The sequence below is a fragment of the Ambystoma mexicanum genome, chromosome 6p, assembly GCF_040938575.1.
Source record: "Ambystoma mexicanum isolate Mex_15411 chromosome 6p, UKY_AmexF1_1, whole genome shotgun sequence".
In the NCBI taxonomy this organism is placed as follows: Eukaryota; Metazoa; Chordata; class Amphibia; order Caudata; family Ambystomatidae; genus Ambystoma; species Ambystoma mexicanum.
Window position 1 is genome coordinate 47401276 of NC_090935.1, and position 144179 is coordinate 47545454.

A 144179-nucleotide genomic window follows, 5' to 3' on the forward strand; every position below is an offset into this window, starting at 1 on the left:
TGTCTGCAGGGCCACTCTCAATTAAGTGTCTGCCCAGGAGTCTTGTCTTACTATACTGCCTGCACAGTCTCTCTCCATGGAGTGTCTGCCCAGGAGTCCTGTTTTACTATACTACCTGCATGGTCACTCTCCATGAAGAGTCTGCCCAGGAGTCCTGTCTTACTATACTGCCTGCACGGTCACTCTCCATGGAGCGTCTGCCCAGGAGTCCTGTCTTACTATACTGCCTGCACGGTCACTCTCCATGGAGCGTCTGCCCAGGAGTCATGTCTTACTATACTGCAAGCACGGTCTCTCTTCATGAAGAGTCTGCCCAGGAGTCCTTTCTTACTCTACTGCCTGCACGGTCACTCTCTATGGAGCGTCTGCCCAGGAGTCCTGTCTTACTATACTACCTGCACGGTCTCTCTTCATGAAGAGTCTGTCCAGGAGTCCTGTTTTACTATACTGCCTGCACGGTCACTTTCCATGGAGCGTCTGCCCAGGAGTCCTGTCTTACTATACTGCCTGCACGGTCACTCTCCATGAAGCGTCTGCCCAGGAATCCTGTCTGATACTGCTTGCACTATCACTCTCCATGGAGCGTCTGTCCAGGAGTCCTGTCTTACTATACTGCCTGCACGGTCACTCTCCATGGAGCGTCTGCCCAGGAGTCCTGTCTTACTATACTGCCTGCACGATCACTCTCCATGGAACATCTGCCCTCCATGGAGTGTCTGCCCAGGAGTCCTGTCTTACTATACTGCCTGCACTGTCACTCTCCATGAAGCATCTGCCCAAGAGTCCTGTCCTACTATACAGAATGTGTGGTCACTGTTCATAAAGTGTCTGCCCAGGAGTGCTGTCTTACAATACTGCCTGCACAGTCACTCTTCATGAAGTGTCTGCCCAGGGGTCCTGCCTTATTATATTACCTGCACGGTCACTCTTTATGAAGCCTCTGCCCAGGAGTCCTATTTGATTATGCCCTCTGCACGGCTACTCTCCATGAAGTATTTGCCCAGGAGTCCTGTCTTGCTATACTGCCTGCATGGTCATTCTTTATGAAGCGTGTGCACAGGAGTTCTATCTTACTAAGCCGCCTGCGTGGTCACTATCCATGGAGCATCTGCCCAGGAGTCCTGTCTTACTAAGCTGGCTGCACGGTCACCCTCCATGAAGCATCTGCCCAGGAGTCCTGTCTTACTATACTGTCTGCAGGGTCACTCTCAATTAAGTGTCTGCCCAAGAGTCTTGTCTTACTATACTGCCTGCACGGTCACTCTCCATGGAGCGTCTGCCCAGAAGTCCTGTCTTACTATACTGCCTGCATGGTCACTCTCCATGGAGCATCTGCCCAGGATTTCTGTCCTACTATACTGCCTGCACGGTCTCTCTCCATGGAGCGTCTGCCCAGGAGTCCTGTCTTACTATACTACCTGCACGGGCACTCTTCATGAAGCGTCTGCCCAGGAGTCCTGTCTTACTATACTGCCTGCACGGTCACTCTCCCTAGAGCGTCTGCCCAGGAGTCCTGTCTTACTATACTGCCTGTGCGGTCACTCTCCATGGAGTGTCTGCCCAGGAGTCTTGTCTTACTATACTGCCTGCACGGTCACTCTCCATGAAGTGTCTACCCAGGAGTACTGTCTTACTATGCTGCCTGCACTGTCACTCTTCATGAAGTGTCTGCCCAGAAATCCTGTTTTACTATACTGCCTGCACGGTAACTCTTTATGAAGCATCTGCCCAGGAGTCCTATTTGATTATGCCGTCTGCACGGTTACTCTCCATGAAGTGTTTGCCCAGGAGTCCTGTCTTGCTATACTGCCTGCATGGTCACTCTTTATGAAGTGTGTGCCCAGGAGTCCTGTCTTACTAAGCTACCTGCATAGTCACTATCCATGGAGGGTCTGCCCAGGAGTCCTGTCTTACTAAGCTGCCTGCACGGTCACCATCCATGAAGCGTCTGCCCAGGAGTCCTGCCTTACTATACTGTCTGCAGGGTCACTCTCAATTAAGTGTCTGCCCAGGAGTCTTGTCTTACTATACTGCCTGCACGGTCTCTCTCCATGGAGTGTCTGCCCAGGAGTCCTGTCTTACTATACTACCTGCATGGTCACTCTCCATGAAGAGTCTGCCCAGGAGTCCTGTCTTACTATACTGCCTGCATGGTCTCTCTTCATGAAGAGTCTGCCCAGGAGGCCTTTTTTACTCTACTGCCTGCACGGTCACTCTCTATGGAGCGTCTGCCCAGGAGTCCTGTCTTACTATACTACCTGCACAGTCACTCTTCATGAAGAGTCTGTCCAGGAGTCCTGTCTTACTATACTGGCTGCACGGTCACTCTCCATGGAGTGTCTGCCCAGGAGTCCTGTCTTACTATACTGCATATACTGCCTGCACGGTCACTCTCCATGAAGCGTCTGCCAAGGAATCCTGTCTTACTATACTGCCTGAACGATCACTCTCCATGGAGCGTCTGCCCAGGAGTCCTGTCTTACTATACTGGCTGCACGGTCACTCTCCATGGAACGTCTGCCCTCCATGGAGTGTCTGCCCAGGAGTCCTGTCTTACTATACTGCCTGCACGGTCACTCTCCATGAAGCATCTGCAAAAGAGTCCTGTCTTACTATACAGAATGTGTGGTCACTGTTCATAAAGTGTCTGCCCAGGAGCGCTGTCTTACAATACTGCCTGCACAGTCACTCTTCATGAAGTGTCTGCCAAGGAGTCCTGCCTTACTATACTACCTGCATGGTCACTCTTCATGAAGTGTCTGCCTAGGAGTCCTGCCTTACTATATTACCTGCACGGTCACTCTTTATGAAGCGTCTGCCCAGAAGTCCTATTTGATTATGCCGTCTGCACGGTTACTCTCCATGAAGTATTTGCCCAGGAGTCCTGTCTTGCTATACTGCCTGCATGGTCACTCTTTATGAAGCGTGTGCCCAGGAGTCCTGTCTTACTAAGCCCCCTGCATGGTCACTATCCATGGAGCGTCTGCCCAGGAATCCTGTCTTAATAAGCGGCCTGCACGGTCACCCTCCATGAAGCGTCTGCCCAGGAGTGCTGTCTTACTATACTGTCTGCAGGGTCACTCTCAATTAAGTGTCTGCCCAAGAGTCTTGTCTTACTATACTGCCTGCACGGTCTTCCTCCATGGCGTGCATGCCTAGGAGTCCTGTCTTACTATACTGCCTGCACGGTCACTCTCCATGGAGCGTCTGCCGAGGAGTCCTGTCTTACTATACTGCCTGCACAGTCACTCTCCATGGAGCGTCTGCCCAGGAGTCCTCTCTTACTATACTGCCTGCACGGTCACTCTCCATGGAACGTCTGCCCTCCATGGAGTGTCTGCCCAGGAGTCCTGTCTTACTATACTGCCTGCACGGTCACTCTCCATGAAGCATCTGCCCAAGAGTCCTGTTTTACTATACAGAATGTGTGGTCACTGTTCATAAAGTGTCAGCCCAGGAGTCATGTCTTACTATACTGTCAGCACGGTCACTCTTTATGAAGAGTCTGCCCAGGAATCCTTTTTGATTATGCTGCTTGCACGGTTACTCTCCATGAAGTGTTTGCCCAGGAGTCCTGTCTTGCTATTCTGCCTGCATGGTCACTCCTTATGAAGCGTGTGCCCTGGAGTCCTGTCTTACTAAGCAGCCTGCATGGTCACTATCCATGGAGCGTCTGCCCAGGAGTCCTGTCTTACTATACTGCCTGCACAGTCACTCTTCATGAAGTGTCTGCCCAGGAGTCCTATTTGATTATGCTGCCTGCACGGTTACTCTCAATGAAGTGTTTGCCCAGGAGTCCTGTCTTGCTATACCTCCTGCATGGTCACTCTTTATGAAGCGTGTGCCCTGGAGTCCTGTCTTACTAAACTGCCTGCACAGTAACTCTTCATGAAGTTTCTGCCCAGGAGTCCTCTCTTACTAAGCTGCCTGCACGGTCACTCTCCATGAAGCGTCTGCCCAGGATTCCCGTTTTACTAAGCTGCATGCACTGTCACCCTCCATGAAGCATCTGCCCAGGAGTCTTGTCTTACTATACTGCCTGCACGGTCACTCTCCATGGAGTGTCTGCCCAGGAGTCCTGTCTTACTATACTGCCTGCACAGTCACTCTTCATGAAGTGTCTGCCCAGGAGTCCTCTCTAACTAAGCTGCCTGCACTGTCACTCTTCATGAAGCGTCAGCCCAGGAGTCGTGTCTTACTATACTACCTGCACGGTCACTCTTTATGAATCATCTGCCCAGGAGTTATTTTTGATTATGCTGCCTGCACGGTTACTCTCCATGGAGGGTTTGCCCAGGAGTCCTGTCTTGCTATACCGCCTGCATGGTCACTCCTTATGAAGCGTGTGCCCTGGAGTCCTGTCTTACTAAGCAGGCTGCATGGTCACTATCCATGGAGCGTCTGCCCAGGAGTCCTGTCTTACTATACTGCCTGCACAGTCACTCTTCATGAAGTGTCTGCCCAGGAGTCCTATTTGATTATGCTGCCTGCACGGTTACTGTCCATGAAGTGTTTGCCCAGGAGTCCTGTCTTGCTATACCTCCTGCATGGTCACTCTTTATGAAGCATGTGCCCTGGAATCCTGTCTTACTAAGCTGCCTGCACAGTAACTCTCCATGAAGCATCTGCCCAAGAGTCCTCTCCTACTATACAGAATGTGTGGTCACTGTTCATAAAGTGTCTGCCCAGGAGTGCTGTCTTACAATACTGCCTGCACAGTCACTCTTCATGAACTGTCTGCCAAGGAGTCCTGCCTTAATATACTACCTGTACGGTCACTCTTCATGAAGTGTCTGCCCAGGAGTCCTGCCTTACTATATTACCTGCACGGTCACTCTTTATGAAGCGTCTGCCCAGGAGTCCTATTTGATTATGCCGTCTGCACGGTTACTCTCCATGAAGTATTTGCCCAGGAGTCCTGTCTTGCTATACTGCCTGCATGGTCACTCTTTATGAAGCGTGTGCCCAGGAGTTCTGTCTTACTAAGCCGCCTGCATGGTCACTATCCATGGAGCGTCTGCCCAGGAGTCCTGTCTTACTAAGCTGCCTGCACGGTCACCCTCCATGAAGCGTCTGCCCAGGAGTCCTGTCTTACTATACTGTCTGCAGGGTCACTCTCAATTAAGTGTCTGCCCAAGAGTCTTGTTTTACTATACTGCCTGCATGCTCTCCCTCCATGGAGTGCATGCCCAGGAGTCCTGTATTACTATACTACCTGCACGGTCACTCTTTATGAAGCGTCTGCCCAGGAGTCCTATTTGATTATGCCGTCTGCTCGGTTACTCTCCATGAAGTATTTGCCCAGGAGTCCTGTCTTGCTATACTGCCTGCATGGTCACTCTTTATGAAGCGTGTGCCCAGGAGTCCTGTCTTACTAAGCTGGCTGCAAGGTCACCCTCCATGAACATCTGCCCAGGAGTCCAGTCTTACTATACTGTCTGCAGGGTCACTCTCAATTAAGTGTCTGCCCAAGAGTCTTGTCTTACTATACTGCCTGCACGGTCTCTCTCCATGGAGTGCATGCCCAGGAGACCTGTCTTACTATACTACCTGCATGGTCACTCTTCATGAAGAGTCTGCCCAGGTGTCCTGTCTTACTATACTACCTGCATGGTCACTCTTCATGAAGAGTCTGCCCAGGAGTCCTGTCTTACTATACTGCCTGCAAGGTCACTCTCCATGGAGCGTCTGCCCAGAAGTCCTGTCTTACTATACTGCCTGCATGGTCACTCTCCATGGAGCATCTGCCCAGGATTTCTGTCCTACTATACTGCCTGCACGGTCTCTCCATGGAGCGTCTGCCCAGGAGTCCTGTCTTACTATACTACCTGCACGGGCACTCTTCATGAAGCGTCTGCCCAGGAGTCCTGTCTTACTATACTGCCTGCACGGTCACTCTCCCTAGAGCGTCTGCCCAGGAGTCCTGTTTTACTATACTGCCTGCACGGTCACTCTCCATGGAGCGTCTGCCCAGGAGTCCTGTCTTACTATACTGCCTGCACAGTCACTCTTCATGAAGTGTCTGCCCAGGAGTCCTCTCTAACTAAACTACCTGCACGGTCACTCTTTATGAAGCATCTGCCCAGGAGTCCTTTTTGATTATGCCGTCTGCACGGTTACTCTCCATGAAGTGTTTGCCCAGGAGTCCTGTCTTGCTATACTGCCTGCATGGTCACTCTTTATAAAGCGTGTCCCAGGAGTCCTGTCTTACTAAGCTGCCTGCATAGTCACTATCCAAGGAGGGTCTGCCCAGGAGTCCTGTCTTACTAAGCTGCCTGCATAGTCACTATCCATGGAGTGTCTGCCCAGGAGTCCTGTCTTACTATACTACCTGCATGGTCACCTTTTATGAAGTGTGTGCCCAGGAGTCCTGTCTTGCTAAGCTACCTGCACGGTCACCATCCATGAAGCGTCTGCCCAGGAGTCCTGCCTTACTATACTGTCTGCAGGGTCACTCTCAATTAAGTGTCTGCCCAGGAGTCTTGTCTTACTATACTGCCTGCACGGTCTCTCTCCATGGAGTGTCTGCCCAGGAGTCCTGTCTTACTATACTACCTGCATGGTCACTCTCCATGAAGAGTCTGCCCAGGAGTCCTGTCTTACTATATTGCCTGCACGGTCACTCTCCATGGAGCGTCTGCCCAGGAGTCATGTCTTACTATACCGCCTGCATGGTCTCTCTTCATGAAGAGTCTGCCCAGGAGTCCTGTCTTACTCTACTACCTGCACGGTCACTCTTCATGAAGAGCCTGTCCAGGAGTCCTGTTTTACTATACTGCCTGCACAGTCACTCTCCGTGGAGCGTCTGCCCAGGAGTCCTTTCTTACTATACTGCCTGCACGGTCACTCTCCATGAAGCGTCTGCCCAGGAATCCTGTCTTACTATACTGCTTGCACGATCACTCTCCATGGAGCGTCTGTCCAGGAGTCCTGTCTTACTATACTGCCTGCACGGTCACTCTCCATGGAGCGTCTGCCCAGGAGTCCTGTCTTACCATACTACCTGCACAGTCACTCTCCATAGAGCATCTGCCCAGGAGTCCTGTCTTACTATACTGCCTGCACGGTCACTCTCCATGGAACGTCTGCCCTCCATGGAGTGTCTGCCCAGGAGTCCAGTCTTACTATACTGCCTGCACGGTCACTCTCCATGAAGCATCTGCCCAAGAGTCCTGTCCTACTATACAGAACGTGTGGTCACTGTTCATAAAGTGTCTGCCCAGGAGTGCTGTCTTACAATACTGCCTGCACAGTCACTCTTCATGAACTGTCTGCCAAGGAGTCCTGCCTTAATATACTACCTGTACGGTCACTCTTCATGAAGTGTCTGCCCAGGAGTCCTGCCTTACTATATTACCTGCACGGTCACTCTTTATGAAGCGTCTGCCCAGGAGTCCTATTTGATTATGCCGTCTGCACGGTTACTCTCCATGAAGTATTTGCCCAAGAGTCCTGTCTTGCTATACTGCCTGCATGGTCACTCTTTATGAAGCGTGTGCCCAGGAGTTCTGTCTTACTAAGCCGCCTGCATAGTCACTATCCATGGAGCGTCTGCCCAGGAGTCCTGTCTTACTAAGCTGCCTGCACGGTCACCCTCCATGAAGCGTCTGCCCAGGAGTCCTGTCTTACTATACTGTCTGCAGGGTCACTCTCAATTAAATGTCTGCCCAAGAGTCTTGTTTTACTATACTGCCTGCATGCTCTCCCTCCATGGAGTGCATACCCAGGAGTCCTGTCTTACTATACTACCTGCACGGTCACTCTTCATGAAGAGTCTGCTCAGGAGTCCTGTGTTACTATACTGCCTGCACGGTCTCTCTCCATGGAGCGTCTGCCCAGGATTCCTGTCTTACTATACTACCTGCATGGTCACTCTTCATGAAGAGTCTGCCCAGGTGTCCTGTCTTACTATACTGCCTGCACGGTCACTCTCCATGGAGCGTCTGCCCAGAAGTCCTGTCTTACTATACTGCCTGCACGGTCACTCTCCATGGAGCATCTGCCCAGGATTCCTGTACTACTATACTGCCTGCACGCTCTCTCTCCATGGAGCGTCTGCCCAGGTGTCCTGTCTTACTATACTATCTGCACGGTCATTCTTCATGAAGAGTCTGCCCAGGAGTCTTGTCTTAGTATACTGCCTGCACAGTCACTCTCCATGAAGTGTCTACCCAGGAGTCCTGTCTTACTATGCTGCCTGCACTGTCACTCTTCATGAAGTGTCTGCCCAGGAATCCTGTCTTACTATACTGCCTGCACGGTCACTCGCCATGGAGTGTCTGCCCAGGAGTCTTGTCTTACTATACTACACGCCCTCAGTCTGATTGACAGGATGTTTCATTGGTGTACCTTTTTCTGATGTCTGCAGCAAGTATTTGTTTAGTCTTTAATACCTCTGTTGTCATCCCTCTGGCAGAGTACATGCTTTTCTGGGGTGGTTTGCCAGCTCTAAGGCTGTCAGTGTGTGCCTGGTGTCTTGATTACATTGTGAAAACAAAGAGAAAATGTCGAGGCTGAGTACCCCAAAAGGAAATACACCAACACAGGCTACAAAGGAACATACAGATATCTTTAATTTATACTGAACAGTTTCAAAGGACAAAATAATCAGATAGCTATCAGCCCTCAGTACAACACAGCGAACTCCAGCATGGTTCAGTGTGCTCAGCGAGTGGGGCTGTACATTAGAATTATTCGCACTTTTATACTTTTTCCGAACATGATGTCCAACCCTACTGCGGGTTAATATTCCTCTAATACATTACTGATCTAGGGTTTATGCCGAGTTCACACATCTATATACTTTAGGGTTTGCCTATAATACATTTGCCAACAAGTCTACACGGTAACAGTGTATTTTAGATTTCCTCATAGAGTCTTCTCAAACATTAATACAATGTAGTTAAACAAGTGTTCTCAGTTCAGTATTTGGATACATTGTTCTTAACATATGCTCGCGGTTTAGTTTCATTGGCACGAGTAATCCTTTACACACAGGTCAACGAAGGACAAAGTCTCAGTTCACGACCCCAACAAGTGGCCTGCAGACAAGTTACATATTAGTTGTACGCAGAGGTCATGACGGCCATGTTGTATTTCAGAATGAAATTGTCCACCATTTTAACTCACAAGGTGACTTTGCAGAGAGAACCTAAAATGGGGGACTGACCTAAAATGGCGGTTTACATTGATTCTAAGGTCAGGACCTTGCAACACGGATTTCTTCGCAAGTGGCTTACAAGCAGCTTGGCGTAGGCCAATATACATATATTCATCGCCATAGAAGGCACAATATATTTTCCCGTTTGACAAACCCTCCTTTTGGCCTATGTCAAGTGCTAAACTACTTCTGATCTCCTTGCAAACAACTCCATGCATCATCGTCCATGCACCCTGAATCGCTGTCAGAAATATCTATTGCCATCAGATCATTCGCAAAAATTTCTTTTAACACATATTCCTTGGAGGTTTTATCTGGGGCATACACTTTATGTCCTATTGTACCTATCGCCTGTGCGCAACATCCCCCTAGCATCAAACATATACTAGGTAACCACTGGATACAACACCAAAGGAACAACAGAATTCCCAAAATGATCAGCAAGACCGAAAGTACCTTCCAACCCCAAGATCGCAAGAAGTCCCAGAGCCAAGCGCTAAGATCCCAGGTTCCCTCGGGAACATGCATTTCTGAACTAAGGAGGTGCAGATTCTGTATTGCTTTGAAGATTGTTGGGGAGGAATCTGGCACGAAAACACAAGAAGCGGACCCCACTAATGTACACACTCCACCACGTTCAGCCAGAATGACATCTAATGCCATCCGGTTCTGGAGCACTACTAGTCTTATCACTTTCTGTTCTAATGTCATATTATAGAGTATGTCCGTGGTCCGGTTGATGGTTCTCTCCAGTACTCTTGCTAGTTTTCTGATATCTTCGGAATTCGCTATCTGTCCCCAAAATGGCACGAATGATTTTGCCACATCTCCCAAAACCTGTGCTGGAGTGTCACCACACTCGTCCCGTTGTGGACGAGCCTTTGAAACTTCTACTGTACTAGCTATGAACACCCCGGGCAACAGGATCCCTAAATAACAGGTTCCCTGCCAATCCCCAGGTAACCATGGAAATGCTACATTACCGCAAACAAAGTAGACAGGTTCGCCTATATACAAACGTCTGTCTTCCCCAGTCAAATTTGCAACGTTGGCACAACCTTTAAAATCTCCCATTGACTAAGTACCATTCCTCTGTATGCAGAAAGAAACTGAATCGAGCCTATGGTTAACAGTGTAAGAAGGCGGCATGGCATCCTTGTTGCCTATCGGAGCCATCTTGAAGGAAATCAAAGATTGAAAGGGACGAGACAGTCTATCAGAAGGCCTAATAGAAACAACTTTGAGCTTACTCCTATTTGCGAAAAGCAAGCATCCCAGGGGAGTCAGAACACATTTCTCAAAACTATTCAAATTAGTGCAATCAAAGTTCCCCGAGATGGTATCATTCCAACGGCCAAAAAACAGTGCTCTAAGAGAAGCATAACAAGCAGTTGTCAAAGGTAAAGGATGGATATACCAACCTAGCCCCTTATCCCCGTCTTGCGGTAAATGCGAACATACCCAACAGTTGGACCTATTAAAAATGGCATGCGTAGCATTCATGGTAAGTAACAGAGTATTGTTATGATACCTTTGTCTATGCTGGGAGTCCCTAGGGGACAGAGTATGCAAATGTACGAAGGGAGTAGAAACAGTGGGTACATTTTCAGTCGGTAACAAGGACTCTAAAGGATGAGTTTCCTCAAGGTACCATAGGCCTAAGACAGTGGGCCTCATTACAACTCAGGCGTTAAGGGTTAACGCCGTCGTTAACCCTTAATGCCTGATTCCGATTTTAACGGCTGCTTTTAGCAGATGTTAAAATCCATGGCTCTAAACCGCCTTGGTGCTAATTACGCCACGTAATTTACGGTGGTGTAATTAGCGCCTTCCCCACTCCCATTATGCCCTATGGGGCAAAAATGGGAATGGGGAAGGGTAAAATGGGAAATGGGGATTTACCGCCCCACTCACCTTGGAATGGGGCGGTAAATCCGCCATCCACCATGGTGTAAACATAGTTTACACCATGGTGGTAAAGTTGGCGTACTTACCGCCTGGGTCGTAATGACCCCCAGTAGTGACTATTATAAAACCAAATATTATTATAAAAACACAGCAATACGTTTTCGGGGCCCAAGTGCTTTGTCCATTATCCTGGCTGGTCACACGATCATTTACAAGTCCCATACGAGCGGTAGCGGTGGCAGGCATTGTAGTCTTCAAATGGAAACCCCCAATGTTTGTTGCTGGCGACCTCCCGGCTGCGCGACTTCTTAGTCGTTCCACAACCCTAGCCAACAGAATCCCCTTTTCTCAAACAATTATTTGGGCAAAAAGCAAGCCCTCGATGATTCTTTTCCTTCTCCGAATGCACAGCCGAACCGTGCCGTAATCCATTTCCTTGGATGCAGATTGTACCTTGATTTTCCAGGTACTGATTGATCCGGAAACAATGTGTCATCACTTCCCGTTGGAAGCAATGTATCAAGAGCAAGTGAAGATCCAGAATTCGAAAGGACAGTTTCTGGAAGCAAAACTTTTGGAGAGCGTGGAGACAAGATGACGGGTTTCCCAAGCCTCACAGGCTCAGAGAGATTCTCTGATGCACTCCCAGCGCTATTTACTGCATTGGGATCATTGGTTGCAGCGTTAGCAAGGGGTTCTGTTTCTTCTGTATCGTGTGGCACTGGGTGAGGAAGTTTCTTGAGGTGCGACGCTTGGATCCAATGTCTTCTGCCTGAGACGCGCACCGCCATTTGTGTGACCAACAGGACCTGGAATGGGCCCCGCCAACGAGGTGCAAGGCAGGAAGAACGCTCAAATGCCTTGGTAAGCACCTAGTCCCCATGCCGAATGCTGTGGCCCAGGCCCTCGTATCGCACAGGTAAAGCCTCTCACACCTGGTGATAAATCAAATACAGGTTTTTAGTCAACTGGCTGCAATAATCTGAAAGAAGTACATTTTCAACATTTTTCAAGGATCTAAATTTAGGAAGATTCCAGATATTGGCAGGTCTCCCCATTACCACCTCAAATGGAGAGAGCCCAGTCTTAGTTTGAGGGGTTGTATGCATGGCTAGTAACACGATCAGTAAGGCTTCTGGCCATTTTAGTTTGGTGCCGGCACATGTCTTAGCGAGCTTGTTCTTGATGATACCATTATGTGTTTCTACTAGTCCGGCACTCTGAGCGTGTCTGGCCGAATGGAACCATTTGTCGATCTGCAATGCTGCACATATCTGCAGAATTACAGCAGTGACAAAATGTGGCCCATTGTCCGACCAGATGACTCTTGGTAGCCTGAACCGAGGAAAATATTCCTTTAACATGGTTTTCGCAGTAGTCATGGCTGTAGCATCTTTGACAGGGAAAGCCTCAACCCTTTTACTAAAAGCACAGATGACAACTAACACATACTTCATATTGTTACAATGTTCCATCTCAATAAAATCGAAGTGAATGACTTTGAAGGGGACAGAAGGTGGCCCAAAACTTCCCCATGGAGTTGGTGTCCCCTTTCCCACATTGTGTTGTAGGCAAATCATGCAGTCCTGAACATAGCGCTCGGCAATTTTCGAAAATTCTGTCATTTGCCCAAACTTTCTCTAACATTTTCGTAACTTTCTGGGCACATATATGCATAGGGCCATGGGCCATAATGACCATCATAATCACATAAGCGTCAGGCAGTAGCCATTTCCCTTCAACTATGTCCACCAAACACCCATCATCATCGAGTTTCCACAAGCCTTCAGCCCACCTCTTGGATTGTTCTAACATGGCATCGGCTTGGATATCCCGTACAGACCCAACACCTTCGTCCATAGCATAGGCATTTACAGTCTCCCTTGAAACATACATCTCCGTAAAGAGATCGTTGGCAGTTTGTCTAGCTATCTGATCAGCGAAAGCATTCCCTTTTCCTACATTATCTATAATCATTCGATTTGCTGCACATTTCACGACAGCTGAGTAGGGAGCGCAAGCGCTGAGAGCAGTTGTACTATTAGGGAGCCATGTTGAATCTTTGTGCCATGCGAAGTTAAGAACCCTCTCTCTGCCCAAAGTCTCCCAAAGTTGTGAACCACCCCAAAGGCATACTGATTATCAGTATATATGTTTACTGTAAGCCCTTCGGAAAGTTCACAAGCTCGGGTCAATGCTATAATCTCTGCGGCCTGCGTGGAGTTATGCGTGATCCTCTTGGTTTCCATGACCATGCTGCTCAATGTGGTAATTGCATAAGCAGCTGTGGATGTACCATCCGGAGGTTTGAAGCAGGTGCCATCACAAAACAGCTCTCTTTGTGAATTGTTCAAAGGAGTGTCTTTTAGATCAATTCTACCCTTTGTCTCTTGTTCGGTAGTTATCAGACAGTCATGTGACTCTTTGTTGCTGTCAGCAGTACCTTGCAGGAAAGGTAAGAGTTCAGCCAGTTTAAGAACACAACACCTCTTAATTTGGATGTGAGGAGCAAACAAGATCAATTCATATCTCGTCAACCGTGCGGAAGTGAGGTGTTGCGTTTGGGTTCTGTTCAGTAGAACATCTACAGAGTGAGGCACCATCAGGGTTAGATCATGGCCTAGGACCATTCCCTCACTCTGCTTTACAGACGCAGCAGCAGCAGCGACAGCTCGCAAACATCTTGGCAAAGCGCATGCTACAGGATCAAGGGTGGAAGAAAAGTAGCTGCATGGCCTATTCTTCCCTACATGTTCCTGCGTTAATACAGCCAAAGCACATCCATCACATTCATGCACAAACAACACAAAGGCCTTTTCATAGTTTGGTGTGCCCAAAACTGGTGCCGAGCACAATGCAGTCTTGAGCAGATCAAATGATTGCTGGTGTTCTGCGTTCCATGCCAATGGCGAAGAAATGCCCTTCTTTGTCAAAGCCAACATTGGTTTAATCACTAGTGAGAAGTTTGGGATCCACAACCTACAGTAAGAAGCCATACCTATCAAGGCTCTAACTTCCTTCTGTGTATTTGGGACAGACATGCCAGAAATTAATTTTATGAGTTCAGGTGTCAATCTTCTTCCCTCCTTTGATAGGGGATAGCCTAAATAGGCGACCTCCTGACAACAGTATTGAAACTTTTTAAGTGAAGCTTTGTGACCATGCTTAGCTAAATGAATAAGCAACAACACAGTGCCCTCCTTACAAGCACTCTCGGATTCTGCAGCTAAAAGCAAGTCATCAGCATACTGAAGCAATGTACAAGTAGAGGACAATTCAAGAGTATCAAGCTGTTCTTTCAAAGCCCTACTGTAGATGCTAGGGCTCTCTGTGTAACCTTGAGGTGCACGAGTAAATGTAAACGAGCGTCCCCCTAAGGTGAACGCGAACAAATATCTACTATCCTTGTGTATAGGAATACTAAAGAAAGCATTCTTCAGATCCACAACACTAAAGTAAGTAGGTAGCTGTAGCTGGAATCATGGTTTATATTGTCATCACATCAGGTACAATTGGAAATCGCAGAGTGACGACTTTATTAATGGCACGCAAATCGATTATGAAACAAAACGGAACTGCATTATCGCCTTTTTTGTACACGGGCAAAATCGGACTATTGCACAAACTACCTGCAATTTCTTCAATCACCCCACGATGCACAAAATCAGAAACAATGCATTTCAAAGCTTGCTCGCCCTCAACTGAAATCTTATACTGTGGAATGTGTGGCAGCTTAATTCCATGTTTCAAGACTATTTAAACAGGCTCGATTTGTAAAACACCGACATCATTGTCGTCAATGGCCCATAAGCACTCTGGTACATCAATGAATTCTGGCGGCAAAGGTCTGGTTAGAAATTGAGAGACAGAAAGTTGCTGTGGTGAAATCGTCAAACGCACTCCGTCAGAAGAACAATGAATTACTGCATTTAATAATTTCAACAGATTCAATCCCAGCAAATTCTCTCCACAATTCGAAGTCAACAGAAAAGGACAGTGGTCCGTAAAGGGACCCAAAGAAATAGGTACCGGCGAAGAAACTGGACAAACAACTGGTGTGCCTGAAAATCCTACAGAAACATTTGTTTGCCCTGACAGTGGAATGTTTGGAACCAGAGAATGATCAATGGAACACTTCTGTGCTCCTGTATCTATCAAAAACAGATGTTTCCTATTTCCCACTACCATTTCAACGTAAGGACCTTTCTGATTAACGGGAGTAGGTGTAGGTTCCAAACCCTGCTTCGGGCAATCCTAATGAAACAGAATGTCATCAAAAGGAAACTCTTCAGATAGATATGCAACAGAAGAATGATGAAATATGTTTCTAGTATCCACACTCGGAGTCTGATTATCCTGCGAAAAAGGTTGCTGAGGATCCTGTGCAAACTGACCTCTACCAGGGCCCCCTAAACCCGGACGACCTCTGGATCGTCTACCCATATTTCCGAATGTGTTATTCGACCTCTGTCGAAGGACGGGGCATTGTGCACGCCAATGACCCTCTTGTCGACAATAGGCACACTGGTTAATGTTCACAGGACCCAAGGGCACATTCCCTTGTGGAGCATACTGGCCTCTAATCTGTGAACTACCCCCTCTGGGGCCTCTAACAATTTGCTGTAATAATACTTTAGTTTTTAAATCACCTTTTCGCTTCTCAACTCTATATTTTTCATTATTGACACGATTCTCGTAGTACTGAGCCATGTGCAGTACTTCTGATTGGGACTTTGCCTGCCAAGCGCCCTCAGAAGACATAATTTGTGACTGGATGTCAGGCAGCAATCCACGCACAAATTTGTCCACAAATACTCTTTTCCCGGACTCTGTGCCTATGTCTTGTCCGCTGAAATCCGAGAATACCTGTTCGAACTGATTAAAGAACTCGGTAGCACCCTCAGACTTCCCTTGGACACAGGCCGTAAGCTTGTCCCAAATAATTCACTTTTCTTGAATTATGATTTTCAATTTTGCAACAATTCTATCAGGCAAAATTAGTATCACCTGGGGCGGTCTCTCACCAGCTGGCCTTTCTCCATCGAGTCTAGTTATGTTAGCCCATGTATCTCCCAACCCTGGTACGTCATCTATAGTCCTAACTTGTTTCCACAAATCTACGGGCAGGAGTACAGGAAATAACAAATCAATGTCACTCAGGTTGAATACTGAGGACTGCAAGACAGACTCTATTTCTTTATAGAATCTTGTCGCATTTTTCCTAATGTCAGGAATAGATTGTCTAATAGTGTTCACTTCCTGTCTTGAGAACGGGACGTGAACAAACTGTGATGCATAATGTGCAGGAATGTTCACAGCAACTATACCCGCCGCTGCATCAGCCGCAATCTCAACCTTCGGGACAAATGTCGGAGGAACCTCTCTCATAGGCAACGGAGAAGTAGGCAACTCTGAACGCTTACTAAGCAACAGAGCTAAATCGAGCTCTAAAGCAGTTGATGAAGTGTCAAGTGAAAAAGCTCTCTTATAAATACTCAATAACTCAGTGGGACAACTAATCTTTCTCTTTACACATTCATCCTGTAGGTACTCTATCATTACCTGTATCACTTTCCTCACCATTTCCGGCGTATACTGACTGTATTGTCATATATCTCAACTGGAGTTATTGACGTATCTGAGATCCATCTAAGCACGTCTTTCGTACAAATTCGTACTTCCTCAGATATCGATTTTCAACAAGGAAGGAACCGTTTCTGTACATACATACTTTCCCCCTTGTCATCCTCATTCTGTAACCTTTCCAACTCCTTTCTATACTCAAATATCCTCTCAACATGCTCATTTACTTTCCCCACAGTGTCTCTTGAAAACGCTAAAGTGTTTAGATCTCGCAATCCTTGTGGGAGATCTGTATTATTTAATCTGCCCCACATTACACATAAATGAACCCCTAATCCTTCAATGAAAACATTTTTCTCAGGAAAATTATCCATATTAGAAAGTGTGGCAAAAACATTAGCTTGATCATCTCTCTCCATACAATGCTTAGCCCATGCAATCAATTCATGTTTCTTCTCTAGAGTTACAGTATTACGAGTGACAACCCTTGGCCCCACACCCTGATCGACTACAAGTGGTACGAGACCACTTGGAAGAGGGAGAGCAGGTAAATTCAATGGAGGTACTGTTACTGGTGCAATAGGAAGAGGTGGAGGAATAGGTGGAAGAACAACAACTGGAGGAAGAGGAACATTAGGAGGAGCAGGAACAACAGGCAGAGCAGGAATAGCAGGAATAACAGCAGGAAGAGGCACAACAGCAGGAAGAGGAACATATGGAGGTGGCGCAGTGGCACCAGGCCTTCGCTCATTTAACAATTTGTCAATGAATTCATCAAAAACATGGAAATCTTTAGAAGGATACATTTTCTGAATGCCAAGTGAGAAAGCCCTATCCATATTCCTAGCTGACTCAGACTGTTTATCTTGGTCATACAACAATGCTTTTTCGGCGTTTGTTTTATGACGGCGCGCATGTTTTTCCCTACTCTTAAGTTGCTGTAACGCTTCTTTTTTCCAATTCTGCAAAACATCAAATGCTGCAGGTCTAGCCTTTTTCTTTAATAGAATTGACTCTAAATACTCAATATGAGGGATTTCAAAACTACCATTGATTGACCACTGAAGTTCGGAGGCATGTCTTGTTTGTCTGTGCCAAATATCATTAAACACTATACTTCCAACGCCATGATTACAGTACATAGTAAAAGCCGGCGACCCCTCCTGTGGTGCCGGACGGCTAAATTCCAAAGTTTGTCTATCGCTGCGGAATAACGCCCTGAAGCAGGTAGACAATTTCCCAGGCATATCAAATGTTTGGTGTTACCTGGTCAATAATTGTGTCTGCAGATACAATACGCCAAAATCAAATTATCAGGATATTTAAGAATCGGGTCACGACTCACCTGATCAATCCTAAGGAGGTCCGATCGGATTTCAAATTCTTTTTCTAACAAATACTACCTTGTGTTTGGTGATTTCGGCAAATCTGCCCACCTCGCTAAGTGGACCCTCGTCAAGATGCCGTCTCGGACCACAAACTAATCGTCCAGGGATCGGGTCGTGCAGCGCTGCTGAGGTGTCGCGTCTTGTTCAGAAGGGGCCCCCTTCACCGTCCGATCCCAGTCCGATAGCCTGTGTCAACCTTCAACAATCCGGCATCAATCTTGAGGGTCCCTATTCGGGCGCCAACTGTGAAAAAAAAGAGAAAATATTGAGGCTGAGTACCCCAAAAGGAAATACACCGAACACAGCCTACAAAGGAACATACAAAGATCTTTAATTTATACTGAACAGTTTCAAAGGACAAAACAATCAGATAGCTATCGGCCCTCAGTACAACACAGTGAACTCCAGCATGTTTCGGTGTGCTCAGCGAGTGGGGCTGTACATTAGAATTAGTCGCACTTTTATACTTTTTCCGAACATGATGTCCAACCCTACTGCGGGTTAATATTCCTCTAATACATTACTGATCTAGGGTTCATGCCGAGTTCACACATCTATATGCTTTAGAGTTTGCCTTTAATACATTCGCCAACAAGTCTACACGGTAATAGTGTATTTTAGGATTCCTCATAGAGTCTTCTCAAACATTAATACAATGTAGTTAAACAAGTGTTCTCAGTTCAGTATTTTGATACATTGTTCTTAACATATGCTTGCGGATTAGTTTCATTGGCACGAGTAATCCTTTACACACAGGTCAACGAAGGACAAAGTCTCAGTTCAAGACCCCAACAAGTGGCCTGGAGGCAAGTTACATATTAGTTGTACGCAGAGGTCATGACGGCCATGTTGTATTTCAGAATGACATTGTCCATCATTTTAACTCACAGGGTGACTTTGCAGAGAGAACCTAAAATGGCGGATTGACCTAAAATGGCGGTTTACATTGATTCTAAGGTCAGGACCTTGCAACACGGATTTCTTCGCAAGTGGCTTACAAGCAGCTTGGCGTAGGCCAATATACATATATTCATTGCAATAGGAGGCACAATATAATTTCCCGTTTGACAACATGGAGCCCCAAAGCTGATGCTGCGAGGCCTTGGCCCACCTTGCACTCTGTTGATTGGCACACACTCCTTGTTGTGGTTGGTAAGCGTACCCTATTCCTGTTCTGTTTTTTTTTATGTATCCACTTCCAGGGGTGTTTTGCAGTGTGTCGAAGAAGGGGGTTCATCAATTTATTTGAATGCAACAGGTGGGTTGGGATGAACTCCTATGAGGACAAGAGTTCTTTTCACAACTCATCAGGGTCTTTTCTTGGAGAGGGAGATAAGCTAAAGAGTGCTGGGATTCTGGCTTGACAAGGCTCCTTGTCACCCTTGGTTTCAAGCCAACAGGTCACACTGTGGAGTGCAGCCTCTTGCACAGCCCGTGGTTGTGATCCACATGTAGAAAGGCATTGGGATGAACCTCTAAGGTACTTGGATCAACATGTAGAAAGGCATTGGGATGAACCTCTGAGGGATTTCGGACAAACCTCTAAGGGACTTGAAGCCACATGTAGAAAGGCATTGGGATGATCTAAGGGACTTCCATTCACGTGTAAAAAGGCATTGGAAAGAACCTCTAAGGGACTTAGATCCATGTGTAGAATGGCATTGGGATGACCATCTAAGGGACTTAGATCCACACGTAGAAAGGCATTTGGATGATCTAAGGGACTTAGATTCACGTGTAGAAAGACATTGGGATGAACCTCTAAGGGACTTATATCCAGGGGTAGAAAGGCATTGGAATGAACCTCTAAGGGACTTAGATCCACGTGTAGAAAGGCATTGGAATGAACCTCTAAGGAACTTAGATCCATGTATAGAAAGGCATTTGAATGGCACTCTAACGGTCTTAGATCTATAAACCTAGAAAAGCACTGAGATGAACCTCTAAGGGACTTAGATCCACACATAGAAAGGCAATGGGATGACTTCTTAGGGACTTAGATGCACACGTAGAAGGGCATTGGGATGAACCTCTAAGGGACTTAGATCCACAGTAGAAGGGTACTGGGCTGAACCTCTAAGGGACTTAGATCCATGCGTAGAAAGGAATTGGGATGAACCTCTAAGGGACATAGATGCACTTGTAGAAAGGCATTAGGATGAACGTCTAAGGGACTTACATCCACACATAGAAAGGCAATGGGATGAACTTCTAAGGGACTTAGATACACACTTAGAAGGGCATTGGGATGAACCTCTAAGGGACTTAGATCCACACGTAGAAGTGTATTGGGCTGAACCTTTAAGGGACTTAGATCTGCATGTAGAAGGGCATTGAGATGTACCTCTAAGGGACTTAGATCCACACGTAGAAAGGCATTGGAATGAACTTCTAAGGGACTTAGATCCACCTATAGAAAGGCATTTGGATGACCTTCTAAGGGACTTAGATCCACACGTAGAAAGGCATTGATATGAACCTCTAAGGGACTGAGATCCACACATAGAAAGACAATAGGGTGAACCTCTAAGGGACTTAGATCGACACGTAGAAGGGCATTGGGATGAACATCTAAGGGACTTAGATCCAAACATAGAAGGGTATTGGGCTGAACCTCTAAGGGTCTTAGATCCTTGCGTAGAAGGGAATTGGGATGAAGTTCTAAGGAACTTAGATCCACATGTAGAAAGTCATTGGGGTGAACTTCTAAGGGACTTACATCCACACATAGAAAGGCAATGGGATGAACCTCTAAGGGACTTAGATACACACGTAGAAGGGCATTGGGATGAACCTCTAAGGGACTTAGATCTGCACATAGAAAATCAATGGGATGAACCTCTAAGGGACTTAGATACACACGGTGAAGGGCATTGGGATGAACCTCTAAGGGACTTAGATCCACACGTAGAAGTGTATTGGGCTGAACATTTAAGGGACTTAGATCCGCATGTAGAAGGGCATTGGGATGAACCTCTAAGGGACTTAGATCCACATGTAGAAAGGCATTGGAATGAACTTCTAAGGGACTTCGATCCACACATAGAAAGACAATGGGGTGAACCTCTAAGGGACTTAGATCGACACGTAGAAGGGCATTGGGATGAACCTCTAAGGGACTTAGATCCACACATAGAAGGGCATTGGGATGAACCTCTAAGGGACTTAGATCCAAACATAAAAGGGTATTGGGCTGAACCTCTAAGGGACTTAGATCCATGCGTAGAAGGGCATTGGGACGAAGCTCTAAGGAACTTAGATCCATATGTAGAAAGTCATTGGGATGAACCTCTAAGGGACTTAGATCCACGTGTAGAAAGGCATTGGGATGAACCTCTAAGGGACTTAAATGCACACATAGAAAGGTATTGGGATGAACCTCCAAGGAACTTAGATCCACATGTAGAAAGGCATAGCGATGAACCTCTAAGGGACTTGGATCCACATGTAGAAAGGCCCCTCGGTGTAACACTAAACAGCATAGTGGAATCTTCAATGAAAACTGTACTGTTCAAAAAAGGTAAATAAACTGGCGACACAAACGAGAGCAGTTGATAAAAGATGTGGCTGCTTTTCAATCATACCAGTTGTGAACTTCTATAAAGCTAAAATAATTCCTTCCATAACATACGGAGTGGAAGCAATGCCATCTATGCCAGATTGGCCAAGATTGGAAGATTACTTTCCGTGGCGAGTCTTGGGGCTCCCGACATCGATACTATTAACCCTGATTTGTCGAGATCTGAGCTTGTGTTCACTACACGCAGTGACAGAACGGAACACTCTGATGTTATGTAGAAAGGCGTGGAAAAAACAGCCTACTGGCGTGTTGCTAAAAAAGAAAAACAAGGCGATACTTGAACAGATTGGCTGTTCCGAGGAGGACCTTGTAGTGAACCCAACTAAAGTCAGAAAATGTTGGAAGAGCGCGACTGGATCAACACTAACGATAGGTCGCGTGCACATAAATGAAGAACTGATTTGCCAGCGAATTCTAAGAGGTTAAATCATCGGCCGGAGTACATGAAAAAACTTCCAAGCGGATCTCACAGAATTCACTTTTTAAGAGCCCGTCTTAACCTAATTCCAACCAATAAAATAATGGCAATTAGAGGAAAATCAGCCTCAAATGAACGTCGACATTGTGATAAACCAGACCAGGTGAAAACGCGAAGACACATTGGGGGTCATTACGACCCTGGTGCTAAGGGATTACCGGTAAGGGTACCGGTACTGGTAATCCCTTAGCGCCCAATTCCCATAACGGCGGCTGGAACCAGCCGTTATTGGAGGGACCCGCAAAGGGACCCTGGCGATAATTACGGTACCGCAATTTGCGGTACCGTAATTACCGCCTTTCCCCATTCCCATTATGCCCTATGGGGCAAAAATGGGAATGGGGAAGGGCCATGGTGAAATGGGGAAGTACCGCCCCGCCAATCTCGGAATGGGGCTCTATTTCCCCATTCCACCATGGCGGACTCGTTACAATACCGGCAGCAACCATGGTGCTAATAGCGCCATGGTTTAGCGCCGGGGTTGTAATGAGGGCCATTCTATTATCATGCCCAGGCTTAAATGAGCACTATCTACTTGGGCCGTCTTTTCTCTGATCCGCAAGTCTACGACGAAGAGTGTTGAGAAGAAGCCTTATTTGTGATAGCGGTGGTACCTTTCCTTCAAAACATCTCCTTAGGTCAAGAGTGAAGAACATAAGGCCTAGGACTGAAGACGAACACTGAGACGCTTAACAAAGGACCTAGCAAAGAATACACACAATGAAAAGGAAAGAAAGAAAAGTGACATAAATAATGGTAGAAAAGACCCGGGATGTTAATTAACTTTTCTTTTTACTGGAGGGCGATAATGCAGAATGTTTCTGTTTCGTTTGTTTTATCTTGTAAAAAGTGCAAATCAGTTACATTTAAAAAAAATGTTTTTAAAAGAAAGGTATTGGGCTGAACCTCTAAGGGACTTAGATCCACACGTATAAGGGTATTGGGCTGAACCTCTAAGGGACTTAGATCCATACGTATAAGGGTATTGGGCTGAACCTCTAAGGGACTTAGATCCACACGTATAAGGGTATTGGGCTGAACCTCTAAGGGACTTAGATCCACACGTATAAGGGTATTGGGCTGAACCTCTAAGGGACTTAGATCCACACGTATAAGGGTATTGGGCTGAACCTCTAAGGGACTTGAGCTTTTTGAAAATAAATCTAAGAGGGTTCGCTGCATTTAAAGTGTCAGGGTGGGAGTTACTCAAATGGTGTGGGGCACACCTGTCCTTGCCTGGATTCAGTAATCTGATAAACAGTCTTTTTAAGTGTGAGGTCATGGTACTGGGGATATAATTGCGTGCATCCTCATTGACTTCTCATTTACAGGTGTGTATATATATATATATATATATATATATATATATATATATATATATATATATATATAGTGCTAAGCATTCTCCCTTACGTCTCAGTCCCAGGGATAAAGTTCTAAGCATCCTCCTTGATCTCTCAGTCCCAGAGATAAAGTGCTAAGCATCCTCCTTGATCTCTCAGTCCCATGGATAAAGTGCTAAGCATCCTCCTTGATCTCTCAGTCCCAGGGATAAAGTGCTAAACATCCTCCATGATCTCTCAGTCCCAGAGATAAAGTGCTAAGCATCCTCGTTGATCGCTCAGTCCCAGGATAACGTGCTAAGCACCCTCCTTGATCTCTCAGTCCCAGAGATAAAGTGCTAAGCATCCTCCTTGATCTCACAGTCCCAGGGATAAAGTTCTAAGCATCCTCCTTGATCTCACAGTCCCAGGGATAAAGTGCTAAGCATCCTCCTTGATCTCTTAGTCCAGGGATAACGTGCTAAGCATCCTCCTTGACTTCTCAGTCAAGGGATATAGAACCAATCATCCTCCTTGACTTCTTAGTGCAAGGGATATAGCGCCAAGCATCCTCCTTGACTTCTTAGTGCAAGGGATATAGCGCCAAGCATTCTCCTTGACTTCTTAGTGCAAGGGTATAGCGCCAAGCATTCTCCTTGACTTCTTAGTGCAAGGGGTATAGCGCCAAGCTTCTTCCTTGACTTCTCAGTGGTGGGGATATAGTGCTAAGAAACATCCTTGAAGTTTCTGTACATTTTATTTCACACATTGAAATCCGCTCTGGTCTCCCGCGGCGCTTAGGAAACTCATGTTTTGCTTGTAATGTGTCCTAACACTTAAGCACAGCGGTCTAATAAGTTGGACCCAGTAAGCACGAATACACATCCATGGTACCGTGGAGAAATCCTGAAAAGGCAAGTTTCAAAAACAAGTAATTTGTAAAAAAGGGCGTGTTTTTTGCACACATTCCTCACGCGGTCTAAATGTGCTCACATGTACAGGAGACTTAGAACGCCATTGCTTCAACCACAATTGGAGACAGTGCTCAAGTGTTTGGACACATTCCAAGAGAAACACTGGGCGAATAACGCGGTCTTGCTGGACATGTAGCCTGCCAGCACCGCTGCCACTCACAACTGTTTTCCAATGGGTGGAAGTACGTGTTTATTCTTATCTCAAATGTGTTGCTGAGAAGATACGGGGTCCATCCAGGGACTGCATGCGGTGCACACTTCTTCCGTCAGCCAGTGGAGAAGCGAACTTCCTTTTATTCAATGGAGAATTCTCAGAAATTGATTAATTGCTCTCTAAATAGAGATCCCCGCTCTTTTGCTGGATTCATTTTCATCCTGGAGAGAGTGAGACCTTTTTCCCACTTTCTCATGTATTTTTCTGTGATTTGAACTCTGTGGGCCTCATTACACGGAATGCGGTAAGGCTTTACCGGTACCGGTAAGGGCACCGGTACCGGTAAACCCTTACCGCCTTACTACGAGGTCCCTTTGCCGGACCCGACTCCAACGGCTGGTTTTAGCAGCCGTTAAGGAACGGGCCCGCAAAGGGACCTTGATGCTAATTACGGTACCGCAATTTGCGGTACCATAATTAGCTCCTTCCCCATTCCCATTGAGCCCTATGGGGGCAAAAATGGGAATGGGGAAGTTCCTTGGTGAATGGGGAATTACTGCCCCCGCTCACCTTGGAGTAGGGCGGTAATTCCGCCCTCCACAAAGGCAGACACGGTAAAATAGCGGCGGCAACCGTGACGCTAATAGCGCCATGGTTACCGCATACCGTGTAATGAGGCCCTGTGTTTCTTTTGGTTTTTGGAGTCTGACAAACTCCATAGGCATCATCTTTTACATTGGGCCTCATTCCGAGTAGGGCGGTAAGGGTTAACGGTCACCGGTAACGAGACGGGTGCTGGTAAAACCATTACCGCCCTACTACGAGTTCCCTTTGCGGGTCCCGTCCTTAACGCCTGCATTTAGCAGGCGTTAAGGACGGGACCTGCAAAGGGACTCTGGGGTCAATAACAGTACCGTAATTTACAGTACCATTATTTCCGCCTTCCCATTGAGCCCTATGGGGGCTCAAATGGGAATGGGGAATGGCCCTGGTGAATGGGGAATTACCAGTCCCTCTGACCTCGCAATGGACCGGTAATTACTCCATTCACCAGGCCAGAGTTTGGATGAGTTCGGAGGCAGCCATGCCGCAAATAGCGGCGTGGTTACCTCCGAACTCGGGATGAGGCCCATTGTCTCACACAGCACCTACAGTGTAGTGCTGCAGGGAAGTCTTTCAGATTTCCCCAAGGTTTAAATACCTTCTCTTGGATAAACGACTGTTTCCAAGAGCAGTTTGTGTGTTGGTTTATTTATTTATTTATAGAGCGCTCCAAACGCAGGGGTACCTGGGCGCATTACAAGAATGTTCAGTTTCTTAGTTACAATACATACATTTCAAGGTTACATTAAACACAAAGGTTGCCTAATGGGACTGCGACACATAATACTTCACTACACAATAAGACATAGAATATATACAGAAAGTTATATACAGGGATACAGCTACAGCACATGTGCTGTTTACGGGGTCCTAGTTTCAGACAGCTAAGGCTGTGGTAAGTCTTTGGAGGTGAGCCAAAGTTTGGTATTTTCCCTAAAGTTGTAAAAGGATTGATCCAGTCTTAAGGCAGTAGGTAGGGAGTTCCAGAGTTGGGCAGCCAGGACGGGGAAGCTACTGCCGCCTGCTTTTTTCCAATTTGAATCTGGGGACTCTTAGGCAGAAGGAATTAGAAGTCCTCGTAGGCCGAGTGGAGTTATTTTTGGTGAATTATTACGTTAAGGATTGAGGGTCTGAGTTGTTGAGACATTTGTAAGTCAGGGAGACTGTTTTGAGTTGTACTCTGTCCTCGAAGGAGAGCCAGTTATTTTTCCGTCTGACTCCTGAGATATTTTGTCTTCTGGAGATGCTTAAGGCTGTTCTTAGTACGTTGTTCTGAAGTATTTGAAGTTTGTTGACAATGTATTTGCTGCCACCTAGGTACAGTGCATTGCAATAATCAAGTTGTGAAAGTATTAGAGCTCTTGCCAGCGTAAAGCAGCTTTCTGTGGAAAGAAAGGGTTTACAGGCGCTGATCAGCTCACAAGGTACCGTAGCACTGACTTGCTGACGCAAGCTCAAAGCTGGGTCAAAGTAGAAACTCAAGATGTTTACCTCCTTGGCCACCTTGATGTCATTGCCATCGATGTTGCAAGAGAGGTAGTGATTGCTAAGTTTCCTCAGTTTGGCCGGTGTACCTAGAAGCAGTAACTCGGTCTTCTCATCATTCAGACACAGACCATGTGAGGCCACCCAGGAATGGATGATGAGATAGATTTTGTTAAACAGTGCCCCATCTTTGTCATATTCGCCTGTCAAAGGTATGAGGATCTGGGTTTCATCTGCGTAATTAGTGTAGGTGACACCCAGAAGGTCTAAGTCATCAAACAATGGTTTGGTAAACAGATTATACATCGTAGGCGATACACATGATCCTTGCGGAACTCCACATCTTATGGGGATAGGATCAGCTGCTGCCGACATAAAGAAAACTCTCATGGATCTGTTATTCAGGAAATAATGGATGCAAGCCATTGCTTCTGTGGAGAAATGGGCCGCTATTGACAAATGTTTACAAAGCACCTTATGATCAACCAGGTCAAAAGCGGCTGACAGATCTAATCGGAGTAAGAGGGCAGGTTTCCCTTTGTCTTTCAGGTCGTCAATCTGGATCTTCAGGTCAATCAAGGCTGTTTCGGTGCCATGTTGGGGTCTGAAGCCAGATTGTCGAAGTCCTAGTAGATTGTTGGTCTCTAAATACGATTGTATCTGGATGTAGGCTGCTTTATCAATGACCTTCAATAGAAAGGGGACTGTTGTGATAGGTCTATAGTTCGGGAATGCCAGGGTCCAGGAAGGTTTCTCTGAAATTGGGAGTACCCCCGAGTTCTTCAGGTTAGTGGGGACAGTGCAGGTGCGGAACAACACATTGAATAGAGTGGTGATGAAGGGGGCAAGGTCACTAGCCGCCTCTTTGATCGTAGATGCCGGGCAGGTATCTCCCTGGCATTTGCAAGGTTTGAGAGAGGCTACAATATTTTCCACGTACAGGGTGGACACTTGGGTAAATTTAAATCGATGTAGAGGTTTAGGAGGGTCAGAACAGGATTTCAAGGTGTTTACTTGAGTAGGGAGGTTACGTTTTTTTGGAGCTATTTTATTTTGGAGAAGAGAGATCTTGTTAACTAGTGCATCTTGGATCTTAGTGCACCAAGTTTTGTCCTTATTGCAATTATCTGGTCGAGGGGTGGGAGATTCCAATTCTCTTAAGATAACAAAGAGTTCTCTAGTGCTAGAGCTGCCTTTAGTAATCCTAGCGTTATAGGTGTCGCGTTTAGCTAGAAGACTTTCTGATTTTGTGAACGTTATCTTTGTTGGCTGACGTAGGATTATTTTTCCAAGTGGTTTTCCATTTCCTTTTTTTCATTCCGCAAGGCTTTAAGTTTGGGTGCAAACCGGTGTTTAGATGAGCTTTTGGTTTCCCTTTGCACAATTTTAGAGGTGCAATTTTGTCTAAGGCTAGAGTGATGGTATTGTTGTTAAGTTCCACTAACATTGCCGGGTCGGAGGAGGCAGGCAGGGGATTTAGTATGGGTCGGAGAAGGGGCTTAAGTTTGTCCACTGTGATGTTCCGTTTGTTTCTAGTAGGAATAGGCGGAGCGATAGGTTATTTTTATTAGGAAGTGTACAATCTTGGGTAGTAATGTGAGTAGATGATAGTCAGTCCAAGGGTACGGTTCAATAGAGGTTATAGTTTTCTGACAGTTGAGGTCGGCTGCCCAGCCTAGGGGTCTTCCTTTTTCATGCGTAGGGTGAATAACGCTTAGCGTAAGGCCTCGTTCAGCCAGGGAGTTTGTCATAGCCAAAGCAGGTTGATCATTAGGGTCTTTGAATCCGAGATTAAAGTCTCCTAATATTAGGATTGGCGAAGTTGGATAAGTATTAGTCGATAGTAGGGTGATGATATATTCCTCAAAGGAACCGATAGGTCCTGGAAGTCCTTTAATCAAGTGCGCCGTTATAGTGCGTGAGTTGGTGAGAGGAAGTTTAACTGTCAGCAATTCGCATGAGGTGACAGGGGAGTGTGTGGAAATTGTAAGTCCAATGGTGGATTTGGCGATAAAGGCAATTCCAACGCCTCTAGAGGATTCTCTGTCGAATCTCAGGATCCTATAGTTATCCGGGGTAGCAATTAAGAGGGATGGGCCTGCAGATGCATGTAGCCAGGTCTCTGCTATTGCTAGGAAATCCAGTTTTCTATCAATAATCAAATCAGCAACATCTGTTGCATGAGCAACCAGAGATCTGGCATTGATCAATGCCCCTTTGATTAATATAGGAGTGTTATTTCGGGGGTTGGTGTCAGGTGTAATGTCATACTAGCTCTGTTGAGAACTGTGTGGATTTTAGGTGTGGCCTTCTTCAGACCCTGTGGTTGGCTATTAGTGGGAGGTTGGCAGGAAGGTATTTTGTATCTTTTACCTAATCTCGAGACGAGTCTGGCATAGGTGACTGATGTAAGACATAGGAGGTTAGGCACCAGTGTAGGGGAGGCACTCTGAGTCACTGGGTTGGTGGCTAGTCTATTGAATGTTTCTCCTTGTGGGTTGACATCATGGTTATAGTGGTTTTTAAAGATGTTTGATTCTTTCAGAGGTTTAGTGGCTCTGATAGGTGTGGTTATGGTCATAGGCTTCAAGGGGGGGCAGGAGAGAGGTGGGCTTAATCCTATCCAGAATGTTCAAGGGTGGCATGAATTTGGTAGGCTTAATCGAGCTTGTGCTGTTAGCCTGAGTTGTCATGGTGGAAAGTCCTCAGTTTGTTTGGGTCAGACTCTTGGTAAGTGCGTGCTGGGTTTTTAATTGACATGTGACATCAACTGGTAAGGCGATAATAACATTTAGACTGATGGTCAGAAATCTAACACTGATGTCAATCATAGTGGTGTACATAGTTGTTAACCGAGAGGTGAACTAAGGCAGTCCACAGGCATTCAATGCAAGGGGTCACACTAGGCTTCCCCGACAATAATAAAATACTAAGGTGCGTATGTGGCAATTAGTATAAAATTCATCTTTTAGGCATTGGTAACTGTAACAAACATCCCCAAAGCGGCTAATATAGTAGTAAGCTTTGGTGATTGGCAATGTAATTCTTGCTAGCATGCATACACAGGCGTCTAATATGGGTAAGCCTGTTATAAACCTAGCAGCTGATTGGTTTCATCACAAAATGGGTGCCCTACTCCAGCGGTATTACTGCCAGGGCTATTAACCCCACTGCCATACCCCCCTGTGCTATTAGCACCGGAACACAGATTTGGCGGAACGGTTAGTCCCCATTCCCCATTGGACCCAATAGGGAATGGTCGGCGCTATAACCGCCGGTAAAAATGCCAAAAATCAGCAAAATCACAGCGGATTTGCTCCCAGCTCAGAGCTGGGGGTAATTCTGCCACGCCCGTGATTTGGCAGACCTTTAAAACCGGCAGTAATAGCATTACCGCCGCATTTAAGGGTTACCGCCAAACTCGTGATGAGGCAGAATCTCTAAAATGCCCAAAAGAATTGTAAAATAGCAGACATTAATGATGGCAACTGAAAACGAGTTGAGAAGCACTGTGATCAGAGATCATTAGTTCAGGCTACAAAGGTAAAATGGCTGGCAAGCCCAAGGCAGAGCTGCTTTGCTTGTCAGACAATAGAGTCTTGTGGTGGACGGCGGCATCAGTGACTAGAATATTGCAAAGGCTAGGGACAAATGTTCATTAGGTGGGTCAGGAATATGTGCAGCTTGCCCTTAGCTGTGAAGTGGCACGCTCGGAAAAGACTGAGCTCGATCCATAGTAGGCAGATCTGCTGCACTCAAGGGGCCCAGTCGGCATTGACTGGTACGGTAGGCTGAGCCAGCCTGGTCTGCTGACTAATCACTAGTTGGTGTCACAGTATGACGAAAACGTACGAGGTGAGCTACGATAAGAAATTGTGAATAGCTAATTTACGAGGCAGGCAGTCCGGCACGGTGCGGCATGGAAGAAAACGATAAAGTGAAGTGAAGTGAAATTGACTTTACTTACATTTGTAACTGCTTAGACCCAGCACTCACTATCTCACAATAGGGTGCTGGAGCGGTTACTTAGTATCCCCTTTGTCTATCTTCTCATGTAACATTTTTATGTTACCCTTTCCACAATTACTGGCTGGTGCCAGTGGTTTAATTTTAACTACTATTGTGTGTTTTGACTGCGGGCTGCATTCACAGCTGCAGTACAGCACCCATGGGTGTCATCTTTGTCGAAATGTCCCCAGTCTTCTTTTGTCACCATTTCTTGTGGAACAGTCTTTCTTGAGATTTACTCTGAGCGCCAAACCAGGTTCGGTCCCATTATTCATTTTGTCTTTGGAGGGATTCAGCAGTGAAGCCCCCCTCTGGCGCCAGTATGTCTGGCAGGGGCAGGAAGTGAGGGACGTCTTTGAAACTCCCTGTGCCTAATCCTCTTGGTTACAGGAATGCACCCAAAGGTGATTGGCAGGCTGGCTGCCCTGGGAGGACAGCCACCCTGCTGGTTGACTGACAGCTAGGCTGGAATGAATCGGAGAAACCTGCATGAAAGGCAAGGGTTTTTGTCTTGGAAGTTAGAGTTGACCACTGGACGAAGGAATCTGAAGAAGAACTTGGAATAGATGCCTGCTGCAACTCCTGGACCATTGGTTTGCCCGGTGAAGCCCTGCTGCTGTGCTGAAGCTCCGAATTCGCATCGACTAGAGAAGCCCTGCAAGGACGACTTCTCCCCTTGGGTTGGTGGGACCAATCAACTCCAAAGTAAGCCACCTGGACATCCTCTCAAAGCTGGCTGTACGTCCACTGCTGCTGCTGTTGGAACCGAAGTGCCAGGCAGAGGAACACCAGATCGAATGCGTTGCTTTTAAGTCAGACCCGAGCTCCAGGAAGATCCCCCGGACTCCCAGGAAGCAGGACTGAGCAAGCCCGAGCCACCTCAACAGAGTGCTGGAGCCCAGATGCGTGGAAAGTCCGAAGTGGTATCCGAGAACCACAGTGCTGCTATTTGCTGGAGATGCAAGGAGCTGAAACTGCAAAGTGCCACTGAATTGAAGTTTGTTGTTTTCTGCAGCTGACAATCCCATTGCAGAGCTGGAGTCGCCAGGAGTCCTCCCTCTTGTCCCCATGACTGAGGCGCAGGAACAACAGGATCTGCAGAGCTGCACATGAACAGAAGGCCGCTGGAACCATTTCTTCTAACCAAAGGTACTGTACAGTCTAAGAGAACTTACCTCTTGTTGTGTAGCCTTACTTGCTCTCAGTTGAGACTTGTCTTGGTTGCTTCTGTGGAGTAGCTTGCATCTTCTACCCCCCCCCACAAGCCTAACAGCTTGTGGCCCTACATTGATTCTTGATGTTCTACAAAGACTTCTAAAACATTGTACAAGACTTAACTTGACTCAAGAAGTGCTTCAGCTCACCAAGACTTTTGCTAACTTAACTTTGGCTGGCCTGGCTCCCTTAAGGACTCTTCTCTCCTCTGACATTGGGCCTCATTACGACCCAGGCGGTAAATTACCGCCTGGGTCGTACCTTTACCACCATGGCGTAAACTATGTTTACGCCATGGTGGTTGGCGGACTTACCGCCCCATTCCGAGGTTGGCGGGGCGGTAAGTCCCCAATCCCCATTTACCCTTCCCCATTCCCATTTTTGCCCCATAGGGCATAATGGGAGTGGGGAAGGCGTTAATTACGCCACCGTAAATTACGGTGGCGTAATTAACAACAAAGTCCCTTAGCGCCATGGATTTTAACACCTGCTAAAAGCAGGTGTTAAATCCTCCATGGCGCTAAGGGAACTTGGAATCAGGCAGTAAGGGTCGGCGCTGTTTACGCTGCCGTAAACCCCTTACCGCCTGAGTCGTAATGAGGCCCATTGTGCTTTACCTGTCCTTCCAGGAAGGGGATAACTTACTTTGGGGGGGTTTAAAAGTACCTACCTGCTTCAGAATATTTGTGTGATCTCTTGTTTTATTCTAATAACCCTTTTCTTTGACACTCACCCTAGCATTGCTCTAAATGCACCAGTGATGTATTAATGTCTACAGTGCCCTCAGGGTGTAGGAAGTGTCTGTGTGCCATCCCTAATGGGTGTTTACTGATTTAGAGAAACTGTGCATTTTGGAGCATGTTTGCGTGTTGCTATATATTGCCCCCTTCTGAAGAAGGCTTATTCAAACTGACTGTTAAATAAATGAATAATTGTTTAATCAAGAAACCTTGAGTGCAAGTGTTTATTTGAATACGTGTCCCTGTGAATCTCTGTGTAACTCCCCAACAGCTCACATTGACCACTCTTGAGATAAGCCTGTTATCTCCTCGTTCGGCATTTCCCACCATTCCTATGCCGATACTCAGCTCTTCCTTTCCTTCTCTTCTTTCTCTCCCGACCTCCACCTGAAACTCTCTGCCTGTCTCAGTGCCATAAAGCACTGAATGTCTTCCCGCTTTCTCTCCCTCAACACTGACAAGACTGAAGTCGTCTTCTTCCCCTCCAACTCTCTTCCCCCTCCCCCTCCTCCTCCTATCATTCACTTTCCTCCTTCTAATCTCCCAATCTCTGCCCACACTCGCAACCTAGGCATTCACTTTGACTCCTCTCTCTCTTTCTCCCACCATATCTCTCTCACTTCTCGTGCCTCAATATTCGCAAAGTCCGCCCTCTCTCACTTTCCATGCTACTAAACTCTTAATCTCCTCCCTTATCTCCCCTCTCCTCTTCTACTGCTCCTCCTTACTCTTTGGACTATCTACTTCTCATATCACCCCCCCCCTCAAATCTATCTACCACTCTGCCTTCCGCACCCTCTGTCTCCTTACCTCCCGTCACTCCATCTCTGCTTCCCTTTCCTCCCGTGGCTGACTCCCCTTTCACTCCCAACTTAAATTTCATTTCCTCTGCTTAGTCTTTAAATCTCTCCATGGTCTTGCTCCCCCTTATCTCTCCTCCCTCCTCTCTTTCTACACTCCCTCCTGCCCCCTTCGTTCTGCTGACCACTTCCTTCTCACTGCACCTCCGTCTCCTTGTGCCCCCTCCCGTTTCCGCTCCCTCCAGCTCCTAGCCCCCTGCACTGAAACTCCTTACCTCTCTCAATCCGCTCTATTCCTGCCTTCTCCTCATTCCGTACTTCCCTTAAATCTCTCCTTCTCCACTCCCCACCTTGAAACTCCTTCCCCCTTCTTGCTTCCCCTCCTTCCTTAATCTTTTTCCCCTTGATCATCTCCCTCCCCTCCCCCACTCTCACCCTTTCCCCTTCTGTTTTCCCTCCTCCTTCTTCTCCTCACTCCTCCATCTCCCTCACAGTCCTACTGCACTGCTCTCCCTCTTCCCTCCAGTTTATTTGCTCTTTTTACTGTTTTGTTGGACTGGTTCATAATTGTAATTTGCTATATTGTTATATGTACCAAGTTGTTAAAATGTTCCACGTTTTGTAGTAAAGTGCTACATAAACAAAACAAATGCACATACACTACCAACCTGTGTAGTACAGACTTATAGCAAGGGTTGGGTTCCTATTGCCAGGAGGCCAGGGTTGTTGTGGTGCACCCAAAGGGTACTACCCCAAATCTTGCCTAACAAAAAAGAAATGTCCAAAACTGTTTATTTTGTCCAAAGCGTATGCGTAATGCCATTTCCGCATCTTGGATTTTGTGTGATAACTGACCCGTCAAGTCCCCAAACATGAATGAGTCCTCTGAGAGCCTGCCTGTATGGACTCTGCCCCGCTCGCCGCTTCCCGAGGTGGCTGAACTCCCATCTTGCTTTTGAGAACCCATCGACGGCTGTGGAGGGGACCTGGGGAATGAATAGCTGTGAGTGTGGGGTGAGTCCAGGGCGGGCGCGGTCAGGTGGGATGCATGCTTAGCCTGAGACCCTTCCGGGCCCCGTGCAGACTGCACCAGGCTTTGCCAGAAGGCGCACATAGGAGGCACACACGGGGTACGAGCCAGCGCCCCTGGCCCTCCTGTTCCACCCAGGCTGCATGCCAGCGATGATTGGCAGCTTTCATGAGAGAGGCACTCGGTGTTCAGGACCCGCTGCAGACCACCAGCGGCTGTTGTGTAGACCCCCCTGCTGCAAAGTAGCTGGGCCCAGCATTTTACCATGGACCATGTGTCTTGCCCTCCCCTTTGTGGCAAACCTTGAGTTCTCCCTATTTGTATGTGTGCATATGGTATGCATACAGCGCTGCTAAGGACCGAAGGCATCAAGGCGCTAGGAAAACAGCAGAAACAGGAACGCAGAAAAAAAGGCAACGAAAACGCAGGAGAGAAATACCATCACAGCAATTAAAACAGAAATGTTTTTAGCCCCTTCCGGTAGCGAGCACAATCGGATGCCCCCCTAAAGGTATCGGGCAGAGCTTTCCATAAGGTATGTGCGAAGTCGCAAAAGGAGCGAGCGCCATGGGGGTCTTCAGCAGGTTCTGAGAGGCAGGCGGTGGGGGCCTGCCTGCTTGCTAGCGCGATACAGTCGCCAGCCCCGTGTATAGCGAGGTGTGTCGTGCACAGCGCCTTAACCTGTATACAGCGCTGTGCGTAAATCAATATTGCCTTGCGATAAGGTTAGAAGCCTACTCTCGGCCCTTGAGGGGTGCTTCCCCAAATGGCAGACTTCCGGATGGAAAAGTGCAGGGTGCCCCTGGAGGAGGCGCTGCCTTGAAGGCAGGGTGGCCAGAAGACCTTCACTGTAGGTAAATGTATGGGCTGCCCACCCCATTGCCCCTCCCCGGCATTCACATCGATATATTTACACTGCCCCCATGTGACCACCAGCTGATGAAGTCTATGATAACATGTCATGTATATAGCACTTTCGCCAAAGCACTTTACGTAGAACATATTGGCCCTCATTAGGACCCTGGCGGTAAGGGGTTTACGCCAGCGTTAGCTGCGCCGACCCCTTACCGCCAACTACGAGTTCCCAAAGCGCCATGGTCACTTCTACGCCCGCTTTTTGCGGGCGTAAAAATCCATGGCGCTATGGGACGTTGGTGTTAATTACGCCACCGTAATGTACGGTGGCGTAATTAACGCCTTCCCCACTCCCATTGAGCCCTATGGGGCCGAAATGGGAATGGGGAAGGGTAAATGGGTCAATGGGGACTTACCGCCCCGCCAACCTCGGAATGGGGCGGTAAGTCCGCCATCCGCCATGGCGTAAACGGACTTTACGCCATGGCGGAAAAGTCCGTCGATGGCGGAAAAAATCCGCCAGGGTCGTAATGAGGGCCCTTGACATACAATATCACCCAACTGAATTTGGTACTCATTTAAACCTCCGAAGTAAGAAAGGCTGAGTTGGCCTTGCCAGGAGTAGAACCTGAGTCCTGTAGAGCACGCTGCGTGCTGCTGGAAGACGCTGCGTGCTGCTGGAACCTGAGTCCTGTAGAGCGCGCTGCGTGCTGCTGGAACCAGAGTCCTGTAGAGCATGCAGCGTGCTGCTGGAACCTGGGTCCTGTAGAGCACGCTGCGTGCTGCGTGAACCTGAGTCCTGTAGAGCGCGCTGCGTGCTGCTGGAACACGCTGCGTACTGCTGGAACCTGAGTCCTGTAGAGCACGCTGCGTGCTGCTGGAACCTGAGTCCTGTAGAGCAAGCAGCGTGCTGCTGGAACCTGGGTCCTGTAGAGCACGCTGCGTGCTTCTGGAACCTGAGTCCTGTAGAGCACGCTGCGTGCTGCTGGAACCTGAGTCCTGTAGAGCACGGTGCGTGCTGCTGGAACCTGAGTCCTGTAGAGCACGCTGCGTGCTGCTGGAACCTGAATCCTGTAGAGCGCGCTGCGTGCTGCTGGAACCTGAGTCCTGTAGAGCACGCTGCGTGCTGCTGGAACCTGAGTCCTGTAGAGCACGCTGCGTGCTGCTGGAACCTGAGTCCTGTAGAGCACGCTGCGTGCTGCTGGAACCTGAGTCCTGTAGAGCAAGCAGCGTGCTGCTGGAACCTGGGTCCTGTAGAGCACGCTGCGTGCTGCTGGAACACGCTGCATTCTGCTGGAACCTGAGTCCTGTAGAGCATGCTGCGTGCTGCTGGAACCTGAGTCCTGTAGAGCACGCTGCGTGCTTCTGGAACCTGAGTCCTGTAGAGCACGCTGCGTGCTGCTGGAACCTGAGTCCTGTAGAGCACGCTGCGTGCTGCTGGAACCTGAGTCCTGTAGAGCACGCTGCGTGCTGCTGGAACCTGAATCCTGTAGAGCGCGCTGCGTGCTGCTGGAACCTGAGTCCTGTAGAGCACGCTGCGTGCTGCTGGAACCTGAGTCCTGTAGAGCACGCTGCGTGCTGCTGGAACACGCTGCGTGCTGCTGGAACCTGAGTCCTCTAGAGTATGCTGCGTGCTGCTGGAACCTGAGTCCTGTAGAGCACACAGCGTGCTGCTGGAACCTGAGTCCTGTAGAGCACGCTGCGTGCTGCTGGAACCTGAGTACTGTAGAGCATGCTGCGTGCTGCTCCGATCAGTGTGTGATCTACAGGCCTCAGGTTGTACTCGGAACCAGGGACTTCATTTAGGGGCCGCCAGAAGTCGCAACTGCAACCTCTGAGGTCTCCCTTGCTACCCCTAGAAAAAAAGTGTTTTTTTTATTTGTAATGCAAGCTCCTGGGCTGTGGCCAGCACCACGTGGCTCTTCACTTCTGGAGTGGCTGGCTTCCTTGTTGAGGCCCCTAAGAACAGGAGTGCCACAAGTCTAACACTTTCAGCACTGACCCTAAATAAGAAAGAATAGGAGTACCAAATAATGGGCTTCATCACGAGTTTGGCGGTAACCCTTAAATCCGGCGGTCGCGCTATTACCGCCGGATTTAAGGGTCCGCCAAATCAGGGCTTCGGCGGATTTCTCCCCAGCTCAGAGCTGGGGGGGAAATCTGCCGAAAATGTGCGCTATTACCGCCGAATGGGCTCAGTGGGGAATGGGGAATTCCATTAACGCCAAACCCGTGACCCGGCGCTAATAGTGCCGGGGGTTTGGCGGTAAGGCTAATACCGCCCAACTCGTGATGAGGCCCAATGTATCTTTCCGGAAGTCTATACAATAATTGCTAGACTCACTAAAGGTTTATTTCAGGCACACTCCAGGTGGCGAGTCACTGATTTAGTTTGTTCTTAAACACCTCAACTCAGCCTTTCATCCTTCTGAGGTCGATAAATGAGTACCAACACAGGTTGGGTGATATTGGGTGTATATTTTTTCTATATAAAGCGCTTAAGCGTGAGTGCTATATAATAACACATCATTATCATTTGGCCTTGGACGTCTGCCTGCATTCACGGTAATTTGGTAATATGGGCCCATACACACTGATCCTAAAGATACATATGGCGATCCATTCCTGTATGAAATGTACATCACCTTATAGTGATATCTTAACCGTATTGTTCGTAGTGTACGTCCCTCGATATCCCTTCGGGGTGGGGTCAAATGATGCCATCATAGGTCAAGTGTCGTGTGATGTCACTTCCACTACCCCTGGCATTTTGGTGAAATGACGTCCCCGAGCACGCACTCCAACCTCTGAGCTATCTCACCTGCATAGAACGTCCCTGACAAGAGAAAGACTGTCCTGGTTGTGCAGGAAGGCTGCTGTGCTCCTGCAGTGCCCCTCTCCCCCTCCCCGACCCACCCCACTCATGCAAGTTATTCTGTAACACTCAGCCATTGTGATGGGCTTCAGGGCCCCTTTGTGTCCTAGGAGCACACAGCCAGGAGTGCACCCCTGAACCTCATGAACCTCACGTAGTCATTTGGAAGTTAAAACCCGGTGCGGCTGATGAAAAGTGTCGATTCTACTTTCACTGCCTCCTTAATTCTTCTGAGCCACTAGAGGAAGGAGACGCTTTGGGGTTCTCTCCCTCCAGCTCCCCAAAGGAGGCTCCGCGGGCCCACATTCTGGAGTTACCCCTCAGTGCTTCTCCTGCCCGGGGAGCGGTCCGCTTTGGTTTTGCAGGACACCTTAGACGCAAAAGCAACCTGGTGGCCGCCTGCCTCAGTATAGCATAAACATGTGCATACAGCATTCGAAAAAACACACAGAACACAACAAAAGCGCTGCAGGAATTGTGTGCATAGACTTGCAGACCACCTCATTTGTATAGATAGTGATACACCGTCGAATGTAAGTCAGGAGCCCAGTACGCGCGGTGTGCAATATATGCGCGGTCACTATAATTATTTATTTTTTATTTTATTTTATTAAGCATTTGTTAGGCGTCTATGCAACAGAATTGTGCTTCAAAGCCATTGTGCAAGACGCAACTCTAAAGTCTAGAAGAGCACGAGGGAGGGTTTGTTTCTTTCAATAGCACAAGCTTTCCAGGGACTCACAATATTGGCAGGCAAGACACAGTGAGATTAAATGATTTGCCCAGGATCACACACTGTAGTTAAGTGGGGAAACCAGGATTTTGGCCCGGTCTGAGATTTAAGCACTGACCACATATCTTCACAACTTTAGTTCATATAAATATTTGTTAACGGGAGGGTTTAGTTACAGATATACGTTAAGCAAATAATCGTTATAGCTCCCCTCCCCCAAATTGAATGGAACTGTATAGTAGCATTATGTAAAGTATTCTAGACCTAAGTGAAAGAAAATGAAATGCATTATAGTGACAACCGCTTGTAGTCATGTATTCATACAGCGTTATGGACAGCGCCCTTTTTATCAAGGCACAACATTCCCTCCCAAGGGACGGCTCCCTGCTGTGTCTGTGTCACAAATCTCTCTTCGCCCGCAGATGTAAATCTCTGCTTACACAAAGCGAGACTTCAAGGGGGGGTGGGCAGGAGGGGTGTAGGGATGTGGTGCTCTCTTGTGCTTGAAACATGACACAAAAGTAAGTGGGACCTTCAGGTGCTGGCAAGGCTCTGAATAGCCGATCCTGCACGAGAGCAGCACAACCACAACAGCCCCCACTGGCCCCTCCCGGCAACCATCATGAATATCACTATGTTAACTTTCCCTTGTCTATGTTCTGCCCTGTTTCATTATGGCCATCCCTGCAACCTTATGCATTAATACAATAAAAGTCAGACCCGTCTTTCAGTGGGGTAAACGCATTCCATGGCATGCTTCATTTGCCAGGAGTTAACTTACATGTAAACGCATTCCACAGCATACTTCATTTGGCAGGATTTAACTTACAGGTAAATGCATTCCATGGCATGTTTCATGTGGCAGGAGTTAACGCACAGGCAAACGCATTCCACAGCATGCTTCATTTCGCAGGAGTTAACTTACAGGCAAACGCATTCCACGGCATGCATCATTTGGCAGGAGTTAACTTACAGGTGAACGCATTCCACGGCATGCTTCATTTGGCAGGAGTTAACTTACTGGAAAAATGCATTCCACAGCATGCTTCATGTGGCAGGAGTTAACTTACAGATAAACGCATTCCATGGCACGTTTCATGTGGCAGGAGTTAACTTACAGGTAAATGCATTCCACGGCATTCTTCATGTGTCAGGAGTTAACTTAAAGGGAAACGCATTCCACAGCATGCTTCGTGTGGCAGGAGTCAACTTTCAGCTAAACGCATTCCATGGCATGTTTCGTGTGGCAGGAGTTAACTTACAGGTAAGCGCATTCCATGACATGTTTCATGTGGCAGGAGTTAACTTACAGGTAAACATATTCCATGACATGCTTCATTTGTCAGGAGTTAACTTGCAGGTAAACACATTCCATGGCATGCTTTGTGTGGCAGGAGTTAAAATACAGATAAACACATTCTATGGCATGTTTCGGGTGGAAGGAGTTAACTTACAAGTACACGCATCCCATGGCATGTTTCGTGTGGCAGGAGTTAACTTACAGGTAAACGCATTCCATGGCATGCTTTGTGTGGCAGGCGTTAATTTATAGATAAACGCATTCCATGTCATGTTTCATGTGACAGGAGTTAACTTACAGGTAAACACATTCCACAGCATTTTATGTGTGGCAGGAGTTAACTTACAGGTAAATGCCTTCCATGGCATGGTACATGTGACAGGAGTTAACTTACAGGTAAATGCATGCAATGGCATGCTTCGTGTGGCAGGAGTGAACTTACAGGTAAACATATTCCATGCCAAGTTTTGTGTGGCAGGAGTTAACATACAGGTAAACACATTTCATGGTATGCTTCATGTGGCAGGAGTCAATTTACAGGTAAACGCATTCCATGGCATGTTTCATGTGGCAGGAGTTAACTCACAGGTAAACGCATTCCATGGCATGCTTCATGTGGTAGGAGCTAACTTACAGGGAAATGCAGTCCACAGCATGCTTTGTGTGGCAGGAGTCAACTTAAAGGTAAATGCATTCAATGGCATGTTTCGTGTGGCAGGAGTTAACTCACAGGTAAACGCATTCCATGGCATGTTTCATGTGGTAGGAGCTAACTTACAGGGAAATGCAGTCCACAGCATGCTTCATGTGGCAGGAGTTAACTTACAGGTAAACATATTCCATGGCATGTTTCATGTGGCAGGAGTTAACTTACAGATAAACGCATTCCATGGCATGCTTCATGTGGCAGAAGTTAACTTTCAGGTAAACGCATTCCATGGAATGTTGCGTGTGGCAGGAGTTAACTTACTGGGAAACGCATACCATGGCATGCTTCATGGGGCAGGAGTTAACTTACAGGTAAACGCATACCAAGGCATGCTTCATGTAACAGGAGTTAACTTACAGGTAAACGCGTTCCATGGCATGCTTCATTTGGCAGGAGTTAACTTACAGGTTAATGCATTCCACAGCAAGATTCATGTGGCAGGAGTTATTTTACAGGTAAACGTATTCCATGGCATGTTTCAAGTGGCAGGACTTAATTTACAGGGAAACACATTCCACAGCAAGCTTCATGTGGCAGGAGTTAACTTACAGGTAAACGCATTCCATGGCATGTTTTGTGTGGCAGGAGTTAACTTACAGGGAAACGCATTCCAAGGCACGTTTAATGTGCAGGAGTTAACTGACAGGTAAACGCATTCCATGGCATGCTTCATGCGAGAGGAGTTAACTTACAGGGAAATGCATTCCACAGCAAGCTTCATGTGGCAGGAGTTAATTTACAGGTAAACGTATTCCATGGCATGTTTCAAGTGGCAGGAGTTAACTTACAGGTAAACACATTCCATGGCATACTTCATGTGGCAGGAGATAACTGACAGGTAAATGCATTCCATGGCATGCTTCATGTGGAAGGAGTTAACTTACAGGGAAACACATTCCATGGCATGCTTCATGGGGCAGGAGTTAACTTACAGATAAACACATTTCATGGCATGCTTCATGTGGCAGTAGTTAACTTACAGGTAAACACAGCCCATGGCATGTTTCATGTGGCAGGAGTTAACTCACAGGTAAATGCATTCCATGGCATGCTTCATGTGGCAGGAGTTAACTTACAGGGAAACGCATTCCACAGCAAGATTCATGTGGCAGGAGTTATTTTACAGGTAAACGTATTCCATGGCATGTTTCAAGTGGCAGGACTTAATTTACAGGTAAACACATTCCATGGCATACTTCATGTGGCAGGAGATAACTTACAGGGAAACACATTCTATGGCATGCTTCATGGGGCAGGAGTTAACTTACAGGTAAACACATTCCATCGCATGCTTCATGTAGCAGGAGTTAACTTACAGGTAAACACATTCCACAGCATGCTTCATTTGGCAGGAGTTACCTTACAGGTAAATGCATTCCACTGCAAGCTTCATGTGGCAGGAGTTAACTTACAGGTAAATGCATTCCATGGCATGCTTCAAGTGGCAAGAGTTTACTTATGGGTAAACGCATTCCATTGCATGTTTTGTGTCACAGGAATTAACTTGCAGGTAAACACATTCCATGGCAAGCTTCGTGTGGCTGGAGTTAACTTACAGATAAACGCATTCCATGGCATGTTTCGTGTGGCAGGAGTTAACTTACAGGTAAACGCATTCCATGGCTTACTTCATGTGGCAGGAGTTAACTCCCAGGTAAATGCATTCCATGGCATGCTTCATGTGGCAGGAGTTAACTTACAGGTAAACGCATTCCATGGCATGTTTTGTGTGGCAGGAGTTAATTGACAGGTGAACACATTCCATGGCATGCTTCATGTGGCAGGAGTTAACTTACAGGGAAACACATTCCACAGCAAGCTTCATGTGGCAGGAGTTAACTTACAGATAAACGCATTCCATGGCATGTTTCGTGTGGCAGGAGTTAACGTACAGGTAAACGCATTCCATGGCTTACTTCATGTGGCAGGAGTTAACTCCCAGGTAAATGCATTCCATGGCATGCTTCATGTGGCAGGAGTTAACTTACAGGTAAACGCATTCCATGGCATGTTTTGTGTGGCAGGAGTTAATTGACAGGTGAACACATTCCATGGCATGCTTCATGTGGCAGGAGTTAACTTACAGGGAAACGCATTCCAAGGCACGTTTAATGTGCAGGAGTTAACTGACAGGTAAACGCATTCCATGGCATGCTTCATGTGAGAGGAGTTAATTTACAGGTAAACGTATTCCATGGCATGTTTCAAGTGGCAGGAGTTAACTTACAGGTAAACACATTCCATGGCATAATTCATGTGGCAGGAGATAACTGACAGGTAAATGCATTCCATGGCATTCTTCATGTGGAAGGAGTTAACTTACAGGGAAACACATTCCATGGCATGCTTCATGGGGCAGGAGTTAACTTACAGGTAAATGCATTCCACGCGTGCTTCAAGTGGCAAGAGTTTACTTATGGGTAAACGCATTCCATGGCATGTTTTGTGTCGCAGCAATTAACTTGTAGGTAAACACATTCCATGGCAAGCTTCGTGTGGCAGGAGTTAACTTACAGATAAATGCATTCCATGGCATGTTTTGTGTGGCAGGAGTTAACATACAGGTAAACACATTTCATGGCATGCTTCATGTGGCAGTAGTTAACTTACAGGTAAACACAGTCCATGGCATGTTTCATGTGGCAGGAGTTAACTTACAGGGAAACGCATTCCAAGGCACGTTTAATGTGCAGGAGTTAACTGACAGGTAAACGCATTCCATGGCATGCTTCATGTGAGAGGAGTTAACTTACAGGAAAACGCATTCCACAGCAAGCTTCATGTGGCAGGAGTTAATTTACAGGTAAACATATTCCATGGCATGTTTCAAGTGGCAGGAGTTAATTTACAGGTAAACACATTCCATGGCATACTTCATGTGGCAGGAGATAACTGACAGGTAAATGCATTCCATGGCATGCTTCATGTGGAAGGAGTTAACTTACAGGGAAACACATTCCATGGCATGCTTCATGAGGCAGGAGTTAACTTACAGGTAAACGCATTCCACGCATGCTTCAAGTGGCAAGAGTTTACTTATGGGTAAACGCATTCCATGGCATGTTTTGTGTCGCAGCAATTAACTTGTAGGTAAACGCATTCCATGGCAAGCTTCGTGTGGCAGGAGTTAACTTACAGATAAATGCATTCCATGGCATCTTTTGTGTGGCAGGAGGTAACTCACAGGTAAATGCATTCCATGGCATGCTTCATGTGGCAGGAGTTAACTTACAGGGAAACGCATTCCACAGCAAGCTTCATGTGGCAGGAGGTATGTTACAGGTAAACATATTCCATGGCATGTTTCAAGTGGCAGGACTTAACTTACAGGTAAACACATTCCATGGCATACTTCATGTGGCAGGAGATAACTTACAGGGAAACACATTCTATGGCATGCTTCATGGGGCAGGAGTTAACTTATAGGTAAACACATTCCATCGCATGCTTCATGTAGCAGGAGTTAACTTACAGGTAAACACATTCCACAGCATTCTTCATTTGGCAGGAGTTACCTTACAGGTAAATGCATTTCACTGCAAGCTTCATGTGGAAGGAGTTAACTTACAGGGAAAAACATTCCATGGCATGCTTCATGGGGCAGGAGTTAACTTACAGGTAAATGCATTCCACGCGTGCTTCAAGTGGCAAGAGTTTACTTATGGGTAAACGCATTCCATGGCATGTTTTGTGTCGCAGCAATTAACTTGTAGGTAAACGCATTCCATGGCAAGCTTCGTGTGGCAGGAGTTAACTTACAGATTAATGCATTCCATGGCATAATTCATGTGGCAGGAGATAACTGACAGGTAAATGCATTCCTCGGCATTCTTCATGTGGAAGGAGTTAACTTACAGGGAAACACATTCTATGGCATGCTTCATGGGGCAGGAGTTAACTTATAGGTAAACACATTCCATCGCATGCTTCATGTAGCAGGAGTGAACTTACAGGTAAACACATTCCACAGCATTCTTCATTTGGCAGGAGTTACCTTACAGGTAAATGCATTTCACTGCAAGCTTCATGTGGAAGGAGTTAACTTACAGGGAAAAACATTCCATGGCATGCTTCATGGGGCAGGAGTTAACTTACAGGTAAATGCATTCCACGCGTGCTTCAAGTGGCAAGAGTTTACTTATGGGTAAACGCATTCCATGGCATGTTTTGTGTCGCAGCAATTAACTTGTAGGTAAACGCATTCCATGGCAAGCTTCGTGTGGCAGGAGTTAACTTACAGATAAATGCATTCCATGGCATGTTTTGTGTGGCAGGAGTTAACATACAGGTAAACACATTTCATAGCATGCTTCATGTGGCAGTAGTTAACTTACAGGTAAACGCATTCCATGGCACATTTCATGTGGCAGGAGTTAACTTACAGGTAAACGCATTACATGGCAAGCTTTGTGTGGCAGGAGTCAATTTACAGGTAAACACAGTCCATGGCATGTTTCATGTGGCAGGAGTTAACTCACAGGTAAATGCATTTCATGGCATGCTTCATGTGGCAGGAGTTAACATACAGAGAAAGGCATTCCACAGCAAGCTTCATGTGGCAGGAGTTATTTTACAGGTAAACGTATTCTATGGCATGTTTCAAGTGGCAGGACTTAACTTACAGGTAATCACATTCCATGGCATACTTCATGTGGCAGGAGATAACTTACAGGGAAACACATTCTATAGCATGCTTCATGGGGCAGGAGTTAACTTACAGGTAAACACATCCCATCGCATGCTTCATGTAGCAGGAGTTAATTTACAGGTAAACACATTCCACAGCATGCTTCATTTGGCAGGAGTTACCTTACAGGTAAATGCATTCCACTGCAAGCTTCATGTGGCAGGAGTTAACTTACTGGGAAACGCATACCATGGCATGCTTCATGGGGCAGGAGTTAACTTACAGGTAAACGCGTTCCATGGCAGGCTTCATTTGGCAGGAGTTAACTTACAGGTTAATGCTTTCCACAGCAAGCTTTATGTGGCAGGAGTTAACTTACAGGTAAAAGCATTCCATGGCATGCTTCGTGTGGCAGGCGTTAACTTATAGATAAACGCATTCCATGGCATGTTTCATGGGGCAGGAGTTAACCTACAGGTAAAGGCATTCCATGGCACGTTTTATGTGGCAGGAGTTAACTTACAGGTAAGCGCATTCTACGGCAAGCTTCATGTGGCAGGAGTTAACTTGCAGGTAAACGCATTCCATGGCAAGCTTTGTGTGGCAGGAGTCAACTTACAGGTAAACACAGTCCATGGCATGTTTCATGTGGCAGGAGTTAACTCACAGGTAAATGCATTCCATGGTATGCTTCATGTGGCAGGAGTTAACTTACAGGGAAACGCATTCCACAGCAAGCTTCATGTGGCAGGAGTTATTTTACAGGTAAACGTGTTCCATGGCATGTTTCAAGTGGCAGGACTTAACTTACAGGTAAACACATTCCATGGCATACTTCATGTGGCAGGAGATAACTTACAGGGAAACACATTCTATGGCATGCTTCATGGGGCAGGAGTTAACTTACAGGTAAACACATTCCATTGCATGCTTCATGTAGCAGGAGTTAACTTACAGGTAAATGCATTCCACTGCAAGCTTCATGTGGCAGGAGTTAACTTACAGGTAAATGCATTCCATGGCATGCTTCAAGTGGCAAGAGTTTACTTATGGGTAAACGCATTCCATTGCATGTTTTGTGTCACAGGAATTAACTTGCAGGTAAACGCATTCCATGGCAAGCTTCGTGTGGCAGGAGTTAATTGACAGGTGAACACAATCCATGGCATGCTTCATGTGGCAGGAGTTAACTTATAGGGAAACACATTCCACAGCAAGCTTCATGTGGCAGGAGTTAACTTACAGGTAAACGCATTCCAAAGCATGTTTTGTGTGGCAGGAGTTAACTTACAGGGAAACGCATTCCAAGGCACGTTTAAAGTGCAGGAGTTAACTGACAGGTAAACACATTCCATGGCATGCTTCATGTGAGAGGAGTTAACTTACAGGGAAACGCATTCCACAGCAAGCTTCATGTGGCAGGAGTTAATTTACAGGTAAACTTATTCCATGGCATGTTTCAAGTGGCAGGAGTTAACTTACAGGTAAACACATTCCATGGCATAATTCATGTGGCAGGAGATAACTGACAGGTAAATGCATTCCAGGGCATTCTTCATGTGGAAGGAGTTAACTTACAGGGAAACACATTCCATGGCATGCTTCATGGGGCAGCAGTTAACTTACAGGTAAATGCATTCCACGCGTGCTTCAAGTGGCAAGAGTTTACTTATGGGTAAACGCATTCCATGGCATGTTTTGTGTCGCAGCAATTAACTTGTAGGTAAACGCATTCCAATGCAAGCTTTGTGTGGCAGGAGTTAACTTACAGATAAATGCATTCCATGGCATGCTTCATGTGGCAGGAGTTAACTTACAGGGAAACACATTCCACAGCAAGCTTCATGTGGCAGGAGTTATTTTACAGGTAAACGTATTCCATGGCATGTTTCAAGTGGCAGGACTTAATTTACAGGTAAACACATTCCATGGCATACTTCATGTGGCAGGAGATAACTAACAGGGAAACACATTCCATGGCATAATTCATGTTGTAGGAGATAACTGATGGTAAATGCATTCCATGGCATTCTTCATATGGAAGGAGTTAACATACAGGTAAACACATTTCATGGCATGCTTCATGTGGCAGTAGTTAACTTACAGGTAAACACAGCCCATGGCATGTTTCATGTGGCAGGAGTTAACTCACAGGTAAATGCATTCCATGGCATGCTTCATGTGGCAGGAGTTAACTTACAGGGAAACGCCTTCCACAGCAAGCTTCATGTGGCAGGAGTTATTTTACAGGTAAACGTATTCCATGGCATGTTTCAAGTGGCAGGACTTAATTTACAGGTAAACACATTCCATGGCATACTTCATGTGGCAGGAGATAACTTACAGGGAAACACATTCTATGGCATGCTTCATGGGGCAGGAGTTAACTTACAGGTAAACACATTCCATCGCATGCTTCATGTAGCAGGAGTTAACTTACAGGTAAACACCTTCCACAGCATGCTTCATTTGGCAGGAGTTACCTTACAGGTAAATGCATTCCACTGCAAGCTTCATGTGGCAGGAGTTAACTTACAGGTAAATGCATTCCATGGCATGCTTCAAGTGGCAAGAGTTTACTTATGGGTAAACGCATTCCATTGCATGTTTTGTGTCACAGGAATTAACTTGCAGGTAAACACATTCCATGGCAAGCTTCGTGTAGCTGGAGTTAACTTACAGATAAACGCATTCCATGGCATGTTTCGTGTGGCAGGAGTTAACTTACAGGTAAACGCATTACATGGCTTACTTCATGTGGCAGGAGTTAACTCCCAGGTAAATGCATTCCATGGCATGTTTTGTGTGGCAGGAGTTAACATACAGGTAAACACATTTCATAGCATGCTTCATGTGGCAGTAGTTAACTTACAGGTAAACGCATTCCATGGCACATTTCATGTGGCAGGAGTTAACTTACAGGTAAACGCATTACATGGCAAGCTTTGTGTGGCAGGAGTCAATTTACAGGTAAACACAGTCCATGGCATGTTTCATGTGGCAGGAGTTAACTCACAGGTAAATGCATTTCATGGCATGCTTCATGTGGCAGGAGTTAACATACAGAGAAAGGCATTCCACAGCAAGCTTCATGTGGCAGGAGTTATTTTACAGGTAAACGTATTCTATGGCATGTTTCAAGTGGCAGGACTTAACTTACAGGTAATCACATTCCATGGCATACTTCATGTGGCAGGAGATAACTTACAGGGAAACACATTCTATAGCATGCTTCATGGGGCAGGAGTTAACTTACAGGTAAACACATTCCATCGCATGCTTCATGTAGCAGGAGTTAATTTACAGGTAAACACATTCCACAGCATGCTTCATTTGGCAGGAGTTACCTTACAGGTAAATGCATTCCACTGCAAGCTTCATGTGGCAGGAGTTAACTTACTGGGAAACGCATACCATGGCATGCTTCATGGGGCAGGAGTTAACTTACAGGTAAACGCGTTCCATGGCAGGCTTCATTTGGCAGGAGTTAACTTACAGGTTAATGCTTTCCACAGCAAGCTTTATGTGGCAGGAGTTAACTTACAGGTAAAAGCATTCCATGGCATGCTTCGTGTGGCAGGCGTTAACTTATAGATAAACGCATTCCATGGCATGTTTCATTGGGCAGGAGTTAACCTACAGGTAAAGGCATTCCATGGCACGTTTTATGTGGCAGGAGTTAACTTACAGGTAAGCGCATTCTACGGCAAGCTTCATGTGGCAGGAGTTAACTTGCAGGTAAACGCATTCCATGGCAAGCTTTGTGTGGCAGGAGTCAACTTACAGGTAAACACAGTCCATGGCATGTTTCATGTGGCAGGAGTTAACTCACAGGTAAATGCATTCCATGGTATGCTTCATGTGGCAGGAGTTAACTTACAGGGAAACGCATTCCACAGCAAGCTTCATGTGGCAGGAGTTATTTTACAGGTAAACGTGTTCCATGGCATGTTTCAAGTGGCAGGACTTAACTTACAGGTAAACACATTCCATGGCATACTTCATGTGGCAGGAGATAACTTACAGGGAAACACATTCTATGGCATGCTTCATGGGGCAGGAGTTAACTTACAGGTAAACACATTCCATTGCATGCTTCATGTAGCAGGAGTTAACTTACAGGTAAATGCATTCCACTGCAAGCTTCATGTGGCAGGAGTTAACTTACAGGTAAATGCATTCCATGGCATGCTTCAAGTGGCAAGAGTTTACTTATGGGTAAACGCATTCCATTGCATGTTTTGTGTCACAGGAATTAACTTGCAGGTAAACGCATTCCATGGCAAGCTTCGTGTGGCAGGAGTTAATTGACAGGTGAACACAATCCATGGCATGCTTCATGTGGCAGGAGTTAACTTATAGGGAAACACATTCCACAGCAAGCTTCATGTGGCAGGAGTTAACTTACAGGTAAACGCATTCCAAAGCATGTTTTGTGTGGCAGGAGTTAACTTACAGGGAAACGCATTCCAAGGCACGTTTAAAGTGCAGGAGTCAACTGACAGGTAAACACATTCCATGGCATGCTTCATGTGAGAGGAGTTAACTTACAGGGAAACGCATTCCACAGCAAGCTTCATGTGGCAGGAGTTAATTTACAGGTAAACTTATTCCATGGCATGTTTCAAGTGGCAGGAGTTAACTTACAGGTAAACACATTCCATGGCATAATTCATGTGGCAGGAGATAACTGACAGGTAAATGCATTCCAGGGCATTCTTCATGTGGAAGGAGTTAACTTACAGGGAAACACATTCCATGGCATGCTTCATGGGGCAGGAGTTAACTTACAGGTAAATGCATTCCACGCGTGCTTCAAGTGGCAAGAGTTTACTTATGGGTAAACGCATTCCATGGCATGTTTTGTGTCGCAGCAATTAACTTGTAGGTAAACGCATTCCAATGCAAGCTTTGTGTGGCAGGAGTTAACTTACAGATAAATGCATTCCATGGCATGCTTCATGTGGCAGGAGTTAACTTACAGGGAAACACATTCCACAGCAAGCTTCATGTGGCAGGAGTTATTTTACAGGTAAACGTATTCCATGGCATGTTTCAAGTGGCAGGACTTAATTTACAGGTAAACACATTCCATGGCATACTTCATGTGGCAGGAGATAACTAACAGGGAAACACATTCCATGGCATAATTCATGTTGTAGGAGATAACTGATGGTAAATGCATTCCATGGCATTCTTCATATGGAAGGAGTTAACATACAGGTAAACACATTTCATGGCATGCTTCATGTGGCAGTAGTTAACTTACAGGTAAACACAGCCCATGGCATGTTTCATGTGGCAGGAGTTAACTCACAGGTAAATGCATTCCATGGCATGCTTCATGTGGCAGGAGTTAACTTACAGGGAAACGCCTTCCACAGCAAGCTTCATGTGGCAGGAGTTATTTTACAGGTAAACGTATTCCATGGCATGTTTCAAGTGGCAGGACTTAATTTACAGGTAAACACATTCCATGGCATACTTCATGTGGCAGGAGATAACTTACAGGGAAACACATTCTATGGCATGCTTCATGGGGCAGGAGTTAACTTACAGGTAAACACATTCCATCGCATGCTTCATGTAGCAGGAGTTAACTTACAGGTAAACACCTTCCACAGCATGCTTCATTTGGCAGGAGTTACCTTACAGGTAAATGCATTCCACTGCAAGCTTCATGTGGCAGGAGTTAACTTACAGGTAAATGCATTCCATGGCATGCTTCAAGTGGCAAGAGTTTACTTATGGGTAAACGCATTCCATTGCATGTTTTGTGTCACAGGAATTAACTTGCAGGTAAACACATTCCATGGCAAGCTTCGTGTAGCTGGAGTTAACTTACAGATAAACGCATTCCATGGCATGTTTCGTGTGGCAGGAGTTAACTTACAGGTAAACGCATTACATGGCTTACTTCATGTGGCAGGAGTTAACTCCCAGGTAAATGCATTCCATGGCATGTTTTGTGTGGCAGGAGTTAACATACAGGTAAACACATTTCATAGCATGCTTCATGTGGCAGTAGTTAACTTACAGGTAAACGCATTCCATGGCACATTTCATGTGGCAGGAGTTAACTTACAGGTAAACGCATTACATGGCAAGCTTTGTGTGGCAGGAGTCAATTTACAGGTAAACACAGTCCATGGCATGTTTCATGTGGCAGGAGTTAACTCACAGGTAAATGCATTTCATGGCATGCTTCATGTGGCAGGAGTTAACATACAGAGAAAGGCATTCCACAGCAAGCTTCATGTGGCAGGAGTTATTTTACAGGTAAACGTATTCTATGGCATGTTTCAAGTGGCAGGACTTAACTTACAGGTAATCACATTCCATGGCATACTTCATGTGGCAGGAGATAACTTACAGGGAAACACATTCTATAGCATGCTTCATGGGGCAGGAGTTAACTTACAGGTAAACACATTCCATCGCATGCTTCATGTAGCAGGAGTTAATTTACAGGTAAACACATTCCACAGCATGCTTCATTTGGCAGGAGTTACCTTACAGGTAAATGCATTCCACTGCAAGCTTCATGTGGCAGGAGTTAACTTACTGGGAAACGCATACCATGGCATGCTTCATGGGGCAGGAGTTAACTTACAGGTAAACGCGTTCCATGGCAGGCTTCATTTGGCAGGAGTTAACTTACAGGTTAATGCTTTCCACAGCAAGCTTTATGTGGCAGGAGTTAACTTACAGGTAAAAGCATTCCATGGCATGCTTCGTGTGGCAGGCGTTAACTTATAGATAAACGCATTCCATGGCATGTTTCATGGGGCAGGAGTTAACCTACAGGTAAAGGCATTCCATGGCACGTTTTATGTGGCAGGAGTTAACTTACAGGTAAGCGCATTCTACGGCAAGCTTCATGTGGCAGGAGTTAACTTGCAGGTAAACGCATTCCATGGCAAGCTTTGTGTGGCAGGAGTCAACTTACAGGTAAACACAGTCCATGGCATGTTTCATGTGGCAGGAGTTAACTCACAGGTAAATGCATTCCATGGTATGCTTCATGTGGCAGGAGTTAACTTACAGGGAAACGCATTCCACAGCAAGCTTCATGTGGCAGGAGTTATTTTACAGGTAAACGTGTTCCATGGCATGTTTCAAGTGGCAGGACTTAACTTACAGGTAAACACATTCCATGGCATACTTCATGTGGCAGGAGATAACTTACAGGGAAACACATTCTATGGCATGCTTCATGGGGCAGGAGTTAACTTACAGGTAAACACATTCCATTGCATGCTTCATGTAGCAGGAGTTAACTTACAGGTAAATGCATTCCACTGCAAGCTTCATGTGGCAGGAGTTAACTTACAGGTAAATGCATTCCATGGCATGCTTCAAGTGGCAAGAGTTTACTTATGGGTAAACGCATTCCATTGCATGTTTTGTGTCACAGGAATTAACTTGCAGGTAAACGCATTCCATGGCAAGCTTCGTGTGGCAGGAGTTAATTGACAGGTGAACACAATCCATGGCATGCTTCATGTGGCAGGAGTTAACTTATAGGGAAACACATTCCACAGCAAGCTTCATGTGGCAGGAGTTAACTTACAGGTAAACGCATTCCAAAGCATGTTTTGTGTGGCAGGAGTTAACTTACAGGGAAACGCATTCCAAGGCACGTTTAAAGTGCAGGAGTTAACTGACAGGTAAACACATTCCATGGCATGCTTCATGTGAGAGGAGTTAACTTACAGGGAAACGCATTCCACAGCAAGCTTCATGTGGCAGGAGTTAATTTACAGGTAAACTTATTCCATGGCATGTTTCAAGTGGCAGGAGTTAACTTACAGGTAAACACATTCCATGGCATAATTCATGTGGCAGGAGATAACTGACAGGTAAATGCATTCCAGGGCATTCTTCATGTGGAAGGAGTTAACTTACAGGGAAACACATTCCATGGCATGCTTCATGGGGCAGGAGTTAACTTACAGGTAAATGCATTCCACGCGTGCTTCAAGTGGCAAGAGTTTACTTATGGGTAAACGCATTCCATGGCATGTTTTGTGTCGCAGCAATTAACTTGTAGGTAAACGCATTCCAATGCAAGCTTTGTGTGGCAGGAGTTAACTTACAGATAAATGCATTCCATGGCATGCTTCATGTGGCAGGAGTTAACTTACAGGGAAACACATTCCACAGCAAGCTTCATGTGGCAGGAGTTATTTTACAGGTAAACGTATTCCATGGCATGTTTCAAGTGGCAGGACTTAATTTACAGGTAAACACATTCCATGGCATACTTCATGTGGCAGGAGATAACTAACAGGGAAACACATTCCATGGCATAATTCATGTTGTAGGAGATAACTGATGGTAAATGCATTCCATGGCATTCTTCATATGGAAGGAGTTAACATACAGGTAAACACATTTCATGGCATGCTTCATGTGGCAGTAGTTAACTTACAGGTAAACACAGCCCATGGCATGTTTCATGTGGCAGGAGTTAACTCACAGGTAAATGCATTCCATGGCATGCTTCATGTGGCAGGAGTTAACTTACAGGGAAACGCCTTCCACAGCAAGCTTCATGTGGCAGGAGTTATTTTACAGGTAAACGTATTCCATGGCATGTTTCAAGTGGCAGGACTTAATTTACAGGTAAACACATTCCATGGCATACTTCATGTGGCAGGAGATAACTTACAGGGAAACACATTCTATGGCATGCTTCATGGGGCAGGAGTTAACTTACAGGTAAACACATTCCATCGCATGCTTCATGTAGCAGGAGTTAACTTACAGGTAAACACCTTCCACAGCATGCTTCATTTGGCAGGAGTTACCTTACAGGTAAATGCATTCCACTGCAAGCTTCATGTGGCAGGAGTTAACTTACAGGTAAATGCATTCCATGGCATGCTTCAAGTGGCAAGAGTTTACTTATGGGTAAACGCATTCCATTGCATGTTTTGTGTCACAGGAATTAACTTGCAGGTAAACACATTCCATGGCAAGCTTCGTGTAGCTGGAGTTAACTTACAGATAAACGCATTCCATGGCATGTTTCGTGTGGCAGGAGTTAACTTACAGGTAAACGCATTACATGGCTTACTTCATGTGGCAGGAGTTAACTCCCAGGTAAATGCATTCCATGGCATGCTTCATGTGGCAGGAGTTAACTTACAGGTAAACGCATTCCATGGCATGTTTTGTGTGGCAGGAGTTAATTGACAGGTGAACACATTCCATGGCATGCTTCATGTGGCAGGAGTTAACTTACAGGGAAACACATTCCACAGCAAGCTTCATGTGGCAGGAGTTAACTTACAGATAAACGCATTCCATGGCATGTTTCGTGTGGCACGAGTTAACTTACAGGTAAACGCATTCCATGGCTTACTTCATGTGGCAGGAGTTAACTCCCAGGTAAATGCATTCCATGGCATGCTTCATGTGGCAGGAGTTAACTTACAGGTAAACGCATTCCATGGCATGTTTTGTGTGGCAGGAGTTAATTGACAGGTGAACACATTCCATGGCATGCTTCATGTGGCAGGAGTTAACTTACAGGGAAACGCATTCCAAGGCACGTTTAATGTGCAGGAGTTAACTGACAGGTAAACATATTCCATGGCATGTTTCAAGTGGCAGGAGTTAACTTACAGGTAAACACATTCCATGGCATAATTCATGTGGCAGGAGATAACTGACAGGTAAATGCATTCCATGGCATTCTTCATGTGGAAGGAGTTAACTTACAGGGAAACACATTCCATGGCATGCTTCATGGGGCAGGAGTTAACTTACAGGTAAATGCATTCCACGCGTGCTTCAAGTGGCAAGAGTTTACTTATGGGTAAACGCATTCCATGGCATGTTTTGTGTCGCAGCAATTAACTTGTAGGTAAACGCATTCCATGGCAAGCTTCGTGTGGCAGGAGTTAACTTACAGATAAATGCATTCCATGGCATGTTTTGTGTGGCAGGAGTTAACATACAGGTAAACACATTTCATGGCATGCTTCATGTGGCAGTAGTTAATTTACAGGTAAACACAGTCCATGGCATGTTTCATGTGGCAGGAGTTAACTTACAGGGAAACGCATTCTAAGGCACGTTTAATGTGCAGGAGTTAACTGACAGGTAAACGCATTCCATGGCATGCTTCATGTGAGAGGAGTTAACTTACAGGAAAACGCATTCCACAGCAAGCTTCATGTGGCAGGAGTTAATTTACAGGTAAACGTATTCCATGGCATGTTTCAAGTGGCAGGAGTTAACTTACAGGTAAACACATTCCATGGCATACTTCATGTGGCAGGAGATAACTGACAGGTAAATGCATTCCATGGCATGCTTCATGTGGAAGGAGTTAACTTACAGGGAAACACATTCCATGGCATGCTTCATGAGGCAGGAGTTAACTTACAGGTAAATGCATTCCACACATGCTTCAAGTGGCAAGAGTTTACTTATGGGTAAACGCATTCCATGGCATGTTTTGTGTCGCAGCAATTAACTTGTAGGTAAACGCATTCCATGGCAAGCTTCGTGTGGCAGGAGTTAACTTACAGATTAATGCATTCCATGGCATAATTCATGTGGCAGGAGATAACTGACAGGTAAATGCATTCCTCGGCATTCTTCATGTGGAAGGAGTTAACTTACAGGGAAACACATTCTATGGCATGCTTCATGGGGCAGGAGTTAACTTATAGGTAAACACATTCCATCGCATGCTTCATGTAGCAGGAGTGAACTTACAGGTAAACACATTCCACAGCATTCTTCATTTGGCAGGAGTTACCTTACAGGTAAATGCATTTCACTGCAAGCTTCATGTGGAAGGAGTTAACTTACAGGGAAAAACATTCCATGGCATGCTTCATGGGGCAGGAGTTAACTTACAGGTAAATGCATTCCACGCGTGCTTCAAGTGGCAAGAGTTTACTTATGGGTAAACGCATTCCATGGCATGTTTTGTGTCGCAGCAATTAACTTGTAGGTAAACGCATTCCATGGCAAGCTTCGTGTGGCAGGAGTTAACTTACAGATAAATGCATTCCATGGCATGTTTTGTGTGGCAGGAGTTAACATACAGGTAAACACATTTCATAGCATGCTTCATGTGGCAGTAGTTAACTTACAGGTAAACGCATTCCATGGCACATTTCATGTGGCAGGAGTTAACTTACAGGTAAACGCATTACATGGCAAGCTTTGTGTGGCAGGAGTCAATTTACAGGTAAACACAGTCCATGGCATGTTTCATGTGGCAGGAGTTAACTCACAGGTAAATGCATTTCATGGCATGCTTCATGTGGCAGGAGTTAACATACAGAGAAAGGCATTCCACAGCAAGCTTCATGTGGCAGGAGTTATTTTACAGGTAAACGTATTCTATGGCATGTTTCAAGTGGCAGGACTTAACTTACAGGTAAACACATTCCATGGCATACTTCATGTGGCAGGAGATAACTTACAGGGAAACACATTCTATAGCATGCTTCATGGGGCAGGAGTTAACTTACAGGTAAACACATTCCATCGCATGCTTCATGTAGCAGGAGTTAATTTACAGGTAAACACATTCCACTGCAAGCTTCATGTGGCAGGAGTTAACTTACTGGGAAACGCATACCATGGCATGCTTCATGGGGCAGGAGTTAACTTACAGGTAAACGCGTTCCATGGCAGGCTTCATTTGGCAGGAGTTAACTTACAGGTTAATGCTTTCCACAGCAAGCTTTATGTGGCAGGAGTTAACTTACAGGTAAAAGCATTCCATGGCATGCTTCGTGTGGCAGGCGTTAACTTATAGATAAACGCATTCCATGGCATGTTTCATGGGGCAGGAGTTAACCTACAGGTAAAGGCATTCCATGGCACGTTTTATGTGGCAGGAGTTAACTTACAGGTAAGCGCATTCTACGGCAAGCTTCATGTGGCAGGAGTTAACTTGCAGGTAAACGCATTCCATGGCAAGCTTTGTGTGGCAGGAGTCAACTTACAGGTAAACACAGTCCATGGCATGTTTCATGTGGCAGGAGTTAACTCACAGGTAAATGCATTCCATGGCATGCTTCATGTGGCAGGAGTTAACTTACAGGGAAACGCATTCCACAGCAAGCTTCATGTGGCAGGAGTTATTTTACAGGTAAACGTGTTCCATGGCATGTTTCAAGTGGCAGGACTTAACTTACAGGTAAACACATTCCATGGCATACTTCATGTGGCAGGAGATAACTTACAGGGAAACACATTCTATGGCATGCTTCATGGGGCAGGAGTTAACTTACAGGTAAACACATTCCATTGCATGCTTCATGTAGCAGGAGTTAACTTACAGGTAAATGCATTCCACTGCAAGCTTCATGTGGCAGGAGTTAACTTACAGGTAAATGCATTCCATGGCATGCTTCAAGTGGCAAGAGTTTACTTATGGGTAAACGCATTCCATTGCATGTTTTGTGTCACAGGAATTAACTTGCAGGTAAACGCATTCCATGGCAAGCTTCGTGTGGCAGGAGTTAATTGACAGGTGAACACAATCCATGGCATGCTTCATGTGGCAGGAGTTAACTTATAGGGAAACACATTCCACAGCAAGCTTCATGTGGCAGGAGTTAACTTACAGGTAAACGCATTCCAAAGCATGTTTTGTGTGGCAGGAGTTAACTTACAGGGAAACGCATTCCAAGGCACGTTTAAAGTGCAGGAGTTAACTGACAGGTAAACACATTCCATGGCATGCTTCATGTGAGAGGAGTTAACTTACAGGGAAACGCATTCCACAGCAAGCTTCATGTGGCAGGAGTTAATTTACAGGTAAACGTATTCCATGGCATGTTTCAAGTGGCAGGAGTTAACTTACAGGTAAACACATTCCATGGCATAATTCATGTGGCAGGAGATAACTGACAGGTAAATGCATTCCAGGGCATTCTTCATGTGGAAGGAGTTAACTTACAGGGAAACACATTCCATGGCATGCTTCATGGGGCAGGAGTTAACTTACAGGTAAATGCATTCCACGCGTGCTTCAAGTGGCAAGAGTTTACTTATGGGTAAACGCATTCCATGGCATGTTTTGTGTCGCAGCAATTAACTTGTAGGTAAACGCATTCCAATGCAAGCTTTGTGTGGCAGGAGTTAACTTACAGATAAATGCATTCCATGGCATGCTTCATGTGGCAGGAGTTAACTTACAGGGAAACGCATTCCACAGCAAGCTTCAAGTGGCAGGAGTTATTTTACAGGTAAACGTATTCCATGGCATACTTCATGTGGCAGGAGATAACTAACAGGGAAACACATTCCATGGCATAATTCATGTTGTAGGAGATAACTGATGGTAAATGCATTCCATGGCATTCTTCATATGGAAGGAGTTAACATACAGGTAAACACATTTCATGGCATGCTTCATGTGGCAGTAGTTAACTTACAGGTAAACACAGCCCATGGCATGTTTCATGTGGCAGGAGTTAACTCACAGGTAAATGCATTCCATGGCATGCTTCATGTGGCAGGAGTTAACTTACAGGGAAACGCATTCCACAGCAAGCTTCATGTGGCAGGAGTTATTTTACAGGTAAACGTATTCCATGGCATGTTTCAAGTGGCAGGACTTAATTTACAGGTAAACACATTCCATGGCATACTTCATGTGGCAGGAGATAACTTACAGGGAAACACATTCTATGGCATGCTTCATGGGGCAGGAGTTAACTTACAGGTAAACACATTCCATCGCATGCTTCATGTAGCAGGAGTTAACTTACAGGTAAACACCTTCCACAGCATGCTTCATTTGGCAGGAGTTACCTTACAGGTAAATGCATTCCACTGCAAGCTTCATGTGGCAGGAGTTAACTTACAGGTAAATGCATTCCATGGCATGCTTCAAGTGGCAAGAGTTTACTTATGGGTAAACGCATTCCATTGCATGTTTTGTGTCACAGGAATTAACTTGCAGGTAAACACATTCCATGGCAAGCTTCGTGTGGCTGGAGTTAACTTACAGATAAACGCATTCCATGGCATGTTTCGTGTGGCAGGAGTTAACTTACAGGTAAACGCATTCCATGGCTTACTTCATGTGGCAGGAGTTAACTCCCAGGTAAATGCATTCCATGGCATGCTTCATGTGGCAGGAGTTAACTTACAGGTAAACGCATTCCATGGCATGTTTTGTGTGGCAGGAGTTAATTGACAGGTGAACACATTCCATGGCATGCTTCATGTGGCAGGAGTTAACTTACAGGGAAACACATTCCACAGCAAGCTTCATGTGGCAGGAGTTAACTTACAGATAAACGCATTCCATGGCATGTTTCGTGTGGCACGAGTTAACTTACAGGTAAACGCATTCCATGGCTTACTTCATGTGGCAGGAGTTAACTCCCAGGTAAATGCATTCCATGGCATGCTTCATGTGGCAGGAGTTAACTTACAGGTAAACGCATTCCATGGCATGTTTTGTGTGGCAGGAGTTAATTGACAGGTGAACACATTCCATGGCATGCTTCATGTGGCAGGAGTTAACTTACAGGGAAACGCATTCCAAGGCACGTTTAATGTGCAGGAGTTAACTGACAGGTAAACATATTCCATGGCATGTTTCAAGTGGCAGGAGTTAACTTACAGGTAAACACATTCCATGGCATAATTCATGTGGCAGGAGATAACTGACAGGTAAATGCATTCCATGGCATTCTTCATGTGGAAGGAGTTAACTTACAGGGAAACACTTTCCATGGCATGCTTCATGGGGCAGGAGTTAACTTACAGGTAAATGCATTCCACGCGTGCTTCAAATGGCAAGAGTTTACTTATGGGTAAACGCATTCCATGGCATGTTTTGTGTCGCAGCAATTAACTTGTAGGTAAACGCATTCCATGGCAAGCTTCGTGTGGCAGGAGTTAACTTACAGATAAATGCATTCCATGGCATGTTTTGTGTGGCAGGAGTTAACATACAGGTAAACACATTTCATGGCATGCTTCATGTGGCAGTAGTTAATTTACAGGTAAACACAGTCCATGGCATGTTTCATGTGGCAGGAGTTAACTTACAGGGAAACGCATTCTAAGGCACGTTTAATGTGCAGGAGTTAACTGACAGGTAAACGCATTCCATGGCATGCTTCATGTGAGAGGAGTTAACTTACAGGAAAACGCATTCCACAGCAAGCTTCATGTGGCAGGAGTTAATTTACAGGTAAACGTATTCCATGGCATGTTTCAAGTGGCAGGAGTTAACTTACAGGTAAACACATTCCATGGCATACTTCATGTGGCAGGAGATAACTGACAGGTAAATGCATTCCATGGCATGCTTCATGTGGAAGGAGTTAACTTACAGGGAAACACATTCCATGGCATGCTTCATGAGGCAGGAGTTAACTTACAGGTAAATGCATTCCACACATGCTTCAAGTGGCAAGAGTTTACTTATGGGTAAACGCATTCCATGGCATGTTTTGTGTCGCAGCAATTAACTTGTAGGTAAACGCATTCCATGGCAAGCTTCGTGTGACAGGAGTTAACTTACAGATAAATGCATTCCATGGTATGTTTTGTGTGGCAGGAGTTAACATACAGGTAAACACATTTCATGGCATGCTTCATGTGGCAGTAGTTAACTTACAGGTAAACACAGCCCATGGCATGTTTCATGTGGCAGGAGTTAACTCACAGGTAAATGCATTCCATGGCATGCTTCATGTGGCAGGAGTTAACTTACAGGGAAACGCATTCCACAGCAAGATTCATGTGGCAGGAGTTATTTTACAGGTAAACGTATTCCATGGCATGTTTCAAGTGGCAGGACTTAATTTACAGGTAAACACATTCCATGGCATACTTCATGTGGCAGGAGATAACTTACAGGGAAACACATTCTATAGCATGCTTCATGGGGCAGGAGTTAATTTACAGGTAAACACATTCCACTGCAAGCTTCATGTGGCAGGAGTTAACTTACTGGGAAACGCATACCATGGCATGCTTCATGGGGCAGGAGTTAACTTACAGGTAAACGCGTTCCATGGCAGGCTTCATTTGGCAGGAGTTAACTTACAGGTTAATGCTTTCCACAGCAAGCTTTATGTGGCAGGAGTTAACTTACAGGTAAAAGCATTCCATGGCATGCTTCGTGTGGCAGGCGTTAACTTATAGATAAACGCATTCCATGGCATGTTTCATGGGGCAGGAGTTAACCTACAGGTAAAGGCATTCCATGGCACGTTTTATGTGGCAGGAGTTAACTTACAGGTAAGCGCATTCTACGGCAAGCTTCATGTGGCAGGAGTTAACTTGCAGGTAAACGCATTCCATGGCAAGCTTTGTGTGGCAGGAGTCAACTTACAGGTAAACACAGTCCATGGCATGTTTCATGTGGCAGGAGTTAACTCACAGGTAAATGCATTCCATGGCATGCTTCATGTGGCAGGAGTTAACTTACAGGGAAACGCATTCCACAGCAAGCTTCATGTGGCAGGAGTTATTTTACAGGTAAACGTGTTCCATGGCATGTTTCAAGTGGCAGGACTTAACTTACAGGTAAACACATTCCATGGCATACTTCATGTGGCAGGAGATAACTTACAGGGAAACACATTCTATGGCATGCTTCATGGGGCAGGAGTTAACTTACAGGTAAACACATTCCATTGCATGCTTCATGTAGCAGGAGTTAACTTACAGGTAAATGCATTCCACTGCAAGCTTCATGTGGCAGGAGTTAACTTACAGGTAAATGCATTCCATGGCATGCTTCAAGTGGCAAGAGTTTACTTATGGGTAAACGCATTCCATTGCATGTTTTGTGTCACAGGAATTAACTTGCAGGCAAACGCATTCCATGGCAAGCTTCGTGTGGCAGGAGTTAATTGACAGGTGAACACAATCCATGGCATGCTTCATGTGGCAGGAGTTAACTTATAGGGAAACACATTCCACAGCAAGCTTCATGTGGCAGGAGTTAACTTACAGGTAAACGCATTCCAAAGCATGTTTTGTGTGGCAGGAGTTAACTTACAGGGAAACGCATTCCAAGGCACGTTTAAAGTGCAGGAGTTAACTGACAGGTAAACACATTCCATGGCATGCTTCATGTGAGAGGAGTTAACTTACAGGGAAACGCATTCCACAGCAAGCTTCATGTGGCAGGAGTTAATTTACAGGTAAACGTATTCCATGGCATGTTTCAAGTGGCAGGAGTTAACTTACAGGTAAACACATTCCATGGCATAATTCATGTGGCAGGAGATAACTGACAGGTAAATGCATTCCAGGGCATTCTTCATGTGGAAGGAGTTAACTTACAGGGAAACACATTCCATGGCATGCTTCATGGGGCAGGAGTTAACTTACAGGTAAATGCATTCCACGCGTGCTTCAAGTGGCAAGAGTTTACTTATGGGTAAACGCATTCCATGGCATGTTTTGTGTCGCAGCAATTAACTTGTAGGTAAACGCATTCCAATGCAAGCTTTGTGTGGCAGGAGTTAACTTACAGATAAATGCATTCCATGGCATGCTTCATGTGGCAGGAGTTAACTTACAGGGAAACGTATTCCATGGCATGTTTCAAGTGGCAGGACTTAATTTACAGGTAAACACATTCCATGGCATACTTCATGTGGCAGGAGATAACTAACAGGGAAACACATTCCATGGCATAATTCATGTTGTAGGAGATAACTGATGGTAAATGCATTCCATGGCATTCTTCATATGGAAGGAGTTAACATACAGGTAAACACATTTCATGGCATGCTTCATGTGGCAGTAGTTAACTTACAGGTAAACACAGCCCATGGCATGTTTCATGTGGCAGGAGTTAACTCACAGGTAAATGCATTCCATGGCATGCTTCATGTGGCAGGAGTTAACTTACAGGGAAACGCATTCCACAGCAAGCTTCATGTGGCAGGAGTTATTTTACAGGTAAACGTATTCCATGGCATGTTTCAAGTGGCAGGACTTAATTTACAGGTAAACACATTCCATGGCATACTTCATGTGGCAGGAGATAACTTACAGGGAAACACATTCTATGGCATGCTTCATGGGGCAGGAGTTAACTTACAGGTAAACACATTCCATCGCATGCTTCATGTAGCAGGAGTTAACTTACAGGTAAACACCTTCCACAGCATGCTTCATTTGGCAGGAGTTACCTTACAGGTAAATGCATTCCACTGCAAGCTTCATGTGGCAGGAGTTAACTTACAGGTAAATGCATTCCATGGCATGCTTCAAGTGGCAAGAGTTTACTTATGGGTAAACGCATTCCATTGCATGTTTTGTGTCACAGGAATTAACTTGCAGGTAAACACATTCCATGGCAAGCTTCGTGTGGCTGGAGTTAACTTACAGATAAACGCATTCCATGGCATGTTTCGTGTGGCAGGAGTTAACTTACAGGTAAACGCATTACATGGCTTACTTCATGTGGCAGGAGTTAACTCCCAGGTAAATGCATTCCATGGCATGCTTCATGTGGCAGGAGTTAACTTACAGGTAAACGCATTCCATGGCATGTTTTGTGTGGCAGGAGTTAATTGACAGGTGAACACATTCCATGGCATGCTTCATGTGGCAGGAGTTAACTTACAGGGAAACACATTCCACAGCAAGCTTCATGTGGCAGGAGTTAACTTACAGATAAACGCATTCCATGGCATGTTTCGTGTGGCACGAGTTAACTTACAGGTAAACGCATTCCATGGCTTACTTCATGTGGCAGGAGTTAACTCCCAGGTAAATGCATTCCATGGCATGCTTCATGTGGCAGGAGTTAACTTACAGGTAAACGCATTCCATGGCATGTTTTGTGTGGCAGGAGTTAATTGACAGGTGAACACATTCCATGGCATGCTTCATGTGGCAGGAGTTAACTTACAGGGAAACGCATTCCAAGGCACGTTTAATGTGCAGGAGTTAACTGACAGGTAAACATATTCCATGGCATGTTTCAAGTGGCAGGAGTTAACTTACAGGTAAACACATTCCATGGCATAATTCATGTGGCAGGAGATAACTGACAGGTAAATGCATTCCATGGCATTCTTCATGTGGAAGGAGTTAACTTACAGGGAAACACATTCCATGGCATGCTTCATGGGGCAGGAGTTAACTTACAGGTAAATGCATTCCACGCGTGCTTCAAGTGGCAAGAGTTTACTTATGGGTAAACGCATTCCATGGCATGTTTTGTGTCGCAGCAATTAACTTGTAGGTAAACGCATTCCATGGCAAGCTTCGTGTGGCAGGAGTTAACTTACAGATAAATGCATTCCATGGCATGTTTTGTGTGGCAGGAGTTAACATACAGGTAAACACATTTCATGGCATGCTTCATGTGGCAGTAGTTAATTTACAGGTAAACACAGTCCATGGCATGTTTCATGTGGCAGGAGTTAACTTACAGGGAAACGCATTCTAAGGCACGTTTAATGTGCAGGAGTTAACTGACAGGTAAACGCATTCCATGGCATGCTTCATGTGAGAGGAGTTAACTTACAGGAAAACGCATTCCACAGCAAGCTTCATGTGGCAGGAGTTAATTTACAGGTAAACGTATTCCATGGCATGTTTCAAGTGGCAGGAGTTAACTTACAGGTAAACACATTCCATGGCATACTTCATGTGGCAGGAGATAACTGACAGGTAAATGCATTCCATGGCATGCTTCATGTGGAAGGAGTTAACTTACAGGGAAACACATTCCATGGCATGCTTCATGAGGCAGGAGTTAACTTACAGGTAAATGCATTCCACACATGCTTCAAGTGGCAAGAGTTTACTTATGGGTAAACGCATTCCATGGCATGTTTTGTGTCGCAGCAATTAACTTGTAGGTAAACGCATTCCATGGCAAGCTTCGTGTGGCAGGAGTTAACTTACAGATTAATGCATTCCATGGCATAATTCATGTGGCAGGAGATAACTGACAGGTAAATGCATTCCTCGGCATTCTTCATGTGGAAGGAGTTAACTTACAGGGAAACACATTCTATGGCATGCTTCATGGGGCAGGAGTTAACTTATAGGTAAACACATTCCATCGCATGCTTCATGTAGCAGGAGTGAACTTACAGGTAAACACATTCCACAGCATTCTTCATTTGGCAGGAGTTACCTTACAGGTAAATGCATTTCACTGCAAGCTTCATGTGGAAGGAGTTAACTTACAGGGAAAAACATTCCATGGCATGCTTCATGGGGCAGGAGTTAACTTACAGGTAAATGCATTCCACGCGTGCTTCAAGTGGCAAGAGTTTACTTATGGGTAAACGCATTCCATGGCATGTTTTGTGTCGCAGCAATTAACTTGTAGGTAAACGCATTCCATGGCAAGCTTCGTGTGGCAGGAGTTAACTTACAGATAAATGCATTCCATGGCATGTTTTGTGTGGCAGGAGTTAACATACAGGTAAACACATTTCATAGCATGCTTCATGTGGCAGTAGTTAACTTACAGGTAAACGCATTCCATGGCACATTTCATGTGGCAGGAGTTAACTTACAGGTAAACGCATTACATGGCAAGCTTTGTGTGGCAGGAGTCAATTTACAGGTAAACACAGTCCATGGCATGTTTCATGTGGCAGGAGTTAACTCACAGGTAAATGCATTTCATGGCATGCTTCATGTGGCAGGAGTTAACATACAGAGAAAGGCATTCCACAGCAAGCTTCATGTGGCAGGAGTTATTTTACAGGTAAACGTATTCTATGGCATGTTTCAAGTGGCAGGACTTAACTTACAGGTAAACACATTCCATGGCATACTTCATGTGGCAGGAGATAACTTACAGGGAAACACATTCTATAGCATGCTTCATGGGGCAGGAGTTAACTTACAGGTAAACACATTCCATCGCATGCTTCATGTAGCAGGAGTTAATTTACAGGTAAACACATTCCACTGCAAGCTTTATGTGGCAGGAGTTAACTTACTGGGAAACGCATACCATGGCATGCTTCATGGGGCAGGAGTTAACTTACAGGTAAACGCGTTCCATGGCAGGCTTCATTTGGCAGGAGTTAACTTACAGGTTAATGCTTTCCACAGCAAGCTTTATGTGGCAGGAGTTAACTTACAGGTAAAAGCATTCCATGGCATGCTTCGTGTGGCAGGCGTTAACTTATAGATAAACGCATTCCATGGCATGTTTCATGGGGCAGGAGTTAACCTACAGGTAAAGGCATTCCATGGCACGTTTTATGTGGCAGGAGTTAACTTACAGGTAAGCGCATTCTACGGCAAGCTTCATGTGGCAGGAGTTAACTTGCAGGTAAACGCATTCCATGGCAAGCTTTGTGTGGCAGGAGTCAACTTACAGGTAAACACAGTCCATGGCATGTTTCATGTGGCAGGAGTTAACTCACAGGTAAATGCATTCCATGGCATGCTTCATGTGGCAGGAGTTAACTTACAGGGAAACGCATTCCACAGCAAGCTTCATGTGGCAGGAGTTATTTTACAGGTAAACGTGTTCCATGGCATGTTTCAAGTGGCAGGACTTAATTTACAGGTAAACACATTCCATGGCATACTTCATGTGGCAGGAGATAACTTACAGGGAAACACATTCTATGGCATGCTTCATGGGGCAGGAGTTAACTTACAGGTAAACACATTCCATTGCATGCTTCATGTAGCAGGAGTTAACTTACAGGTAAATGCATTCCACTGCAAGCTTCATGTGGCAGGAGTTAACTTACAGGTAAATGCATTCCATGGCATGCTTCAAGTGGCAAGAGTTTACTTATGGGTAAACGCATTCCATTGCATGTTTTGTGTCACAGGAATTAACTTGCAGGTAAACGCATTCCATGGCAAGCTTCGTGTGGCAGGAGTTAATTGACAGGTGAACACAATCCATGGCATGCTTCATGTGGCAGGAGTTAACTTATAGGGAAACACATTCCACAGCAAGCTTCATGTGGCAGGAGTTAACTTACAGGTAAACGCATTCCAAAGCATGTTTTGTGTGGCAGGAGTTAACTTACAGGGAAACGCATTCCAAGGCACGTTTAAAGTGCAGGAGTTAACTGACAGGTAAACACATTCCATGGCATGCTTCATGTGAGAGGAGTTAACTTACAGGGAAACGCATTCCACAGCAAGCTTCATGTGGCAGGAGTTAATTTACAGGTAAACGTATTCCATGGCATGTTTCAAGTGGCAGGAGTTAACTTACAGGTAAACACATCCCATGGCATAATTCATGTGGCAGGAGATAACTGACAGGTAAATGCATTCCAGGGCATTCTTCATGTGGAAGGAGTTAACTTACAGGGAAACACATTCCATGGCATGCTTCATGGGGCAGGAGTTAACTTACAGGTAAATGCATTCCACGCGTGCTTCAAGTGGCAAGAGTTTACTTATGGGTAAACGCATTCCATGGCATGTTTTGTGTCGCAGCAATTAACTTGTAGGTAAACGCATTCCAATGCAAGCTTTGTGTGGCAGGAGTTAACTTACAGATAAATGCATTCCATGGCATGCTTCATGTGGCAGGAGTTAACTTACAGGGAAACGCATTCCACAGCAAGCTTCAAGTGGCAGGAGTTATTTTACAGGTAAACGTATTCCATGGCATGTTTCAAGTGGCAGGACTTAATTTACAGGTAAACACATTCCATGGCATACTTCATGTGGCAGGAGATAACTAACAGGGAAACACATTCCATGGCATAATTCATGTTGTAGGAGATAACTGATGGTAAATGCATTCCATGGCATTCTTCATATGGAAGGAGTTAACATACAGGTAAACACATTTCATGGCATGCTTCATGTGGCAGTAGTTAACTTACAGGTAAACACAGCCCATGGCATGTTTCATGTGGCAGGAGTTAACTCACAGGTAAATGCATTCCATGGCATGCTTCATGTGGCAGGAGTTAACTTACAGGGAAACGCATTCCACAGCAAGCTTCATGTGGCAGGAGTTATTTTACAGGTAAACGTATTCCATGGCATGTTTCAAGTGGCAGGACTTAATTTACAGGTAAACACATTCCATGGCATACTTCATGTGGCAGGAGATAACTTACAGGGAAACACATTCTATGGCATGCTTTATGGGGCAGGAGTTAACTTACAGGTAAACACATTCCATCGCATGCTTCATGTAGCAGGAGTTAACTTACAGGTAAACACCTTCCACAGCATGCTTCATTTGGCAGGAGTTACCTTACAGGTAAATGCATTCCACTGCAAGCTTCATGTGGCAGGAGTTAACTTACAGGTAAATGCATTCCATGGCATGCTTCAAGTGGCAAGAGTTTACTTATGGGTAAACGCATTCCATTGCATGTTTTGTGTCACAGGAATTAACTTGCAGGTAAACACATTCCATGGCAAGCTTCGTGTGGCTGGAGTTAACTTACAGATAAACGCATTCCATGGCATGTTTCGTGTGGCAGGAGTTAACTTACAGGTAAACGCATTCCATGGCTTACTTCATGTGGCAGGAGTTAACTCCCAGGTAAATGCATTCCATGGCATGCTTCATGTGGCAGGAGTTAACTTACAGGTAAACGCATTCCATGGCATGTTTTGTGTGGCAGGAGTTAATTGACAGGTGAACACATTCCATGGCATGCTTCATGTGGCAGGAGTTAACTTACAGGGAAACACATTCCACAGCAAGCTTCATGTGGCAGGAGTTAACTTACAGATAAACGCATTCCATGGCATGTTTCGTGTGGCACGAGTTAACTTACAGGTAAACGCATTCCATGGCTTACTTCATGTGGCAGGAGTTAACTCCCAGGTAAATGCATTCCATGGCATGCTTCATGTGGCAGGAGTTAACTTACAGGTAAATGCATTCCATGGCATGTTTTGTGTGGCAGGAGTTAATTGACAGGTGAACACATTCCATGGCATGCTTCATGTGGCAGGAGTTAACTTACAGGGAAACGCATTCCAAGGCACGTTTAATGTGCAGGAGTTAACTGACAGGTAAACATATTCCATGGCATGTTTCAAGTGGCAGGAGTTAACTTACAGGTAAACACATTCCATGGCATAATTCATGTGGCAGGAGATAACTGACAGGTAAATGCATTCCATGGCATTCTTCATGTGGAAGGAGTTAACTTACAGGGAAACACATTCCATGGCATGCTTCATGGGGCAGGAGTTAACTTACAGGTAAATGCATTCCACGCGTGCTTCAAGTGGCAAGAGTTTACTTATGGGTAAACGCATTCCATGGCATGTTTTGTGTCGCAGCAATTAACTTGTAGGTAAACGCATTCCATGGCAAGCTTCGTGTGGCAGGAGTTAACTTACAGATAAATGCATTCCATGGCATGTTTTGTGTGGCAGGAGTTAACATACAGGTAAACACATTTCATGGCATGCTTCATGTGGCAGTAGTTAATTTACAGGTAAACACAGTCCATGGCATGTTTCATGTGGCAGGAGTTAACTTACAGGGAAACGCATTCTAAGGCACGTTTAATGTGCAGGAGTTAACTGACAGGTAAACGCATTCCATGGCATGCTTCATGTGAGAGGAGTTAACTTACAGGAAAACGCATTCCACAGCAAGCTTCATGTGGCAGGAGTTAATTTACAGGTAAACGTATTCCATGGCATGTTTCAAGTGGCAGGAGTTAACTTACAGGTAAACACATTCCATGGCATACTTCATGTGGCAGGAGATAACTGACAGGTAAATGCATTCCATGGCATGCTTCATGTGGAAGGAGTTAACTTACAGGGAAACACATTCCATGGCATGCTTCATGAGGCAGGAGTTAACTTACAGGTAAATGCATTCCACACATGCTTCAAGTGGCAAGAGTTTACTTATGGGTAAACGCATTCCATGGCATGTTTTGTGTCGCAGCAATTAACTTGTAGGTAAACGCATTCCATGGCAAGCTTCGTGTGACAGGAGTTAACTTACAGATAAATGCATTCCATGGTATGTTTTGTGTGGCAGGAGTTAACATACAGGTAAACACATTTCATGGCATGCTTCATGTGGCAGTAGTTAACTTACAGGTAAACACAGCCCATGGCATGTTTCATGTGGCAGGAGTTAACTCACAGGTAAATGCATTCCATGGCATGCTTCATGTGGCAGGAGTTAACTTACAGGGAAACGCATTCCACAGCAAGATTCATGTGGCAGGAGTTATTTTACAGGTAAACGTATTCCATGGCATGTTTCAAGTGGCAGGACTTAATTTACAGGTAAACACATTCCATGGCATACTTCATGTGGCAGGAGATAACTTACAGGGAAACACATTCTATAGCATGCTTCATGGGGCAGGAGTTAATTTACAGGTAAACACATTCCACTGCAAGCTTCATGTGGCAGGAGTTAACTTACTGGGAAACGCATACCATGGCATGCTTCATGGGGCAGGAGTTAACTTACAGGTAAACGCGTTCCATGGCAGGCTTCATTTGGCAGGAGTTAACTTACAGGTTAATGCTTTCCACAGCAAGCTTTATGTGTCAGGAGTTAACTTACAGGTAAAAGCATTCCATGGCATGCTTCGTGTGGCAGGCGTTAACTTATAGATAAACGCATTCCATGGCATGTTTCATGGGGCAGGAGTTAACCTACAGGTAAAGGCATTCCATGGCACGTTTTATGTGGCAGGAGTTAACTTACAGGTAAGCGCATTCTACGGCAAGCTTCATGTGGCAGGAGTTAACTTGCAGGTAAACGCATTCCATGGCAAGCTTTGTGTGGCAGGAGTCAACTTACAGGTAAACACAGTCCATGGCATGTTTCATGTGGCAGGAGTTAACTCACAGGTAAATGCATTCCATGGCATGCTTCATGTGGCAGGAGTTAACTTACAGGGAAACGCATTCCACAGCAAGCTTCATGTGGCAGGAGTTATTTTACAGGTAAACGTGTTCCATGGCATGTTTCAAGTGGCAGGACTTAACTTACAGGTAAACACATTCCATGGCATACTTCATGTGGCAGGAGATAACTTACAGGGAAACACATTCTATGGCATGCTTCATGGGGCAGGAGTTAACTTACAGGTAAACACATTCCATTGCATGCTTCATGTAGCAGGAGTTAACTTACAGGTAAATGCATTCCACTGCAAGCTTCATGTGGCAGGAGTTAACTTACAGGTAAATGCATTCCATGGCATGCTTCAAGTGGCAAGAGTTTACTTATGGGTAAACGCATTCCATTGCATGTTTTGTGTCACAGGAATTAACTTGCAGGTAAACGCATTCCATGGCAAGCTTCGTGTGGCAGGAGTTAATTGACAGGTGAACACAATCCATGGCATGCTTCATGTGGCAGGAGTTAACTTATAGGGAAACACATTCCACAGCAAGCTTCATGTGGCAGGAGTTAACTTACAGGTAAACGCATTCCAAAGCATGTTTTGTGTGGCAGGAGTTAACTTACAGGGAAACGCATTCCAAGGCACGTTTAAAGTGCAGGAGTTAACTGACAGGTAAACACATTCCATGGCATGCTTCATGTGAGAGGAGTTAACTTACAGGGAAACGCATTCCACAGCAAGCTTCATGTGGCAGGAGTTAATTTACAGGTAAACGTATTCCATGGCATGTTTCAAGTGGCAGGAGTTAACTTACAGGTAAACACATTCCATGGCATAATTCATGTGGCAGGAGATAACTGACAGGTAAATGCATTCCAGGGCATTCTTCATGTGGAAGGAGTTAACTTACAGGGAAACACATTCCATGGCATGCTTCATGGGGCAGGAGTTAACTTACAGGTAAATGCATTCCACGCGTGCTTCAAGTGGCAAGAGTTTACTTATGGGTAAACGCATTCCATGGCATGTTTTGTGTCGCAGCAATTAACTTGTAGGTAAACGCATTCCAATGCAAGCTTTGTGTGGCAGGAGTTAACTTACAGATAAATGCATTCCATGGCATGCTTCATGTGGCAGGAGTTAACTTACAGGGAAACGCATTCCACAGCAAGCTTCATGTGGCAGGAGTTATTTTACAGGTAAACGTATTCCATGGCATGTTTCAAGTGGCAGGACTTAATTTACAGGTAAACACATTCCATGGCATACTTCATGTGGCAGGAGATAACTAACAGGGAAACACATTCCATGGCATAATTCATGTTGTAGGAGATAACTGATGGTAAATGCATTCCATGGCATTCTTCATATGGAAGGAGTTAACATACAGGTAAACACATTTCATGGCATGCTTCATGTGGCAGTAGTTAACTTACAGGTAAACACAGCCCATGGCATGTTTCATGTGGCAGGAGTTAACTCACAGGTAAATGCATTCCATGGCATGCTTCATGTGGCAGGAGTTAACTTACAGGGAAACGCATTCCACAGCAAGCTTCATGTGGCAGGAGTTATTTTACAGGTAAACGTATTCCATGGCATGTTTCAAGTGGCAGGACTTAATTTACAGGTAAACACATTCCATGGCATACTTCATGTGGCAGGAGATAACTTACAGGGAAACACATTCTATGGCATGCTTCATGGGGCAGGAGTTAACTTACAGGTAAACACATTCCATCGCATGCTTCATGTAGCAGGAGTTAACTTACAGGTAAACACCTTCCACAGCATGCTTCATTTGGCAGGAGTTAACTGACAGGTAAACACATTCCATGGCATGCTTCATGTGAGAGGAGTTAACTTACAGGGAAACGCATTCCACAGCAAGCTTCATGTGGCAGGAGTTAATTTACAGGTAAACGTATTCCATGGCATGTTTCAAGTGGCAGGAGTTAACTTACAGGTAAACACATTCCATGGCATAATTCATGTGGCAGAAGATAACTGACAGGTAAATGCATTCCAGGGCATTCTTCATGTGGAAGGAGTTAACTTACAGGGAAACACATTCCATGGCATGCTTCATGGGGCAGGAGTTAACTTACAGGTAAATGCATTCCACGCGTGCTTCAAGTGGCAAGAGTTTACTTATGGGTAAACGCATTCCATGGCATGTTTTGTGTCGCAGCAATTAACTTGTAGGTAAACGCATTCCAATGCAAGCTTTGTGTGGCAGGAGTTAACTTACAGATAAATGCATTCCATGGCATGCTTCATGTGGCAGGAGTTAACTTACAGGGAAACGCATTCCACAGCAAGCTTCATGTGGCAGGAGTTATTTTACAGGTAAACGTATTCCATGGCATGTTTCAAGTGGCAGGACTTAATTTACAGGTAAACACATTCCATGGCATACTTCATGTGGCAGGAGATAACTAACAGGGAAACACATTCCATGGCATAATTCATGTTGTAGGAGATAACTGATGGTAAATGCATTCCATGGCATGCTTCATGTGGCAGTAGTTAACTTACAGGTAAACACAGCCCATGGCATGTTTCATGTGGCAGGAGTTAACTCACAGGTAAATGCATTCCATGGCATGCTTCATGTGGCAGGAGTTAACTTACAGGGAAACGCATTCCACAGCAAGCTTCATGTGGCAGGAGTTATTTTACAGGTAAACGTATTCCATGGCATGTTTCAAGTGGCAGGACTTAATTTACAGGTAAACACATTCCATGGCATACTTCATGTGGCAGGAGATAACTTACAGGGAAACACATTCTATGGCATGCTTCATGGGGCAGGAGTTAACTTACAGGTAAACACATTCCATCGCATGCTTCATGTAGCAGGAGTTAACTTACAGGTAAACACCTTCCACAGCATGCTTCATTTGGCAGGAGTTACCTTACAGGTAAATGCATTCCACTGCAAGCTTCATGTGGCAGGAGTTAACTTACAGGTAAATGCATTCCATGGCATGCTTCAAGTGGCAAGAGTTTACTTATGGGTAAACGCATTCCATTGCATGTTTTGTGTCACAGGAATTAACTTGCAGGTAAACACATTCCATGGCAAGCTTCGTGTGGCTGGAGTTAACTTACAGATAAACGCATTCCATGGCATGTTTCGTGTGGCAGGAGTTAACTTACAGGTAAACGCATTCCATGGCTTACTTCAAGTGGCAGGAGTTAACTCCCAGGTAAATGCATTCCATGGGATGCTTCATGTGGCAGGAGTTAACTTACAGGTAAACGCATTCCATGGCATGTTTTGTGTGGCAGGAGTTAATTGACAGGTGAACACATTCCATGGCATGCTTCATGTGGCAGGAGTTAACTTACAGGGAAACACATTCCACAGCAAGCTTCATGTGGCAGGAGTTAACTTACAGATAAACGCATTCCATGGCATGTTTCGTGTGGCACGAGTTAACTTACAGGTAAACGCATTCCATGGCTTACTTCATGTGGAAGGAGTTAACTCCCAGGTAAATGCATTCCATGGCATGCTTCATGTGGCAGGAGTTAACTTACAGGTAAACGCATTCCATGGCATGTTTTGTGTGGCAGGAGTTAATTGACAGGTGAACACATTCCATGGCATGCTTCATGTGGCAGGAGTTAACTTACAGGGAAACGCATTCCAAGGCACGTTTAATGTGCAGGAGTTAACTGACAGGTAAACATATTCCATGGCATGTTTCAAGTGGCAGGAGTTAACTTACAGGTAAACACATTCCATGGCAAAATTCATGTGGCAGGAGATAACTGACAGGTAAATGCATTCCATGGCATTCTTCATGTGGAAGGAGTTAACTTACAGGGAAACACATTCCATGGCATGCTTCATGGGGCAGGAGTTAACTTACAGGTAAATGCATTCCACGCGTGCTTCAAGTGGCAAGAGTTTACTTATGGGTAAACGCATTCCATGGCATGTTTTGTGTCGCAGCAATTAACTTGTAGGTAAACGCATTCCATGGCAAGCTTCGTGTGGCAGGAGTTAACTTACAGATAAATGCATTCCATGGCATGTTTTGTGTGGCAGGAGTTAACATACAGGTAAACACATTTCATGGCATGCTTCATGTGGCAGTAGTTAATTTACAGGTAAACACAGTCCATGGCATGTTTCATGTGGCAGGAGTTAACTTACAGGGAAACGCATTCTAAGGCACGTTTAATGTGCAGGAGTTAACTGACAGGTAAACGCATTCCATGGCATGCTTCATGTGAGAGGAGTTAACTTACAGGAAAACGCATTCCACAGCAAGCTTCATGTGGCAGGAGTTAATTTACAGGTAAACGTATTCCATGGCATGTTTCAAGTGGCAGGAGTTAACTTACAGGTAAACACATTCCATGGCATACTTCATGTGGCAGGAGATAACTGACAGGTAAATGCATTCCATGGCATGCTTCATGTGGAAGGAGTTAACTTACAGGGAAACACATTCCATGGCATGCTTCATGAGGCAGGAGTTAACTTACAGGTAAATGCATTCCACACATGCTTCAAGTGGCAAGAGTTTACTTATGGGTAAACGCATTCCATGGCATGTTTTGTGTCGCAGCAATTAACTTGTAGGTAAACGCATTCCATGGCAAGCTTCGTGTGACAGGAGTTAACTTACAGATAAATGCATTCCATGGTATGTTTTGTGTGGCAGGAGTTAACATACAGGTAAACACATTTCATGGCATGCTTCATGTGGCAGTAGTTAACTTACAGGTAAACACAGCCCATGGCATGTTTCATGTGGCAGGAGTTAACTCACAGGTAAATGCATTCCATGGCATGCTTCATGTGGCAGGAGTTAACTTACAGGGAAACGCATTCCACAGCAAGATTCATGTGGCAGGAGTTATTTTACAGGTAAACGTATTCCATGGCATGTTTCAAGTGGCAGGACTTAATTTACAGGTAAACACATTCCATGGCATACTTCATGTGGCAGGAGATAACTTACAGGGAAACACATTCTATGGCATGCTTCATGGGGCAGGAGTTAACTTACAGGTAAACACATTCCATCGCATGCTTCATGTAGCAGGAGTTAACTTACAGGTAAACACATTCCACAGCATGCTTCATTTGGCAGGAGTTACCTTACAGGTAAATGCATTCCACTGCAAGTTTCATGTGGCAGGAGTTAACTTACAGGTAAATGCATTCCATGGCATGCTTCAAGTGGCAAGAGTTTACTTATGGGTAAACGCATTCCATTGCATGTTTTGTGTCACAGGAATTAACTTGCAGGTAAACACATTCCATGGCAAGCTTCGTGTGGCTGGAGTTAACTTACAGATAAACGCATTCCATGGCATGTTTCGTGTGGCAGGAGTTAACTTACAGGTAAACGCATTCCATGGCTTACTTCATGTGGCAGGAGTTAACTCCCAGGTAAATGCATTCCATGGCATGCTTCATGTGGCAGGAGTTAACTTACAGGTAAACGCATTCCATGGCATGTTTTGTGTGGCAGGAGTTAATTGACAGGTGAACACATTCCATGGCATGCTTCATGTGGCAGGAGTTAACTTACAGGTAAACGCATTCCATGGCTTACTTCATGTGGCAGGAGTTAACTCCCAGGTAAATGCATTCCATGGCATCCTTCATGTGGCAGGAGTTAACTTACAGGTAAACGCATTCCATGGCATGTTTTGTGTGGCAGGAGTTAAATGACAGGTGAACACATTCCATGGCATGCTTCATGTGGCAGGAGTTAATTTACAGGGAAACGCATTCCAAGGCACGTTTAATGTGCAGGAGTTAACTGACAGGTAAACGCATTCCATGGCATGCTTCATGTGAGAGGAGTTAGTTTACAGGTAAACGTATTCCATGGCATGTTTCAAGTGGCAGGAGTTTACTTACAGGTAAACACATTCCATGGCATAATTCATGTGGCAGGAGATAACTGACAGGTAAATGCATTCCATGGCATTCTTCATGTGGAAGGAGTTAACTTACAGGTAAATGCATTCCACGCGTGCTTCAAGTGGCAAGAGTTTACTTATGGGTAAACGCATTCCATGGCATGTTTTGTGTCACAGCAATTAACTTGTAGGTAAACGCATTCCATGGCAAGCTTCGTGTGGCAGGAGTTAACTTACAGATAAATGCATTCCATGGCATGTTTTGTGTGGCAGGAGTTAACATACAGGTAAACACATTTCATGGCATGCTTCATGTGGCAGTAGTTAACTTACAGGTAAACACAGTCCATGGCATGTTTCATGTGGCAGGAGTTAACTTACAGGGAAACGCATTCCAAGGCACGTTTAATGTGCAGGAGTTAACTGACAGGTAAACGCATTCCATGGCATGCTTCATGTGAGAGGAGTTAACTTACAGGAAAACGCATTCCACAGCAAGCTTCATGTGGCAGGAGTTAATTTACAGTTAAACGTATTCCATGGCATGTTTCAAGTGGCAGGAGTTAACTTACAGGTAAACACATTCCATGGCATACTTCATGTGGCAGGAGATAACTGACAGGTAAATGCATTCCATGGCATGCTTCATGTGGAAGGAGTTAACTTACAGGGAAACACATTCCATGGCATGCTTCATGAGGCAGGAGTTGACTTACAGGTAAACGCATTCCACGCATGCTTCAAGTGGCAAGAGTTTACTTATGGGTAAGCGCATTCCATGGCATGTTTTGTGTCGCAGCAATTAACTTGTAGGTAAACGCATTCCATGGCAAGCTTCGTGTGGCAGGAGTTAACTTACAGATAAATGCATTCCATGGCATCTTTTGTGTGGCAGGAGTTAACATACAGGTAAACACATTTCATGGCATGCTTCATGTGGCAGTAGTTAACTTACAGGTAAACACAGTCCATGGCATGTTTCATGTGGCAGGAGGTAACTCACAGGTAAATGCATTCCATGGCATGCTTCATGTGGCAGGAGTTAACTTACAGGGAAACGCATTCCACAGCAAGCTTCATGTGGCAGGAGTTATGTTACAGGTAAACGTATTCCATGGCATGTTTCAAGTGGCAGACTTAACTTACAGGTAAACACATTCCATGGCATACTTCATGTGGCAGGAGATAACTTACAGGGAAACACATTCTATGGCATGCTTCATGGGGCAGGAGTTAACTTATAGGTAAACACATTCCATCGCATGCTTCATGTAGCAGGAGTTAACTTACAGGTAAAACACATTCCACAGCATGCTTCATTTGGCAGGAGTTACCTTACAGGTAAATGCATTTCACTGCAAGCTTCATGTGGAAGGAGTTAACTTACAGGGAAACACATTCCATGGCATGCTTCATGGGGCAGGAGTTAACTTACAGGTAAATGCATTCCACGCGTGCTTCAAGTGGCAAGAGTTTACTTATGGGTAAACGCATTCCATGGCATGTTTTGTGTCGCAGCAATTAACTTGTAGGTAAACGCATTCCATGGCAAGCTTCGTGTGGCAGGAGTTAACTTACAGATAAATGCATTCCATGGCATGTTTTGTGTGGCAGGAGTTAACATACAGGTAAACACATTTCATGGCATGCTTCATGTGGCAGTAGTTAACTTACAGGTAAACGCATTCCATGGCACATTTCATGTGGCAGGAGTTAACTTACAGGTAAACGCATTACATGGCAAGTTTTGTGTGGCAGGAGTCAATTTACAGGTAAACACAGTCCATGCCATGTTTCATGTGGCAGGAGTTAACTCACAGGTAAATGCATTCCATGGCATGCTTCATGTGGCAGGAGTTAACATACAGGGAAAGGCATTCCACAGCAAGCTTCATGTGGCAGGAGTTATTTTACAGGTAAACGTATTCTATGGCATGCTTCAAGTGGCAGGACTTAACTTACAGGTAAACACATTCCATGGCATACTTCATGTGGCAGGAGATAACTTACAGGGAAACACATTCTATAGCATGCTTCATGGGGCAGGAGTTAACTTACAGGTAAACACATTCCATCGCATGCTTCATGTAGCAGGAGTTAACTTACAGGTAAACACATTCCACAGCATGCTTCATTTGGCAGGAGTTACCTTACAGGTAAATGCATTCCACTGCAAGCTTCATGTGGCAGGAGTTAACTTACTGGGAAACGCATACCATGGCATGCTTCATGGGGCAGGAGTTAACTTACAGGTAAACGCATACCAAGGCATGCTTCATGTAACAGGAGTTAACTTACAGGTAAACGCGTTCCATGGCAGGCTTCATTTGGCAGGAGTTAACTTACAGGTTAATGCTTTCCACAGCAAGCTTTATGTGGCAGGAGTTAACTTACAGGTAAAAGCATTCCATGGCATGCTTCGTGTGGCAGGCGTTAACTTATAGATAAACGCATTCCATGGCATGTTTCATGGGGCAGGAGTTAACCTACAGGTAAAGGCATTCCATGGCACGTTTTATGTGGCAGGAGTTAACTTACAGGTAAGCGCATTCTACGGCAAGCTTCATGTGGCAGGAGTTAACTTGCAGGTAAACGCATTCCATGGCAAGCTTTGTGTGGCAGGAGTCAACTTACAGGTAAACACAGTCCATGGCATGTTTCATGTGGCAGGAGTTAACTCACAGGTAAATGCATTCCATGGCATGCTTCATGTGGCAGGAGTTAACTTACAGGGAAATGCATTCCACAGCAAGCTTCATGTGGCAGGAGTTATTTTACAGGTAAACGTGTTCCATGGCATGTTTCAAGTGGCAGGACTTAACTTACAGGTAAACACATTCCATGGCATACTTCATGTGGCAGGAGATAACTTACAGGGAAACACATTCTATGGCATGCTTCATGGGGCAGGAGTTAACTTACAGGAAAACACATTCCATTGTGTGCTTCATGTAGCAGGAGTTAACTTACAGGTAAATGCATTCCACTGCAAGCTTCATGTGGCAGGAGTTAACTTACAGGTAAATGCATTCCATGGCATGCTTCAAGTGGCAAGAGTTTACTTATGGGTAAACGCATTCCATTGCATGTTTTGTGTCACAGGAATTAACTTGCAGGTAAACGCATTCCATGGCAAGCTTCGTGTGGCAGGAGTTAACTCCCAGGTAAATGCATTCCATGGCATGCTTCATGTGGCAGGAGTTAACTTACAGGTAAACGCATTCCATGGCATGTTTTGTGTGGCAGGAGTTAATTGACAGGTGAACACAATCCATGGCATGCTTCATGTGGCAGGAGTTAACTTATAGGGAAACACATTCCACAGCAAGCTTCATGTGGCAGGAGTTAACTTACAGGTAAACGCATTCCATGGCATGTTTTGTGTGGCAGGAGTTAACTTACAGGGAAACGCATTCCAAGGCACGTTTAAAGTGCAGGAGTTAACTGACAGGTAAACACATTCCATGGCATGCTTCATGTGAGAGGAGTTAACTTACAGGGAAACGCATTCCACAGCAAGCTTCATGTGGCAGGAGTTAATTTACAGGTAAACGTATTCCATGGCATGTTTCAAGTGGCAGGAGTTAACTTACAGGTAAACACATTCCATGGCATAATTCATGTGGCAGGAGATAACTGACAGGTAAATGCATTCCAAGGCATTCTTCATGTGGAAGGAGTTAACTTACATGGAAACACATTCCATGGCATGCTTCATGGGGCAGGAGTTAACTTACAGGTAAATGCATTCCACTCGTGCTTCAAGTGGCAAGAGTTTACTTATGGGTAAACGCATTCCATGGCATGTTTTGTGTCGCAGCAATTAACTTGTAGGTAAACGCATTCCAATGCAAGCTTTGTGTGGCAGGAGTTAACTTACAGATAAATGCATTCCATGGCATGCTTCATGTGGCAGGAGTTAACTTACAGGGAAACGCATTCCACAGCAAGCTTCATGTGGCAGGAGTTATTTTACAGGTAAACGTATTCCATGGCATGTTTCAAGTGGCAGGACTTAACTTAAAGGTAAACACATTCCATGGCATACTTCATGTGGCAGGAGATAACATACAGGGAAACACATTCTATGGCATGCTTCATGGGGCAGGAGTTAACTTACAGGTAAACACATTCCATCGCATGCTTCATGTAGCAGGAGTTAATTTACAGGTAAACACATTCCACAGCATGCTTCATTTGGCAGGAGTTACCTTACAGGTAAATGCATTCCACTGCAAGCTTCATGTGGCAGGAGTTAACTTACAGGTAAATGCATTCCATGGCATGCTTCAAGTGGCAAGAGTTTACTTATGGGAAAACGCATTCCATTGCATGTTTTGTGTCACAGGAATTAACTTGCAGGTAAACGCATTCCATGGCAAGCTTCGTGTGGCTGGAGTTAACTTACAGATAAACGCATTCCATGGCATGTTTCGTGTGGCAAGAGTTAACTTACAGGTAAACGCATTCCATGGCTTACTTCATGTGGCAGGAGTTAACTCCCAGGTAAATGCATTCCATGGCTTGCTTCATGTGGCAGGAGTTAACTTACAGGTAAACGCATTCCATGGCATGTTTTGTGTGGCAGGAGTTAATTGACAGGTGAACGCATTCCAAGGCACGTTTAATGTGCAGGAGTTAACTGACAGGTAAACGCATTCCATGGTATGCTTCATGTGAGAGGAGTCAACTTACAGGGAAACACATTCCACAGCAAGCTTCATGTGGCACGAGTTAATTTACAGGTAAACACATTCCATGGCATACTTCATGTGGCAGGAGATAACTGACAGGTAAATGCATTCCATGGCATTCTTCATGTGGAAGGAGTTAACTTACAGGGAAACATATTCCATGGCATGTTTCAAGTGGCAGGAGTTAACTTACAGGTAAACACATTCCATGGCATACTTCATGTGGCAGGAGATAACTGACAGGTAAATGCATTCCATGGCATTCTTCATGTGGAAGGAGTTAACTTACAGGGAAACACATTCCATGGCATGCTTCATGGGGCAGGAGTTAACTTACAGGTAAATGCATTCCACGCGTGCTTCAAGTGGCAAGAGTTTACTTATGGGTAAACGCATTCCATGGCATGTTTTGTGTCGCAGCAATTAACTCGTAGGTAAACGCATTCCATGGCAAGCTTTGTGTGGCAGGAGTTTACATACAGGTAAACACATTTCATGGCATGCTTCATGTGGCAGTAGTTAACTTACAGGTAAACGCATTCCATGGCACATTTCATGTGGCAGGAGTCAACTTACAGGTAAATGCATTCCATGGCATGTTTCATGTGGCAGGAGTTAACTCACAGGTAAACGCATTCCATGGCATGCTTCATGTGGTAGGAGCTAACTTACAGGTTAATGCATTCCACAGCAAGCTTTATGTGGCAGGAGTTAACTTACAGGTAAACGTATTCCATGGCATGTTGCGTGTGGCAGGAGGTTACTTACAGGGAAACGCATAGCATGGCATGCTTCATGGGGCAGGAGTTAACTTACAGGTAAACGCATACCAACGCATGCTTCATGTAACAGGAGTTAACTTACAGGTAAACGCGTTCCATGGCATGCTTCATTTGGCAGGAATTAACTTACAGGTTAATGCATTCCACAGCAAGCTTTATGTGGCAGGAGTTAACTTACAGGTAAAAGCATTCCATGGCATGCTTCGTGTGGCAGGCGTTAACTTATAGATAAACGCACTCCATGGCATGTTTCATGGGGCAGGAGTTAACTTACAGGTAAACGCATTCCATGGCAAGTTTTATGTGGCAGGTGTTAACTTACAGGTAAGCGCATTCTACGGCAAGCTTCATGTGGCAGGAGTTAACTTGCAGGTAAACGCATTCCATGGCAAGCTTTGTGTGGCAGGAGTTAACGTACTGGTAAACACAGTCCTTGGCATGTTTCATGTGGCAGGAGTTAACTCACAGATAATTGCATTCCATGGCATGCTTCATGTGGCAGGAGTTAACTTACAGGGAAACGCATTCCACAGCAAGCTTCATGTGGCAGGAGTTATTTTACACGTAAATGTATTCCATGGCATGTTTCAAGTGGCAGGACTTAACTTACAGGTAAACACATTCCATGGCATACTTCATGTGGCAGGATATAACTTACAGGGATAGACATTCTATGGCATGCTTCATGAGGCAGGAGTTAACTTACAGGTAAACACATTCCAACACATACTTCATGTAGCAGGAGTTAACTTACAGGTAAACACATTCCACAGCATGCTTCATTTGGCAGGAGTTACCTTACAGGTAAATGCATTCCACTGCACGCTTCATGTGGCAGGAGTTAACTTACAGGTAAATGCATTCCATGGCAGGCTTCAAGTGGCAAGAGTTTACTTATGGGTAAACGCATTCCATGGCATGTTTTGTGTTGCAGTAATTAACTTGCAGGTAAACGCATTCCATGGCAAGCTTCGTGTGGCTGGAGTTAACTTACAGATAAACGCATTCCATGGCATGTTTCGTGTGGCAGGAGTTAACTTACAGGTAAACGCATTCCATGGCTTGCTTCATGTGGCAGGAGTTAACTCACAGGTAAATGCATTCCATGGCATGCTTCATGTGGCAGGAGTTAACTTACAGGTAAACGCATTCCATGGCATGTTTTGTGTGGCAGGAGTTAATTGACAGGTAAACACATTCCATGGCATGTTTCATGTGGCAGGAGTTAACTTACAGGTAAACACATTCCACAGCAAGTTTCATGTGGCAGGAGTTAACTTACAGGTAAACGCATTCCATTGCATGTTTTGTGTGGCAGGAGTTAATTTACAGGGAAACGCATTCCAAGGCACGTTTTATGTGCAGGAGTTAACTGACAGGTAAACGCATTACATGGCATGCTTCATGTGGCAGGAGTTAACTTACAGGTAACATATTCCATGGCATGTTTCAAGTGGCAGGAGTTAACTTACAGGTAAACACATTCCATGGCATACTTCATGTGGCAGGAGATAACTGACAGGTAAATGCATTCCATGGCATGCTTCATGTGGAAGGAGTTAACTTACAGGGACACACATTCCATGGCATGCTTCATGGGGCAGGAATTAACTTACAGGTAAATGCATTCCACGCATACTTCAAGTGGCAAGAGTTTACTTATGGGTAAACACATTCCATGGCATGTTTTGTGTCGCAGCAATTAACTTGCAGGTAAACGCATTCCATGCCAAGCTTCGTGTGGCAGGAGTTAACTTACAGATAAACGCATTCCATGGCATGTTCCGTGTGGCAGGAGTTAACTTACAGGTAAAGGCATTCCATGGCATGATTCATGTGGCAGGAGTTAACTCACAGGTAAATGCATTCCATGGCATGCTTCATGTGGCAGGAGTTAACTTACAGGGAAACACATTTCATAGCAAGCTTCATGTGGCAGGAGTTAACTTACAGGGAAACGCATTCAATGGCATACTTCATGGGGCAGGAGTTAACTCACAGATAAATGCATTCCACGCATGCTTCAAGTGGCAAGAGTTTACTTATGGGTAAACACATTCCATGGCATGTTTTGTGTCGCGGCAATTAACTTGCAGGTAAACGCATTCCATGGCAAGCTTCATGTGGCAGGAGTTAACTTACAGATAAACGCATTCCATGGCATGTTTTGTGTGGTAGGAGTTAACTCACAGGTAAATGCATTCCATGGCATGCTTCATGTGGTAGGAGTTAACTTGCAGGGAAACAAATTCCATAGCAAGCTTCATGTGGCAGGAGTTAACTTGCAGGTAAACGCATTCCATGGCATGTTTTGTGTGGCAGTAGTTAACTTACAGGTAAACGCATTCCATAGCATGTTGTGTGTGGCAGGAGTTAATTGACAGGTAAACAAATTCCATGGCATGCTTCATGTGGCAGGAGTTAACTTACAGGGAAACACATTCCATAGCAAGCTTCATGTGGCAGGAGTTAACTTACAGGTAAACGCATTCCATGGCATGTTTTGTGTGGCAGGAGATAACTTACAGGGAAACGCATTCCAAGGCATGTTTAATGTGCAGGAGTTAACTGACAGGTAAACGCATTCCATGGCATGCTTCATGTGAGAGGAGTTAACTTACAGAGAAACGCATTCCACAGCAAGCTTCATGTGGCAGGGGTTATCTTACAGGTAAACGTATTCCATGGCATGTTTCAAATGGCAGGAGTTAACTTACAGGGAAACGCATTCCATGGCATGATTCATGTGGCAGGAGTTAACTCACAGGTAAATGCATTCCATGGCATGCTTCATGTGGCAGGAGTTAACTTACAGGGAAACACATTCCATAGCAAGCTTCATGTGGCAGGAGTTAACTTTCAGGTAAACGCATTCCATGGCATATTTTGTGTGGCAAGAGTTAACTTACAGGTAAACGCATTCCATGGCATGTTTTGTGTGGCAGGAGTTAATTGACAGGTAAACACATTCCATGGCATGCTTCATGTGGCAGAAGTTAATTTACAGGGAAACACATTCCACAGCAAGCTTCATGTGGCAGGAGTTAACTTACAGGTAAACACATTCCATGGCATGTTTTGTGTGCCAGGAGTTAACTTACAGGGAAACGCATTCCATGGCATGCTTTATGTGGCAGGAGTTAACTTACAGGTAAACACATTACATGGCATGCTTCATGTGGGAGGAGTTAACTTACAGGTAAACGCATTCCATGGCATGTTTTGTGTGGCAGGAGTTAATTTACAGGTAAACGCATTACATGGCATGTTTTGCGTGGCAGGAGTTAACTTACAGGTAAATGCATTCCATGGCATGTTTTGTGTGGCAGGAGTTAACTTACAGGTAAACGCATTCCATGGCATGTTTTGTGTGGCAGGAGTTAACTTACAGGTAAACGCATTCCATGGCATGTTTTGTGTGGCAGGAGTTAATTGACAGGTAAACACCTTCCATGGCATGCTTCATGTGGCAGGAATTAATTTACAGGGAAATACATTCCACAGCAAGCTTCATGTGGCAGGAGTTAACTTACAGGTAAACAAACGCATTCCATGGTATGTTTTGTGTAGCAGGAGTTAACTTACAGGTAAACACATTACATGGCATGCTTCATGTGGCAGGAGTTAACTTACAGGTAAATACATTACATGGCATGCTTCATGTAGGAGAAGTTAATTTACAGGTAAACGCATTCCAGGTTCTGCACTGGGCTGGCGTCCTAAGTGCCTCTCCATGGTAGGAATACATTCACAGTGAGTGTTTTTACTAACATTTGCGTCTATATTTACTTTGCCTCTTCAAACTTTATTTAATTTCTCAGAAGCCTTACCTCTGCATTCGCCCCTTCACACTTCAAACCCCCGGGTGTCCCCCCAGACACCTGTTATTTCCAGGATCTTTCAAAAGGCTACTATCCCCCAGCACTGATGTACTTATCTTATTGGCTCTGTGGTACCCGTGTACAGGGCTTTAAGTGGGATGAACAGCAATGATTTTGGACTATAACATCAATGGGTTACTGTGATGCCAATTGTATCAGCTTTTTGGATTTACACATATATATATTGCTAACAATAAAATTGAGACATCTACATATCGAACATGTATGGAGGTTAAATCTACATTACATACAAATAGTTGTCACGGGAGATCTACTGCTAACAACATTCCTGCTGGGGGTCTAATCGGGCACGCAGCAATTGTAGTGAAGAAACACGTTTTGAAAAAGAATGCAAATTGCTGGCAGAGATTCCGGAAGAGGGGGTACACAGGCAAAGTAATTAGCATGTCACAGGACACAACCCAAACTACCGATTGATCCAGCATGATAATCAAAACAGCAAAGCTCTTATGTGAAAGAGGGAAGCCACGGATATCATCACCCAATAGTCCAGAGACTCACACATATTAATGTGAAACATTGGATCTGATTGCCAATGGATAAGGACAAAGTGCCATCCATTGGCAGCAAACCCACCTTTGCATCCGCAAGGGCTCCTACTTCGAGGAATACACTCTGCCCATCATTTCTTGGCACCAGTAGAAGACTGACTGGTGCTGATTGGATGAAAGCACCTCGGGGTTTCCAGAAAGGTGGAGCCTGCAGTATGGGTCCATTGGCAGACAGGGATTGTGACAGCTTCCTTCACAAAGAAGGATCTGTGATCACCATCAAGGATTTTATTCATTGTAAAACAACGCATTTGGTGTCACGCGATCATATGCGTCTGCAATGGGTTTTACATATGGAGTACCAAGAGACAACTTAGGATATGCATTAGAGAACACCTGGCGAGTCTTAGCAGCCAGAGGATACGCATTAGAGAACACCTGGCGAGTCTTAGCAGCCAGAGGATACGCGTTAGAGAACACCTGGCGAGTCTTAGCAGCCAGAGGATACGCATTAGAGAACACCTGGCGAGTCTTAGCAGCCAGAGGATACGCGTTAGAGAACACCTGGCGAGTCTTAGCAGCCAGAGGATACGCGTTAGAGAACACCTGGCGAGTCTTAGCAGCCACAGGATACGCGTTAGAGAACACCTGACGAGTCATAGCAGCCACAGGATACGCATTAGAGAACACCTGGCGAGTCTTAGCAGCCAGAGGATACGCGTTAGAGAACACCTGGCGAGTCTTAGCAGCCAGAGGATACGCATTAGAGAACACCTGGCGAGTCTTAGCAGCCACAGGATACGCATTAGAGAACACCTGGCGAATCTTAGCAGCCAGAGGATACGCATTAGAGAACACCTGGCGAGTCTTAGCAGCCACAGGATACGCATTAGAGAACACCTGGCGAGTCTTAGCAGCCACAGGATACGCATTAGAGAACACCTGGCGAATCTTAGCAGCCACAGGATACGCATTAGAGAACACCTGGCGAGTCTTAGCAGCCAGAGGATACGCGTTAGAGAACACCTGGCGAGTCTTAGCAGCCAGAGGATACGCATTAGAGAACACCTGGCGAGTCTTAGCAGCCAGAGGATACGCATTAGAGAACACCTGGCGAGTCTGACTCGCAGCCAGAGGATACGCATTAGAGAACACCTGGCGAGTCTTAGCAGCCAGAGGATACGCATTAGAGAACACCTGGCGAGTCTTAGCAGCCAGAGGATACGGATTAGAGAACACCTGGCGAGTCTTAGCAGCCAGAGGATACACGTTAGAGAACACCTGGCGAGTCTTAGCAGCCACAGGATACGCGTTAGAGAACACCTGACGAGTCATAGCAGCCACAGGATACGCATTAGAGAACACCTGGCGAGTCTTAGCAGCCAGAGGATACGCGTTAGAGAACACCTGGCGAGTCTTAGCAGCCACAGGATACGCGTTAGAGAACACCTGACGAGTCATAGCAGCCACAGGATACGCATTAGAGAACACCTGGCGAGTCTTAGCAGCCAGAGGATACGCGTTAGAGAACACCTGGCGAGTCTTAGCAGCCAGAGGATACGCGTTAGAGAACACCTGGCGAGTCTTAGCAGCCAGAGGATACGCGTTAGAGAACACCTGGCGAGTCTTAGCAGCCAGAGGATACGCGTTAGAGAACACCTGGCGAGTCTTAGCAGCCAGAGGATACGCGTTAGAGAACACCTAGCGAGTCTTAGCAGCCACAGGATACGCATTAGAGAACACCTGGCGAGTCTTAGCAGCCAGAGGATACGCGTTAGAGAACACCTGGCGAGTCTTAGCAGCCAGAGGATACGCGTTAGAGAACACCTGGTGAGTCTTAGCAGCCACAGGATACGCGTTAGAGAACACCTGACGAGTCATAGCAGCCACAGGATACGCATTAGAGAACACCTGGCGAGTCTTAGCAGCCAGAGGATACGCGTTAGAGAACACCTGGCGAGTCTTAGCAGCCAGAGGATACGCATTAGAGAACACCTGGCGAGTCTTAGCAGCCAGAGGATACGCGTTAGAGAACACCTGGCGAGTCTTAGCAGCCAGAGGATACGCGTTAGAGAACACCTGGCGAGTCTTAGCAGCCACAGGATACGCATTAGAGAACACCTGGCGAGTCTTAGCAGCCACAGGATACGCGTTAGAGAACACCTGGCGAGTCTTAGCAGCCAGAGGATACGCGTTAGAGAACACCTGGCGAGTCTTAGCAGCCAGAGGATACGCGTTAGAGAACACCTGGCGAGTCTTAGCAGCCAGAGGATACGCGTTAGAGAACACCTGGCGAGTCTTAGCAGCCACAGGATACGCATTAGAGAACACCTGGCGAGTCTTAGCAGCCACAGGATACGCGTTAGAGAACACCTGGCGAGTCTTAGCAGCCAGGACCCAAGAATGCCACTTGTTTTACGTTGGCAAGAGAGACACCAAATGCGTAGTAGAAATGAAGTGAAATTCATTGGACTGATGAAACCAAAACGTGGTAAACGAGGGGGCGATTATAAAACAACAGATGTCCACAAACTTGGGGAGCGCTCCGGTCCCTTGCACACCCAATTTGTATTTTATAAACAATCAATTGTAATAGGTTCAATTAATATTAAATTGAATTTAAATAATGTCATTCGCACTTCAGTTTTTTATAAAATAGATCAAATATTTTTATTTCATCATATGTTGGTTGATCTATTACATTTTTTGATACATGATAATTCGTCTGTAATTGATTTAAAACAAAACATTTCACCAGGCATATATGTAACCATAACTGAGCCGGCCATTTCAAGCATTGCGTGTGAACTTACGGTTTTTCAAGCCTTGATTCTTTTCAGTTTATTGGGTTAACCGTTTGCCATATTCAACCTCAGTTTCTTCTTCACTGTATTTCCTTGCAATTAAATTGACCTCAGCGTCATTGAGATGTAGCCTCACTCCCTTTGATTCCACATTGACCTTCCGGTTCCATAAAGTGTTCTTTTGATGTATGGCTATATTAGGAGTTTTCTTTACCATCTTATGGTCACTTTGAGGTCCATTTATCACCTGCATGAGAGCAGCTCGCTGGTGTATACTTTCAGACACAAGGAAATAGTCTAGGATTGAGCTCTGGTCCAATCTGCTCCACGTGCACTTGGCAGATGTGCCACCTTTGATGTTACTACTCAACATCCGGATGTTTCTGAGGTCCATTTCAAGGCACCGCCTGTCGAGGAGGTTACCAAGTTTACTTCTCATTGGATTGAGGCAGTTTACATTCAAGTCTCCTCAAATTATAAGTCCTGTTGCACTTACTCCCTCATAAACGTCATCAATCAATGACACCTGGTCAATGAAAGGTAACGATCCTGCTGCTGCTGCTGCGTGGTGCCAGTATACATTGCTGACGTAGATCAAGCCCTGTTTCCGAGTATGAACAAGTCTAAGAAGACCTGCCATGGGTCCACCTTTTAGACTGCCTATTGCAGGATCGAATGCAATCTCAATTCATCAGACAAGGGCGGGCCTTTCCAGGAGCCAGGTTTCCTGCAAGCACATGATATCAGTATCCCTCAGCCAATTGTTCTGAAATAGATGCATGAATCCTCTCGTGTTCCATGTCCCGACCACAATCGTGGGCTGCTCCATGTCAGCCTCGCATTATGCAATGATGTTCTTTGGAATGTTTGGCGACAGGGCTTCACCCCGCCAGTGCCAATCATCGGTTGGCTGAGCTGTGCTTCCGGTTTCCTCAAGAGCCTGACTGCTGGCTCTGACCCTGGTTTCACATCCAAACGTTAATTTAATTTGTTGTTTATTGAGTCAGTCGTTTGAATTTTTGCCACGATCAAAGTCTGTTCCTTCATTATTTTCTATTAACTCTTTTTGATTGATTGACACCAGTGGTGCCACTATGTGTCTTTCAGGTTGTTCCTTGTTCGGATTATGGTTGTGTAACTTCTCTTCAGGCGATTCAGAGATTTCATCACTGATTTTGAAGATGTCAAAGCCCAGACACATGAGCGCCGTAGCTGCTTCCAGCAGGATATTAAATACGATTTTTGAGTTCAAATGTAATATTACTTTGTCATTTTGGATTTCCCAAATTCCACAATTTCCAAGTCATTTGATTCAACAGTTCTGAGACTGGGAATGTGATGGAGCAAACAAAGTACATTGTAGCGATTTAGGATGAGATTGTCACTGCTCACGACGAAGCCAATTTCGAAGGTTTCTTGTGGTTTTTTCTCTGTCCTTCCTAACTCTCTTGTAAGGCATACAGGGTCTCGACCTTGCTCGTCATGCCCCACCCTTATTGTTTAGCACCATCATTGATTACAGGCACTTGAGAGTGAGTTAGAAATTTGGGACCGTTAGTTCAAGTCGATGTGGCCCTTGCTTCTGTAAGAGGAGGAGCCACAATTATAGGTCCACTTCCACTTCCCTGGTACACAGACCCTGCTCCTTGAGCTAGTTTTTCCCATCTTTCATTCAAAGTAGTGAAAGTTGGGCTAAGTTCTGACAAGGATTTTGAGCTAGATGGCACCGGTTGATTCAGTGAACATATTCTTCCCAAGTGAACCATTTTTGGTTCGTTATTCTGATTCATTGTTGTTCTCTTTAGAGGTGATGTAATTTTCTGTGTCTCTATCACAATTGTATGTGTTTTTGCCACTTGGTCACTCATGTTTACTTTGTCTGGAAGATCTACCGACAAGTCTTTGGGTGTTACATCAACGTTCAGAGGCTTGGGAAATTGCTAGTGTATTTCTATGGTATCATCGTCAAAGGTAGACATGTTCATCAAGTCAATTGAGGGTTGCCCACACCCTACTGTCTCATGGGTAATTGAACTTCCTGTTTTGTCTTCTCATTAGTCTTTGTTGTTCTCTCACGCAGCGTCACCGTTGGTGTTTACAGTGACGTTAACAGTTTTAATATTGCACAAGAATTTCCTCAAGCTGTTACACATCCAGCGATTTTTAGAACTCTGATTTTTTGTTTTTCTTAGCTCTGTTTTTTTGCCGCCTGCTGCTTTGAGGTTGTTGCATTTTTACTGAAAATTCCAAAGGATTCAATGTTTTTTGCTCCTTTGGCGAGACACGCGCCATTGTCTTCGTTGTGGTCTTTACTGCAACCGGTGTAAAGCCGGGTTCTCTTTTCCCATAGTACTTTGCACTGCACTAGAGAATGAAGCTTGCATAGTTAGATCTTGAGTTGTCTCAGGTAGTGCACTGTTGTCATCTTGTATAACGATTGTTCGACCACGTTGACTCAGGTCTGTTGCCTGCAACAGATTTGCCATTGTGGCTTCTTTCCTGTGGATTCTCTCTGGTTCCACTGCCACAGTACTTGTTTTTTGGCTAATCTCATTGTTCTCAATGGTCTCCATGACTACAGGCTTTATCTTTTCTGATACCTGTCCCAAACTGCCCATGTTATTACTCATACGTGCTGTCTGGCTTGCTATTCTTTGAATCTTTTTTATTTGAGTAGTTCAGCTCCTCTTGCGATGTAAGATCTTTTTTAATGTGCAAAGACTGAGGAATTTGACTGTCCCGTTTAGCGGAGGTTCCCAATAAATGTTCTTTCATCTTTAGTAAAGCCAAGCCTTCTTTAGCCACTTCGGCGAACATTTTTTTGTCCAAATTGTTCAGTTAGATTATTCAGCGAGCCTTCAATCCTTTTGTTCATCTCATGATAAGTGTATTTAAATAATGTGTTGTCACTTTCAAGATTTACCGCCAATGTTGTTAAATCTTTGATGTTGTCATTTATTTGTTCATATAGCTTAATAAAAGGTGAGATCGTCATGGCCATTGTGGACATCAGCGTAGGCTGCAGATCTTGTAACACCTTTTTGTTTGAGTCATCTCCACGTTCAACTTGTTTTGTGCGGGGTCTAAACTTTGTTCTCCGGATCTTGGGGTACTCGCGCTCCATTATCGAAGAATCAGTTGAAGAAGAGACCGACGTGGGCAATGAGTCTTTCCTGTGCCCAAGCGTTTGTTCTTGTACGTGTGGATCAATCGGATCCAAATCCACCATTTGTTTTTTCGTTTACATTGCGAGCAAGTCAAATTGGGGGACAAACTGTGGTCTACCCTTCTCCGTTTGTTCAGACCACTTTTCCACCTTTTGTTAGGGGAGGTTTCAGCCGAGGCATTTCTTAAGATCGTGGTCTGAGCTTCATGAGTCTCATTATTCGCCTCATTATTGACCTCTTTGCTCTTGCACTCTTTGTTCAGTTTGTTCAGTTGGGATAAGTCAAGTAAAAGTTTGTTCACTATGTCCAGGGAGTTTCTTTTTTCATGTCTAGGTTCAGCCTGAGACGGTGACAGTGCCCCCGTGGCCCCAACGTCATCCTCGAACAGATGGGGCAAGTAGGAAGAATGGGGCAAGGGCAAGGGTGCACAAAAAACATCGTCCTTTTCTCGCACATCGTCTCGCTCAGAGTCCTGTGTGGTCATATCCGTCACTGTGTCCTGCCACATTTTCAGTGGGGCTAAGGAAGTTGCACTGTGGTCATGATACACTTCCACATTGGTATTTAGGGCCTGTATGCCTGAAACATTTTGAGTGCACACGGACCCAGAACTACCATTTGGCTCTGCTGGTGGACCTCTCATCGTGGTCTGTTCGACAGGCCATGCAAGAACTCGCAGCATTGGAACTAGGTGTAAGCCCCCCTCATTGTCTTTGTTATGGCCATTAACGTGATTACTTACGGGGTCGATGGCAACCATCGAGGAGAGACACCGTGTGTAATCCACTTATTAAGAATCGGGTTGTTTTCGGAGTGCACAGTATGTACTGTAAAAGACAGGCTGCCTGTATAGTCATTATGCACTTCGGCCACAGCCAAATCGGCCACCGCCACAGCGGCTACAGCCACAGCGGCCACAGCTACCTCGTCAGAGTAAACAGATAAGGAAACATCACAGACAGTTAAGCTACGGCAATGGCTTCCTGGTAGCGCGCTCTGATGCCTTACTTGACTTACTAGCTTCTCATGCATTCCCGGATCGTTGACCACATGCCGACACTTCTGCTGCGTCCGTTAATGGTTCCATAGACTCGCCAACCTCACTCCTTGACTCTTCAGGTTCTCGTCGCAGCTGGGCTCGGGTCTTCAGCTGCGCTAGCGATGTTTGAAGTTGGGTGAAGGATTTCACTCGCTCCCGTGGGTGAGACATAATTCGTAACCGCAGAAACCACCAGCAGAGTCTTACGTCGCACGTCTCCTAACCTCCGAGCCTCCAAAGACTCCAAAGACTCTGCACGACTCCGCGACTGCTCCGCGGTGTGTGTCGGTTTTTGAGCAGGGTAACGCCCCAACACGCTGAGTAAACATAGTAGAGTTACTGCACCAACTGCTCCAAAGACTCTGCACAACTCCATATGTACCCGGAGACCCCTTGAATGAAGATTCCCTACCAGAGGTCTTTGCACCTTGCTGAACACCCGAGGGGCGATTGTGAGTCCAAACAAGAGTGCCTGAAAGTAAAAGTGGCCCTCCTAGTGGCGACATCTTAGGAATTTGTGATCCTGTTTGCTGATGGGGATGTGTGAGCAAGCAGCTTCCGGGTCTGCAGAGCATAGGACGTCCTCTAGCGAGATAAGCCGAATAATGGACTGCAGAGTCTCCATTCTAAATTTCATCTTGGCAATGAAAAGATACACATCCTGGAGATTGATGTTAAGACCAAAGTCCTCTGAAGGCTTTGTAACAAGGAAAAGAATTGTATATACTCCCTGACCCCACTCCGACTGGGATACTGGTTGGACAGATTTTTCTGTAGCAGTGCCGCAAGGCCCTGTTGGAGTGGCACTATCCTCACTGACTTTCTGGGACAAGGAGTAATCTGCACCCCTGATTCTATAGGTGTAGGGATGAAGTCCAAGGACAGCCCTTCTCGGACCACTGTGCACACTGTAAGGAACTCATGGTGGCAACAAGACAGACAGACACAAGTCATTACAGTTCAATGGTGTTTATTGAACAATGAATTCTGTATGCAGGTTGGAAAAACACCTAAACTAAACCTAAATCGAAGATGGGAGTAAGCGTCGACCATCAAATGAAAAAAATAAGGCAGTCCTAGTGGTGTTGTGTCAAATGAAAAGGGCCTAAACTAAGAACCCTATTGCCAAACCTTACAACTTAATACAAAAAAGGGTGTGGGATAGTTCTCAAGAAAGGAAAGAAGTGTTCTCAAATAATATGTCAGGATATGGTACCCTAGGTCTCCCTTCCCCACGTTTTAAGCACTGGGCAAAGTGGGATCGTGGAGCAGAGCACACCCTTCAGTTCTCCCAGCACGAGACGAAACTTGTAATTTGCAGCTCTCAGGACCATCAAGGGCCAAGTCTTGTTTCCTTTGAAAGTATATTACCTCCGAGGCCTTGACGTGGTCACATGACAAAACAAAAGTTCCTTTAACCAAACAAAAAGTTATTTAGGGTGATAATGTTTCACCCCTGGGTACCCCTCTTCTACCTGTCTCAATCCTTAGCCATGGTTCATGTAGGGTGATGGCCTCACCCCTGGGCTCCCCTATTCCGGGCGCTGACCCCTCGCATATCATGTTCCGCAATTATACAACAGTTCTTTTCTCAAAGAACTTTGGATGCTAGTTTCACCCTTGGATCTCCCTCGTTTGAGCTCAGATGACTCTTGACTGTTAGTTCTTGAGTGCCGGCTTCACCCCTGGATTCCCACGGTCGGGCTCTTGAATTTTTGCCTACCTTGGTCGGCTTCACTATGGCTTTTCCTTCTCTTCAGAGGGATTCACTTCCCTTGGTTTATCAATGTCTTTTCAAACTGTTCATAGTGGACATCCCTCGGCCGGGTTCACGTCTGTCAACACACTGTTTCTTTGGACTTTAGACTTTGCCCCTTCTCACTGGCATTCTTGGGTCGGGTTCACTCTTGCTGTCTCTTTTACTCACTTCAATGTTGGTGGGATTTCACGTCTCTTTCTTTCCTTTGATCAAAGTCTTTTGATTGTACAGGGATCTTGCTTGACCCTCAGTATGACCACTTTCACCTATTTCCGTGGCTCTCCTACGGCCTTCTAGTATCTGTAGTTTCACTCAGATGGGGATTGTTGGGAGAGAGGTGGTCTAATCCGCCGCCTCGGCATTCCCACGTTAAATGAGTCCCGTGTGTGCCAAAGGGGGAGACGTCTCCACTGGTTCATTGGGTGTGCAATGATAAAATACTAGCAAAAACAAGCAAACAAATAACCAGCCCTTTGGCAGAACAAGGATATTCCATTTTGTGTGACACTGGCAGCCATCAAGCCCCAAAATGATTTCTACAAGCTGCCTCTCCCATGCCCAGCGCCTTGAGCATTCAGCCCTGGTCCCCACCTCCCTGCCATCTCTGCAGAAGCCCTGTTCTCACGGAAGCTCAATCATGTATTGTTGCAAATACTCAGTATCCTTTCTCTCCAGATGAGCTCACTGCCCTGTGTGTGACCCGGAGCAGGCCCCAACCCGCGTGCCCATCTATCTCTACTAAACTGGCTGTGCTCCCTCAACCTCCTCCTCACCAGACCACCGTCCGCCGTGCCCTTGTCTTTCCATCCTTTCATATAGATACAAATCTGACCCCCTTTGTAGTGACCAGCTGGAACGCCGGTCAGAGCCCTAATCCTATGGGCCCATGTATTCTCCTCAAAACGAAACGCATGCCCACCAGTGTCATGAGACAGCAGGCATATCAAAAACCCACAGGTCAGGCACCTAGTCCAGGGGGCACTGTATTTTATGGATTCCTGAGTGCAAGGGTTAGAATGTCTATCTATTTGCTTGGGAGCTTTGAAGCTACATTAATGCCAACATGTTTATGGTTACCATTTGTCTTATGCAAACAAACTACAATTGTTTTAGATTAGACAGTCAGGGAATGTGGTGCGCCGCCAAAGTGACCTACACCGCAGAGATGAGCCCAGCTGACTCATGTGCTACCAGTACTGACACCAGAGCAGCAGCCAATCTAACACAATGGGCCTCATTACGAGTCAGTTGGTCCGGAAATAACGGTGGTGGTAAACCCGCCACCACCATTGTTTCTGGACTGGCTGATCTCGAGTCCTGCAGGTGGGAGGTGTCATTCCCACCAGGTCTGACCTGGTGGGTTTAACACCACTCGCCTGCAGGTGGACGTGGAAACACCGGCACCATTACAAGATGGTGTCGGTGTTTCCACTTCCCCATCGCCATGGAGTCCTATTAGACTCCATGGGAATGGGGATTTACCGAATTCCGCCTCTGGAATTCCCGGGTCACCGGAGTCATAATGCCCCGGTGATTCCGGGAATCATGGAGGCGGAATGGTAATATGAGTCCGGCGGTAACCTGCCGGAATTTCCAGCACGGTTACCACCGGACTCGTAATGAGGCCCAATCACACTGTATGGCTCCATAATGTATCAGTTTGTTCTCCCAATTGTATTGTAGAATTGTGTACCTATAGTTACACGTCATTAGTGATGTGTTTTTGTGTTATAACATGCTGCCCTTGTAATTGTTGCCAGAGCGCTCGCAGGGTGGCAGAGCTCTTTGCGTGCACCATCTACTTATATAAAGCTTGTTTTTACTTGCAATCCATCTCCTGGTCTTATTCCCTAGCAGGGAGTGTCCATTATTTGGTTTATGGAATAAAGCGTGTTCAAGGTAGTAACCTTCAATTGGTGACCCCTCTTGTGTGATATTCCTCGAAACACCCCGTAATTGCAGCGAGATCCAGGGTATCCCCTGAAGGGCTACCACCCACCTATGGCTGGCAGTCTTCAAACATGTACGCTAAAGAAATTGTTGTGTAGTTCCCGGCTTTGCGAATACCTAACTGCTCGATGGAGCCGGGCGGGGCCGCGACTGGGAGGCCCACCCTATGTAGATAGACCACAAACAGAGGCTATTGGAAGAACCCGGACATGTGAGTATTGATTGCAAGGTGAAAAAACAACAGAGGGAAGACTGGAGCAGATTGATTTAAGGCAACACGTAAGGGTTGTGTATAAACGAATGGAGTGATTGTGGGATATTGTGGGATCGCAAAGCACTTTTTCTTTTTCATGGCCATTAGGTTTTTTTTATATAAGGAGAAACAAAGGTGAAAAGATAAGTGGAGAGATAGGGACCTAGCTTTGCAAGGGGTTAGAAGGCGGCGCCGCAATACACTGTCCCGACCAGTGCAGGATATAAGTGAGAAAACGGAAAGTACTAGGAGCCTCATATGAGACGTAGGCTCAGAATAAGTAGTTGTTGTACTTTATTTAGTACAGTACTTTTCTGTATAATCGGTGGAGGTAGGCCCAGTGGGGGCAGAAGTAATGAGAATGGGGAGTGTATGAAGACAGGGTGGTGCTCCAGAATAAGGGAGAGTGGAGATCAAGGGTTGTATTAAGGTTTATGTTTTTTTTGTTTCATGTTGGTGGTCATTTCATTTGCTCATTTGTAAACTGTTTTGATGGGTTATGTAATGTCACGTTTTATGTATTGGATTTGAAAATGTGTCCATAATGTTTTGAAGGTGGAAGAAGTTAAAAAGTGTTAACTGAGTGAGAGATTAAGATGTAAGCATGAACAGGGCAGAAAGAGACGAAAAAGAGGGTCCTGTAAAGAAATGGGAATGGATACCCACTGTCACATATATGCACGCACCTCCCCCTATACTCTGATCAGATAAAAAAGTACCATGGGCAGTGGGTGACTGAAACAAAAGGGAGGGATCCCCTCATGCATGGCCGAAAGAAGGGTCTTTTGATAAAGAGAAATTAGAACAGCTGGCAACACATTTGATGGCAAAATATAAAGGTAAACAGCTCCAAAATAGAAGTGAGGTGTTAGATTTGTGGAGGGTGTTCAAAGAAGCACCCGTTACAAATACCAAAGTCAAGGAGAGGGGACCAGCAGTAGTGTCACAAAACGGGGAGGGAGAAAAGGAAAAAGATTTTGAAGAACCCAAGAAGATTTACCTCTTTCTCATGAGACCTGCAGAGGGATATGCTGATCAAGTATACATACCTGGGGCAAGCGCACCAACCACGCCTGTCACCCCACGGCCCCCTCCCTATATTCAGCTAACCACCACGCCTGCCCCCACAGGCCCAACTATCTGTGATTTGGAAAGGGTACTAACATCCACCCATGCAGAATTAACCCGATTACGAGCCTTATGTGAGATGACATTGCCGTTACCCGGGGGAGGTCAACCCCCGGTACCACCGCCAATAAAAAGCTCTTCACTATTGTCAGAATGTGAATGGAAGTCAGGAGACTTCCTCTTTATGATAGACAGTGCACCCATAATAACAGTGTGGGTGGAACGCGGGGGAGAGAGAGACAATGTAGGATAGGATACAGTAGCATCAGATCATGAGGAAGAATGTTGGAGTGTCTTCGATGAAGGAGCGGTGGAGGCATACCACAGGCCCAGTGGTCTACCCCACAAGTGACAGGAGGAAGGATGGGAGGGGAGGTTGCGAAACAGAATGGGTAGAATGGCACTGGTAAAGAAGAAGGGAACTAAAGTGAATAGGGAAGACAAAGGTACAATTCCAAATGCCCCTCATTCACAAGGGAGCAGGATGACCCATTATGTCCCTTGGGCACTGATGGATAAGAACAATCTCCTCAAGGTCCTCCCATCACTGTCAGCAGGTACAGGGAAATGGATATATGCATATGAGAAAAACACTGCAGGCGTCCTCTTGGCCATAGGGGATATTAAGAGCCTCTTCATATCAGCAGTGGGAGACCAAGCAGACTCGGTGTGGGTGAGCCAGGGTTCCTGGAGTAACAATGGGCACAATGGGGTGTCCTTTAACAATGTGAGAGTACGAGTGTGGGATGCATTGCAGAGGCTCTTCCTGGACACCCCTGATTTACATTCTATAATGCAGTGCACTATGGGGGATGAGAAAGATGCTGCGCAATTCATTCTCTGGGTGCAGGAGATGTGGCGGGCAGAGACGGGCACGGCCTGGGACCAATCCACCTGCCTATTTTACTTTATCATCAAACGAGGCCTCCCGAAGGAGGTGCAGAACGCCCTTTACAAAATAGCCAGGATAGAAGCCAAAGATTGGCCTCAAATTTAGATATTGTACACCATTGCCTGAGCATCAAAGAAAGAGAAAAAGAAATAGCCCAGAGGAGATTAGCTGAGAAAGCGAAGCTTGTACAGAGTAAGATAGTGAAGGTCATGGCAGTCACAGCTGCACCCATCCCAGAGCAGCAAGGGGAAGAAGGCGGAGGGGCTTTAGGTATCCAGGCGAGGATGGCTACAGCTTGGCCAGACAATAGACTGGGACAGTGGAATGGAGAAGAGAAATACATGGCAAGGGAGACCCGCAAGGGGACGAGGTGGGTACCGCGGCAAAGAGGAGGAGGAGGGGGGTACGGAGGGGAAGGGTAAAGAGGGGGAGGACCGGGACCTTGCTGGTTGAGCGGAAGGTGGGGTGACTTTGCAAGGGAATGTTGCATTATGCCACTACCAAGCGACTAGAATAACCAAAGGTACAGTAACGAACCACAATATGGGCACCCACACCCAGGCAGCCCATACGGTTTACCCATAGGAAATAACAAACCAGATGGGCAGCCAGATAGTTACCCAATCCCGGGATACAATACCCTCAGACACGCCCCTGTCACCTGTAAGAAGAATGTCAGATGTACACAGAACATCAACAGTACTAGGGGAGGAGTTCAAGGAAAATTTAACACAACTGACACGAGCTGTGAGAAGTATTGCAAAACAGGTTGCCACACCATTCACAAGGGACAGTGAAACAGACACCACAACGGCTGCAGTGGACAGCCCAGCAAAACCCCTCATGCTAGGAGAATTAGTGTGTGTTTGCAGCTTCGTGTGAAGGTGGAACTCACCCCGAGGATCGCCCAGAGTCTTTGGAGTTAGCACCCATGTGGTGCCGGTTTCCCACTGCAGCTGGTCTCCTTTTAACATGTCTGCCGTGATCGCCTTGCTTGTCCGGTGCTCTCTTGCTCCACTTTCTATCCCTGTGGGGAAAAGGAAGGGCTGTCAGGTGTGTATGATTTAAGTCAATTGCCTGACTTTGCCTGACCCTCATGGCAGGACATGTCAGGTAAAAAGTCTTATTACAAGTCCATTGTTTTCTACATTGGGGAAAAATGTGGGTGTCGGGAAAAGGAAAGAGGTAGAGTTTGTACATGTTCTGCGTGGTAAGATGGGGATAAGGTGTTATCGTAAATTGTAGCCTTTGTATTGAAAGGGGAGGGGTTAGAGTGTCAGAGGGTTCTACCGGACGGGATAGGGAAGGTTTGTGAAATTGATGAGAATGACCGGGATGAAGAACAGAACATAAGGGACTGTGGGAACAGTAGTGTTCTGTCCCAGTAGATTGGTTCGTTTGGGACAAAATATCTAGAGGAATGTGGAAAAGGATGTCCGGGAGAACCCAGATAAGGACCAGGAAAAGCAGGCGTCTGGGAGTCGTGGCTCTTAAGAAGTTGACCAGATGTGAATGGGTTGTTGGCTTTATCTGTGGGTAAGGAAGATTCAATGGCTAGAAGGTATGTTGAGCGGGAATAGCTTATGAAAGCTCCAGATACTTCGTTCCCCTCACCATCCTCCCTCTGATGGTACCACATCTCACCTGGGGTATTCCCTCGAGTATAACCCCGGGTTCCCCTACCCAGGTGATTCTCCCCCAATGGTCCACCCCAGGGAACTGGATCCAACGGCGATGGCCGTGGCCTGGCCATCTAAATAAGGGATTCTCAAGGTCTTACTGGGAGAATACCCTCAGGTTTCTCACAACACCCAGGCATCTGAAATGCACTGATCCTAAATGTGAGTAAATATGGACAGGCAAGCACCCACCAGAATCCCTGAAGGTATGCAGGACAGTAGCTCCTGACAGTCAGGAAGGAGGGGCTGGTGGGGTAACAGGACCAGGCTTGTGAGGCATGCTTGCACAGGAGGAACCCCTGCCTTTGCCACTACCACTGAATCCACCTCGCTGGAGCACAGAGCCCAGGTGGGTAGATTTGTAAAAATACAGCATTCTAGAGGTTGTAGACCTTTGCTTGATGGGGAGTGCCAGACCGGAGTCCTCTCTGACCTGTTTAACAAGCTCCCCATGCATCGACTGAACAGCTTCTAGCCCAGAAACGGGAGATGAAGCAGGAATGACCTCCCCCTTCCATCCTCTCAGCGAGAATCGTCTTCAGTCTGCCAAGACTGATACTTCCCCCCGCGCACATCACACGTAATGCCCAAAGCAAATACAGCAATTAGGTCAGCCACCTCCACGGCCGCCAAGAGTGCTTGGACATCCCCCTGGATGGATTGGGAAAGGTAATTGTAATTGTTTATTTATACAGCGCTTACAAACAAGGTAGTCTACATAGATGCCTGTTTGAAGGCCAAAAGTCATTGATGCGGAATAGGCTTTCATTAAGGAACCTTTGACTCTTCTGTGCAACCGGTCAGTTGTGGAAGCCACTTCAGAAGACACAGAGGTAGCACAGGGCAGAAGTGAATCAATCTTAAGGTGATCCGGGAGTTCCTCCTTGAAGGTGGGTACACCTTTGGCCAATGCCGAGGTATCACAGCTTTTTCTGGATCCCTCCATTTACTGTAAATGATGTTATAAATACTTTGGAGAATGGGCAGCCACTGGACCTCCGTAAGGACATATGGAATGTAAGCATCAGGGACTTCTGAAAGCAAGGCAGCAGCAGCCTTCACACCCACCAGATCCAGGTTAGATAACACGTGCTTAGTCACCTCTTCTATGACCTCCCTCTTAAGGTATGGGCCAAGGGTGTTCCAGCCTTCCACAGTCAGCTGCCACCTCTACGATTGCAGAAACAGGCTGTCTCTGAGGGGCAGGACAGGCAATGTCCTATCAATCGCTTCATCTACCGTGTCACTATGAGGACCTTCAGCTCTTCCAACGGCATGCGGAGGGAAGGTGGGAAGGAGGCACCCACAGGCGAGGGGTGCTCGATACGCCCGTCTAGAAGAGGACACCTCTCCTTTCTTTGTCTGTGTTATAAAAATGAAAGAGGCGTCAAAGAGGGCTTGATCGTGGTGAGTTTATTGGCAATAAAAGACCCAGAGACTCAGCCGCAGGAGCACCGCTGATGCCCGTTCCATAACTGCAATCCTGTACCCTTCCCCAACCCTGGGTGGCTCTAGAACACTGGTCTTCCAACATTTTTGGCCTGGTCCCCCACTGAGCAAAATTGGGTAAGCTGCGCCCCCCAAAATTACCAAATGGATAGCATGTACAAATGGCTATGAAGTTTTACACGCATTCATCGCACCCTACTCCCAGTATAGTCCCTGGGCTCCCTCATCCCACTCTTACCCAGTCTGTAGGCTCTCCCCACCCTGCTCCGACCATAGCCCCGGTGCTCCCCGACCCCATTCCCAACACAGTCCGAGGGCCAGGGGGAGCTGGTGAATTTTTGAAGTGGAGGGACATAAATATTTCCCACTATAATGCCTTAGTGACCAAGCACAGGGAGGGAGCCCGAACCAATCAAGGGGGGTTTGGTGAATTTCTTTTAAAGAATGGGTTAAAATATTGCATTTTAGAGCATTCTTTAAAAAAAATGGGTAAAAAGCCAAACAATTTGCAATTGGCGCTGGGGGGCCAAGGGAGTAAGCATGGTATTTTTGACTGGACATCTATGATAGATATCCAGTAAAAAAAAAATACCATCCCTATTCACTGGGCTCCACAGCGTCTCAGAAGGAGAGCTGATTTTGGCAGGTGGCTAGGGGGATTGTGAAACAAAGACATCTTTAAAATGCCTTTGTTGTACAACCCTCTTTTCCCCTCTACCCCCACTCGCCAAAATCAGCTCAGTGGACCAAAAAACACACACACACACACCAATCACTCTATCATTCATACGAGCACCCATCACCATACACTCACTCATAAAACAAGCATACACGGATCCATACACATATTTAAATAAAAAATAAATTAACATAAACGTACTATCTGCAGGTGCCTGCTCATGGGTGCTGAAATGCCCCACTCCAGGTTGTTCTGTCCGTATGTGCGAGCCAGCATTTCCAATGAGCTATGCAGGGCTGGCGAAGCAAAACACTCCCAGCCTTGCATGGCTCAGTGAGCATGTGCGGCTGTGGAACTGAAGGGTCAAAGGGAAACAGTGTTTCCCTTTGACAGTTCACCCAACCCAGGAGCACTCCCTCAGCTGGAAAAAGCAGCTGAGGGATTGCTCAGTGTTTCACTGGGCTGGCTACTAAGCTCATCCATAATGTGTGGGGGGGGCCACTGGGTGGATGCCACCGCACCCATTATGGATGAGCCGCCAGGCAATGCATGTACCAAAAATACAACATGCTAGTGTGAGCCATTTTTTTGGGGTCAAAATTGTCCACTTTTATGGCCTATGTGGGCCAGTTTGATGAGTTACTTCACTATGCAGCTAATAGTTTTGACCATTGTTGCTGACTACATAGGGCCTCATTACACGGATGGCGGAGAACCATGGCGCTATTAGCGCCATGGTTCATGCCAGTAAAATACCGACACCGCCTTGGCGGAAAGGGGAATTACCGCCCCATTTCAAGGTTGGCGGGGCGGTAATTCCCCCTTCCACCATTGCCCTTCCCCATTCCCATTTTTGGCCCATAGGGCTCAATGGGAATGGGGAAGGCGCTAATTACGGTACCGCAAATTGCAGTACCGTAATTAGCTCCCTGGGTCCCTTTGCGGGTTGGTTTTTAACGCCTACAAAAAGCAGGCATTAAATCCCCCAACCCGCAAAGGGACCTCGTAGTAAGGCGGTAAGGATTTACCGGTACCGGTATTTTACCGGTACCGGTAAATCCTTACCGCCATCCGTGTAATGAGGCCCATAGTCTTTAAATATCACAATTTGCTTACATTTTACCAAAAAACACCCCCCTTCGGTACTATTCAAACAATCTGTGACTAAAGGAATGAATATCCATTTGCAGCTGCGGGCCACTTTTTCATTGGTGCCTGAGGCAGTTTTATGGTCCAGTCCGAACATGTGAGCAGGCCCTGCCCAATTCCTTCAACCTAATTCTAGTTTTTTTTACATTTCACGCTGGGCTCTCGCGCCCCACAATTTACAGCTCTGCTCTAGAATGACACAGGCGATCGATTCACAACACCTCCCCCCCATAAGAAATTAGGAACCAGGAAAGGCAACATAAAAAAAGAAAGCAAGCAAGTGAAAGGATAAAGAAACAGACAAGTTCAAAAGGAAGGGGAAGAAAGAAGAAGGTGAAGTATGGGATTAACAACATCAAACACGCAAGACACATTCAGTAATAATAAAGCATCTCTCAAATTCAGGATGATCTTTCTCCCATTGACAGAGAAACCCTTGAGATGAGCAGCAAGACTTGCACAATCTGGAACAGTCCCATCGGACAACAGGTCACTGCTTGGAACATCTCTCGCAACGGTGGAACAGTGGACAATATCACCAAAGGACCTCTTCTTTCCAACATCCAGTATCACCTTCCTCTTCCCTATACTCAATCCTATGTGGACCCCCCCTATTTGGACACATCCTTGAGTACAATCCTGGGGTTTCTCACTCTGACCCACTCCCCTTCCTTAAACAATACATCACGGGTGGCTGTGGTGTGACCATAATATTCTTGTTTTTTGTTTCTCTCCCACTTTCTTTAGCATCTCCTCCATAGCCAAACTCTTGCCTTTCTTTGTTGATAGCCAAAACAGACTCAAACCGCTGTACATTGCTCTCCTTCTCGGCATAACGAACAGTTCAACCCCAGTGGTGGAAAGAGGAGTTGTCCTGTAGGCATCCAGTGACTCTTTGAGGGTATATCTCCATGGTAGTGAGTTTGCAAGTGCCAGCTGATGTGTGCCCTTCATGAACCTATTCATACGTTCTACTAAACCATTTGTCATAGTGTGGTAAAGTGAGGTGCGCTTTTGCTGGATCCCTCTATCCTTCATGAACTTCTCCATCTCTTCAGAAATGAGTTGTAACCTGTTGTCAGAAATTATCTCCTCAGGATCTCTGTCTCTACTAAAGATAGTTTCCAGAAATCTGTCAATCTTCTGAGATGTCACAGTGTCCTGGACCACATCCCATTCCACCCACTTGGAGGTTTAGTCCAACAGCACAACTATGTAAACCTTGTACGACTGCAAGGTTTCAAAAGGTCCTGCAATGTCAATCGCCAATTTCTTCCAAACACGTTCTGGGACATGTACTGGTTGTAGATGCATTACAATAGGCTTTCATTTTGAACAGATTTTGAACGAATTGCAGCTTTGGCCCTTAAATAATGGTTGTATTGATGAATATCAATCTGGCTTTAGACCGGGTTTAAATGCCTCTCAAACAGTTCCACAATTAATTTGCTACAATCGAATGCTATCTAAGAAAAAGGTTATTTACTGTGCTGGATATATCACAGGCCGCCTTTAATCTGGTAAATCACTTTATCCTTTGTCGAAAACTGCAATCCACAAAGAAGTATTAGTATGTTAATTGCATTAGACTCGGACACCAAGGTGAGAGTCAGATTAGATCAGAACGGCAATTACTCAAGATGGCTAAATGCCCGGTGTGTGCTGGCCCCAATTTTAGTTACCATTGATCTTAATGAATTGGGTAAGGTTCTGGACACATGTGTAACTTTCCTCCAAAGTTGGGAATCCTTATAATAAGTTATCTAGCCAATGCTGGTGACATCGTTTTGCTCGATTTGACTCCAATCGGATTTCAAAGATCTTTGACAGCAATCAACTCCTATTTCACATCCTTGAACATACCGTTGAATGTGTCTAAATCAAGATTTGAGATGCTAAATTACACCAAAAAAAGGAGACAACATTTTAAATGGTTTCTTAACCACATATATTTGGAAGTAGCTCCCAGTTTTAAATATTTAGAAGTTAAATTCTTTGAAAGACAATCAGGTTGAATGACTTAGTTAAGATAAAAATAAAATCAGATTTAACTCTTTTGAATGATCAGACTTTGAGAAAAGTTTGGAAGATTCTCTGCACTACCTGTATGGAAATATTATCATCAGAAGACAATTCTGCATCTGCTCTATGGAGCCGTCTCAGGGATGCTAATAAATCAATGGGACATACTGGACTCAATGTTTACGGAAGAGGCTGTTTATACTCCCAAAGGAAACTCCCATTCCAGTCCTCTGACATAAGATGGGCTTGATTACTCTTCAGGCTCGAGCAGATTGGAAGAGACTGCAATTATTTAAAGTGATTATCTAGCCTCCAGAAAATTGTTTGATGTTTGAATTACGTACTGTATTCTTTACAAACACTTGCAAAGTCCTGAGAGATTGGGAGCAGGATTTCGTGAAAATAATGAGAGGTTACAATTTATATCCACAGGCTACGTTTTAAACTGAATTTGCTTTCGACTAAAGAAGTTTCTGGGTATTCCTCGCTCGGAGAGAGTATGTAGGTATTACGCACTGAATGTTGAATCTATATACCATCTTATAAAAGAATGCCTTGTTTTGGTTGATCTTCGCCATCACCTCTTTATTCGTTTTGTGCGTGATGATTGTTTTTTAAACACTGAGTGGTTCTGGGCTAGAATTCACGAGATTCATCGCTACTGTATTGCACTAATTGAATTGGTCTGCTTGTATTGATTAACTGAATTGATTCGTTTTTAGCATTGTTTGAATCGTGATTTTATATTGATAAAATGTACTTTTTTTAATCTTTGAATTTGTATTTTAACAAAATTTCTATTTGTTGATTTTATGATCATTTTGATATCGTAAAGGTTTTTTGTAACCAGAAGCAATTAATCAAATCAAATAAATACATTAGGCTTTTTGGTCTTGTCGATGATGGCACAGGCCTGGCATTTTTTTACCAACTCTTCTGCATCACTCAGGATTCCTTGCCACCAGTACACCTCTCTCAAACTTCTCTTGGTGTGGTGCCTTACGTGATGGCCTTCATGAGCGATTCTAATGGTCTTCTCTCTCAAACTCATTGGAGGTATTATGCAACTGCCCCTCATCACACATAAATGGAACCCTTAGGCCGCTGTGAACAGAACCCGTAGGCTGCTGTGAACGGAACCATTAGGCTGATGTGAATGGAAACCTTAGGGCGCTGTGAACGTAACCCTTAGGCCGATGTGAACGGAAACCTTAGAGCGCTGTGAACATAACCCTTAGGCCGATGTGAACGGAAACCTTAGGGCATTGTGAACGGAAACCTTAGGGCGCTATGAACGTATCCCTTAGGCCAATATGAATGTAACCCTTAGGCCGATGTGAACGGAAACCTTAGGGCGCTGGGAACATAACCCTTAGGCCTCTGTGAACGTAACCCTTAGGCCGATGTGAACAGAAACCTTAGGGCACTGTGAACGGAATCCTTAGGCTGCCTTGATCGGAGAACAAGGATTGTGTCATTTCATGTGTCGGAGTTGTTGAAGTTACAAGATATTAGGATGACTTGGGGAGGGGTAGGATAAGTAGGCAGCAAATTTATAAATAATCAGGAAAGGGAAAGATAGATCAGAAAGGGAAGGTAGCATAGTTTTGGATAGTGAGTAGGGGTGGTCCAAAGTGCAACAAGTATGTACGCTGAGGGCGCCATTATTGCTAAATGTCCTCTCTGCATTCTCACCTACTCCTAAAAGTGCATGTGGAGATTTCAGTTTCTGCCACAGTAGTTTTAGCACTTGGAATTCAATTTTTAATGCAAAGAAATGATACACAAAATATAAGGTGAATTTAGCCAATTTTACTCAGCATTAGTTTCTCCCCAAGCCCATCCCCACCAACCAGGTCTCAGGAAACTGCTTGGTGATCAGTGAAAGAAATAATACCACAGAAAACACACAGAAGAGATAATCGCTTACGAGGACCGTGCCATTAACATGGGAGCGGGGCAGTGATAGTACCGAAGGAGCTCGCTAGGCTTGGTTTGGAGGGCAAGGACTAAACTCACAGAAGAGATATTCACCTACGAGGACCGCACCATGAATATGGGAGCGGGGCAGTGATAGTACCGAAGGAGCTCGCTAGGCTTGGTTTGGAGGAAAAGGACTAAACTCACAGAAGAGCTAGTCACCTACGAGGACCGCACCATGAACATGGGAGCGGGGCAGTGATAGTACCGAAGGACCTTGCTAGGTTTGGTTTGGAGGGCAAGGACTAATCAAACAGAAGAGCTATTCACCTACGAGGACCGCACCATGAATATGGGAGCGGGGCAGTGATAGTACCGAAGGAGCTCGCTCGGCTTGGTTTGGAGGGCAAGGGCTAAACTCACAGAAGAGATATTCACCTACGAGGACCGCACCATGAATATGGGAGCGAGGCAGTGATAGTACCGAAGGAGCTCGCTAGGCTTGGTTTGGAGGGCAAGGACTAAACTCACAGAAGAGATATTCACCTACGAGGACCGCACCATGAATATGGGAGCGGGGCAGTGATAGTACCGAAGGAGCTCGCTAGGCTTGGTTTGGAGGAAAAGGACTAAACTCACAGAAGAGCTATTCACCTACGAGGACCGCACCATGAACATGGGAGCGGGGCAGTGATAGTACCGAAGGACCTTGCTAGGTTTGGTTTGGAGGGCAAGGACTAATCAAACAGAAGAGCTATTCACCTACGAGGACCGCACCATGAATATGGGAGCGGGGCAGTGATAGTACCGAAGGAGCTCGCTAGGCTTGGTTTGGAGGGCAAGGACTAAACTCACAGAAGAGATATTCACCTACGAGGACCGCACCATGAATATGGGAGCGGGGCAGTGATAGTACCGAAGGAGCTCGCTAGGCTTGGTTTGGAGGGCAAGGACTAAACTCACAGAAGAGATATTCACCTACGAGGACCGCACCATGAACATGGGAGCGGGGCAGTGATAGTACTGAAGGACCTCGCTAGGCTTAGTTTGGAGGGAAAGGACTACTCACACAGAAGAGCTATTCACCTACGAGGACCGCACCATGAACATGGGAGCGGGGCAGCGATAGTACCGAAGGACCTTGCTAGGTTTGGTTTGGAGGGCAAGGACTAATCACACAGAAGAGCTATTCACCTACGAGGACCGCACCATGAATATGGGAGCGGGGCAGTGATAGTACTGAAGGACCTTGCTAGGCTTGGTTTGGAGGGAAAGGACTAAGCACACATGAGAGTGCGAAGGTTGGTTTTGGAGATTAAGAATTGAGGAGGTTGAAGAAACAGAGAGCAAGAAGTTTAAAGGATCTATGTGGTCCCCAAAGGGTCTGAGGAGGTGCTTTGAAGCTTCTAGATTCACATTATCTCCCTCACCTGCCCCCTCTAGTGTATCTGCTGACTCTTAATGATGGGCAGATTGGGGAGGCCACACCTGTAGACATGTTATTGTTAAATGTTCATGCAAGCATGCAAAAAGCAGGTCCTTTAGATGGCAGTTGTGACTTGGCTACAAGGACGGCATGTAGGGTGACCACATTTTAAAAATAAAAAAAGGGACAGGCCACCGACATAAAAATAGGACTATCATTTGATACAATAACTATGCTCTTGTAGTGGGATGGAGGGGGGTTGTCCAGTTATCCGGGGAGTTTCTGGCGCTGTCCATGTATTCCCATGTTATTCCCATGGATATAATATGCGTGGATTTGCCCGGTGGTCAACCTCCCTTTCCCCAAAAACAGGAGAGGGTTTTAAATGAAAAAAGCAAAATGGGGACATCTGGTGACCCCTGCTTGGTAAGGTTGTCTGTTATTGGGGAAATGTTATGGGGCCAGCTCTTGCCAATGGTCTGTGCTAGCCAGGGAAGTCCAGAATGACCCAGGTTCTGATTCTTCACCTGGGATAAAAATGACATTTTTGGATGGGCCACTGGGGGTAGAGTAATGGAGGGGGGCCTGATACACATGAGGAAGCAGTGGTGAAGTTGTGGTGTGGGCAGCGGTCGTGGCATGCAGGCTTTGAAGTGGGGCAAGGTGGAGACAAGGGGCCTCATTACAAGTATGGAGGTAGCCATGCCGCTTTTAGTGGCATGGCTGCCCCCATACCGGGTACCGGGTACTGTGTCTGGGTTCCTGGAATGGGGAAATACCGGGCCATTCCGACCTTGGAGGGCCCGGTATTACCCCATTAAAGGACCCCTGTCATGATTGTGCCACTGGCGCACCAATTGGCACCCATCGTGGACTATTTGGGACTCAATTGTTTCCGTAATACTCTCTGGACAACACCTATTCATATTATTGTCCATATTTTCCATTTACAAGGCTTTGGAACTTTCGTATTTACTTTTACAAACTACATGTCCCATAATGCACCTTGTGGCAGTTCCCATTTCCTGGCTATTCCTATACAGCAGTTCTAGCACTACAATCCCCAGAAGCCTTAGAGAACAGTGCAGCTTTCGCTTTCCCAGGACTAGAGAGGGCAGAGGCCAATTACATTCAGGTGTGCTGCTCCAGGTGCTGCTAATTAGCCTACTTCAGCACAGGGCAGCTCAGTATTTAAGCAGCTGCCTGGAGGAGCACAGGCCTCTTCCATTGAGCATTCTACCAGCCCTTTGTTGCCCTGTTCTTTGGATAGTTGCTGTGTCCTGTGGCTTCCAGTTCCAGTTCCAGTTCCAGATCCAGTTCCAGTTCCTGCTCTTGTTCCAGAGCCCAGTGCTTCCTGCCTTGCTGCCCTGCTTCTCAGCCCTCTCTCCCCTGCCATTTGCCTGCACCTCTGTGCCTTCCATATTGCAGCCCTGCTTCCTTGTTTGCAGCCCTCTGTTCCCTGGCTACAGCCCCCTTGCTCTCTTCCTTGTTTGCAGCCCTCTATTTCCTGGCTACAGCCCCCTTGCTCCCTTTCTTATTTAAAGCCCTCTATTTCCTGGCTACTGCTCCCTTGTTCTCTTCCTTGCTGGCAGCCCTCTGTTCATGATTGCTTTCCTTGTCTTCCTTGAGTCTTCAGTCCTCCCCTTTGGTTATCCACTTCATTTATACTGTTTCCTTAATTTCCCTCTGCTATCCTTCTCTTGTCCTTCCAGACCTGAGTTAATGTTCTTGATTCCCGTTTACAGTTTCCGGTCGCCATTCCCTGCATTTAGATACTAGGTCATCCCCTTCCTTTCTTCCGGTTCTCTGTTCTGAACCTTGCTCTCTTTGACTTCCTTTTCCCTGGATATTTATGTTCTTGTCTTCACTTGTGTTTTATGTAAATCCTATGTACAGAGTTTGACTGTTGGATTCCAGCAGGCAATCTCTGCCCCTTCCCTTGTCGTGTTTCAGTGTTGTACTTTGTGCCATTGTTTACAGTGTACTGGTTCCTGTTTCAGGAAGCAGTCATTGTTCGGTTCCTGCTGGACCTGTACAGGCTTCAGTCTTGTGAGTACTGTTACCTTGTTCGCGCCTTAGGGTTCAAGTACAGACACCCGCAGCTGTTGCTCCCAGCCATGAGCATTCAGAGTGGGCCCCTGTAATGCAATCTGTGCAGAAGGCTGGAGTTTCCCAAGATCCGTGGAACACTCTTTCCCCATTCTGCGTACACCCCAAGATGGAACCCAGCGTGTTTGTATCTTTGTATTCCCTGCCCCTTTTTGTTCACAGCCTCTGTTGCCTATCCTTTCTTGTCTACAGGACTCTTTGTAGTCCAGCTTCTTGTGTGCCTTTCTCCCTTTAGCTTAGTGGGCACGCCTCTACCCTCAGGCCCCTCCTGACAAACCTGGACCCGGAACATCCCCATTCCCATTTGAGCCCCCATAGGGCTCAATAGGAATGGGGAGGATGCTAACAACGGGCCCGTAAATGACGGTCCTGTTTTTAGCATCCTGGTCTGCTCACAGGTGCTTCTAAGGATGCCTGGTTTTACCAGACGTCCTTAGCGGGTCCCGCGAGCAGACCTCGTAATGAGGCAGTAGAGGGTTGACGGGGCCGGCAGCTCTTCCGGCGCCATTAACCCTCTACCGCCTTCCTCGTAATGAGGCTCAAGGTATCTTGTACGCGTACTGGTAGGTTGAGGGGTACGCGGTCTGCAATGCACCGCTGCTGCGGAAGATTGTGGTGAAGACGCTCAGAAGGTAAAGAGGACAAGCAATGATCAGGATGTGCAGGGGTATTGGTGAGCAGATTACAAATAAAACAAGGAATAAAGTGGAGAGTAGGTCCATAGCGGGGGTGGAGGGGGCGCAGGCCGGGAGTAAGAGTGGGAAGTGCTCTACGCGATATAGTTGGGGGGGAGGAAGGGATCACTGTTGGGGGAAGGATGTTGAGAGAAGAGAATTTTATGGATCTGGGCAGAGTTAAAAGTGTTTACGAGATTGATAACAGGTCCCGTTTATCTGTCAAATAAACACATATGTGGCTTTGACTCATATCTTGCAATGAGTGTCCCTCATTGGCTCGTTCTCTTCTTCCTCAGGTCAGAACAAACACCCTGCCTGTTGCAGCATTCAGAGGGAGCTGGCCTGCTTCTACTTGGACTATTTGCCCAGCGTGTGCTCTAGAAGAAGAGACGATTCTGCACTTTTTAGTGTTTGGTGTGGGATATAGAGCTTTAAGGGCCCAGTACCCAATCCCGCTGTTCACGCTTTTTAAAGTTCGCTCCACATCTGAGGCGTGGGTCCTTTCTAGATCAACTAGTGATTTAAATGTTTCCTATTTCACCATTAAGTTCATACATAGGTCATGGTGGTACAACCTCCTTTCATCGATGTTTCTTTCAATGTTTTTTTGGGGAAAATGTTTTAATGGAAAATATATAGGGGGTTGGGAAAGTGTATATAAGGTGTGGGGGGGTCAGGAATAGTTTAAAAAAACAATAGGGGATGGGGGTTTAAGGGATACCCCCAAAAATAAAAATAAATCAATTTCAGTTTGTTTTTTCGTGAACAAATAGTCATAAAGCAACCCATCGAAATAACGACTGTCGCTGAAATGACATAGAACCATCATGATTGGTCTGCAACCGATCAAGTTCATCTATATTTTAATATTGATTTTAAAGGTTTTATCTCTAGCAATTTGACGATGTATTATATTTGTACATATTTTCATGTGAATGGTTGTGCTTTTTACTGTCGAATAAAGCTGGAATGAAAGATCAGTGTTTTAGGGATTACCCCTTCAAGCGGATAGACCGGGCTAGCTCTGGCGGCATGGTTTATGCTGGGTGGGTGTTCACCTGCACTGCCTTGCTCTGCTCGCAGACCCAGTGTTTGCAGTGCAACCATTGAGTGCTTTCTACCTACACAGATTGCATTGGCTCTCTCGCATTTCGTAAGGTGCGGAGTGCTGCCCCCTGCTGAAGGTCCGCACTTACAGAGGGCCTCTCTCGGCACATGCGCAGTGGGCGAGCTCCTGACTCGCGCCATGATTCATGCGAGTCCTTCTGGCTGTCATAACAAGCTGAAGTTTGCCTTTGAGAGGGCGCACAGGCCGGGGGCCAATGGTTTCCACTGCACTATCACTTTCTCTGTGCACGGATGCACGCACGCGCCTCTCCCTCCCTCCCCCGCTCCCTCCGCCAGGGACCTGGCACCGGCTGCTCTCGCCTCCAGTCACCATTGCTCTCCTCAACTTTGGGCTTCACCTGTGCATCATGGTCTCTCCTCCCTTTGCGCTTCCCCATCTGTGCATCATGGTCTCTACTCCCTTTGGGTTTCTCCACCTGTGCATCATGGTCTCTACTCCCTTTGGGTTTCTCCACCTGTGCATCATGGTCTCTCCTCCCTTTGGGTTTCTCCACCTGTGCATCATGGTCTCTCCTCCGCTTTGGGTTTCTCCCCCTGTGCATCATGGTCTCTCCTCCGCTTTTGGTTTCTCCACCTGTGCATCATGGTCTCTCCTCCGCTTTGGGTTTCTCCACCTGTGCATCATGGTCTCTCCTCCCTTTGCGCTTCCCATCTGTGCATCATGGTCTCTACTCCCTTTGGGTTTATCCACCTGTGCCTCATGGTCTCTACTCCCTTTGGGTTTCTCCACCTGTGCATCATGGTCTCTCCTCCCTTTGGGCTTCTCCACCTGTGCATCATGGTCTCTCCTCCCTTTGGGCTTCTCCACCTGTGCATCATGGTCTCCACTCCCTTTGGGCTTCTCCACCTGTGCATCATGGTCTCTACTCCCTTTGGGTTTCTCCACCTGTGCATCATGGTCTCTCCTCCGCTTTGGGTTTCTCCACCTGTGCATCATGGTCTCTCCTTCACTTTGGGTTTCTCCACCTGTGCATCATGGTCTCTCCTCCCTTTGGGTTTCTCCACCTGTGCATCATGGTCTCTATTCCCTTTGGGTTTCTCCACCTGTGATTCATGGTCTCTCCTCCCTTTGGGCTTCTCCATCTGTGCATCATGGTCTCTACTCCCTTTGGGTTTCTCCACCTGTGCATCATGGTCTCTCCTCCGCTTTGGGTTTCTCCACCTGTGCATCATGGTCTCTCCTTCACTTTTGGTTTCTCCACCTGTGCATCATGGTCTCTCCTCCGCTTTGGGTTTCTCCACCTGTGCATCATGGTCTCTCCTCCCTTTGGGCTTCTCCACCTGTGCATCATGGTCTCTACTCCCTTTGGGTTTCTCCACCTGTGCATCATGGTCTCTCCTCCGCTTTGGGTTTCTCCACCTGTGCATCATGGTCTCTCCTCCCTTTGGGCTTCTCCACCTGTGCATCATGGTCTCTACTCCCTTTGGGTTTCTCCACCTGTGCATCATGGTCTCTCCTCCCTTTGGGCTTCTCCACCTGTGCATCATGGTCTCTACTCCCTTTGGGTTTCTCCACCTGTGCATCATGGTCTCTACTCCCTTTGGGTTTCTCCACCTGTGCATCATGGTCTCTACTCCCTTTGGGTTTCTCCACCTGTGCATCATGGTCTCTACTCCCTTTGGGTTTCTCCACCTGTGCATCATGGTCTCTACTCCCTTTGGGTTTCTCCACCTGTGCATCATGGTCTCTACGCCCTTTGGGTTTCTCCACCTGTGCATCATGGTCTCTACTCCCTTTGGGTTTCTCCACCTGTGCATCATGGTCTCTCCTCCTTTTTGGGTTTCTCCACCTGTGCATCATGGTCTCTCCTCCCTTTGGGCTTCTCCACCTGTGCATCATGGTCTCTCCTCCCTTTGGGCTTCTCCACCTGTGCATCATGGTCTCTCCTCCCTTTGGGCTTCTCCACCTGTGCATCATGGTCTCTACTCCCTTTGGGTTTCTCCACCTGTGCATCATGGTCTCTACTCCCTTTGGGTTTCTCCACCTGTGCATCATGGTCTCTACTCCCTTTGGGTTTCTCCACCTGTGCATCATGGTCTCTACTCCCTTTGGGTTTCTCCACCTGTGCATCATGGTCTCTACTCCCTTTGGGTTTCTCCACCTGTGCATCATGGTCTCTCCTCCGCTTTGGGTTTCTCCACCTGTGCATCATGGTCTCTACTCCCTTTGGGTTTCTCTACCTGTGCATCATGGTCTCTCCTCCGCTTTGGGTTTCTCCACCTGTGCATCATGGTCTCTCCTCCCTTTGGGCTTCTCCACCTGTGCATCATGGTCTCTCCTCCCTTTGGGCCTCTCCACCTGTGCATCATGGTCTCTACTCCCTTTGGGTTTCTCCACCTGTGCATCATAGTCTCTCCTCCGCTTTGGGTTTCCCCACCTGTGCATCATGGTCTCTACTCCCTTTGGGCTTCTTCACCTGTGCATCATGGTCTCTACTCCCTTTGGGTTTCTCCACCTGTGCATCATGGTCTCTCCTCTGCTTTGGGTTTCTCCACCTGTGCATCATGGTCTCTCCTCCGCTTTGGGTTTCTCCACCTGTGCATCATGGTCTCTCCTTCGCTTTGGGTTTCTCCACCTGTGCATCATGGTCTCTCCTCCGCTTTGGGTTTCTCCACTTGTGCATCATGGTCTCTCCTCCGCTTTGGGTTTCTCGAACCTGTGCATCATGGTCTCTCCTCCGCTTTGGGTTTCTCCACCGGTGCATCATGGTCTCTCCTCTGCTTTGGGTTTCTCCCCCTGTGCATCATGGTCTCTCCTCCCTTTGGGTTTCTCCACCTGTTCATCATTGTCTCTCCTCCGCTTTGGGTTTCTCCACCTGTGCATCATGGTCTCTCCTCCGCTTTGGGTTTCTCCACCTGTGCATCATGGTCTCTCCTCCGCTTTGGGTTTCTCCACCTGTGCATCATGGTCTCTCCTCCGCTTTGGGTTTCTCCACCTGTGCATCATGGTCTCTCCTCCGCTTTGGGTTTCTCCACCTGTGCATCATGGTCTCTCCTCCGCTTTGGGTTTCTCCACCTGTGCATCATGGTCTCTACTCCCTTTGGGTTTCTCCACCTGTGCATCATGGTTCCCTCCTCCGCTTTGGGTTTCTCCACCTGTGCATCATGGTCTCTCCTCCGCTTTGGGTTTCTCCACCTGTGCATCATGGTCTCTCCTCCGCTTTGGGTTTCTCCACCTGTGCATCATGCTCTCCCCTCCGCTTTGGGTTTCTCCACCTGTGCATCATGGTATCTGGGAAAGCGCCTCCGCTGCTCCCTGTAGTGCAGTTCTTCGCAGGCACTTTTGCAATTGCATCTCAAGACAGGTCTGCGTTTCAGGGTCATTGGGCAGCACAGACAGTGCCCCAAACCACAGACCACATTACAGTGTGTACAAGGTGGTCTTAATAGCACACGCCTGACTTTACAACTTGCTTGCTTCACTTGACTTGCCCATCTACCTAATCTCCTCTAAAAGTCAGCAAAGATCATTTCCCCAACTTACTCCCTGGCAACCACACCCCCTCCTGGGTCTGCTGGCCCTCTGGCCCCTCACTTCCAGCTCCCTCAGTATCGGCAGGCCCTTCTTTCCTGAAATCCCCCTTTGTCTACTGAGCCCCCTGCTCACCTCGTGGTCATTCCTTTAGCAGTCTCCTTACCCCTAGCTCCTCTATCTGAAATTCTGGCCAAATTGTCCTTACTCCTCCGCATCCTTTTCTTTGGGACCCAGAATCAGCGCTCGCAGGCACTGCCCTTCCTAACGCTAAGAGTGGGGGTCAGAGATGGGTGGGCACTGAATGTACTGCTGTGTCCATGAATAAGGATACCAATCAGTCCCAAAAGGTACTCTTTTTTCCTCCTCTTCTCTTCTTGCCCTATATAGCAACACCATTTAATGTAGTTATATGGGATCTGGGACAACACACTGTGGTGGCCATTCCCAGCCACCAAAACTCCCCCCTACCACCCTCACCTCCCCCAAAGCCTCAAATTCCCTGATCCGTGTCCATCCACTCAAAAATGTTGCCGAGATGTGGTAAAGTGGATATCGTTTGTGTGGTAATAAAGCCCCAGTTTCTCTTCCTTAGATGCCATTGTTGTCCACGAGGCATGCTGCTGCCCAGAGCTAAGTCCCTGGTTGATGTTCCACCCCCACCCCCCGACCTTGCACTAATCGGTTACTCAAACTAAAATATCTTGATCCGATTGTAAAGGCGCACTGTCCAGAGACTGCCTCCCTCTCCTGTATTGCTTCCTCTGAACATCATTTACGTTAGAAATGACACCCTATATTCAAATCAATAAATACAATCACAAAAACAACACCGCCCCCTTTCCCAGAAAAGGTGATGTTGTTAAGGTGCTCAGGCTTCACCCGGTTCATGTCTTTTTGCTCTCCTGAGTCCTGAGCTAGTTCTCTACCTGTTCTGTGTTCCCGCTATCAGCCCCCGTTGGCAGGACTTCACCCTCTCCTGCCTGGCTGGTCTCTTGCTGTCCATATTCCACGTGTGTCCCTCGATGAATGTTCCCTGCTGTTCACCTCCACTTTCCGTGTCATTTTCTCTATCACTGTTAATTCCTGTTTATGATGGGGAATTTTGCTTTGTACCATCCTTGCATTTGGTCTTTGGCGTACAACTTCTCAGCATTCCATTTCTTGTCGCTTGTTGTTGAGGAGTCGTCATGCACTTTGTGAAACTGAATCGGGAGACCATACCTGTGGTCTTGCTGTGCCTTCACCCTGCCTCTTACTGCTTGCTGTTGAGATCTTTCTCTCAATTGGCATCATTAACTTCTTTGTGCTTGCACTGCTCTTCTTGTATCTTGTCTTGCGAGGCGTCTGTGCTTTGTAAATTCCATATCAGCGTAATGTTCTAACCCTTCTTCCCGCCATGTGGAAGAAAAGTGGGACGCCAGTTATTGCACTTGCAGCTATCCAATGCACAGTGATGGCAGTCAAGATGGCTTCCTGGCAGATGGCTAGGCTAGAGCTTCCTATATAAAGGGCTTCATGTACCTGTTCATGCGTTCTATCTGCCTGTTTCCCCGAGGGTGGTAGATTTCCACTCTTGTGTGCTGTATTTCACATCTTTCCATGTATGCATTCATATCCGCGGATACAAAGTGGACTCCCTTGCCCATAAAGATTTGGAAAGTGGTTCCTTCTCTGTGAAATACCTCCTGACAAGCTCTAAGGTTGTCATGGTCATAATAGTTTCTCGGAATGTCTTCTTTTTCAGGCATAGTATGAGAGTACTATGGCATACTACTGGCTTTGGTTCATTGCCTATTAAATAACATTGTAATTGTATGTGTAATGGGCAAGGAACTGACCAGAATCTGCATGTGGGTGCACATGTATCATTGACGGGGAACACATGCTACTGTCCTCCACACTGAGCTGGCCCATTCAGCATTATGGAGTCGTGCAGGTATTGTGTAGAGTCTTTTGCCTCTTTATCGCATACCTGGTAATGTACGATAGCAGTCAATGTGCGCCAACCAATAGTGCTCACTTATCTGATTACGAGTTTTCTAGTAGCGGTAAAACTTACCGTAGTCAGAAAAGCTACATGTTTGACTGCTCCGCCAAATTCTGAGTATCAAATCTGAAATTCATTAATTCCGCCTATAACAACCTCCACATAAGTGTTACCGAGTGCAATATTACCACAGGTGGTGATTCTACGTTCGGTTGTATAGTATTTCCTTCCCCATTGGACATTTTATATAACCGCAGGGGACTCCAAAATGGGGAATAACCACATGACTTAGAATACTGCAGACTCTTCAGGTTAGTGCCTGCTTAAAATATGTGGTAACAGTAATTCCATCAAAACTCCTAGTCAGGATCTTAGAGTTTTTTGTTTGTGAGGGCTTTGCCCACGTGTCCTTTGTGTACATCAGGGGTTCGCTTGCAGCACACAGCTGCTGTTATGTTTTTGTTTGCTTTTGAGAATAGCTGGCCCTCTGCATGTGGACTGCTTGCTATTTTGCAGCGTGCTTGCGGGCCTTGTGCTAGGTTCCTCTCTCCTGACCCGCCTTTATTCACTAGTTACAGAACCGTGTGATGTTATTATCACTCCTCAGGTGTGCTTCCCACCCATCTTGTGTTATAACCCCTCATGCTTGTATATGCACAATGTTTATGCTTTCTGCAATACGCTCACCTTTGCACTAAGGAATCCGACTATTGTCCGATAAGTGGATCCCGGATTGGCAATTTCCCTGTTTGTTCTCCCACCCAGAAAAGTCCTTGAATGTAAAATGAAAATTTTTGCATTTTCAATACCAGTCCGGCTAACCTGTGCATGGGCTTTCCGCAACTGGTGGATCCTACCATGTTCACCGCTGTGATCGGCCTGCCGGTGGAAATGTCTGCCCCACAGCTAGGTGCAGAGAGGGGTTGCAGCCCACGCGCTGCCCCATATTTTGCCTTCTATGGCTGAGCAGTGCCTGTTGATGCCAGTAAGAGGCTTTGAGGGGTGGCCATTTCTCTGGGTGAAGGCTGCTCCCAGCATTCATGCAACTTCCTCAATAGACACTCTGGTCTCCAATCTTGATGCAACCCTTGTTTCCTGGTTTTGGGCAATACCTGTGCGAGGAATTCTCGCAGGCTTAAAGCCCTCCTAAGTCACTGTGCACTGGTATAACTGGCAGAAACTACCTGACCACTAAATATAGAGCCTTAGTCTTCATTGTCTCAAGTGGGGGCAGCCCTGGACATTATAGAGCATTTTATTGATGGGGTATCTCAGTGGGAGATCCTATTAGAACCTCAAATAGATTCCTAAATCTCCATCACCTCCCCCTGGGGACCTCTTGAGAAGCTGTTTAGTGCATGTTGAGACCAGAGGTTCTCCAGCATTTGCGGTCACTTCCCGCATCGACCTCAGGTGTCCCTAATAGCACGGAAGGAAATATACCGGCCATGCCACACGCCTCTGGGGTAGGAAACGTGCTAGACTGGCAAATACCAAGAGCGGGTAATGGGTCTTTGCTTGATGAACAACTGGTCGAATTATTTTGCTTGACTTCCCGCCACAAAATGTAAATGGTGAGTTGAGGGCAGGCAATATTGTTGGCGGTGGGGTGTGGGAGTGTTGAGAGTCAGTGGGAGGTGCGTGGGGTCCTACCCCGTTTCCTATGGTACAAAAACAAACTAGAAATCTCTTAGTCACTCAAGTGCATCTTCTAGTCGGACTCCCTCAGTCACACTGGCCAATAACTTTAATACGTCCTTCAAACAAAAGAGTGAAGCTATTCCAAATAATATTAGACACAAGGCATCTTCACCACCGTTGATACAAGGTGTGTTAGCACACCGTCACTATATGATGCCATTATATTTAACTGGACTTGAGCAAGACAATGAAGGCTTAAGCCTGCTTGAGCCAATTGTTAGGCTCTAGCTTGTTGGATCTAGGGTCTGTGTGAATAGAGAGCCAAACCAAAGCCGCGCCAAGCAACCAGAGCCCGCAGGCACGTGCTTTCTGCGTATCAAAAAAAAATAATACCACCACCTGCCATGAAACTGAATGGTTTCATCAAAAGTCAAATACTTTTCTATAGCGCCTGATGACTGCTTTTATAATAGGCAGCTTAGGGGGGTTAATATTACATGCAAAAGGCGCAAGCATTTGACACTGCTGTGCGTGAATGTAGTTTACATGTGCATATCTTTTCAGGAATATGTCATGAGGATGACTATGAAATACACTTTGGGTTGCAACTATTAGATAGTCTGCCGATGGTAATTTGAACATTGTATTTTGTCAGACATGTGATTAAGTAATATTTTGTTGCTTGATTTACGAGTAATTATTTCAATGGCTTGGAGTAGTGTATGATGGCCCCTTTCCTCATCAAGTACATTTTGACAGGTGGACACGCCCCCTTTGTGTTTTTAGTCCCTTCCCCTTTTGAAAAGGTTTTGATTCTAAAATATTCCCCTCCCCGAGTCCTAGATTTACTAAATTATTATCCACAAATAATGCACCAAATTCTTCTAAAACTCTATCTCCCCTCTATCAATCTCTCTACTAGCTTTCCCCTCGCCGAGCACCAAATGCACACCTCCAACTCCCATGATCCAATGTATGTTACAGAATCAACTAGTGTAGGAGGCCATTAATGCCAATAAGGTCAGACATTTCAGAAGCTAGGAATCTTCCCTTCAATTTATCAGATGCCAGTTTATTGTGTGTCATCACAGGTATGCTTGTCAGTTTTGCTCATGTTTCACAACACAGGCACTGGCAATGTTTTGTCTTTCTGTTAATGTCAGCCTTGACAAAGTGCCTATGACACGAAACAGCTGAACATTCACACAAATACTTGTCAGCCACAAAAATGACAATTGTACATAGAATGTCCAGGAATCTGTGCATAGATTTACCTGCTAAGCTGTCATAAATAAAAGGGTGGCAACATTTCACTAGGAAATATTTGGGTCACTAAGAAACGTTCCTGGAACACATAGACAGACGTCCCCTTTTCCCACCCAGAAATACCATCCGATCAAAGCCATTGTGTCCAGTCCTGTCTCCCATCACAACCCATCCGGTAAAAGGGCCATGCGTTTCTGGAGGGTACCCACTTGCCCCCTGACTGCCCACATCCCACAAAGTGCGGGTATGAGGGTCCCATGTACAGGCGGCATTGACAAAATGCATTGTCAGGCTGCCTAAAGCAAAAACTGTGCACCCCCACGCCTCTGCCCTGTGTACCCCCACACCTCCGCCCTGTGTACCCACACGCCTCCACCCTCACTTGAGGGGAATGGTCTGGAAAGCCTTAATCCAAGTAGTTACCTGTCCTGGCCTCCACCGCCAAGCATCGCTGCGCCAGCACCTTGCCCCGTGAGGCTGCCTAGAGCTGTAAGAGGGGAAATGAATGGCCCAGCCTGCTGCTGGAGCAAAGATGAGAGACCTATGGGAGGCCCAAAGAACATTGCCAGAGGTAAATAACTTGCTCATCTGTAGGTGGCCCATCAACTGAGATAGGGTAGCAAGGGAGCCTAAAAGCTCAGGATGTTACCATGGACTAGTAGAGGTTCCCCGCCCCTGATTTTCCAGGCTCCAACCCATTATCCTTCCTGCCCAGGACTTAAGAATTCATGGTATGGCCATGCCGGCACCTCTGTGTGACTCCCTAAAACCTTTAAATGGATGCAGAGGGCTATTTGACATTGCTATTTTGAAGGAATAGAAAAATCCTCTCAAACCTTCCTTGACCTTTATGGTGTCGATCAAGGTTGCCAAACAGACCTTGCAGAACTCCCCCCTGTGGTTTTGCCCTTGCAGGTGAAGGCTGTCATGCCCGCTCTTTGTCTGGTGGGTGAACCATTGCGGGAGGACACCCATTTGCCGGGCCACAAATCCCACCAATCTCCTGCTAAACAGAGTGCCGTGGCGAACGCCAAACTCAAGCGGGCGACTCAAGGAAATCACAAATGCCCAATATTGAGAATGTGACTGCCAAAACCTTTGTCATGGACCAAAGGAACCTTGTGATTGCTAACATCAAAAAACTGGACGGGAAAGAGTCCAGAGAAACAAGGTGCTTGCATGGTTACGACAAAGGATAGGGCACGGAGTGGTCAGAATGTCTGACTTAAAGATCATACGCAGGATAGATTTGAGTGACTGGTGCTCTCAACAAACTTGCGATTGTGTTCTAGTGGGCTGTAGGCTTAGCACTCTACCCTCTTATCTCAGAGCATGTAAATTCCTCTCCATGGGTGGGTCAAATTGTAAACTAACACTCTGATGTTTCCGACTGAATGGCTCACTCTTTATTTCATGATTAACCGACCCCCCCTTGATGACCTATATTTTAGCGACTTAGATTTCCTATTTGGCGATCGTGCTGCCTTTTTATATCATGTATCCTGCCTTCCCGTATATGTTTTATGTTTTATATTTTTCTGTGATTGTTTGTTATGTGTGCGCCATCATGCCTATGGGTCCATTGAGCACGGTACAAATGTAATAAAGTAAAAGGAGGGCTTTAGATGTACTGGCAGCGTGCAGTTATCTGCACAAGGCTTCATTGCCATTATAACACATACATGCATGCACAAAGAAGTTAGGGCAGAGCTGGAGACTGTATCTAAAGAAGCCCTCGGTCGATCCTTCCTCTCTGGCTAACTATTGCCCGATCTCCATCCCTCCTTTCCTGGGCAAACTCCTGGAAAGCTGGCCATCTCCCAGCTTAACCTTCACACTGAATCTGTTGGTTGCCTCCATGACCATCAGTCTGGCTTCAGAGCTGCCTGAAGAACGGACACTGCTCTCCTGAACATCAGTGAAGACCTGCTCTCTAATCTTGACTGTAATCTCCCTTCTGTCCTCATCCTCCTTAATCTAACCTCTGCTTTTGGTATGGTGAACCATGCCATCCTGCTCAATCATCTCCGGGACAACCTTGGTATTACTGATCAGGCCCTGGCCTGGTTGACCTCCTTTCTCACCGACCGACCCTCTCAGGTCCAACTGGGGTCTTTTCTCTCATCTATCTCTCTCTCTACCTTTGGTGTTCCCCAGGGGTCTTACCTCACTCCCTGGCTCTTCAACCACTACCTGGCACCTCTTGCCCACCGCATCGCTACTTTCTGCTACAATTTTCAATGTTATTATGATGACACTCAGCTCTCTTTCCGGCTCCCCTCTGCTTCTTCTCTCATACCAGAGTGTCTGGCCGCAATTCAGGAATGGTGTGCCACCAATTATCTCTGCCTTAATGCCAGTAAGACTGAGATCCTCCTCATTGGGACACCCGCTCCCTCCTTTCCTATCTTCCTCTGGCCGCCCACGCTGGGCCCTCTTCCTGCTCCTTCCTATGAGGCTAAGAACCTTGGTGTCATCTTCGACTCCACCCTCTCCTTCTCTCCTCACATCTCTGACGTCTCTAAGAAGAATCTATCCGCTGCACCTCCTCAGAGGTATTCTTCCTTTTCTCACTTTCCCCCAGAAGCTCACCGTCTCCAGAGCTCTGGTCCTCTCAAGGCTGGACTATTGCAAAAGCCTCTTACTTAATCTTCCTGCCTCTACTCTTTGACCTTTACAACCTATCTAGAACAGGACTGTGTGAATTGTCCTTGGCCTCAAGCCCAGGGATCGTATCTCTCCAGCTCTGAAATCTCTTCACTGGCTCCCGTGGCTGCAAGGATCAACTTCAAGACCCTCTGCATAGTACACAAGGCTTTCTGGGGCCTAGGACCGCTCTACCTCCAACTTTCTCTTCCAAAACATCTTCCTTCTTGAGCTCTCCGCTCATCCATCCCCAACTCTCTGAGGGTCAGACGCTTCTCCAAGCAGAGAGTTGGGGGCAGATCCATCTCCTCGGCTGGGGCCTCTCTCAAGACCTTTCTTTTTGCTTCCGCTTTCTCTCTTCCTGCTGGTGCACCTGACTGCTCCACGCACTGGTCACCTGGTCACCCTCTGAACTCGGGCCCAGGCTCCTGCATGTCCAGTTGCCCTTGCACTGCCTGCGGGCTCCCCAGAACTTAAGGGTCTGTATCTGCAACCCTACAGTCCCATCTCTCTGCACTTATGAGCCACCTGCTGGCTCTACTTGTGAGTTAAATGCACTTCCCCCTTCCCCTCCCCCCTGGCACTTCTCCCCGTCCCTCTTCCCCACACTTGCGCAATCTGAATGACACAAGGCCTAGTAAGATTGTTATGTTGTCCTCCCTTTGGTTCTCCCTCCTTGTCTTGTCGCGCCTAGAAACACTTGTGTACAGGCGCGCTATAAATGCCATATCATATCATATCATATGGCCACAACCTCACACAGGGACAATATCAGGCTCTCCTGGCACGCATCTTCTTACTGTAATAATATTGAGTGCTTACATAGCACTTCATGCAGTCTCTGCCAGATTCTAAACACTGTAATAACAGTTGATCTTTCTACCCCATGTTGTTAATATGGCGTTAATCCCCCGTTCCAAGGGCTGGGATGGGGATAACGGTCTAGCAGCCCAAGTTATCGGCACAAGCAAAGCGAGGTAGGATAACGAGGGCTCTGGGCTGTTACCCCCTGTTCCAGCCCCTGGAATGGGGGATTAAGGCTATTAATTGTCAAAGCCGAAACCCGGGATGCTTAATAAAAAAGTAATTGCCTTTGTTCAACGGGATGCACCGCCCGTCCCGTTGAATAATGGAAAATAAGTTTCCAAGATGGCCAACATGGAAAGGGAAGGGGGCTCCATAAGGGCCCCCCCTTACTTTTTCATGGCAGCCTGCGGGAGCCAAAAAGAAGGAGCAGCGGCGACACCCGCTGCCGCAGAAATGAAGTAGGTGGGGAGGTGGGGAGGTGGAGAGGTGGGGAGGTGGGAAGGTGGGAAGGTGGGAAGGTGGGAGAAAAAAAAAAGAGGGATGGAGATTGGGGTGAAGATGGCAGCAGGGGGAAACTGGCCGTCAGGCAGCATGGAACGCGGGCTGAGATTGACGGTTTCAGCCCGCGTCCCAGCCACCTGATTGGCTTGCTCCTCCCACCAGGGTGCTAATGGTACTTGATTTCTGCAACTCATGAAGATGGAAGCCTAAACCTGCCCTGTCCCTTTCTCTGGCAATATCCAAATTCACACTGAGGGGAAGGCCTGAGGACATATCTCCTTCCAGCATTAAGTCTGGAGCAGAGCAATACTATGCGGCCGATCATGAGTTATTTATATTCTGCAGGTACAAAGTGCGTGCTGTCCAGGCTTCCCAAACTACCCTCCGCCCATTCTTCTCCTCTTGAGGCTTTGTACCCAAGGCCTTCCTACATTTATGCCCGGGTTTCTCCTACTATTACTGCCCTCGTTCTCTTATGAGTAGGGTGACCAGATTTCGAAAACAGAAAACCGGGAAAGGCCACAGACATCAAAGTAGGACTAGTACCTATTCAACCCTCCACTGCTCCTCTTCTCCATTAAAATAAGTCCAGTGTCTAGCACTTCTCTACTTCCAAATCTGACACTCGTCATGTTAAGAACAAGAGGGCTATGGATTTCCTTGTTATTACGGGCCTTGAAATGAGCGTGTCCTTCCCGCTCTGTGGCACAATCAGTAAATGCAGTCGGCAGGGAATAGACAGTTTGGGGGTTCGAGCCTACCCTGCTGCGTTTGTGACAAAACTGATAACTGAAAGCAAGAAAACCGGTTATTATCAGTATTGCATCTCTGCAGGAGTCACCAACCCTTTACTATAACCGGGTCCTTGGGGCCGGGGGCCAAATCCCGGGACAGTCCCAGCAAGAGCAAAACCAGGACATTTGGCCGCCTACTTTTGAAGAACCCATGCCTTCCAGGCGGTGCACAGGTTTTGTCTGGCTTCTCGATGGCATGCACTGGCACTGCCAGGCCATAGATCACCCTACATGTGGGCATGGACAGCGAACAACCAGCATGGCTCCTATGGGTACCCAGATTGGCTCTTTACCATGGCATTCTCCATCTACCTTACAAGTGAGGTGCAGTCAGAGAAGGAGATGTCATAGCTCTCGCGGGAGGGGTACCACAATAGACTCTGAACATTATTTTCAAAGTTGCTTCCTATTACACATTTTCAGCATGCCCAACCCTTATCTTATGGGAACATTTGGAAAAAAATTAAGTTACTACACAAACAAGGCCCGGGGGTAGAGGCCTACTGGGAAATCTCCAGAGTTCTCCAGAGTTCCCTATACACCAGTCAAACCCTGCCCAGGGTGCAGAGGCCAACCGGGAAAGCTTCAGAGTACCCTATAGGCCAGTCCACCCCTTACCAGGGTGCATAGGCCTCCCGGTAAAGCTCCAGATTTCCCTATAGGCCAGTCCACCCCGTCCAAGGATGCAGAGACCTACTGGGAAAGCCCCAGAGTTCCCTATAGGCCAGTTCACCCCTTCCTATGATGCAGAGGCCTACTGGGAAATCTCTAGAGTTCCCTATAGGCCAGTCCACCCCTTCCTAGGATGCAGAGGCCTACTGGTAAATCTCTAGAGTTCCCTATAGGCCAGTCCACCCCTGCCCAGGGTGCAGAGGCCTACGGGGAAATCTCCAGAGTCCCCTATAAGTAAAGTCCACCCCTGCCCGGGGTGCAGAGGACTACAGGGAAATCTCCAGAGTTCCCTGTAGGCCAGTCCACCCCTGCCTCGCGGCTGTTTACTAGTTTTTATAAGCAGGCCTTGTTAATCTCCCGCTGTCATCCCATCCACTCTAGGTCCACTCTACGGGGCGTAGTTGTTTGCAGGAATACGTGTACATCCTGGCTGATGGAAGGCCTCTCCATTGCTTGCTCGAGTGCCCTGCATCCTGTTTATAATACGCTTAAGTGGATCACATTGTTTCTGTCGCATGCATGGCGTGTAAACATGATCACAGCTGTGTCTTCATACCATTGGCCTTGTTTATTGAAGCACTAATCCTCCCTAGAATTAGGTCTAATACCGGGGCGTCACCTTTGGAGGAGTCCCAGCTTATGTGGCGCTCAGGCCGTTGTTATGATCGAGCGCGGCGGGTCATCTCGGTGTGGGAGACCACCGACCGTGGAACGGAAACTTGGGGTACGGCTACTAGAGGCAGGCATGGCACAGCAAGATGCCATGTGTGCCTCTAGTCTGTGGTTGGCCTCTTTCCTGGCGGCGCCCCTACTTTCACAGAGTACAGATCAGTGTGACCCCCAAGCATGGCATCCCTCATCTTATTACACAAGGAGGTATCCAACAGCAAGACTGCAGTAGGACCAGAGGCAGGCATAGGCACCACAAGAGACCATGTGTACCTCTAGAATGTTGCTGGGTTCTTCGTGGTGTGTTTTCTCAGCGACACCCCTACTTTCACAGAGCCCAGATTAGTGTGACTCCCAAGCGTGGCATCCCTCATCTTAGTACACAAGGAGGAATCAAACAGCAAGACTGCAGTAGGACCAGAGGCAGGCATAGGCACCACAAGAGACCATGTGTACCTCTAGAATGTTGCTGGGTTCTTCGTGGTGTGTTTTCTCAGCGACACCCCTACTTTCACAGAGCCCAGATTAGTGTGACTCCCAAGCGTGGCATCCCTCATCTTAGTACACAAGGAGGAATCAAACAGCAAGATTGCAGTAGGACCAGAGGCAGGCATGGCACAGCAAGATCACTGTATTTGCCTGTTTTGTTCTCTTTTTTTCTCCAAGTTGGAGTCATGGCTCTCAGACAATGTTATGACCAATCAGGGCATCCGTCGTCATAGGTCAGAAGGAGGTTATTCTGTGGTCAAGTGACCCTGGAACACTCTGTGTATCACAGCAGTGGAACCAGTGCTTCGCGCCTCCATTTCCCTGTGACCTTGCATCCCTACCAGAACCATCGGGGGAGCGTGCTTGTGCCACCGAGCCCATTTCTGTTGTACTTTAGACTATAAAGCAGATCACACACCTCAGCTTTGAACCGAGTTACATAGGGCCCTTCAAGACGAGGTAGCAATACTTTGAGATGGATGGGGATGCAGAATTTACTCAAACATCAATAATCAAACCGAGTCAGGAAGTTGGCAAAAGTTAGTTTTTTCAATTTGCAATTATCTAAAAGAGGGAGTTACAATGGACATCAACGGACATGTGCTCGACTTCTCTCCACGCATATCATAAAAAACACAACTTTTATAGTCAAAACTCGTCACAAGTGATGTCACTACATGGCAAACTACAAAAACCTACCTGGGGATGTGATAGGATTACAGTGAATATCTAAGTATACGTTCCATACTGACCGACGAAGTGATTGGGTCTCTACTGTCAGGGGGGCAACTAAGCTCATCCCAAGTGCAAGTCATCTTCTGTGTCACACTAATACTCAACACGTTATTGGTTATACAAACTATAGGGCTCTTTGATACGTAGCCCCCTACCATTGGTTTGGCACCTTTGTACCCCTCTGGAATATTCCACATGCTAGCAGCATGCAGGCTACCACTCCAGGTGCAGGGAAGATCGGCATGATCATGCCTCCCCTCCCCATTAGCCCAATATCTATCATCACACTTGCAGTCTGCCAGTCAATTAAGCTTCGAAATTGGCCTTGTAGAAGCTCTCTGTCCCTGAGAAATAAAGGGAGGATCTTCTTGGTTTCGGTGTAGCTCGACCCAATTTCTATTTTGATTTGACCATGTGACTGGGAGACTGCATTTACAAGCCCTTTGCAGCATTTAATTCTATTAAAAGATGTACTCTTGACGCTTTCAGTGTTTATCCATTCCACCTCAAACATAAGTTTGTTTCTTTCTCACGTTTGTTGTAACTACTGGATGGAAAACCAGGCTCACGGTGACCTCGTCTCCTTGGTGCTGGACCAGCCAAGCCTTTCTTGAGTTTCTTCTCCGGCATCAGTAAATTTCCAACTGCGCCACACTGAAAAACTCTTTTTAATCATGGGGTTTCAGGCCTTGCTAAAGTGCTTTGTGGAATATCCAGGTTCTATACATTCCTATGTATTATACATTGGCGCATCGGCACAAACTATTCACTACGTAGCCAGCCTCAAGATCACTTTGTCTACTTGCGTTACTGCGTCTGTACAAGTGTAAACTGATTTGTATTTTCTTCAGTGTTTCTGTATCATGAACATCTTCATCTCGAGCCCGAAATGTTGCTCATCTTTACCACCTCCTCTTCAAAGCTTATAGAATGTCTATGTTTCTCACCTTGTTCATCTTTTCTGCATGCATCAGCTCCATTACGCATGACGTCACCAGTTTTCTCTTTCACTTATTTTGACACTTCATCCGGGACTCATTCCAAAAGGTCATTATTTCTTCGTGAATGTTCCTCAGTGAATACCTTGTTTCCAGGATTTTCTGCAGTACAGGCATCCTCACTGGTACTGCATGTGTTGCAATTTCTGGTTCCCAACATATAGGTAGTATGGGGGCGGAGCTTTTGATAGGTGTACTTGACTCCACCTCTACACCCCCCCCCCTCTGGACGATTTATCAACCACTCTCTCATCAGACTTCACATCAAGACATCCTCGTCTGAAGCAATGCTTCTTTGGGACCCGTATCTTTATAACTCCTTTCGAGGATCCTGCTGATTTCACATGCTCATCAACACTCCAGGTCATACGCATGCATTGTCCATTGGGACTGCAGTAGATCTATCTTCCCACATACTTCTTATGGTTCCTTCGGTACAGGAACTTTGTTCCCTCAAGGGCATGGATGCTGGCTTTTACGTAGTTTCTGATTCCTTCATCTGTCATTTCTTTAGGTTCCAATTCTGACTCAACATCAATTACAATCTTCATTCCTACTGCTTTCTTTGCAGTCATTTTGCATTGTGCGATTATTATCCTGATCACCCAAAATCCAAACGTGATCATCATCAACAGGGCTCCAAGTAACTTGAAAATGTTCGCCATCCATTGTGGAACCCATGAGAAAATCGACCCAAACCAACAGTCATCAGCAATGTCTTCCACTTTGTCTTCCATCTTGACGGGCAGGTTTGTCAGCAACGTTATGGCCTCTGGCAGGGTGCCATTCTCCTCATCGTGAGAAGGTATGAACGGGCAACATGATTCTTTGATTTTTGCACAAGCACCTCCATCCACAGCTGTGATCATGTCCAGGACATATCTATTCTGAAGAGTCATCAGTCGTATGGCTCTCAACTCCTCCTTGATAGCATTGAATCCCTTTATGGTGGTGTTGATCGCTACAGAATCTCCCATCTGGTTATCTGTAACCAGTTGGTATCTGCTGCCGTCTGGATCCTAGGCATAAAGATTGTCGTGAATATTGATGAAGTCTGACTGAACTATCTTTGTTCATATGGGATGGCATCAACAGTTTCTATTGACGTAGCTGAGGAATAATTCTCCCTCTTCCTCTGATTTAAGAGCTCAGTAGATCTCTTCTTCCTCAGGTGAGCATCTGCTTTGGGATCACTAATGCTGGAACATGAACAATCACTATAGGACATAGTCCTCCCCAATCTCTGGGAAGATTCATGTAAGCTCTGGATTCACAGGACCAATAGTGACCCATTATCACTGCTGTCCCGGTCTTCATTCCTGGCACACCAAAGACTCATCCACATTGCTGATTCTCATCAACTTTTCGTGTGCCATTATTTCTGAAACATAGTTCTGCACTAGCCAAAGGCACTATCTGTAATGGACCCACGTCAACAGCTTTGCCATCTTTGGCCATAGAGGTTTGCACAATTGTTACGCATTTTCTACAGTTGATTTGTATGACCCTTGTGTTGCATGTGCTTTGCATACAACCACACCTTCTTCCTATCCGTCTTGAGAAAGCACTGTTCCCCAGATCTGCATCTGGCCTCTTTCTTTGTATCTTCAAACTTCTTCATCGTTTTTCCTTGACAATTGAGTCTTCTGTTGATTTCCCATTTAATTCCTACTCCCTTTATGCCGGGTTGTTCATATCTTGTCACATGATTTCTGGTTTGGGCTCTCGCTTTTGTCTTTATATCTTGCACATAATCATCTTCATTCGGCGCTGACCAATCTGTCACCCATATCAAAGATTCTGTTCTGCCCAGGAATTGACCTTTTGTAAGGCAGAGTGCAAGGTGAGTAAGGCAATGAGCCGTTTGAACATCTATTTCAATAGCTATGAATATCTTAGACTTCCCCATAGCATAGGGTAGGAGTGCACATACATAGCAATCCTCCTCAGAAGTCTCTTTCCCACCTCTTTCATGTGTTGATACCACATGTGATTCCTCAAATGCACTGTACTGTCCAAATAAACATTTATTTCATAATCATCCTCCCCTGTACTTCTCTTAGGTCTCTGTCACACTCTTACCAAATGAGCTTGTGTAAGCAGATCATGAAACACATCAGTATACATTCTCCCTACTGGGGTAATCATGGGGACACTTGTCAGAGAGAGTGGTGCACTTTCATGGGCTACTGGAGTAGGGGCAATTACATAAGGCCTTGGCTGTCTCACAATGTTTAGTTCTGCCAAGGTAACTGGAGTGAGAAGAATCAAAGGGACCACTGCTTTCTTCGAACCAATGAAATACACAGTGTGAATTTGCCAAATCTGAAAAACAATGATAAACGAAGAGCAAGCATATATTATGCACCAGCACATAAGGCTCCACCATCGATGCCTCTCCACTCATCATTGTCTCTGCTCACTTTCTGGACCTGCAATATGCTCTATGGAAAGCATGTTTGCCTGTGATTACTTTTAAGGAAGGAAAAACTCATTTTATTCAGGCAAACTCGTCAAATGCTCCGGTAGTATTCGAATCTGCTCAACGATTTCCACAAGTAACTGCCTGATTGCTGGACGGTTTATAGGATCTCGCATGAACACAAAAGTGTTGGTGTCTTGTCAAACAAAGCAAGGAAGAACTTGCAGCAAATAGTAAAAGATCATAGCAAGTGGTTTGTGGGCATCATCGTTAGATAGGACCATCTGTACCTCCAGTAAGATGCCCAGGTAATAGTCTAATCTGCTATATTATTGCTGCCAATAAGCGTCAAATAACTGGACCATTCTTAGGATCCTGGAGAAAAGCATGTATGTCAGTGCTCATCCCAACAAGAGTAGGGTAAGCTCTGAGTATAAATATGAAGACAGCAAGAAGTAGTCTGTGTATATCAACATTGGTAAGAACCATAGGCGCCCCCAAAGAGAAATTCAGTGAGAAATGGTTCCCTCTTCCAGTCGTCCAACACAAAATCCAAATTAGGCATGTTCTATCTTACTCCACAGTCCAATATCAGCAAACCTACTGTGGCTCAAGAACAAATAGCATTTTTCACTCCTTGCTTAGCAGCTACAAAGAGTGTTTCAGGGGAGCCATAGTTCAAATGCACCTATTTAGCTGTCCTTCTTCCTTGACATAAATGGAGTCTGCATGTCCTGAACTTCTTCTCCTTGACTTGCTTCCGAATGGGTTGGGGTTGCTGCAGCCTCACCAGTGTAGACTTTCACATCACTTTGGTGTGTCCAGGCTCGTCTTCCCAAGACTTTAACTGCTGACAGAGTAATGTCCTCCACAACGAAAGAGCAGCTGGAGCGAGGCTCATGCCACTTTCGTGTAAAGTTTCTAATCAACACTTGATCTCTGTCCGAACTTTCAGTGCTATGCAGATGACACCCAGCTAATTTTCAGGCTACCCTCAGCCTCTTCTTCTCCTTCCCTCATCTCTGACTGTCTGTCTGTTATCCAGGAGTGGTGTGCCGCCAATGACCTCGGACTTAATGCCAGTAAAATTGAGATACTACTCATCGCACACCCACTCCCTCCTTCCCTGCAGCTCTATGGCCGGCCTCTCTTGTCCCTTTTCCTGCTCCCACCTGCAAAGCTAAAAACCTCGGGGTCATCTTCGACTCCACACTCTCCTTCTCTCCTCACATCTCAGACGTCTCTAAGAAATCCCACTACCAGCTGCACCTCCATAGAGGTATTCTTCCTTTCCTCTCCTTCCCCCAGAAGCGCACTGTCTCCAGAGCCCTGGTTCTCTCTAAGATGGACTATTGCAATAGCCTCTATCTCAATCTGCCTGCCTCTACTCTCCGCCCTCTGCCACGTATCCAAAACAGGACTGCAAGACTTGTCCTTGGCCTCAAGCCCAGGGATCGTATCTCTCCAGGACTGAAATCTCTGCACTGGCTCCCACTGGCTGCAAGGGTTAAGTTGAAAACCCTCTGCATTGTCCACAAGGCCTTCTAGGGCCTGGGGCCGTAATACCTGCAACTCTCTCTTCCCAAATACCTTCCTTCTCGGGCTCTTCGCTCATCTGCCTCCAACTCCCTCAGGGTCAGTCGCTTCTCCAAGCAACAAGTGGGTGGTTGAGCTCTCTCTTCAGCAGGGGCCTCCCTCTGGAACTACCTTCCTGCCTCCCCGAAACTTGAGGAGAACCATCTCTGGTTCCGGAAACACCTCAAAACCGTCCTCTTTGCTTCTGCTTTCTCTGCCTCTCTCCCCTGCTGAAATTCCTGGCTGAAACTGCTCTGGTTACTTGGCAACCCTTTCTGGTTTTGGGTCCAGGCCAGGCCCTGCTTTTGCACACCTTCGCTGCCCTGCCCCCCTGGCAACCCATCGCACCTGGGGACTGTTTTCTGTATCCCTACAGTCCCCTACCAGCACTTATTCTGCTCTTACCTTGCACTTGCCACCATCTGGCCGCTTTTATTTATCTTATTTATTCTTCTATCCCTTGCACTGCACTTTTCCCCTCTCCCTTCCCCCAGGCACTTGCCCTTTCTCCCTACCCATGCACTTGCGCGATCTGAATGACACCTGGCCTAATAGGATCGTTGTCTGTTTCCCACTGTTTCCCCTCCTTTGCCTCGTTGCGCCCTGAAACACTTGTGTATGGGCGCATTATAAATGTCATATCATATCATATTATATCTCCAGGAAAAAAGTTTAGGTACAGGTAAGCCTTGAATTTTGGTTGCCTTATGGTCTTCATCTGTGTTCTGAGACTGACACCCTGTCTGCTTGGCTCGATCGGAAATGACAGAGATACTAGCCGACATACATGTTAAGCACGCAAGTAGCTCATCACCTAACAATTCAGCAGTTGTCTGGGCACCACTCCTAGTCCTCGATGGAGGATTTAGAGGCATTCTCATTCGCCTCTCTTTGACAAACTTGTGGGGTGTGAGGTGGTGGTCAGAGCTGGGATGATTTCTTAATGCATATAATGCAAGGGGCAGGCAGTGCCGCCACCCCTTCTTCAGTGTCAGTTTTAACTTGGCTATTCTCTCTTTGAGCAGATCGTTGAGTCTCTCACATATCCCATTCGCTTGCAGGTGATAAGCAGAAGAAAACGTGTGTTTTATATCAAGCAATAAGCTAATTTACTCGAACACCTCATTCAGAAATTGGGGGCCATTATCTGATGTCAGCACCTCACATATTCACCATCTAGGAAATAATTCTCAGACTAAAAACATTGCAGCACAAGTGACGTCAGGGTGTGTGCATGGACCAGCCTCGATCCACCTAGAGAAGGGGCACACCACCACTATCATATACTTATGATATGATATGGCATTTGTAACGCGCCTATACACAAGTGTTTCAAGGCACAACGAGGCAGGGAGGGGGGAACAAGGGGAAGACAGACAACGATCCTACTAGGACAGGTGTCATTCAGATCGCGCAAGTGCAGGAGTAGGGGGGAAGGGAAAAAGTGCAAGGGGAGGGGGAGGGGGTGAAGTGCTGAACAGGGTAAGTAGAATAAAAATAAATAAATAAATAGGGCCAGCTGGTGACAAGTGCAAGGTAAGTGCAGACAAGTGCTGGGAGGGGGGAGCTTTAGGGATGCAGAGACAGTCTCGCAGTGCAGGGGTTGCCAGGGAGGCAGTGCAAGTGGAGAGTGAATGGGCCAAGGACCGAGGTCGGTGAGAGTGGCCCAGGTGCAGGTTCAGTGCAGTTTCAGTGAAGAATTTAGCAGGGGAGAGGGAGAGAGAAAGCAGAAGCAAAGAGGAAGGTTTTGAGGTGCTTCCAGAACCGAAGATGGTTCTCCTCAAGTTTCAGGGAGGCAGGAAGGCTGTTCCAGAAGGAGGCCCCTGCCGCAGAGAGAGATCTACCCCCAGCTCGTTTTTTCGAGAAACGGCTGATAAAGAGGGAGTTGGAGACAGATGAGCGAAGGACTCGGGAAGGAAGATATTTAGGAAGAGAGAGTTGAAGGTATTTAGGCCCCAGGCCCCAGAAGGCCTTGTGGACAATGGAGAGGGTTTTGAACTTAATCCTCGCAGCCACTGGGAGCCAGTGTAGAGATTTCAGTCCTGGAGAGATATGGTCCCTGGGCTTGAGGCCAAGGACAAGTCTCGCAGTCCTGTTCTGGATGAGTTGCAGAGGGCGGAGAGCGGAGGCAGGCAGATTTAGATAGAGGCTGTTACAGTAGTCCAGCTTCGAGAGAACCAGGGCTCTGGAGAACGTGAGCTTCTGGGGGAAGGAGAGGAAGGGAAGAATACCTCTGAGGAGGTGCAGCTGGTAGTGTGACTTCTTGGAGATGTCAGATATATGAGGAGAGAAGGAGAGTGTTGAGTCGAAGATGACCCCGAGGTTTTTTGCCTTGCAAGTAGGAGCAGGAGGAGGGCCAAGAGAGGCTGGCCAGAGCGCTGCAGGGAAGGAGGGAGTGGGTGTGCCGATGAGTAGAATCTCAGTCTTACTGGCATTAAGGCAGAGGTCATTGGCGGCACACCATTCCTGGATAGCAGACAGACAGTCGGAGTTGAGGGAAGGAGAGGAGGAGGCCGAGGGTAGCCTGAAAATGAGCTGGGTATCATCCGCATAGCACTGAAAGTTGGGGCAGAGAGTGGCAATGCGGTGGGCAAGGAGTGCCAGATACTGGTTGAACAGCCAGGGAGAGAGATTAGATCACTGGGGGACACCACAGGTAGAGAAAAAGATGCCAGAGAGGAAAGACCCCAGTTCGACCTGGGAGGGTCGATTGGAAAGGAAAGAGGTCAGCCACACCAGAGCCTGACCAGTGATACCCAGGTTATCACAGAGACGGTTGAGCAGGATGGCATGGTTGACAGTGTCAAAGGCAGAAGAGAGATCAAGCAGAATGAGAACACACGGAGTGTTGGAGTCGAGGTTCGAGAGCAGGTCCTCACGGATGTTCAGGAGAGCAGTTTCCGTGCTTCTGGCAGCTCTGAAGCCAGATTGATGGTCATGAAGACTACCAACAGATTCAGCATGGAGGTTAAGCTGGGAGATGGCCAGTTTCTCCAGGAGCTTGCCCAGGAAGGGAGTGATGGAGATTGGGCAATAGTTCGCCGGGCAGGAGGGGTCGGACGAAGCACCTATATCCATTACAGACCTGCAACATGTCAACATAGTCAATATATAAATGCTGAAAAGGACCATTTGGTCGAGGAATTACTCCTCTGACTGTTCGCAGCATGTCCCCAGCATACGATGCAATTGACTACATAAGCAACGTGTTCTAACAGGTTTGGTACGAACCAGTCCTCTTCAATGGTTGCTGTGAGCCTTTCCCTAGTGATGTGTGCAGGGTAATACAGCTGTTCTAGTGCCACCCTTAATAAGGCTGCAGGCATCACTGGTTTACCAGTGCTGTCTTGTCGCCATAGCACCTTGGAAGGGGATAAAGAATACCCCCTCCATGTCCACAGGTTTTTCTCTTCCTTTTGGGCTTCACCCTGAATTTCCATTAGCTGTGTTAACAATAAATGATTAAAGCTCTCATTCACAATCATCATCACAACCATTCTCTTTTTCAAATCAGGTGTATCAAACCTCATTATGTCAGGTGAATATGCAACCCTTTTTTCCTCCTTGTCCGTGGCTTGGTTTCCGCTTGAAATAAAGTCTGTTTTCTTAGTGTGCGCTGCACACTTAACTATTGCAATGGCTACAGGAAGTTATAGTGGTATAGTGCTTTAATAAGCCTGCCCAATAATGGAGCGTGTTGCACTGGGGTGCCATCCGCTCAGACTTAGCCCCTATTTTGTTCAACGCTCTAACCCTGCATGCACAGTTGATGTCACGTAGGCGGAGTCACTGTACACTGTTACTTCCAGGTCTGTGTGTTTCTCAAGTGTGACAATCAGCGCCACTAATTCTGCAGCATGTGCTGAGAAGTGAGACGGTGGTCTTTCACTTGACATTACTTCAAATTCCCCGTTAGCCCCTTGTTTTACCACATGGGCACCTGAAAGCCTTTCTCCATAAGTTTGATTGATTTTCTAAGAACCATCAATGAAGAGAATCTCCCCTGCTGTGAGAGCATTTTCTTTCACTCAACAATCATGCACTTCATCATCTTCTGCCAGAGGTTCAGCTACAAAGGTGGAGGGTTACACCATTTTGACTATTTTGATCGCCGGATTCGATATGGCCACCTCATAAGCAGAAGCTCTTTGAGACATCAGTGTACCTTTTAGGTTTCTCCAAAACAGCAAACAAAGCATGCTCAATAAATAACGTCATAGAACCCCCCATTACTATGGTTGCAGACTTCTCAATAGCGAATGCTGCGGCTGCCAATGATTGTTTGCAAGGGAAGTGACCCCTTATTACTGGGCCCAAAATCCCACTGTAATATGCCAAAGGCTTATACCCCAATGTTGTTCTCTGCTTGAATACTGCTGTCATGACTGTTCCATTTGTGTGCGAAAAGACAAAGAACTCCTCAGAATAATTGGGAATCCCTAAAACTGGCACTGTGCATATTGCCTTTTTCCATTCATCAAACCCTCCTCCATTTCTTCAGTCCACTGTGCGTTTTTTCAGGGCCTGCAACAATGGCCTTGTGTATGAACTGTTATGTTGTGTTGCTTTGCATTTATATTGTGCCTTATATACCATTGGTATGGTCTGAAGGCACTGGTAGGTTGAACGCCCTCGGGAACCGAAGTTCAGGTCAGTAGAGAGAGTAGAGAGAGACAAAGGTGCGTGTGAGCACCGGATATGTGTGCAGCTGGTGCGGTATTCGTGTAATAGCTGCTTCTTAGCGGTAGGTGTGGTGGTTGAGAGGTCAATAGTGTGTGTTCGTTCTGGCAGGATTTATCCAGATCGATTGCGGCTGCGTTAGGCCTGAAGAGAACGCCTGGCTAAGCTTCCTTCTCATCTGCAGATCACCTTTTATGACCCGACTTCAGAAGACAACCTGTTCAACACTATCACTATTGTTTTAGCAGATCCCCCAAATCCTTACAATACTGGGAGACGTCCCCAACAGGCTAGAGAAGGAGGAGAACACATCCACACAAAGTCACTCTCCAAAAACCTCACAGTGCTTCATTGCAAACACCTGGTGAAATGGCCCACTCATGAAGCTGGAGCCACCATGGATGGGATCTTCTTTAACCAAACATTCACCACAGTCTCCGTCTGAGTATGCATGCAGTGGGGACACGCATGCTGTTCAACACCCCCACTAAAGCACCACCACTTCCCAAAGTCATCCAAAACATCCCCGACTTCAACCTGACCATGAAAACAGATCCAAATGACAATCCTACTAGAAAAACCTGAAGCATCCACATACCATCACACAACTCAGAACCAGAAGATAACACCGAGAGACCGACTTAACACAATGCATAACTGGATAATGAACACCGTCAAGAGCACAGAACCAAAATATCCTTTCAAATCTCTAAATGGCATACTCTGTAACTTAATCTCATCAAGAAAGAAAACCCAAGGCTGAAATAAATATGGAGAAGATACAGCTTCTTACCCTTGAGAGTTGTGCAGAAGTCTGCCTTAAGACTGCGGGACTGTACTCAAGACCTATAATAGGCTGTGACTAGCAGATGCAAGGTGGGGTCTGAGAGCTGCCCCACGTGGCCTAACGGTGCACCTGCCCATTGTACTCCCGCATATTAAGAAAACGGGTGATGTGTGATTGTTACTGCTTTGAGTTAAGAGCTACGGTGAGTGATGCATGCAGTGACTGGTGGAGTGCAGGACCAGGATCTGACATTGGGTTCCTGACTTCCGCGTGCGTGGAGCGAATCATAGTCTTGCCTGGGTGCCGGTGTGGGTTGGGGTGACCTAGATGTAGGTGTTCCACTAGATTGTGCATGGCAGGGATGATGCCGGAGCTGTGCTCTGTGCACGATGCAGGCTATGAACTCAAGAAATGTGTGTTGGCTGGAGCTATCCACAAGGCTCAGTTATGCTTGCCGTTAGAAGACTCATAGATGTCAAGTCCTTTCTACCACACATGGATGCATCCACGGGTGATGTGTATACGTCAAACACAAATAGTGCCTTTGGGCAGGGAAGGGCGAAGAAGATACAATGAGTTTCTAAATAGCCATGTGGTGGATCCAGTTGAACTCATTTAAGGATTCTATTCACTCAGTCCGGAGGATAGCTATGTCACCTATACTGGTGGCCCCTGGTCATTTTACCGGCCCCTGTGGTGATTGAGCTCCGACCTGAACAACGGCGTTGCAGCGTGCCAAGATACCATCCACAACCTTGTTTGGTGGCAACATTCAGAGTCTACAGACAGCTAAATGGTTTAGAGGTAGTTACTGAGAGAACAAAGCAGTTATTAGAGTCTGTGCTGGTAGAAATGCTGGGGCCTCTGTTAGATCTTTGGGTTGTTCCATCATGATATATATGTTTACTGGTGGATATAGAAAAAGGAAAGAGGTGGAAGTAGGGAACGAAGAATACGGCAATGGAGACACACCTGCCCAAAAGGTGCGCCTATGACCATGAGAAGACCACATGCAAATCTAGCTTCCTCTCTGTCTCTGCACTCTCTCTTCATGTCTGTAACTCTGTCTCTGTCTGTCTCACCCTACGGCCCTCACGACAGTTTCACTAGCATCCCACCAGAATGAGTAGTGGGATACCGGCGAAACGGCCTTACAGTGTCCGCCATATTACCAGGATATTATGGGCGGCGGAGATGCCAGTAAGTTGCCATACCATGGGGTCCAATAGGACTCCATGGGAAGGGATTGCCGGAATTACCAGTACTGGCAGTACCCGTGCCAGTGATTGCGGCATTTATTTGCCAGTAGGGGCCTGATCACTGCCGGTAGATCAGAGTTTCCTGCTCCCCCAGTCCTCTAGCAAACCCAGATTTCCCCGGTCCAGAAAACATGCTGGTGCTGGTATTACAAGCAGATTTTCTGGCATTTCTACTGGACCTGGGACCTTGTAATGAGGCCCTATGTCCCTCTATTTGAGGGTGAGTCTTGCATTTTCATGTACACGTTTGCTAGAGTCACCCCAGCCCTTGCTATCTTGGGGGGTTTGGGGGGTGTGCGCATGGAGAGCACCCGAGACACAGGCTGCTCCCAAGGTGGGGGCCAGTCTGGTATTTGAGACATACATTGTTACTGTGTTTCTCCTGCAGGAAAGTCGCCATCACATGGAGGGCTCCTTGCCCGCACTGGGCTTGGGGTGCGCAGGGGCTCCGCAAGGGATGCTGGGGTTCTGACAGAGCTCGTGAGGGATGAAAGGGCCATTCTGCAGGGTCTATCCCTGCATTTCCTATTTTCTGATCATCAGTGTTTGTAAATACAATAATACTTGTGCAGATTCAGCGGCACCTCTAACCAGCAGACAACCCTCCAGAGTAAGCACAGAACACACAGGTCTTTGGCTTTAATGCGAGCACAGCGCTTTCCAAGAAGGAAGGACACTTTGAGAAACAAAATGTGTGCTCTTGGCAAAGGAAGGCCTTCTTGCTTCTCAATGTTTCCACTCCTCAAAACCGGGAGCCTTGCGGAATTGTAGAAGAGGAGGGGTCCAGATCGGAAACCCTACAGAGACTTAGAGAATGATATGTATAGGACTCGGAAGGACGGGATTCACTGCAATCCCATAGAATGAGCCCAACCGCACACCTTGAATCTGCGGTCGCAAGTCTGACAGGTAGGTTCTAAGGGGAAGCTGGATGCACTCTCAGCAGCTGCACAAAGCTCCAGTGCAGCTCCCTTGCAGCTGGGACGTGGCTGAGGCCTGGGGCCATGCAAGGCGTCGCCGACGTCTGGCAATAACAGGGAGCCTGGGACAGGAACAGAGCAATTGACAGGAATAGTAGCGGCACTTTGCCTGGATCCGAGGATATCCTACTGCACGTCCTCTTCTTCTGCACATTGTGTAAACTGGAGCACGTTCTGCATCTATCCCCAGCCCTCACTGTGGCATGGTTGGGGTGGAGAGCATTTGGGGGGTAGGGTCTCACTGCTCTACAAGGAACCGCTGAAGCACAAAAGCTAAGATAAGCGCAAATAACTATTGGGTGGTTAAGCACAGAACTACTATTGGTATTGAAATGGTATTGAAATGCACCTAAGGTTTGGAAACATACCTATTCAAGTAAGTTGCAATATGAGTAGCTCTCGCCTTGTATCATGTTTTATCATTAAAATCTGCACCTAGACCTGGCTGGCAATGGTTGAGCACCAGGGATTTTGATAGCCATACCTGGATGGCAATGGGTGAGCACCTGGGCTTTTGATGGCCATACCTGGCTGGCAATGGGTGAACACCTGGTCTTTTGAGGCTGGCAATGGGTGAGAACCTGGGCTTTTTATAGCCATACCTGCTGGCAATGGGTGAGCACCTGGGCTTTTGGTAGCCATAACTGGCTACAATGGGTGAGCACCTAGCCTTTTGGTAGCCATACCTGACTGGCAATGGGTGCGCACCTGGGCGTTTGATAGCCATTCCTGGCTGGCAATGGGTGAGCACCTGGGCTTTTGATGGCCATACCTGGTTGGCAATGGGTGAACACCTGGTCTTTTGAGGCTGGCAATGGGTGAGAACCTGGGCTTTTTATAGCCATACCTGGCTGGCAATGGGTGAGCACCTGGGCTTTTGGTAGCCATAACTGGCTACAATGGGTGAGCACCTAGCCTTTTGGTAGCCATACCTGGCTGGCAATGGGTGCGCACCTGGGCGTTTGATAGCCATTCCTGGCTGGCAATGGGTGAGCACATGGGCTTTTGATAGCCATACCTGACTGGCAATGGGTGAGCACTTGGGCTTTTGGTAGCCATACCTGGCTGGCAATGGGTGAGCACCTGGGCTTTTAAAGGGAATGCGTGGCTGGCAATGGGTGAGTACCTGGGCTTTTAAAGGCAATGGGTGAGCATCTGGGCTTTTGAGGCTGGCAATGGGTGAGCACCTGGTCTTTTAAGGCTGGCAATGGGTGAGCAGCTGGTCTTTTGAGGCTGGCAATGAGTGAGCACCTGGGATTTTGAGGCTGGCAATGGGTGAGCACCTGGTCTTTTAAGCCTGGCAATGGGTGAGCAACTGGTCTTTTGAGGCTGGCAATGGGTGAGCACCTGGGCTTTTAAAGGGAATGCGTGGCTGGCAATGGTTGAATACCTGGGCTTTTAAAGGCAATGGGTGAGCAGCTGCTCTTTTAAGGCTGGCAATAGGTGAGCACCTGGTCTTTTGAGGCTGGCAATGGGTGAGCACCTGGGCTT